The sequence below is a fragment of the Cervus canadensis genome, chromosome 3, assembly GCF_019320065.1.
Source record: "Cervus canadensis isolate Bull #8, Minnesota chromosome 3, ASM1932006v1, whole genome shotgun sequence".
Classification (NCBI taxonomy): Eukaryota; Metazoa; Chordata; class Mammalia; order Artiodactyla; family Cervidae; genus Cervus; species Cervus canadensis.
The window spans coordinates 87741001-87871015 of record NC_057388.1 but is presented as its reverse complement, the minus strand read 5'-3'; the positions used below and the strand labels follow the sequence as shown (position 1 = coordinate 87871015).

Here is a 130015-nt window from a genome sequence, read left to right as displayed (position 1 = left end):
GGTCTGGTATTCCCATCTTTTTAAGAGTTTTCCACAGTTTGTTGTGATCCACACAGTCAAAGGCTTTGGCATAGTCAATAAAACAGAAGTAGACATTTTTCTGGAACTTTCTTGCTTTTTCGATGATCCAGCAGATGTTGGCAATTTGATCTCTGGTTCCTCTGCCTTTTCTAAATCCAGCTTGAACATCTGGAAGTTCACGGTTCAGGTACTGTTGAAGCCTGGCTTGGAGGATTTGAGCATTACTTTGCTAGTGTGTAACATGAGTGCAATTGTGTGGTAGTTTGAACATTCTTTGGCATTGCCTTTCTTTGGGATTGGAATGAAAACTGACCTTTCCCAGTCCTCTTCCTTATGAAGCATATCTTTTGGTGGCATTTCAGTGAAAGTCTTTGAAAGTGAAAGTGAAAGTTGCTCAGTCATGACCTACTCTTTGTGACCCCATGAACTGTATAGTCCGTGGAATTCTCCAGGCCAGGATACTGGAGTGGGTAGGCTTTCCCTTCTCCAAGGAATCTCGCCAACTCAGGGATCAAACCCAGGTCTCCTGCGTTGTAGGCAGATTCTTTACCAGTTGAACCACCAGGGAAGCCCCAAAATACTGGAGTGGGTAGCCTATCCTTTCTCCAGAGCATCTTCCTGACCCAAGAATCAAACCAGGGTCTCCTGCATTACAGGCAGATTCTTTACCAACTGAGCTATCAGAGAAGCCCAAAAGTCTTTGAGTATGTATATATATGTATATATATAGTGTTCTTTTCCTCATGTCTTTTAACTATTCTTTCATATTTTCTATCTCATTACTTTCCCCTTTCCCCCCTTATTTTGAACACTTTCATCAGCCTCCTCCTCCAGTTCATCGATTCTCTTTCCAGCTGGGTCAAGTCTACTGTTTAATGCATTGAGTCTTCAGTGGTATATCTTTCATTTCCTAAAGTTTTGTTCTTTTCCCTCAATGAGTGGCTTTCCTTCATAGTGCAATATTTTCATTATTGTTTATTTTCTTGTCTTTCATCTTTAACACTTTTAAGAAAACTTATACAGTGCTTGTCATATTTTTCTATTATGCATCGTTCTTAGAGTGTTAATTGTCCTGTCTGCTGTGTCTGCCAATTCTTCCTTATGATGGATTGCTTTCTTGTCTAGCTTTTAATATTTTATTGTGAATTCTCTTTCAGTAGGTGACTTGTCACTTTTTAGTGAGATTTCCATTTATTTAGTGAGATATACCTTGGGTTATGAAACATGCTTGAAGAGCTCTTTCCTGCTTTCTGTGGCTGTGTGGTATTCCTAGGGATTCCTGTGGTGTTCCTTTGTGGTATTCCCAGGGAGTCCTGTGGTATTCCTAGGGATTTTCCTAAACTAATTTATATTTAATTTCTTGGCTTCAGGATTCAGCATCATGCAGATAAACCCAGAGGCAACACAAGCATCTTCTCAGGCTTGAACTTCAGTTTCTCGGAGTTGACTTATATTTCTCCCCCTTTTTTCTCTGCTTCCTTCAACTAGAGTGTGCCATTTTTAGTCTTTCTGCCATGGATAAGGTAGATCTTCGATGTTCTAAACTTTAATGCAGAGGGTTCAGTCCCAGCTCTTTGTCTCTGCTGGGCTGAGGGGACATTGCCTAGAATTGAAAGCAATATATCTGTTATCTGTGTCAAATGAACCATGGGCTCCTGTGATAGCTCTTTTCCTTCTTCCCATCTCCCTTCTTTGTTTTGTATTCCTTTTTTTTTTTTTTTTTCTCCTACTTTTTGGCCACACAGTGCCGTATATGGGATCTTAGTTCTCTGACCAGGGATTAGAAGCAGAATTAGAAGCAGAATCTTAACCACTGGATTGCCAGGGAAGTCCCTTGCATTCCTTTTTAAATTCTAATATCTGGAAATTTCAAAGTCAATTTTGCAATTGTTCATACTTTAATTTTTAAATTCTGTTTTAGGCAATATTTCTGTGTGTGTTTTAGGGAACACTAGGTGAAGGGAGAGCTACGTTAGTTCAGTCTGTCATGTTGTCAGAATTTCCTTTCTAGATTCTCTTTACCTTTAGTAGCATTCCTAACAATCCCTGTCTGTAAGGTACATTATAGTTTGCAAAGGGCTTTCACATACAGTTTCTGATTTAATCCTTCCGACTTTGAGAAATGAATATTATTGTTCCCATTTTACCAAGAGGAAAGCTGAGATTCCAAATTGCAACTTTGATCCTAGCTTTTGAACTTTGAAGCCAGTGTACTTCATAGCTTGGATTTTGCGTGGCGGGTTTGCCTTTTCTTGACCTCCAACTCAGACCCACTCCTCAGTCCTGACCCCCTGCTCTTTCTCTGAGGCTGAGGCTTTCTGCCTAACACAAGGCAACATTTTGGCCCTATAACCTTCTCAGGTTCAGCACCTAGAGCTGTGACAATCTCCTTCTGCTTGGCTTGGCCTCAGTGGGAATAACGAGGTATATACAGGACATGGCTAGTGGGGAAATTGACTGGCAGCTTGTCCTGAGTCCTTTATTCACTCACCACTGGATCATCTCTGCTTCTAACTTTAGAAAAGGCAGGCAGTGTATACTTGTGTGTGTGGTGGGGAAAAGGGAATGGAAAAAAAGAAAAATCCAGGAAAAACAGGGCTCGTCCGGGATTTGAACCCGGGACCTCTCGCACCCTAAGCGAGAATCATACCCCTAGACCAACGAGCCACTGATGGTCATCCTCTGCCAGATGTGCCTTCTCTGCCACCTCAGCAGCAGCCACAGTCTGTGGTTCCTGGAAGAGTCTTTTCGTCCAGGCTGGCTCCCAGCCCAGGCCGGCTCCACTCCAGCAGGCCTCACCCCTCAGCGCTCTCCACTCCCCACCAGCCCACTGCGGGGACTGTTCCATCTTCCCTGTGACCATCCAGCTCCGCCGCAGGCTGCCAATTGTTCATGGGGTGCTGCTGGGGAAGGCAGAGAAGGGGCCAGGCTCCCCCAGCTCCCCTTGTGAGAAGCCCAGGGCTGAGGGGAGCCAGTCGGGTATCTCCTGCACCCGGATCGAACCATTCTTCTTTCTTATCTCATGATCAGACCACCAGAAAATATCCTCCGAACTCATCAGCCTCCTAGATGGGGACTGAGAAGCCTGTCCTAGATCACCCTTGATTGGGTGATAGTTGCTAAATGACTCAATTTCTTCATCTGTCAATTGGGGAAGGAACACCTGCGCTGTCTCACAGGGTCATTTGAGGATCAGGTGAGAAAACATAGGTGAAAGCACTCTACAGGGACTTCCCTGGTGGTCCAGAGGTTACCACTCCCCCTTCCAGTGCAGAAGGTGGGGGTTTGATCCCTAGTCAGGGAGCTAAGATCCCGCATGTCTGGTAGCCAAAAAGCCAAAACGTAGAACAGAAACAATAATTGTAACAAATTCAATAGACTTAAAAAAGAAAGAAAGTACGCTGCAAACTGTTAAGTGCTGGAAAAGGAAAGGAGTTATGATGATGTAATCTGAGGGCAGGGGAAAAAATACGCACTAGGAGAGCTGCCACTTAATGCTTACGGTGGCTGAGTGGTGTGATCTGCGCTTTACAGCTCTTACTTAACTTCATGGCAGCCTTGTGAGATAGCTGTCACCCCACTGTAAGAAAATGAAACCTGGCAAAATTCAGCTTACAAGGATCACATTTATCTGAATCCAAAGCCTGTTTTAAACGCAGTACACACGCTACCCAGACATTCTAGAAAACCAAAAATGAGAATACATTCTGTAAATATACACACTCCCTCCCTCACCCAGGCCTGCCCTGTTCATCCCGTCCAGGGAGGCTGCAGGGACAGCTGGCCCATCAGCTAAGGGTGGGGTTCTTCAAGTTGGGGTTCCCCAAATGAGAGAGAGGGAGGAGGTCACCCCTCTAGAAACTGGGGCCCTGGTCAGAGACTCAGGAGGCTCTGCCACGGCACCACACCCATCACATCCCAGGACACTTGCTTCCAGGGGCGTCTGCCCCCTAGGAGGCTGGGAGCTTCTGGGGGGACAAAGATCTTTCTTATTGATCTCTGGATCTAGGCTGGCATCTGGCACTCGGCAATCCTGCTGACAAAACAAACAACTCCCAAGCACTTCTGTGTGCCTGGTCTTCGGTAAGCACTCTATCAGATTAATCTCATTTCACCCTCACAGCACAGTTGCTGCTGTAGATATCTCTCAGCAAATGACTGGAATAAAAGAGTGCAAAAATGAAGAAAGGAAGTCAGGAGTGTACACAAAAAACCCACCAGGGGCAACAGATACTCACTTGGATCGAGGTAAAAACCATAAGCCTAAAGAAACCCTTTCCACCCTCCACGCAAAAATAGGCTTCCTAATAAACCAACCCCTTCTCTTGGATAGGAGGAAGAATGGTTCTCACTTTAGAGAACGGATTGGCCAACATTCCTTTGTACCCAGGGGATCAAGTTTTATTATCTCCATCCAGGAGTGTCTGGACCAGACGACTGACTCAGCTAACTAGTCATGGCCAGAGAGAAAAGCAACAGCTCATCTATTCTCAAACCAAAGGGACTTTTTTGGGTAATTGTTCCCCAGCTTCAAACTGGCTTATAAATAAAAGCTACTCAACGCGTCATTCCATTACCTCAGTATGCATTCCCTAATTGTTTTTGTCGCTGGGTGTGCCAGGGAGTGAGGTGGCTCCTAGTAAGGGCTCCAGGGGGACTTTGCAGAGAATGTTTCAGGGCTGAGACTGGGGTTGGGCCCCAGCCCGGGCGTCTCTCTGGGGGTGTTGATGGAATTTGAGGCCGGATCCTTCTCAGTGTGGGCGGTCTCAAGCAATGTCCTGCCTAGTCAATACCAGTAAACCCTTCTTTGCCCAGAGCCCTAGGACACTCTCTTCCCACCCCACACTTCCCTGGTGCTTCCCTGGGCCACCCCTGATGGCTCAGACGGTAAAGAATCTGCCTACAAAGCAGGAGATCTGTGTTCAATCCCTGGGTTGGAAAGATCCCCTGGAGAAGGGAATAGCTACCCACTCTAGTATTCTTGGATAGCTACCCACTCCAGTATTCTTGAGGCTTCCCTGGTAACTCTCAGATGGTATAGAATCTGCCCACAATGTGGGGGATCTGGGTTCAATACCTGGGTCAGGAAGGTCCCCTGGAGAAGGGAATGGCAACCCACTCTAGTATTCTTGCCTGGGAAATCCCATGGACAGAGGAGCCTGGCAGGCTACAGTCTATGGTGTCACACACAGTCAGACACGACTGAACATGAAATATGTTTTAGCAGTTTTAGCTTCTTTGCCAAGAGCCGTAAGACACCCTTCCCCCACCCCCACACTTCCAAATGCCTCCAAGACGGTGGGGTCAGGGAGAGGATTGCTTTCCTGGTGGCAATCCGTTGGCATCTACCATGCGTTGTTTTCCAAAGTGACTCTTGGCCTGGCTCTAGGCCGTTGGAGTTCAGGCCCTCAGTGACTCATTTGTCTCTGCATTTCAAGGCCAGCAAATGAAATTCTCTTGGGGTGGGGGTAGGGGATGGGGGGTGGTTTCTGTCCTTTCCTCCCAGATATGAGGGTGGCATTTGTTCAAGTAAACCTTGGATGATTTCTCATTTTCAAAAGAGCGTGTGTGAACCTTTCCCTTATCTCACCACTTCTCTGGAGAGTGACCGGTCAGTATTTAACAGACAACATTGTCACAACACATCATTTCAAGCTCGTTGTCACCCCCTCCGCAGGAAAAAAACAGCAAAAGGCAAACACTGGTTGCTTCTGGAGAGGGGAATTGGGAGCCTGGGTGGGAAAGAAATGTATTGTTCACTGTATATTCTTTTGTACTTTTTGAATTTTGAGCCCCGGGCATATACAACCCACTTGAAACAGGAATTAAATGATAAAAAACCAAGCGGAGATGATTCAAGCCTCCAGAGAGTTGAAATGTCCTGTGGATCAGAGCAGCCTGGCAGAGCTGGTATTTGGCCCCCCGGGGAATGGTTCTGGTTTATGTCCAGTTCTGAATCATGCCTTGTGTGGAGCCCATACTGAAGGTACTAGTCAGCAGTAGACCCAGGCCAGTGAAACTGGTAGTTGTGCTACTCAGGAATGTTGTTAAGGACCTTGTTTATTATGTTAGACGGATGTCTCCTCCGTGAACCCCCCTCTTTGCCTCTCATAATCTGAAGAATGGTTGGTTTGTGTTTGCTTTCCGGACATTTAATTTTGTAAATGGGGCCACTGGGGAAGCATGAATGTGTGGTCCATCAGTAGCGAGCTCCCAGAGTAGTTGTGTTTCAATCTCGCCCCTGACTCCTGAACTTGCTTCTGTTGTTTCTCTCGCTCTCTTTTTTTTTTTTTGCTTTCACATTTGATTAATAATTTCTCATTTATCCTATATAATTCTGTAAGCCCTCCTTAAACTATCTCTGGAAAAGGTGGGAGTATATATGAATACACTACTAAGGACAGTAGGGGGATAAAAACCCTGAAACAAATTGGAAAATCTCGTCTTTCACTAGGACTTTCTTTCTTTCTTTTTCATTTATTTTTATTAGTTGGAGGCTGATTACTTTACAATATTGTAGTGGTTTTTGCCATACATTGACATGAATCAGCCATGGATTTACATGTGTTCCCCATCCCGATCCCCCCTCCCTCTTTCTTTCTTTCTTTTTTTCTGGATAATTAGAAGTACCAGAAAAACATAATTTCTCTTGACTGTTTTCCATTTGGTTCTGGGCATTTATAAGCTCAACGTGAAACCACTGGTTCTCAATTGGAGGGGAGAGGAGCAGGGGGGCAATTTTGCCTCTCGGGGGGCCACTTGTGTCTGGAGACATGACTGGTTTTTATCACGGGGGTGACGGTGGTGCTTTTATCACCCAGAGGCCAGGGATGCTGTTAAACATCTTCCATTGAACAAGACAACCACCCAACACCGATCCCCCCAGATCATCTGATCCAATGTGGCAGTAGTGCTGAGGCTGAGAAAACCCTGGTCTAAATGTACCTAACGTGATATTCTATGAAGCCTCAGTGTATTGTCATGTTCCTAAATTAATAAAGTAACTCTAAATCTGATAATGGCACAATATTATATATTAAATATACAGTTGCCCTTTAAATATACAAGGGCATTGGTAAGGACCCCCTGCAGACACCCAAATCCTCTGATGTTCAAGTCCCTTATATATAATAGCATAGTGCTTGCATATAATCTCACACATTCTTTTGGATACTTGAAATTATCTCTAGATTACTAACAATACCTAATACTTATAATACCTTGTAAGTAGTTATAAATACAATGTAAATGCTATGTGAATAGTTGCCTGCATAAGGCAATGTTAAGTTTTGGGTTTTGGAATTTTCTGGAATTTTTAAATATTTTGGTTGACCCTTGAAGAAGTGGAGGGTCCACCGTACCTAAAACGTCTCGTTTTTATATCATTACCCTTCTCCTTTACCACTTGTCCTCTCCTTAAAATCTCCCTCCTCCTACTCCATGGCTTCAATGACTGGAAATTTTTTATCCCTTGCCAGTGAGACTCTATGCTTGAGTAAGGCTCGGTTGGCCTGAGCCCCACAGGGGCATCTGCCTCCTTTTAACTGTGGCTGGGTTGCCCTTAGCTGGGGCGCATTGCCCCATCTTCTGATGTGGGGTGGAATAGAGAGGAAGACACTGTCTGGGAAGTTGTCAGGACAGTAGTGGGAGAGACTAAAGATGTAGCCACTTGGCCTGAGGAGTGGGAGTAAGAGGCCTGGGTGTCTCTTACCCTTAACGGCTGGACTGACAGCCCAAGCCCAGGGGCTACCCTCACGGGCTCCTGTCAGAACCAATTGTAGAGGTGGGCACCTCAGCAGAGCCCTGCTGACAGCTGAGGTGACTAAGTCCACTCAGCCCAGGCTGACACATTGCCACTTGCCCTGTCCAGGGATGGGCACTTAAAACACTCCCTTCAGGGGGGCCTCTGCCCCTGGTCTTAAGGACCCAGGGCATGGAATGTGCCAACTTGGGCAATCTAGTGGGAACCAACTGGCCTTGCAATTCCTGGACAGTTAGCTGGCTTTCACCAGGAACCTCTGCGAGGAATCCTACCTGTGGGTGAGCGTCTGTGTGGAGCGTGTATGTGTGTCATGCACACGTGTCCCTGTGTGCCTAGAAATGTCAGCCTTTCAGAAATGGCTGACGTGTCTCCATCTAATATTTCTAGTTCAGGATTCAAGGGACAGATTTTCATCCTAAAGTGTGGTTTTCTGGGAGTTTCAACTAGAGAAGCTGAAGTCTTTGTTCAACTTGTCTAACTTGGAAGGAATCAAACATAAACTCTTTCTCTCCTGCAGGTAGCAGCCTACATCTCTGCTGAGCTTTCAGACTTCCAGCTCTTGCCTTTTGCTGGGCTCCTTGGAGATTCCTTCAGGCATAGCTCAGCAGTCATCTTAGGATTTGAGGGGAGTTTATATGCAGCTTTGAAGGCTTCTCCTTTCATGGCTTCCTTCATTCCCAGAAACTCACCTTCAATTTCCGGCTGCTCTGGAGTCCCAAGCTCTGTTTTGTGACTCTCCAAGTCAATATAGGCTGGACTTTTTGCTTGAGGAGTCCTAGCTGGTCCTTGCCCTTTAGGTGGTGATTGTCCTTAGGAAAAATCCATTTGAATGTAGATGGTAGGTGGTTCCTTTCACTCAAGGGTTGAGTCCCCTTTAGTTTCTGCCTGTTTTGAGGGTACTTTATAGTGCTTTCAAATAGGTTTTTTTTTTTCACATTTTGTCCAGAGGTTATAACTTTTATCTATGATGGGATTCATCTGATCCAAATGACTGCCGTTACTGGACCATCCTTTCACTTTTAACTTATCTATATATCTATAGTCATTGTTATCTATAGATCTATAGTCTACTGAGGTTTGGAAGAAGATACACTCATAAAGGCTGAAGTGTAGTGTTGAGTATAAGTGCAAGCAGAGCTTAAAGTATTTTATTTATTTTGGCCACTCCATGTTGCACGCAGGATCTTAGTTTCCCAACCAGGGATCACACCCATGCCCCTTGCAGTGGAAGTGCGGAGTCTTAACCACTAGACCACCAGGGAAGTCCCCAAGCAGAGTTTAGAGTGGAGCTGGGGTCACTGGGGTGGGCGTCTCAGCAAATCAGACTAAGAGCTGGGCAGGTCTGGGATGGGCAGACAGGAAGAAGTCTGGCAGCTTAGGCACTGCTGAGTTAACGGCAGGGGCAGGTGTGAACATGGTATGAGAGGAACCACAGCACACCAACCCGGACCTGGCTGGGGGAGTTCTGAGCAGGAAAGTTTTCGTCTCTGGGAAGACTTGCCGTGAAGACACTGGCAGCCTGGGATGCCTTAGACCTCTGGGCACTGTCAAGTTGCCCCTGGACTGTTCCATGAAGGCTGTTTAAGAACACTCTCCACCCCCTACCCCTTCCTGCAGCCTTAGGCTGGCTGAGCCCAAGACCCCTGGAGAGGGAGACTTAGGGGGCACCTTCCACAATGGGGCAGATGGCGTGCATACACCTACAGAGATGTAGTAGTGCCTGAAGCCAAACGAAGAGGCTTGCCTTCAACAGTTCCACTCAAAGGGAAAAAGAGTGGTGGAAGGGTCTTCATTATATATGGGTCAGCATCTCCCTAGTGAGTCCACTCTTATTCATTCCAGCCCGCAGCATAGCATGTCTGGATTCTGTGAGCCCAATCTTTTATCCTCTGAAGAACACACAATCGGCTTTGAAGCCACAAAAGGTTTAGGTGGGGGTTTGGGGTCTCTAATCTCAAACTTTGTCCTTAGGAGGCTTAGGATCAGTACTGATCTTTCAGGGAGCCCCAAAGTGGCTTTGAAGGAGAGGGTCTTTGGCAGGGTGGGGGAGGAGAGGTGGGGGATGATGATCTATAAGAGGAATCAGAGGGGGTGGGGGACATCCCATGAGCAAGATGTCAGAGGAGGAGGAGTTTTTTCTGTTCAAGAACATCTCCTTGGTGGGGCCGTGGGGTGGACCTCAGTACCACCTTGCCCCTGTCTGGGCCTTCCACCTCCAGGCAGCCTTCATGGGCTTTGTCTTCTTTGCAGGGACGCCACTCAATGCCACGGTGCTGGTGGCCACGCTGCGCTACAGAAAGTTGCGGCAGCCGCTCAACTATATTCTGGTCAACGTGTCTCTGGGGGGCTTCATCTACTGCATCTTCTCTGTCTTCATCGTCTTCATCAACAGTTGTTACGGGTACTTCGTCTTCGGCCGCCATGTTTGTGCCCTGGAGGCCTTCCTGGGCTGTGCAGCAGGTACTGCCGGCGAAGGGAGCTGGAGGGACGGGAAGGACCCTGCTTCAGGATGGGGGCCAGGGGCCAGGCTGTTGGGTTAGAGTGGACCCCTAAAGAGGAGTCCAGGGGGTGGAAGTTTGGTGTTCTTTTGAATGCTGAGGTAGAGAGCCACCCAGAGGTCTGAGCGAGGCCCAAACTCTGCTTCACTCACCAGTCCAACCCTTCCTGTCTGTGCTTTCTCCACACCGCCTGTATTCCACTCTGCCTGCCAGGATGAGTGGAGCTGTTTACCCTATTATCCTCCCATTTCATCACAGGTCTGGTGATAGGCTGGTCACTGGCCTTCTTGGCCTTTGAGCGCTACATCATCATCTGTAAACCCTTCGGCAACTTCCGCTTCAGCTCCAAGCATGCCCTGATTGTGGTCGTGGCCACCTGGATCATCGGTGTTGGTGTCTCCATCCCACCCTTCTTTGGCTGGAGCCGGTGAGAGTGCAGGGCAGTTATGCTGACTTAGCTAGAAGCTCAGGTTGTCAGGGTGGAAAGAGAGTTGGGTATGGTTGTTAACCTCTAATTTTTAAAGAGCTGGAGGAATAGAGGAGGGAAAGGGCTGTGGGAGACAAGTGCTAAGGTTTACTCTGTGGTTGGAATTGCTAAAGGTTGGCTGGTGAGGACAGAAGATACCCTCTGCCTGAGGTAACTCTGGGTTCTAAGTAGAGAACACAACCCGGGAATCTCAGCTCCCACTCTGCCAATTCTTGCTGTGAGCCTCACAGTGAACAAGTGCTTGGTCCCTTGCAGATTCCTCCCTGAGGGCCTGCAGTGTTCCTGTGGTCCCGACTGGTACACCGTGGGCACCAAATATTACAGCGAGTACTATACCTGGTTCCTCTTCATCTTCTGCTACATTGTGCCTCTCTCCCTCATCTGCTTCTCCTACTCTCAGCTGCTGGGGGCCCTCAGAGCTGTGAGTGGCTTTTGTGAGGGTCAGGGAGGAAGGGGTCACAGGACTCTAGATGAGAGGGAAGAGTGGGTATGTGCTCTAGAACACAAAACACCCAGAAATGTCCACAGCCAGGGTGAGGGGTATCAAAAAGCAGTGCAGGAAGTAGGGACAGGGAGATGAGGAGATGAAGAGTGACGTGGAGTCATCCCAGCTCAGATGTTTTGAGATGCATGTGATTCCTTCCACTGTCATGGACCGGAGAGAGAGCTGGCTCCATCTTGCCTTCCTCAAGGAAAGGGGAACAGAGGAACTAGGTCAGAAGGTGGGATGGCAGAGAGACAATTAGAGCAGATGGTCCCCTGGTTGAAAATCAAGAGACTTGGGGGTTCAGGGCCAGGGAGAAGAGGGCGTGATGTTTTCTGTGCTCTTTCCAGGTTGCGGCTCAGCAGCAGGAGTCAGCTTCGACCCAGAAGGCTGAGCGGGAGGTGAGCCACATGGTGGTGGTCATGGTGGGATCCTTTTGTCTCTGTTACACTCCCTATGCAGCCCTGGCCATGTATATAGTCAACAACCGTAACCATGGGGTGGACTTACGGCTTGTCACCATCCCTGCCTTCTTCTCCAAGAGTGCTTGTGTCTACAATCCCATCATCTACTGCTTCATGAATAAGCAGGTAAAGTTCTCCTTTTAAAAAATTTGTTTTTGGCTGTTCTGGGTCTTTGTTGCTGCCCACAGGCTTTCTCTAGTTGTGGTGAGCAGGGGGCTTCTCACTGCGGTCACGTCACGTCTCTTGCTGTGGAGCACGGGTTTTAGGCCTGGGCTTCAGTAGTTGTGGCATGTGGGTTTAGTTGCTTTGCCTACCCCAAATCCTGAATTGAAGCTAATAACCCAAACTCAGACAAATCAAGGAGGGTTCCTGTCTTATAGAGCAAAACTCTGAGAATTATTTTGTTTCCTCAGTTCCAGAAGTGGATTAAAAACTAATGAGGAAGCTCCTGGATATTAACAGAACTGGCAGTCCTTTCCTAGTTGGGAGCACTTTCTAGTAATGGTGGGTGGGCAGGGGTACTGCAGGGTGACTTCTGACAGTGCTCTCCTGGCTGCCCACTCCAGTATTCTCGGGTTTCTTGTGGCTCAGCTGGTAAAGAATCCGCCTGCAATGCAGGAGACCTGGGTTTGATCCCTGGGTTGGGAAGATCCCCTGGAGAAGGGAAAGGCTACCCACTCCAGTAATTCTGGCCTAAAGAATTTCATGGCCTGTATAGTCCATGGGGTTGCAAAGGGTCAGACACAACTGAGTGACTTTCACTTTCACTTTCCTGGGACAGGGTGCTTTGTGAGGTTTCCCAACAGTGAGGCCTCGGGGTTAGCCAGAACATGTAGGGATTCTTATTGTAGATCCAGGAAGAGTTAGTAGTGTTAGCCCGGAATAGCCAGCTCTCAGGATTGAGAAGACATAATCAAGACCGCTCAAGGAGATCCCACGTATAAGGCACTGTGTGAGGCCATGGGGATACAAAGATCTTTTTTCTCCCATGCTTCCTGATATTACCTCCTCTACACTCGTCTGCCAAGGAGACTATCTCTGCTCTTTCCCTCTAGTTCCGAGCTTGTATCATGGAGATGGTGTGTGGAAAACCCATGACAGATGAGTCTGAAGTGTCTAGCTCCCAGAAAACCGAAGTGTCTACTGTCTCTTCTAGCCAAGTTGGCCCCAACTAATGAGCCATACTGGCCTGTGTGCAGTGAGGACTTTACATGTGAGGACATTTCTACTTTCTCTGTCAAAAACCAAACCACTATCAACACAGAAAATGGGAAGGGGAGTGATAGCAACTTGAGGGGTCAGTTTTCCATTTTCCTACTATTTCCTTCCTACCTACAAAGCAACTGTTCCAGCTGGGTCTACTCCAGATCACCTCGAGGGCCATTTCCACAGTCATCAGTTTCTAATCTCAAGTGGCACAATTTATAGCATTTGGGGAACAGATTTCTACGTACAAGGCAATTGTAAAGGAGTATGGCTAATTTTTCAGTGTACAGACAATTATTTTCCTTTTCAGTAATTTTTTTCCCTCCTGGGGATCTGTTCAAAGATGATACATTTTGAATCAGAACTTAGGAAAACACCTTAGAAATGAGACATTAAAAAAAAAAATTTTTTTTAACCCTTTAGTAGGTCCTAAACATGAGTTTGCAAGAACTTTGTTACGCTGTCACTGCCAGTAATTGCTATCATTTTGACAGCAACAGTCATGCCCATAAATGCCTGCACCAGCATGAATTATTCCAGGTGCTTCTTCCCTGCTGTCCCCACACCTCCTATTTGGCTAAACCGATTTATCTGTCTTAAGCTGTGTATTTACTAAAGTCAATAGTTCAACTCCCGTCATGTTCTCAAAATGAATTGGCACATCTCAATCCTTTTTATAAACTATACAAAATGTTCAAAAAAGTTTTACCTTATATTCTGTCTCCCCACCCCCTGGAAGAAGAGTCTTTTTGAAATAAAAATCAAGATAAATGTGTGTACATTCAGAAATGGCTGTGTTTGGTATCAGACAATTATGTAATGAGCAGCTGGGCTCCTCTCCAGTTATATGGCCTAAGAGAAGCAGAGAAGGGTTACAGCTGTGTAAGGATGCTAAAAGATTTCAGGAATAGGAAGGAAAGAGTAACCACTTTGGGAGAAGGTAGCAACTTCTCTGGGTTGGGGTGGGGTAAACCTTCTAGGAGAGCTCCATTTTCTGTGACATTTTATATCGCTATAATTCTAAGCAAGAGTTCCATTTCTTAAGAAAATAAAGGACACACATACCCTTCAGTGAATGTAAACAGTTTTATTTAGAAACAGATAGGTACCTGTTTGCATTATAGAATATAAAACTTGGTTTACACTCTATAAAAAATAATAACCAGTATCCAAATTCAAGACAGCTAGCATTCACAGAACACACAATGTGGGTGTGTAGCTACTGTTCACCAGCCTCAGGCTTGATTTAAACAAAAAAAAAAAAAAGAAAAAAATCCAGGAGGGTCATTAGACATTAGAATACAAATGATAATTGATGAGCACCCAGCATCCAGAAGTCGCTATCTTAGCAGATGGAGGTTTGCTTTCTAGGTGCATGACTTTAACATAAGGCCTGGGTTCTCTGTACCTAGTGACCTGCAAGGCTCTCCTGCCACACAGTTTGTGCTGTGCCCTCTCCAAGCCAGGGTTGGTGGCATTAGTATTTATCCCTGGTCTTCTTAACAATACAAATGGGGAATCTGGAAGGAAGAGAATTTCCATTTCCTTATACTGGGGTTCAAAGAATGTATCCACTCTCAAGAGCTCAATGCAAAGGCCAGGGTGGAGTTACATGATATCTGGCTTTTTACCAGGCCAAGTAGCCCACCTTAACATGACTGTGGAAGACCAAAGGATACATCTAGGTTCAGATTATAATAATCACCCAGCACCACCTGAATGTATTATCCAGAAAGATATATGAAATAATAAAGGTTATATATATATATATATATTTGTCTTAGTAACCTGAGGGCTAAAAACTTGGAATACATAATTCCTCTCAAAAGAGGTCCATGTGTATGAAAGGGACCAAAAAAAAAGGCAGTTTCTTGTTATGTAAAATATAGGTGAGTTGGGAACAGAGGTGATTTCTTTAAGCTCTTTCTACAATGTCCCTCTCTTTGATAAGGACTGGCAATGTTGATCCATGATAAACGTTTTTTGGCAGCAGGGAGATGGGGACATAGGAAGGGATGGGTCAAAGGCAGGAAGGGTGAGCAACGGTCCTCAAACCAAAGAGCCCTCTCATCTCTGAGCCTTAGCTCTGCCTCCTCAGCTGACACAGAAACAGGCCTGGGAGTAAGTGGTTAGCATTCTGAGGTATGAGGATCCCTGGTAAATTCAGCAGCATGTGGTTTTCAGAAATCAGCCCACAAGGTAAGAACACTGCAACCAAGCCCCTAACTAATACTGCTATTGAACCACTGTCCAAAAGAGAAAGGGAAGAAAAAAATCCCCACCACAACAGGAGGTTCTAAGCTTTAAGGTGGTCCAAATCATCTACTTTATCTTAGGGTTTCTTAAGAGAATCCTCATTCAGTGACCGTTTCTCTCATTAAAGGCACTTTCAATGACATGATAGGAAAGGAGCACATTTTGACTGCAGTGAAAGCAAGATTAGTTCCTTGGAACACCTGGGGAAATAGGAGCTGAATGGGGCACTTACTGATTGAATAAAGACAGGCTTGAGCACTTCAACAGATGCACACCCAGAAAAAATCATGTGCCCTAAGAACACTTGGATTTTTTCTTTAGTTTTCCAGCTGTTTCTATTTATATCTCTGTAAAGAGATCACACTCACTACTTGATTGATATTCAAGACACTGGCCCCAACTTTTCCCACCACAGCTGTGCTTGACAAAATTAGCAAACAGCTAGTCCTACAGGGAGGGGGAGGGGAAAAAAAAGGATGAATGAAGTCAAGTTGAGTCAAGGTTTCTTATGGCATAGGGATCTGTCTTTGCCCAGTTAACGCTAGGACCTGGACATGAAGCAACTGAATAGAACATATGGCCCCTACTACTTATGAAATATACTTTTCAATAGGCAAGTTTAAGTGTTATCTCTCTAAATAGAAATTGTGGGGAATATTTCTTCCCTTTTCTCTCTCCTGAACATTTCTTATTGATCTCAGGCTTAAACTTAAGTCAAAATTATAAAAAAAAATTACATGGTAAGGGTTGAGAAAGAGTGAAGGGCTAATGTTTGCCTACAAGTGTAAGTTAAGGATGTTGATCCTTCATATCATACTCCCAACCAGAGAACAAATACAAAAATAAACACACATGTTATACATAATACAAAGTGTAAATCTACAAACACAAGTGTACTAATTAGAGTTGTTCCTCAGAAGCACGGTTTCCCTCCTGTCCCTCAGAGAGGAGGAGGAATGGGGACGGGATCATTTCTGTTACAACTTTTCATGTCTTAAAAAGTTTGTAATAACAGTCTCAGTAGCGCAATTTCATGTGAAACCAGAAGCTGTAAAAATAAATTACTTTTGAAGAAATGTGGGTTCCTCTGTCTGGAGCTCAAAACTCATCATGTCGTACTAAGGCCTCACCAAAATCTGTGGCCTGGCTGCCCACAAATAAATCATACTTGTCAACAATCTCCTCCTTGGTAAGCTTGCCATCCTGAAAGCAGAAAGAACAGTGAACTGAGGCAAAATAAAGTTCCCATTTCAAATTTAGAAACACTGCTATCATATAATAGGGGATCTAAGACTTGCAAGGTTTAAGATTCTAATTCTAATTTAATTCTAATTAAATCTGAACTCAGTACTCATGGCCCATCCCCAATACACACATATACACACAGGGAAGAAAAGAGCAATTAATCTATTTCCTTATCAAGAAAGTTGAAAGGATGAAAATAATACAGCTGAACAGGTCAATGCCAGCAGTATGGGTTTATTTCTTGGGAAGAAAATGCTCCCTTTTCAGCAAAATGTGGGACACCTCCCAGATACGGGTAAGAGATAGTTAATAAGAGCCAGGAAAAATACTTCAAAGTGAATCAAGTCACTGTCTAACAGGGACAATGAAATCTGTTACTATCAAGCACAGTTTTCAACTCCAAAATGCCCTAGCTACCAATCAGATTCCAGACAGAACCCCTAATGGAGGTCCAGATCTTGAGATCTCAAGAATTATCTAGGCCAGATTCCCAAGGGATGACTATATGAGTTTTTTTTCCTCATGTCTCAGCACCTGGCTACTGAAGAGACTGAGCAAGAACTCAAAACAGATTGACCCTTAAAAAGGGTCAATGATAAGAAACTACATAAAAACCAAAGATTAATCTAAATAAAAGGACATCAGAATTCTAAAATCCCCCATAGACTGATTTTCAGTCTGCTTTAAGGACAACATTCTCTGAAAAAGGTGACAGGGCTCGGTAGTAACAACACTCTTTCAATGAACCAAATGCCGTCTGAGATAACTGGTCAAGGACTGATGCTGAAGCTCCATTACTTTGACCACCTGATGTGAAGAATGGACTCATCGGAAAAAACCCTGATGCTGGGAAAGACTGAAGGCAGGAGAAGCGGACGACAGAGGATGAGATGGTTGGATGGCATCACTGACTCGATGGACATGAATTTGAGCACGCTCTGGGAGTTGGTGATGGACAGGGAAGCCTGGCGTGCTGCAGTCCACGGGGTCGCAAAGTCAGATACAACTGAGTGACTGAACTGAATTATAATAGAGAAAAAATGATTTATAAGCTACAACAAGCATGCTTAATTTAAGAAGGAAATAATCAGCTTTGAGTAGGCAAAGTGAGCCTGTAAAAGGTAAAAGAACAAAGGAAATAACAACAAAAAGGCAAAGAAAATTTCCTGGAGTTCCAAAGATAGTGGATGAAGCATGCTGGGCACAGGCTATATCCAGAGGCTCTTGCTGAGGCCTAAATTCCTCCAATGCTAAGAACATTGGGCAAAGGGATTTCTAAAATGAGAGATCACAGAGCTAGTGCTGCCCTGTAAGTTTAAGTCACCAACTTAACTCCATAGCAGACTTAGACTAATTAAAATCTTACATGCTCTATGTACATTAATAGGAATTTTTTAAGCAATCCCCTAGAGACAGACTTGGACCACTGCTAGATTGCTTGGGCCTGGTCAGACTTACCTTGTTTTGGTCTGATTCATAGACCAGGTGCCTGGCTTCTGCCTCAGCATGGTCATAATCTGAGGGGAGTATCCAGTCTTTGGTCTCTTCCTTATCCATCTTCCCATCACGGTTCTTATCTCGAAACTCAACAAACTGTTCTCTCTCCGTCTTGACCCACTCTGGCTCATCAGCGTTTCCGTCGTGGCTGTACATATCACCTGTATGAACAGACATCCATACATAAGATGGGTGTGTCTTCTCTCAAAGCCTGCCCCATGCAAAGCTGATCTGACCTTTCTTCCTCACTCATTAGTTTGGAACCTCACAGAAGTTATACGGGTATTTTAGGTTGGAGAGACTTTATGAAGTGAGGCATTTTCCCGATTATCTTACAGAAAGAATATTTCAAGCTATTGGTCTTGAATGATATAAGCAAAGAAAACTGTTTTAAAAAAAGGCAGAAACTGGGATTTTCAGGTGGTCCAGTAGTTAGGAGTCCATCTACCAATGCAGGGGACACGGGTTTGACTCCTGAGATCCCATGTGCTACTACAGGGGAACTAAGCCTGAGAGCCGAACTGCTGAAGCCCGCTTGCCTAAAGCCCGTGCTCCGCAATGGGAGGAGAGTCACCACAGTGAGAAGCCCGTGCACTGCAACTAGAGAGGGCCTGCGTGCAGCAGTGAGGACTCAACACAGCCATAAATAAATATTTTTCAAAATGCAGAAACAAAGGGAGATGACTAGCGTCAAGAAAGGTAAAGACCAACTTTCATAAGACAGCTGTTCCCTGTGTTCCACTTCACTACAAGGCAGCTAATTAACCTGACCACTAGTTTTAGAAAGATGTGGTTGTAAATCCTCAGGAAAACCTGAGAGATGTAAAAGTGTCTGTAAATGTGTAACAGTCAAACTGTCTACAACCAGTGTCTAAGTATACTTTATAATGTATCTCTTAAAATGATGGGCATTGTCTTATGCTACTTCCCATCACATGAACTGTGAAACAATTTGGTCAACTACTTGGTAAGAGGCAGCTCTTTTTTTTTAAAGCAATGAGAAAATCTTGAAATTATTTTTGAGGATAATAAAAATAACTTTAGGGACTTCCCTGGTGGTCCAGTGGTTCAGATTCCATACTGGGGATATAGGTTCAATCCCTGACTGGGGAACTAAGATTCCACACGCCAACAGCGGCAAGGCAAAAAAAAAAAAGAAAAAAGCTGTATTTGAGAGAAACTGCCTTGAAGGTACAGCATCTAAAACAAACAACTGGGAATTCCCTGGCAGTCCAGTGGTTAGGACTCCACATTTTCACTGCTAAGGGTGGGGTTCGATCCCTGGTTGGGGAACTAAGATCCCACAAACTGCATGGCATGGTCGAAAAAAAAAAAAGGACAAAAGGAAACAAATTAAAAAACCTCAACAGAAAATATGAATAGAATACAGTGAAAAGGAAAGACTAAGAGGAATCAACAACTCCTGGTTGCTTATTCACCCAAGTGTCTCTTCTGTTCTGTTCCCTAGTTTCCTAATACCAGTCTAGGTTCCCTACAACTCCTCAGTGTCAATTCCACAGGGCCTCTGGGATGCACTATTTTAGTGCAGTCCACTACAGCAGCCGCTGGCCACATCAGGCTATGAGGAAAGGAAATGCGGCTAGTCCAAACTGAGATGTGCTACAATGTCAAATAAACTTTTGAAGACTTGTGTGAAAAAAGAAAAAAAATAACCCTTGATAATGTGGAAACTGTAGTATTTTGGAATATTAGATTAAATAAAATACACTTTTGAAGTAAATTTCATCTGTTTCTTTTCATTGTTTTTGATGTGGCTAATAGAAAAGTTAAAATTACATTTGGGGTTCACATTCACATTTTGATTGGCCAGTGCTACTCAATACTTTATCATGACCCACCATTCCCCACGCTGGTCTGAGTTAATGATGTGCTAAGAGTTGACCCATGGGGTAGATTGTTTTTATTGGTGAACATATCTTTCAAAGTTTCCCAGCTTCTTCTAAGAAAAACACTAGAAACAGACTCACCAATATACTCCTCCAGATCAATGAAACCATCAGCATTCTTATCTATATCTTCCATTGTTTCCTAGACAGAAGAGAATAATTAGATCTGATATCTGGATAAATTAGTTCAGGCAATAATTTAGGACAAGTAACTGTGCTTCATTAAAGTAAACACACACATATATATGTGTTTATTATATATAATCAAGTATGGTTAAACCATAGCAAAGCGTGTAAGCAACAAAAAGAGAAAGTTTCCAGTGAGAATCCTCGATCTCACCCACCTGTACTACTATATCCTTCATGTAGTCATACTCCTCAGGGTGCAGAAAAGCTGTGAATTCTTCCTTTGTGGCAATGAGGTCTCCATCCTTGTCTGCCATTTTAAACCTCCGCTCATCTCTAACCATCATCTGCTTATAGTTAAATCCATCATCAGGGTCTGGATCATCTAGGAAACAAAAATTTAGGTCAAATCTTAAAAGACTTCCAGAAAACATGAAAATGTATGGAAATAAATTTCCAAGAATAATAAACCTAGCATGGAAGAATTAACTTGGTTACTCAGGAAAACTACAGCAGTATAAAGACATTCAGGTTTGGTGATCAAAGACTACAAAGTCAGGTCTGAGTTGAATGTAAATTCAACGTGGAACCCTGGCTCTTGGACTATGTGATCCGTTACATAAATGCTTCATTGTTATTGATATTAAGGCTAGTAGAGGGATTCAGTTTTCTAGTTATATCCAAGGGGCAGTGGTGGCTCTTAAGTCACATGGTCTGGATTTGAATCCTAACTCTACCTCTTCTTAGTCATGTGACCTTGGACAAGTAACTTAACTGTGCTTCAATTTACTCATCTGCAGAATGGAGACAGTAACAGAGTTGGCCTCACAGGATTGTTACGAGGTTAAATAAGCAAATAAATAGAAGTTAAGTGCCTCAAACAGTGCTTGGCACAGAGCTGACTTTTAATATATATTAACTATTGCTGTTTATGAAACATTATTTAAATATTTATTAAAATTTAGGCTCTCATTAAGAAGCCAGATATCAAAGGCCTTCTATCCCATTACAGGCCATTTGGATTCAATACCAGAACAGCGCCACTCTGAAAGGTCACATTTTAGTTTCTTTGGTAAATTCAGAAACATACCATGAGATACAAGTTCTGTTCACTACCCCCACTTCCTTCATTTTTATAAAATTCTAGAAAATGCAAACAAATCAAGTTACAGAAGAGGGATCAGCGGATGCCATGGGACAGGGCACGAGGAAGGTGAGGACTATAAAGGGACACAAGGAAGCTTTTGGGGGTGATGGAAGTATTTAATTACAGTGAGGGGCTCACTGATGCATACACATATGACAAAACTCATCAACTGTGCATTTTAAATATGTGCAGTGCAATAAATTGTATGTCAATTATACTTCAATAAATCTGTTACAGAAGATAAATATTAGATTACAACCAAATTGAATTTGGACCTATCTGTTAAGATGTTGAACTGCACAAGCAATAGTTATTGTGGCTCAGCTGGTAAAGAATCTGCCTGCAATGTGGGAGACCTGGGATCGATTCCTGGGTTGGGAAGATGCCCTAGAGAAGGTAAAGGCTACCCATGCCAGTATTCTGGTCTGGAGAATTCCATGAACTGTGTAGTCCTTGGGGTCACAAAGAGTCGGACACGACTGAGCGACTTTCACTTCACTTCATAAGAATCTAGAAAAATGAACTTTAAGTTGCCAAAAATGTGAAGGAGTTAATGGCAAAAAGGGGGAAAAAAAAACAAAACAACTTTTCAATCTGAGTTGCTATATGGACCAAAATAAGATAACATGTGAAGGTATTTTGAAAAGTAAAAGACACCACATTAAAGGTAAGAAATGATTGTTCTCAAAACATATTGATCAAATAAAAAAGGATATAGCACTGGTTTTTATTAACAAACAAACAAACCCACAGGGCCCCTTACTAACACTACACTATTGACTTTTGATATTGTAGTTCAATCTTTCCATACTTTAAGTACAGTAAAAAAAAAGCAACAACAATAAACTACTGCTCTATTTTGAGAGTTGAGCAACTTGAAGCTTCATTCTTTGATGAGGGTCAAAATTCAATAATACAGTTTACTGATTAAACTGGGGCTTTGGGGACCCTATGTGTGTATACTCAAAGCCATAATAGATTAGAGACAGAGAATTTAAGGAAAATACTACCTTACTCAGATACTAAGTCATTTCTTCTAAACAAATAATCAATACAAACTATGTAACATAAATAAGATAACAGAAGGCAACTTACATATTAAGAGTAGATTCTTAGCTGAGCCTTTCTTTCCTTAGGTAAAACTTGGTGACTAGAATCACATGCACATATATAAGGATGAAGAAGAAAGCTACAGAACTGTATTTAATGACTAAACTCGCATGCCTATCATCACTGCTCAGAGTGCCCTATCTATCCTAAGCACCAGTTTACTGGGCCAGCTGGCTTGCACACAGTGAAGGGTAGGTTCGTGATCTAGTTTCGGTTTTGGTGTAGGCAGGGCATATCTTAGCATCTCATATTTTACTTGTGGCAGAGATGGGGTTAATGTTCCTTTTGTGGAAAACAGATATTCATTAAGGCAGACCCTAAGTAGAAGCTGATTTATACCTTAACTCAACTGAGAAAAACTCCTCAGCACTTTTGGAAGGCGCCTCCTTACCCCAGCACTGTCCACCCCTAGGCCGCCAGGGAAAGATGCCTTATAAAGACATTGTTTCTCCAGCCAGTGCTTCAGCTTATGCAGAGTCTCAGTGAGTAGAAATACTCATTACATTGAATCATTGGCCCTGTGAGGTAACAAAGTTCTCAACAGATTTGTATGCACATAATCATAAAAAGAGTTTAAAACTCCTTCTGGACAGTGAGTGCCTAGGTCTGAGCTGAGATTTATTAACACATCATTCTGTTGAGATCACCAATAGCCTACCCAGTGCTTTGTATTTATAATTAATTCCAAACAAATCAGGAAGCTCTGGGTCTCAGCCAGAGAGCAAGAAGCATGGGTATCTCTCTATCTGCACTGACTTTTTAATACACATGTTCTTAATTGGGAGAAGGATATGTTTGGTTCTTGGCTAAGTGTCAAGGATGAGAGAGATGGCCACTCTAGTCTCAGGAATGAGAACAAGCCCCATATAGAAATAAAAATCTGTTCACCAGAAATGCATGCAGTCCTGTAATTAACACGGACAGCTGGTTATCCAGTGGGGGGAACAGACCACCATACATTCATTGCCTGTTAGTCAGTGATGGAGAACGCCTGCTTCCACCCAGAAATTTACTTAATTTCCAGAATAAAAACGCAAGAAGTAACATTTATACATTCTTATCTCATCTCAAACTGTGACCACGTACAAAAGAGGACTATCACTAACAAAAACACCCTAAGTCATCAACTCGGTAAGATCGCCACCTAGCATTTAACAGCAGGCAAGTGGAATAAGTAAAAGAAAATTACTAACAGGTGGCCCAAGCATACAAGCTACCAAATCAACAAAAAGCAATCAAAGTCACATTGATTTGCCTCGAAGTATTTGCAAAGCAGGCTAATAAACTCATGTGTCAGAGAAAACAAATGGGAAATACTCATTTCTAAACTTCAGTAAGCAGACATACTGAAATAGTTAAATTTCATCAAGGAAAGCCATTAGATTTGATCTTTACTTTAGCAAGGGAAGACAGTAATTTTCCTCCTATTCTCACCAGTTACAAAGAAATCTAATTTGCTTTAAATTTCAGGTCCAACACTTTAATGTGACCATGTCAAGAGACATCTCAAAGCCTCCTGCTTTGCATTGTTGGAACAATGCAGCCTTTTGAACGAGAATTTACTCCAAAAATGGTCTCTTTGAGGGATGACAGCAAGAAAAAAATGGGGAAATATATCTGAAATGCTAAAAGACATAAAAGATGTCAGACCTTAGAAAATCAAAATAAAACAAATTTTAAAAAATACATAATATACAAATTCAAAATAAATAAAGTGAAGGAGAATCAGCACAGCAAACTAAGATAAGCATAATTTCTTCCTTTCCTTCACTGCTTGACCCATTTGTTTCTTTGACTCAAGACCATGGTCTCCACCAGGCTGACACCTTGCCCCTTACCCAGGTAAGTGCCATAAGTCACGTTTCTGTACTCATCCCAGGAGATTAAGCCGTCTTGATTCAAATCAAACTCCTGCCATTGGTTTTCAACATTGTCATATATGTATTTCTTCTGGGCGTGCTTAATCCAGGATTTCAGCTCCCCCTCCGTCACAAACCCATCTTTATCCGCGTCTATTTTATCTACAATCATTCTACAAGACAAAACAGTTACGTTTCAAGGTGCCGGCTCCACAAGGCTTTTTCCCCCAGAGAGTAGGGACCTACCTAAAACGTAGCCGTAGGTGGCATTTTTATACTCCTCCCAGGAAACGAGGCCGTCCTCATTGAGGTCATGCCCCTTCCACTGCCGCTCTACGTCCTCGTAAATCCAGCGCTTTTGTGCAAATTTAATCCAGTCTTTGAGCTCATCCACAGTGACAAACCCGTCCTTGTCGCCATCTATTTTACTTACAATTTTTCTGTAGAAAATGCAGAGAAATCCAGCAAGAGGTTAAAAGGACACAAGGCTCTGGACTTAGCCAGATGTGTGCTGCTGGCCACGGGTGTTGCCCAGGGCTAAAGGATGGAAATAAAAATTGTCTCCAAAACAAAACTGCCAGATGGGCAACTGAAAATTTTTCTCTTGAGTGCCTGTTGCTGGTCTGAAATGAGTCATCCAGATAAGACAAGCACAGTCCATGGCTGGTGTACTTGGAACCAAAAGCAAACTACGGACTATCCCTTTAGACGTAGGTTTCAGCCAGTGGTCAGAATTTTGGAGTGAATATCCTCTCCTATCTGCGTTCTCCACTCTTAGTATCAAACAACATGCAAATTTTTATATTTGTTCTTTATTGCTCTTAGGGGAATCTCGATTTCTGGGTAAATAATCACAACCACTGACTTGGTTTTCTAAAAATTCAAAAATTGTAATCAGACTTTTTAAAAAGTTCAGTTTTTTTTGTTTTTTTGTTTTTTTTCAAAAAACAACCAAAACACTTTTGTTAAAAATATAAAGATATCAAAAATAGTTCCAGGATCACTTAAACCTAAAGTCAAGATTTTTTTTTAAACCCCAAAATAGGTACAGAGACATAAGCATGCTTATACATATTTAAAAAAACAAAAGGCTAGCAGTTATTATACACTATATTGAATTGGATTTTTACATATAACCACAAAAACAGAGAGCTCTGAAGAAGTAATGTGGTAAGAATGTACATCCTTGATTATGAGAATGTTAATAAGCTGAGAGGGTTAGGGTGCAGATGATAAACCAAACTACAAAGCTAAAGAATGAATATACTTTGCTCTTCATAAGCTTCTTCCAGTGCTGTCATATTAATGACAGACATTTTTAAAAGACTTATTTAAGGATTTCAAAATATGTGCATGATTGAAAACTTCTGTTTAAAGATGCAATTGCTTACTTACAGAAGCTAAGACTGCCTATGTAAAGTCATAAGAACTTTTTTTTTTTTTTAATTTTACACACCAATTATTTAATGTCCTAAGAACAGCAACATTCACTGACTACATTCTTTAAGAGAGCCAGGAAAAGATCAGGTAAATGCCCCTTGGCCCTTTGTAGGGAGGCTCAAGCCACAAGAACTTTAAATCAAAACTTCTAATGGAATTGACACAGTAGAAGTCCATTATGCATACTTATTTCATCACATGGAATATTTTAGAAGGAATTCAAGGGTCAAGAATTAATAAATAATTTTTCTACTGTTCAAAAAAAAACTTCTAATGGAACTGAAATCTTGGGATTCTCCTATGCTCTATTATTTGTAGGACTGAAAAAGACTGTCATTTGGTAGCTAATGTCGTTTCCCAGTCTGTGTTCTTCTTATGAATACAACATTGGAAAGTGATTAGAATCAGAGAATATAAGTGACACAAATTCACTTTGATATTGATTGATACATTGTTAGCCATGATTGTCTATTACTTAAATCCTGTAATTAACAAGCATTTTCCTTCAGAGAATCTTATAATTTTTACTCTAAAATATTTTTTTAAAAGGTAAAGCAGTAAGTAAGTGTTAGTCACTCAGTCGTGTCTGACTCATTGCAACCCCATGGACTGTAGCTTGCCAGTCTCCTCCGTCCATGGGATTCTCCAGGCAAGAATACTGGAGTGGATTGTCATTCCCTTCTCCAGGGGATCTTCCCGACCCAGGGATCAAACCTGGATCTCCTGCATTGCAGGCAGACTATGGTCTGAGCTACCAGGGAAGCCCCCTAAAATAGTAAGAAGTTACCTCAAATGTCCCTCTGTATCTACATGTACATGGGACAAAAATTTTTTTGCAACCTGAATCTGTAGACTCTTAACAATACTAATAAATCAGCTTTTCTTACTTTTTGGGGGGCTGTGCTGTGCAGCATGCAAGGTCTGAGTTCCCTGACCAGGAATAGAACCCATGCCCCACATCTTAACCACAGGAACACCAGGGAAGCCCCAACAGATCAAGTTCTACCTGTTCAAAAACCTCTACATTATCTATAATAGAATCCAGTTTGTGTCTGAAAGGCATTGGCTACCAAGAGTTCCATTGTCCTATTAAGAAAAAAAAAAGGCAAGGTACTTATTCCGAAAAGAAAATTTTAAACCATTATTAATAGCCTAAAGAGAAGGATCACTTAGATAAAAAGGCATATGACTCTTTAAGATGGGCTTTTCCTAATGAAGTTGGCTGAATGCTATTCTATTCATACCAACAGAAATATCCCAAATGGTTCAATTCAGATGTTAGCAAACTTTTTCTGAAAGAGTCAGATAAATATTTTTCACTTTGTGGGCCACATATCGTCTGTCTCATATTTTAAAAACAACAATAAAAATAACCACGCAACCATTTAAATATAAAAAAGCTATCCTTATCTTTCTAGTTATTCAGCCTGCAGGCAGTTGTCAAAGTACACTGGAAATGGGCACGGCTTATTTTTGGCATGAAGCTCTAAACTCTGATCTTTAAAAAACTCCATGTTAATTTATAAAGCTAATGGTATGGTATTTCTATGACACTGGAGAACCCTACAAATGCATGATGCCACTAAATAAGCGTTTACTCTAGGACAGACACTATGCACTTAAGTGAGTATTATGTCATTTCTAAGAGGTGACATAAGCCTCTCCATTTCAAAAGGCGTAAAGCCAAATCCTTTGGCTTTTTAAGAACCTGGGTCAATAAAAGGATTCCAGGAGGGTTCAAAATATTCCAGAAATTTTCAGCATGCAAAATCTTATACATATTCATACATTTGCACTTCAGCTTTCATTAGACTGCCAAAGGAATTGGGCCTGTGACCCAAAAAACCACTCTACTTCATTTCTGTATCAAAATAAATGAAAATTTTACTAAGGACCACCACCTCAAAATGGATAAATCAACATTTGAAGAACACATAAATGAAAATTAAGTATATTTAAACTGCTTAGGGGTGGGGCAAGGTTGAGAATATACATACAAGAAAAAATGTTCTATTTGTCAACATTATTCATAAGGAAAAGAAACTAAAACCTGGATGTTAAAAATTGTTTTTAAGTGCTTCCCATAGCTTTTTAGATATTATTACTAAAGATTTAAAAATAGTAGTGAATTTTTGCAACTAGAGGTATAAACAATGATCTTATTTCCTAATAATTACTGGCCTCCTAGATAGATGGAAAGGGGAAATTGTCATACTCAACCTCTGGTGTAGAGTCACATACCAAACAACGTTCAAAAATGCCATAGTAAGCTAATTTAAAAGAAAAAAAAAAGTTCACTTGGAATTCTTGCTTTCAACAGTGTATCACCTTATTAACGGGCTATTTGTTATTATCTCCAAATCTGGGAGAAGCAAACAGTATTTGGTTCATTCACACATTCCATGAAAAACATCATTTTAACCATCTTATTCTTATCAAATATGGAGTCTGTGCATGTGTTGAACTTTTGATGTTTACTGAGGACTAAAAAGAAAAATTTTTTTCTCTACTGAAGGCTGTTAGCAGAGGAATTCCAATACCTGCACAGGGCCAGAACACCGCTTGACACCAAACCTAAAGGCCCTTCATCATTTGACAGTAATTCTGCAGAGACATGTGCAGACCAAAATCTAGGCTGGACATGCATGCTATTAACAGGCAAGACATGAAGACTGAGAACACCCTCATGCACCCCTATTTTCAGCTTGGAATGTTAGCACAGTTAGGAGATTAAAAGTGAGCACAGTCCTTCAAAGCAAAAAACAACCTAGCAGAAGACTAACTGATACGCCTGTTTTCTCTATTTTCAACGTTTTGGACAAGTTTCTCATTCTACACAGCAAAATCTTTTGATTACCTCTGTCAGTGTTTAAGAATACTGTATCCTTCAGTTGGCAGATAACTCACTGAAAGAATAAATTTATTTTGAAGTACCACTCAAAGCAAACCCTATAATGTCTTCTAATCATAGCAGTATCCATGGGAAAAATATTTCTGGAAATTCCTATGTGGTATAACTTTTCAGACAACTCTGTTAAATTTAGTTCAGAAAGCTACACAGATGGTCACTATTCATTGAGGAGAAAATGTTCACCAATTAACCTGCATTTCCTTAAAAAGCAAGGCTTTGAAAGAACTAAAAAAGACATTCTCAGACCCTCAGTTAGAAATAATCAACTGGAATTCTACCAAATCAACTATTTAGGTAAAAAGATACCTTGGGAGAGAGCCACAGAAACTGACGATGGCCCAGCTGTTCACTCCAAGAGCAACGCATACTCTGACATTAAGATCACAGCTTAATACAACCTTTTGAAAGCCAAGGTTGGTTTGGTTTTGCTTTTAATTAAGCAAATACCTGAGAATGAACCAAACAGGGTGAAGGACATCCTTGGAAATCATAAACTACCGAAATTAGTCAGTCTAGGGGTCTAATTCGCAGTTTATTATCCACTCAAAGACTTGGCATGGTCAACAACATAGAGGTCACAGATTGCTTTTAAAAATTAAAAGCAACAGTGTTGATAAAATCCCCATGTAATGTTCCTTTGGGATCAAGATGATGTGGTTTAAGCTGAGCCCTATAGTATCTGGCACTTTAATGACTTTGTTTTGTAGAATGAGGTAAGAACTGTTATTCAATGGAGAAATGAGGAAAGAGATTAAATTTTAGTGGGAGCAATTCTGTGGTTAGCTTTCAGCAGATGTAGTTCAGTACAGCTTTACTGGGTGACTGAGATAGAAGAGAAAAAAAAGAATGAGTTGATTTATAAAGAAAGGTCATTATTCTAACCAGCCCCCGAGAGCTGGCACCTTACCCAAGTCTTTCCTTGCTCTCTTCTGGCGTCAGCTGATCAAAGGTTTTTGCTTCTTCAGCACCCAAGAAGGCGTCGTGGTCATAATCAAAACTCTGAGCATCATTGTGAACTTTGTCGCTGAGCTGAGGTTCATGATGTACACGGTCCTTCTTTTCTGTGGGCTTGCTCAAGGCAACGGCTGTGCACAGGGACAGGCACGTAAGAAACTGCCGCAGGTCCATGGTGATCAGACCTTAGAGAAACAAAGGGAGTTCCCTCAGTATGCTCAATAACTCAACAGGAAATTAAAAGCTCAGACCCAGGAAAATTATTAATTTGACATAATCCTAAATATAATTATTTAACCCATAAAAAAGTATGCTAGAATATAAGACTTTCTAGTTTTACTCTGAGAAATTTTCACCACTTTCCTTCATCTGATTGTAGGCTGACAAGGAATTATAGGAACAAGGAATTACAAGGAACATCCATCTTATAAGCAGTCTCCCTTTATGCAGACACAGAAAACGAACCTGTGGACACAGAGGGGATGTGACTGAGCGTGCGTGCATGCACATGCTTCTGAAAGCTTATCAATGTTCTTTTTCATGCTATTCCATCAAAACACCCAAATTCATATACAAAGATGCTTTAATCAATGATGATATTTTATGATTAAAAAATGAAAAAGGAACTAAATCAAAGAATTAGTAAATACATATTAAACCACCACGAACACCACAAAGTAGATATAGTGACTGTTACATTCCAGAAAAGTTTATGAAAACAACAAAAGCATGTTGCAAAACTATGTCAAGATTTCATTTATATAAAAAGCAAAAATCAACTAACCTCTCCGGGTTGCTTATATTTGTATAAAATATAACATATATGCATGAAAATGGTGTGGAAAGATAAACATCTATCTATAAATAGCAACAACCCCCTAGGCTGAAGAAGAGATGGGGGTGGGGTGGTGAGGCTGGGACGAAGTGAACTTTAATACTGTGCTCTGTGGTGCAATCTTCCTTTTTCTAAATGAGTACGTTACCTTTTTGTGTGTACTTTTTAAACAATATGATAAAAATTATTTTATTAGGTAGCATACATTTTCAAGCCATTTCTCCCGACTGGAAAAGGAGACATATTTATTCTTAAGGAAAAAACATATTTATTCTTAAGACACAAACGCTATTTTTCAAGTAAAATAACACCACTGCCCAAGGAGAAAAACACTCCAAGCTACTTCAATAATTGAGCTAATCAATCAGACCAGTGGAACAGTAGAGACAAAATTAGATTTAGTGGCTCTCTCAAACATCACAGTAAGTATGTCTTTATTTCAGGACAAAATGAAACTTTCACTGCAAACTACAAATAATTCTTTAGATAAATAAAATTCTTTAGAGATAAGAAATGAGTTTTATGCTATTATTGTGACATATCCAAATGATATCTATAATGTTAAAGGCTTACAGAATCAAGTAAAAATCAACAGTCATAGCAACAGTATCTTCCTTATGCCTATTAACAAGGTGACCTCACATCTAGGAATATTTTATAAATGACTAATTACATCCCCAGAATAATAGCCTACCAATTCTTGCATAATGCCCTGACAACTTTTGCAAACCCCCATTGTTATAATATAAATTAATGCTTAAACCTGGGAACATTATCAGGGCCTGGGAGGGATCCTGTGTAACATATAGAAATGTAACAGATTGACTCACTGTGATTTAGAGGAAAAACTACATTTAAGATTGAGACTTAACATCTTGATAGAGTGATAAAAGAAGAACGTCAGAGGAAAAGCCAAGTGATTCCGTTTTATCATGTATCCATCTCTCTATCCTTTCCCTTTACAATTAAACTCAACCCTGCCCCCTAACAGGTTCCTTCATTCTGTCAATCAATACTTCTCAGGTCTTCGTAATCCAAAATCAGTCTTTCTCAGACCCCACTGTTTCTTCACTCACACGGTGTCCAGGAACACTTGTCTCTGTTTCCACACCACCTACTGTCTCCCCGCAATCTGGGTTTCTACCTACTATTGATCAAAGTGCCTAAAAACATCACCAAGGACTACCTACCAAAGCAATGGTTTCACCTTCATGTCTCTGCAATGGGCAATGAAAAATCTGTACTTTAGTAGATATTTAAAAATATACTTTTTGTGCCCACGTATATCAACTCCTGGCTGTTCGTGCTTGTGCTTACTCGAGTTTGACTCTGCCAGTAGTATTTGACTCTCATGGACTATAGCCCGCCAGGCTCCTCTATCCATGGAATTTTCCAGGCAAGAATAGTGGAATGGGTTGCCATTTCCTCCTCCAGGGGATCTTCCCAAATCAGGGATTGAACCTGTGTCTCTTACATCTCCTGCATTGGCAGGCAGGTTTGTTACCACTAGTGCCACCTGGGAAGCCCCAATTGGTGGTTAGAAACTTTAACAAAAGGACTCTTGTTTTATGAATACAGACACTAAAAAAGACTACCAAATTTATTTAAATCCATATATATAAAAATGTCTAAATAGAAACAAAGGGTAACTCCCAAGACAAAGGACATATAATGTCGAAAGATGTGAGAAAAGTATAGGACAACTTATACAAGGCTCCTGAAGAACTACATCAGCAGTTGTTTCTGAAGCATCTTTCTCTTTTCAACCAAACTGAAACCAAGTAATAGAAAGCTAACAGACCCTTCTCTTTCTCCATCATGATAGCTTGCTTGTATGACTTTTTACTGCATGATCTAGATGGGCCTGACCAGAGGTTTATCAATTTTGTCTACCCTTTCAAAGAATAGAAAAAAAAAAAGGCTCTTGGTTTCTTCTATTTTTAAATCTCTATTTCCTCTGATCTTTATTATATCCTTCCTTTTGGTTGACTTTACCCATCCTCCCTGGTAGCTCAGATGGTAAAGAAGCATCTGCTTGCAATGCAGGAGACACAAGTTCAATCCCTGGGTCAGGGACGATCCCCTGGAGAAGGGAATGGCAATCCACTTCAGTATATTTGCCTGGAGAATCCCAAGGACAGACCATGCGGTTGCAAAGAGTCAGACACGACAGATCGACTATTTCTTTCTTTCTTTCTTTGCTGACTTTAACTTTTGTTTTTTCTTCTAACTTATCTTAGGTGGTAGGTTAGGTTGCTTGAGACTTTTCTTGTTTTTTCTCTTTTGAGAAAGGACTGTAGCACATGATCTAAAGGTAAATCAATGGTTGTGACAAATACATCTCCCCACTTCCATTTTTCAAATAACTTGCAAGTTTCTCTCACTCAAATTCTGCCCCTCTCTCACCAAGGGTAACATTTAATTGTTGATACTGTTCAGTTGCTAAGTCATGTCTGACTACATTTAATATTTTTTCTTAAAAGAAAAACAAAACCAGAAAACTAGACCTGCACTGTCCAGGACGAGAGCTACATGTGGCTACCAAACACTTAAAAAATGTGGTTAGTGTGAATTAAGGATGTGGTGTGTTACACTTTATGATAAAAGAATGGTACTTTTGTATGTAGTGGATTAAATAAACTATTAAAATTAATTTCACATGCTTTATTAATAACTGTTGTTGTTGAGTCACTGAGTCATGCCTGACTCTTTGTGACCCTATGGACTGTAGCCCACCAGGCTCCTCTGTCCACGGGATTTTCCAGGCAGCAATACTGTAGTGGGTTACCATTTCGTCCTCCAGAGGACTCTTTCCGACTCAGGGATGGAACCCCTGTCTCTTGCATTGGCAGGCAGATTCTTTACTGCTGTGCCACCTGGGAAGGCCCTTGTTTTAAATATTCAGGAATCTGACCGGGGATTGAACTCATGCCCCCTGGCAGTGGAAGTGCAGAATCTTAATCACTGGACCACCAGGGAAGTCCCTCACCTGTAAATTTAAGCCACATATGTGGCTTGTAATATATTTCTATTTCATTGTGCCATGTTAGAGACATAAATAAAGGGCTAGAACAGAAAAGGTACCAAGTTATTACCATACTTTTGCACCATGTCAGCCATAATGGTCTCCTACAAAGTTATTTTCATGAATTGTTCCAGTAAATTTGTAAGGAGAGAAAGGTAATAGCATAAACTTGAATTTCTTTCAGTAACAATGATAAGCCTTAAGAATCAGTTTTACCCATTCAAAAATTTTCCTGAGAGCTTTAAATTCTTGCCATTTCTCCCTTCCCTCCCAATCATTTTTAATAAAAATGCACTGGTCACAGAACAGTTAAAAATAAGTTGTTTCAGGGAAATTCAGAGGTCTGGATTAAATTCAGCTTCTCAAGAACATTAACAATGAGTGAACCCAGTTATTCCAGTTGACCAAAGACTCATTGCTCAGTGTTAACAGTAGGAGAAATGGGCGTGGTGGTAAAATTCCAGTTCTGTGAGTTGGATATTGGGGGGGCGGAGCGGGAAGCATTCCTCTATAGTGCAGCAAAAGAGGAATCTCAATGCTTAAGTGTCTACTTCAATTGGGAATTGAGGGCAAGAGTCTGATAGCAATTTAACTATACTAAAGTTCTTGTTATAAGGTCTAGGAATTAAAGCCACCTGGGGATCTACCTGACATTCTTCACTTCCAGACTTCAGTACCACCAATGGATCATAATAAGTTAATAACAGCACCTTTCATGATTTGAAGAGAGTTATAATAATGACAAACTATTTAATATTCAGCATTTCTCTAGCAATCAATGGAACAAACTGTTCATTAATACATTCTAATTAAATCATTTGTGTGACTGAGGGTATACATTTATAAGCTAGCCAAGCATATAAAAGTGCAAAATTTGGCTGTAGGAGAAAAGCTTTGAAATGGCTATTACTTAGGTTTCATTAATTCTATAACCAAAGCAACGCAGTGCAAACTTAAAATTTTTCTTGCTACAGAGTAACAAAAATTTCCTTAAGAAATAAATTTGAGAAACCCTGGGAGAATAAAGGTTTCCTTTGGGCTGATGAAACTTCAATAAATTGTTAACTGCCAAAGGAAAGCTATGTAAAATGTAAGGGCAAGAGTTTTGGTTCCTGGTTGTAATTTTGCTGTGCATATGTAACACACACAAAATTCTTGGGAATTTGGTAGTTATTTTAGCTCAATCTTCCTTTAGCACCAAATGTAAATAAACAATTTAAAATCCTAGATGAAAAGACCTATCTACTATGATCACTCCAGCTGCAAGTGGTCTGTATATAGGCCTCTAAAGAACTTTATAGAACTTCTTTGTACCACTCCACAATAATGATCATAGGTTATCTTAAGTTGTCTCCTTAGCTCCTCTATGGATGTACTTTAGGAAGGCAGGGACCTCAGCTAAATATAAATTAATACTCTTCTATAATCCCTAATGGACTTCCCTGTGGCTCAGTAGTGAAGAATCTGCCTGCCGACGGAGGAGTTGCTGGTTTGATCCCTGGGTCGGGAAGATCTCCTGCAGAAAGAAATGGCAACCCACTCTGGAATTCTTCCCTGGAAAATTCCAAGGACAGAGGAGGCTGGTGGGATACAGCTGAAGAGTCAGACATCCATCATCGTAATCTCGAACACTGTGTCTTGTGCTGTTCGTACACTAACACATTTTACTGCACTAGTTGGACTGCACTTGGCAGCAATATAGCCCCTGCCTGCCACCAGTGCTCCCCATTCCCCAATTCCCCTTACTGGATCTGGTCATCAGTCAGCAACAAAAAAAGTGCTATTTCAGCTGTCTTAACTCTAATACGTAAATTACAACATCAACAACAGCCGTATTTAAGAGTTCATAGAAAGACTGGAACTAGGACCTTATGGCCTAGCAAACATCTTCAATGGTTATTCCTGGCTACACCTCTGTGCTTCCAACACCCTGGCACAACCATGCATGTGCCACACACAGAGGAAAACGTATGTTAAAATCAATGTACTGATCTCTTGTACCAATGCAATGTACAGAAAATACTCTGAGTATCTTTTGACACATCACTGGATAAATGGAAGCAAGTGATTACATTAACAGTGATGATTATAAGTTTACTAGCCATTCAGGCATACTCAATTCATCTTTGTTAGCTCGTATTTCTCCTAGTGATTCTCAAAACAGTCCTGTTGGATACCCCTGAATCCCTGTAAATCTCAGATTTAGGCTAAGATAAACAAACTCATCTTCTCTCCACACAAGTACAATTTACAGGTTATCTGTGGAGCCGCAATAGTACTAGATATATATAAATTCTTCAACGATGACCATCGTTTCGTCCTTGGTTAACTAAATCTACCAAATGATGTCAAACGTGCATTTGCCTTGTGTCAAGTGTCACAATCCTATGTGTCAGAAATCCTATGGTTCTCTATCTCTAAGCTACAAAAACAAATCACAAGAAACCTTATTTCCAACTCATGCTTATTTTATGGTTCATGCCAGGAAGTGACTGCAACTCAATTCTCAAGGACATTATCCTGGGACTTTATACACTTAGGACTTCAGATCAAAACTCCTACTAAAGTTTTAGCAGGGGATCCAGGGAGCTTTTTGCCTTGAAGCAAAAGCAGCTTTCGGAACTGAAAATCACTCGACTCGATAAGGGTAGCTGTAGGGAATTAAGTTGACTTATGAACTCAGCATGCTAAAAATCAGAACTAGGATCTGGGGCTAGAAGCAACGAAACCATGTAAAAATACAGTTCCTTACTGGAGTTTTTAAAACTATTTTCCGTCGCTGACCGAGGCATGAAGCCAAACATGCTAGAGATATCCGTCTTTTCTTTAAAATTATATACAACTTTTTAGAAAAATCACATAGGGTCTGCATGCTTTCTTCCCCCCTCGTTTCTACACCCTCCAAGTCAGCGAACACGACTTTCTTGGCGGATGCAGATGTCCTCTCGGGATGTGGCCTTGGGGCGGAGCTGGCGGACACAAGCAGGCCCAAGCGTGGGAAGTGGCAGGGAGCTCTAACAATAACGCTATGTGACTGCCCTCCGACCTTCAGGAGACAAACAAGCGTGACCCTTTAGGATGAGGGAGCTGGTGACTGGCGGGGCTCAGGGCCAGAGGACGTGGCAAGCCAGGGACAAAACACTACCCCCACAGGACGCAGCGAGGGAAGCCGGAGCTCTCGGGGCCCTAGGCCCCTTCCTAGAGCGCGCGGGAAGGCGAGCGGCGGCCTCCAACCCAGGCTGCACGCCGAAGGCCGGGCAGTCACGAGCAGTCTCAGGCCTCAGAACCCCGAGAGGGCAGAAACCGGGACCCCGCGCCAAAGAAGCCCTGCCGCGCCGGGAGCGAGGCCCAGAAGACATAAAGAAAGTGAAAAGGGAGGGGCGGCGGCGGAGAGACTGTGCACCGTGGTACCTACCTCCCGCCGTCGCACCCACAGCTCGGGATCCCGCTGCCGCCGCTCTGCCACCGGCTTAGCTCTGGCGCGCAAGCCCCGCCCAACCGGAAGCGGCTCCGCGCCCCGCCGCTGTCCTCCACGACGGCAGCCTCCAGACCAATCATCAGCCAGCCCGCCGCCTACGCGCAGCTTCCCCAGGCGGCCATTGGCCCCACGCTTGCCTAGTAGGGATTGGCTGGAAAGCGCCACGTCTCCGCGAGCGCGCCGGCTTGCGTGGACAGGATTCCCGCCCAACTCCTGTCCTGGGCCGGGTGCAGTTGGCGGGTTGTAACCCCTTGCTCAGGTTGGCGTGTGGGCGCGGCTGTCTGGCCGCTACGTACCGGTTCGCAGAGCGTGACTCGGCCTCCGCAGGGCTTCTTAAATTATCCTAGTTATCTTCATGCCCACAAGAAACCAGGGCCGAATTAATTGAATCAGTCGCCAAGTGGGTAGGCCCACTTCTTTCCCTTCAGCTCTGCCGCCTAGATGGGTACGTAGCCTGTGACTACCATCATCTAGATGTTTCCAAGTACCCGCCCTTTCATATCTCTCTGTGCTGTGCTTAGTCGCTCAGTCCCATCCGACTGTTTGCGACCCCATGGACTGTAGCCTGTCAGGCTCCTCTGTCCATGGGGATTCTCCAAGCAAGATACTGGACTGGGTTGCCATGCCCTCCTCCAGGGAATCTTCCCAACCCTGGGATCGAGCCCAGGGCATTGTAGGCAGATCCTTTACTGTCTGAACCATCAGGGAAGCCCTTCACATCTCTACAGTCTTTCATCATGAACCGACAGTGAGCTCGTTTTCCAAATCCTCTGCCTTGTGAATGACAATACAAGTCCCCAGTTCACAGAAATCCCAGTTTGATGTTAGCTCTGGAAGCCTTTCCTGACCTTGCTAGGCATAGCAATTCCTCCTTTATTTACCTTAAAACACTTTGTATCTTTGGTATGTATGTTCATGCATGCTCAGTCATGTTGGACTCTTTGCAACCCCATGGACTATAGCCTGCCAAGCTCCTCTATCCATGGGATTTCCCAGGCCAGAATACTGGAGTGGGCTGCCATTTCCTCCTCCAGGGTATCTTCCTGACCCAGAGATGGAACCCTCCTCTCTTACACCTCCTGCATTGGCAGGTGGGTTCTTTACCACTAGAGCCACCGGGGAAGAACAAATTTTGCTATAAAACGCTGTTTATCTATTTGTCCTCCAGACTAAGCTCCATCAGAGAGATCTGCCTTTATTCATCTTTGTACCTGAAGCTTTCAGCTTACTGCCCAGATCAAAGTAAATGCTTAATAATGTTAAGTGAACTGAATGGGTGGAACCCATATGATGTCCCCAATTGAAGAAGAACACAGGAAACCATGAACTTATTCATTTTCAAGTCATGAAATTAGAATTAAATAAGGATAGCTCAGTTGGTAAAGAATCCACCTGCAATGCTGGAGAGCCCAGTTCGATTCCTGGGTTGGGAAGATCCCCTGGAGAAGTGATAGTCTATGCACTCCAGTATTCTTGGGCTTCCCTTGTGGTTCAGCTGGTAAAGAATCTGCCTGTAATGCGGGAAACCTGGGTTCGATCCCTGGGTTGGGAAGTTCCCTTGAAGAAGTGATAGGCTACCCACTCCAGTATTCTGGCCTAGAGAATCCCATGGACTGTACAGTCCATGGGTCTCTCAAAAAGTCAGACATGACTAAGCAACTTTCACTTCTCTAAGGGCTACTACCTTTGCAATGTCAATGGAATATAAACCTACTGTGTTCTTAGCACATATAGCCTCTATAGTTTAAAATCCAGTTGAGACAAGTAGTGTGCTCATGAGAAAGTTAAATACAAAGCAACTTAGTTTACTTTAAACATCAAGGTAAGAGGTTCACCAATGCTTTGGGAAGGCGTGGCCATAACCCTTGGTAACAGCCAGAGAGGGCTTCTGAAGAAGGTGTGACTCAGGCTGGACTAAAAAATTCCTGAGCACGATTTAGCAAAAGGAATAACCGGAAAAGGGCATGTAGGGGACAGAGTAGGAGGTAAATTCTTGGGTCAGGTTGGGGAGAAGGGAGATTAAAAGAGGGGATGGGGAGGGGAGAGCCTGAGTTCTGAGGAGCCTGAGCTGAAGGCAGTGGGAATTGTGGGTCTTCCTCTGAAGGTTTCTAAGCTTGTGCCTTTGTGGCAAGTGGAATGAGGTTGAAAGTGTTCTCTCAGGGAGATGCATCTCCATACAGGTTAACTATGGAATAGGCTGCATCAGGAGCCACTTTAAAAATTATTTTGAAAATGCCACCTTGAAGTCAGGCACTGTACTAGGTGCTGGTAAACCCACAAAGAATAGGACATGGCCCCTGCCCTCAAGGAACAGCTGCCTAGTGGAAATGCCACCATCTTGGAAGTGTCCTAGAAGAGGCTGGATAAGGTAGTGGGACTCTGCCAGAGATGGGGCACTCTTTAACCCTGAGGTTCCCTGTGAATGAGGGTTTGGCCTAGGCAGAGCAAGAGAAATGCAAATGAACACTTGTATACAAAAGAATTTTAAAAAGTGGGAATAAGAATTTCCTGGACTTGGTGACTGCTTGGAAGAAAGAAATGAAAAAGGAGCACTCGAAAATTTAAAGTTTTAATTGTAGGAAACTGGGAGAATGAGCTAGGTACATGGATGATAGGGGAACGGAGTTGAATTAAAGACACGATGAATCTAAGGTAATAGGAGAACAGCTAAAAAGAATGAACCAGTAGGCTGGAGGAGATGCTTAAGGTCATTGGCCAGGCAGCAGCTGGTGGAGCCATGAGAACACATGAGGTTTCTGAGGAGAGAAAAGCAGATTAAGCCTCCGGGGAGCCCTCAAGTTAGAAAGCAGGTAGAAGAGGAAAAGGACATGAGGGCTGACACACGTTAAGAAATATCACCATAGCCATGCCCAAGGTCCATCTAACTGGGGGGAAGCACCAAAGGACTGTTTATGGCAAATAGAATAATGTCAACCTCAGAAGGCTGATAATGTTCTTCAAACATCCTAGCTGTTCTCATATGGTGCTACTGAACATTCACTCTGCAAATGTATTATTTCCTGTATGCAAGACACTGTTCTAGGCACTGGAGGTACAGCAGTGAATGGACAAAACTCTCTCTATGGAGTTCTCCAGGCAAGAATACTGGAGTGGGTAGCCATTCCCTTCTCCAGGGGATCTCCCTGATCCAGGGATCGAACCAGGGTCTCTTGTATTTCAGGCGGATTCTTTACCATCTGAGTCATGGAAAAGTAGGTTACCATCAATAGAAGAAAAAAAAAAATCAAGCCAACCTTTAAAAAAAGGGGGTCACATGAAATTGAAAAGGGTAAGATTAGAAACAAGCCACTCATTTAGGTGACTTTTACAACAATACAGATGATGGCTTGGTCCAGGGTGGTAACAGTAGAAATTCTGAGAAGTGTCAGATTGTGTGTATATTTTGAAAGCAATTTAAAGGTGTTTCCTGATGGGTTGGAAATGAGATGGAGAGAAAGAGGAGTCAAGGATGATTCCAAGGTTTGAGTAAGTAGAAATATGGAGCTTCCATTTACAAGGATAGAAAAGACCTTGTGGGGAGCAAGTCTTGGATAGAAGTCAAGGATAGAAAAGATCTTGTGGGGAGCAAGTCTTGGATAGAAGTCAAGGATAGAAAAGAACAAGTCAGTATTGAGAGATTTTTTTTTTGGACATGTTGAGATGCCTATTAGAAATTCGAATGGAGTTGTCGAGTAGGCAGTTGGTGATCAGTGTTCTGGACTAGAGAGATACATTTAGGAGTAACTGGTTTATGTGTGGTATGAACCATGAGGTTTGATTAGAAGAGACCCAAGACTCAGTCCTGGAAATTTCTAGTGTTTGGAGATGGTGGTGATGATGGTGGTAGAGGGGTGTTGATGAGAATGAATTAGCAAAGGAAACTGAGAAGAAAAGCCAGTGAAAGAGGAGAGAATAATGTTCTAGAAGCCAAGTGAAGGAAGTGTTTCCAGGAGAAATCACATATGTTACATGCTAACAGAGGGGTGAGGACTCATTGACCATTGGCATTAGCAATGTGAAGATCAGGTTTGGTGTTTAGTGGAAGTGTTCAAGAGAAAATGGGAAGCAAGACATTGGAAACCCTTTTAGGGAGTTTATTAAAGGGGAACAGAGTGGGCAGAGAGCCCAAGAGAGGTTTTGTTTTGTTTTATTTTTTTCATATTTTTAAATGGAAGAAATAGCAGTTATATTAAGGAAAAATGCCAGCGTGTTTGTTAGTGATGGGAAGCCTCTAAGAGAGAGAATCAAATTGATGATGAAGGGAGAAGGGAGAGTTGCTGGAGCAATGGCCTTGAGTAGGTGAGGTGGGAAGGGACCCAGTACAAAAGGGGAAGATTTGGACTTTCCTTAGAGCTAGGCAGTTCTTTTATATTAACAAGGAGAGAATCTAGATCTACTGGTCTGGTTCTAGGTGAGTGGTAGGGGTGGTCATGAGAACTTGGAGTTCTCTTTCAATTGCTACTATGTTCCCAGTGAAATAGGAAGCTGGGTCATCAGGAGGCACTGGGGGAGCCTCCCACCCAAAGAAGGAGAAGATGTGGAATAGCCCATTCAGCAGAGAGAGCAGATGAGGGGAACATAGTATGAGCTCCAGGCAATATTAAGGACCCTCTTGAGAACTGAGATAATGTTGAGGTGAAACTGGATAGTATGTCATGTGGTTTTTCTCCAGGCAAGTTTAGTGGCGTGGGGACCTCCCTAGTGGTCCAATGGCTAAGACTCCATGATCTTAATGCAGGGGCCCTCGGTTCGACCGCTTGTTAGGGAACTAGATCCTGCAACTAAGAGTCTGAATGCTGAAAGATCCTGCATGCCTCAACTAAGATCCAAGATCCCAGCTACCACAACTAAGACCTAGTGCAACCAAAAAAAAGTTTAGTGTCATGGTGCGGTTGGTGGAGAGTTCGACCTGGTCAGTTAATAAAGTGGGAGAGGTACAAAGGCGCTGAGGGTACTTGCAAGAGAGTGATGATATTCAGGATGGATCATGGAATCTAGGCTGGAGGGGGAGGGAATGAAGATGTGAGGACAGGATGGGATAATGAAAACCCAGAAGGAGCAAGAAATTGCAGGATTGGTGGGGTCGAAGGATTATCAGACTCAGGGAAAGATAGGAGATGGTATAAGAAGGATTATCAGACTCAGGGAAAGATAGGAGATGGTATATAGTTGAAGAATAAAAATGATGGGGTGGGGTGCAGTTATTAATGGCAAACTCTAGGGTAAATTGGGGAGGGGGGTCAGTGGCTGAGGAGGGTGAAGGACAAGGAGAGCGACTAGGGTATGGGAAGGATCATCTATGTGGATACTGAAATCACCAAGAATTAGGACATAACTCATCCTTGGCAAGAGCAATGATGATTGAGGAACTTACTTTTTAGCCCTCCAACCATTTCAGTCTGAAAACCACTTCAGTGAAGAAAAATACCCTCCCCTAGGATAGCCTAAATTAAGGCAAGATGTCCAGAAAAGCTTTCCAACTGGAAGGTTGGGTACCTTTTCTGAAATACTCATTATCTGGCTTTTATTGAATGTGCAATATTGTGCATTTTAAATAAAGACCAGTCCATGGTCTCTCTAGCAGACCCACCTTAGTGACTGTCTTCATCTATAATTTGTGAACCCTTGATTTTACCTATACTTTGAGCCTGGAACCTCTGATTTAACCTGTAGCTTGAGCCTGTGTCTCCTCTCTTTGAATATCTAATAAGTACTAACAAGATACTCTATTTCAAGGGGGTATGGTATGCAAAAGAAATTGAGCCAGTGTTTGTAGGGCTGAGACAATAGAAAGCCTTATTTCTGAAACTCAGAAAGAGAAACTCCCCCTACCACACACACCTTGTCTTACAACCTCCCGCAGGAAACTTGTGTAGCCTCAGACCCAAACCACCATTTGGAACAGCAGGGCCAGGCTAGCAGGTCCAAGTCGGGAAATCACTAAGGAAGAAGGTCTAAGGCTTGAATCAAAACAGAAGGACTAAGGAGAAAAATTGGCAAAAAGGAACATTTAAGGAGAGGCCTTTGGCTAGAATTCATTTCTGTCCCCGTATCCTTGTCCAGAGGAGTCTGAGCAGAGAGGAAAACACATGTCTCTTTTGGTATATGGCCTTATTTTGACGTTTTAAATTAGATAAATAGAAGCTTGGCGAGGCATCTCTCGTGTGCTTCTCTTGTCCTCTTTTCTGTTTCCTTCTGTTACCACTTTTCTGCATCTCCCCTCTTCCCTGATTTCTGCCCTCCACCTTCCTCTTCAGCCCCGTTTTGTTCTCTTCCACTTCTTTTCTGGTTCTGGTTCTTTTTCCTTCCTTCTCTCTCTCTCTCGATCCTGGTCCTTCTGCGAGCATATGTTCTTGTGCTGGAAGGGAGGTGAGGTGTGGTGATGTGTGGTGGTGAGGATACAAAGTTACGGACCAGAATAATGCTGGAATAATGCTTCTTGTCTAGGAGCCATGCTCCCAAGCGATTCTCCAGGGAAAGGCTATGCTGTCAGCGTGAGATGATTCTAGTTTTTCCTTAGGTGCAGCTTTTCTCCTCCCCTCCATAAGGACAGTATCCCACAGAAAGCTGAATGCTGCAGAGTGGTGTTGGCAAGGGTTGTATGATTCTCTCTACTGTGAAAGGGTGGCTCAAATAGAATTTCCTGTGAGTATAGGAGAGAAAAACTTTGAATAAGATATAGCTTGCCTTATGAGCTCTTCTATAGGTACCTAGATACTTCTGTTAATTTTTTAAATTGTCAACTATTGATAATAGGTAACTTATAAGAGTTAGTGGCTTATTGATTATATTTTACTCTAGAAAACATAAACCACTGTACCTTCTTTAAGGATCTCTCTCTGGTCAAACAGAGGCACACAGGAAATACTTAATGAATGTTAAATGAATACATGGATGGACAGATGAGCCTTGGTGCATGGAAAGATAAGGGCTGGGCCTCAGAGAAATTTGATCCCCACACCTCATCCCTCCCGGGCTTCCCTGGTGCCTCAGATGGTAAAGAATCTGCCTGCCATGAAGGAGACTCGGGTTCGATCCCTGGCTCAAGAAGATCCCCTGGAGAAGGGATCAGCTACCCACTCCAGTATTCTTGCCTGGAGAATCCCATGGACAGAGGAGCCCAGTGGCGTCATAAAGAGTCAGAGGTGACAGAGCGACTTTCACTTTGACTCCTCATGGACTTCCTCCTCCCCACTCTACACAGCAGAAGGTTGGGACTCCCGTGGAGTCCAGAGAAGGAAAAGGAGCTCCTCCCTCTGCAGAGGCAGCCCATCGTGCTTCCCGCACAGCACGAAGGAGGCAGCTCTAGTGACATCCGTGTCCTGCCAGTATCTGTCTCTTTTGAGCCACTTGCAGGAATGCCCAGGGGCCTCTGGTAGCTCTGGAGGTGCCACCCAGGGTTTCACTCAGCCCAGTTGGAGGTAGAGAAGAACAGGGCAAGAACAAAGAGGGTTGAGGTAGCTGTGGCTAGTCCCCCACTCCCAAACCACAGCCTCCTGGAATAATTCCCAAGACCCTAGAACCTGAACCCAGGCCTGTCCCAGGAAGGCAGTGGATGAATGCCGTCACCATACCTATGAGTGGGGCCAGCTGGGGCCGAGTGGAGGCTGCCAGAGTGCTGAGGAGTGAGAGGGACTGCGGTCCAGAGGGGTTCTCTCTTTCCCACTCCCCATAGGTGAACGAATCCCTCCAACTGAGGTCACGGGTGCAAGGGATGGAGTCTTCATTCAGAGAGGATTTTTTTCCTAGGTCAGAAAGGAATGTGGTTGTTTGTACTTTAATTCACAGAGCACACTCACAGGTTCCAGCCAACATTTGTAAGGTGCTTATTATTGGCCAGGCGCTGTTCCAAACAATTACATGCATTAATGCTCTTTTAACCCTCACAACAACCTCCGAGAGGTCAGTGCTGCCATAGTCCCCATTTGATGTGTGAGGATTTTGGGGCCCAGCAAGGTGAAGTCACTTACCCATGAGGAGGCAAGGCCAGAATCCCAAGCCAGATAGCCAGGCAACAAAGCCTGTGTTTTTGCCATTACATCGTGTCAACAGGCAGCACCCATGAGACGAGGCAGCCAACATGGCCTGGAGAGGTTAACCGAGTGAATGTCCCCAGGAGGTTCGGCTAGCTGGACAGGCAGTGCCCTTGAACCCAGATGGCCTGAAGCCAGAGCCTCCTTAAGAGTGGCTCACAGCCCAGCAGCTTTGGCATCACCCAGAGCATGTGAGAAATGCAGTCTCAGGTCTGCCTGGATGCTCTGAATCAGAATCTGCATGTTAACAAGATCCCTAGGGGGGCATTTGCACATTAAAGTTTGGGAAGGACCATATAGATCACATCACCCACAAATGGGGAAGTGACATGTTCAGCAACACAGGTAGACTTGGGGACGCTGGCTTTTCCAACTGTAGCTCCCTCTCTCTCTCCCTCTCATCATCCAAAAGTTTTAAGAGGCTGGGGTGTGAGCATCCTTCCAAACTGAAAGTGTACGCTACTTGGCCCAAAGAGAAAAGAGGGGTTTCTTCAGGTCCAAGGAAAGAACAGGGTCCTAAGGACATCCCAGGATCATTAATTGCAATCAGCCTAGGGACATCTCGGGAGCAACAGTTCCCATGACACAGATGTCCTGTGACTCTGAAATTCTAGCTGTTTTCTCAAGTCCTAAAATAAGTTTGAAATATTCTCTAGCTCTGCCTTCTTCAACACTAATCTCATGGGATATGTTTTGAGTGTATGTACATGTGTGTGTATTTGAATGTATGTGTAAAAACATTAATGACTCACCACTGTTATTAGCAGTCACATAATATGAGAAAGCAGTCCTAGACTTGCGGAAAATGTGGGCAAGCAGTCACCTCTGCTTACCATAGAGAACAGGGGCTGAGAACTGGCAGCCTCCAGGCTCACTTTGGTCTGCAGGTACCTTTTGTTTGCCCACCAAGTTTTGGCCTATACGGTACTTTGTTGGGCTTCCCTGGTGGCTCAGATGGTAAAGGATTGGCCTGTGATGCGGAAGACTCGAGTTCAGTCTCTGGGTTGGGAAGATCCCCTGGAAAAGGGAATGGTAGGAACCCACTGCAGTAGTCTTGCCTGGAGAATTCCAAGAACCAAGGAGCCTGGAGGGCTACAGTCCATGGGTTCACAAAGAATCAGACACGACTGAACAACTATCACTTTCACACTTTAGATTTTTATGAAGTGGGGGGTGGGGGTGTATGTGATACAAAAATTTAGATTTTTGTTTTTTCTTGAAAAATCAGATTATCTGGCAATGCCAGGCCTGTGTTGCAGCAAGGCAACCATTAATGAAACTTTGAAACATTCACTTTTTCATTGCCACAGTCCCCATCACTCGCTACTGTCTCTTCAGTGCTAAACTGTGTCAGCCCAGCTGTTGTTTTATGAATAACAGGGATGGGAGAAAAATTAGCCATTTCTTATATATATGACACATGGACTCTTTACTCCTTTATAACACCTGCAGATGTTTGAGTTTGAGTCCCTGGTTTGGATAAAAGTTGGCACAGCTCCTCTAGGATCTACATACTCCTCCAAATTTCTAAATATAACATGATATTCTGGCTGCCTTATGAGCTGATTTGGAGGAATGATTTCTTGGGGAGGTGGTACATGAATATTTATTGAGCTCCTATTGCATTCTCAGACCTGTGCTTCCCACTGTAGGAATTCAGAGGCACACAAAAAAAGTTTAGTATTGGTTGAAGAAATAAGACTTAAACCTATGAAACAATTAGGGAACTTATGTTATAAAAGAGAGGTTATGAGCAAGGCAAGATGTGCCTGGACAGGAAGGTGTTGTGAGTGTCGTTGTTTAGTCTCTAAGTTGTGTCTGACTCTTTGCGACCCCGTGGACTGTAGCCCTTCAGGCTCTTCTGTCCATGGAATTCTCCAGGCAAGGATACTGGAGTGGGTTGCCATTTCTTTCTCTAGGGGACCTTCCTGACCCAGGGATTGAACCCGTGTCTCCTGCATTGCAGATTCCTAATGCTGAGTCACCGGGGAATCCCCAGTTGTGAGTGTATCTGTATGATTAGGCAGGATTTAGAATGGCGTCAGGAAGAAGGGAGCAGAGAAGGATGAATAAGTCATGGTGAAGGATAGCGGAGGTTTGACCAAAGCAGAAGATTTGAGCTGGAGAAAAGGAGGCAAAGAGCTCCCTATTAAGGAGGAGAGAGTAATCAGGTGAGATGGGTAAGATGGAAAGTTCATGCAGGATCAGCCATGCCAAAATGAGTGGATTTGAGGTAAACTGGAACCTGAGAATACATAGGGAACTGGCTGCTGTTTCCAGAATGTGTCATGCTGTCTCACACAGACTCTGTGTCTCTTTCTAGGATCCCTGCCTCATCTGCCTCGGCCAGCCCACTTGTACTCATTCTCTGTGACTCAGCACAGACCCCAGGTCTTCCGGGACAGCTTCCCGGAAGGAGTGAGGGAGCTCTGCCTTTGTGCCCTCAAGACAGGAGCACCCCAGTCTTGAGCTTTGAATGTTGCCTGGAAGGAGAGGTTATGTGATTTGGGAACTTACCCATTTGACTCCAAAAACTATAAATGCCTGAATGGGGTACTGTGTTTTTCTTCACTGTGACTCCAAAGCCTTCAACAGTGTTTGACACTTACCAAGTGCTCAATATGTGTTTTTGAATGAATGAATGAACTAACAGGAGACTGCTGCAGTGGCCCAGGCAAGAGATGATAAAGTGGATTAGAGTAGGTTCTTTGGGCTTGGAAATGAACTCAAGAATGTAAAGAATATTTCAAAGAAAGAAACTGGGGTGATGTGGTGCCAAATAGACAATGGTGACCACAGATGCCAGAAGAACTAGAACCAAGGTACAGGAGGATAATGGTGATCCTGACAGCTCAGGGAAGTTGGGGTGGGGGACTGGAGGGAATTTTATTCCTATGTCTGCAGAGCAGAAAAATTCTCCAAGATGCAGGTACCCTGTGCCCTCCCTTACCTGAGCTGTCCTTTTTGTTCTCCGTCTTTTTGCTGCTCCTGGAACTCCAGTCATTTCAGGATCAAGGAAATGAAGGTCAGAAGGAAAAGAATAGAGCATGAGACTCTTGTTTTAAATCTTGTTTCTCGTTATATTTTTCCTGATGCAACAAAAGCTTTAGAGGCAGATATAAATATGAAAAAGGACAGCTGTGGCTATATTGGGTGGATGTGACCCATATTAAAGCACCAGAAGGAAAACTAAAGAAGGGGGAGGTAGGATGGGGTAGGGGTTTGGGGAGCAGAACCCTTGATGCTGATTTTGCTAAGGTGGAGTGGGCGTGACTCCATCTGTTTGGCATCTCAGCCATTTATTTTATTTGCTGTAAGTTGCATATTGTTGTTGATGTGCTAAAACTGCAGCCAGACCAGAACCTGCCTAAATGAGGACAAAAATCATCACTCCAGGGCTTCATGCTGGGAAATGAAAGAGAAGAAACTAAACGTCTGTACAAAGTAATTGTTTGAGATAGGGAAGCAAAAATTAAATGTTCCCTGTTTCTCGCATCCCTCTGATCCGTCTTGCATATGACAGCCTGGACTCGGTTGCCATGGCTCCCGGGCTGGTCCCTCCACACCTAGCCTCCCTCTCTTCAAATCTCTGTCACAGCAGCAGCCAGCTTGACCTTTTAAAAATGTAAATGGGATCACATCACTTCCCTGTTTAAAATGCTGCTAAGGTTCCCATTACAGTTAAAGCTTAAATCCATTCGCATGGCTTCCCAGGCCCTGCCTGGCTTGGGCCCTGCCCACTTCTACGTATGTCCTCCTACCAACATCCCCAGTTCCCCACTGATATTCCGTCCCTTTCTCTACACTGACTCAGTAAGCTTCTTACTCAGGGCGAAGCCTCAGTCTTATACCCATTTGTTCCCTTAGCCTGCACAGCTTTCCCCATCCTTTATCTGACTTCTGTGAGTTTTTCCTTCAGGTCTTCAACTTCTCTGACCTTTCAGAGATGTTAAAATCTCTCTGTGCCAGAGATTACCAGTAGGCCCCCAGCATCCCTTCTTCCCTTCTGCTGAGGCAGAGCGTCTAATTTTGTGTTGGGCCCATGGCTATGCCGAGTGGAGGCTTCATTTCCCAGCCTCCTTTGCAACCGGATGTGGCTATCGTTATTCAGTCTCTAAGTCGTGTCCCACTCTTTGCAACTCCGTAGACTGCAGCACACCAGGCTCCTCTGCTTTCCACTATCTCCTGGACTTTGTTCAAATTCATGTTCATTGAGTCGGTCATGCTATCTAACCATCTCATCCCCTGCCACCCCTTCTCCTCCTGCCTTCAATCTTTCCCAGCATCAGGGTCTTTTCCAATGAGTCGATTCATCACATCAGGTGACCAAAGTATTGGAGCTTCAGCTTCAGCAGCAGTTCTTCTAATGAATATTGAGGGTTGATTTCCTTTAGAATTGACTGGTTTGATCTTGCAGTCCAAAGGACTCTCAAGAGTCTTCTCCAGTACCACAATTTGAAAATATCAATTCTTTGGTGCTTAGCTTTCTTTCTGGTCCAACTCTCACATCCATACATGACTACTGGAAAAACCATAGCTTTGACTAAATATAGGTGTGGCTAATGAGGTATAAACAGAGGCTGTCCTAAGAGTAATAAAATCTGTGAGTTAACATTTTGAGACAATCTAAAAATTGCTTCAGAATATCTTGTTCTGGGAATTCCCTGATGGTTCAATGGTTAGAACTCTGCACTTCCACTGCCTGGAGTCGGGAGTTCCACCCTTGGTCAGTGAGCTAAGAGCTCGAAAGCTGAGTGGCTTGGTCAAAAAAAAAAAAATGCTGTATTAAGTCCAGAGCTCTCCTGTTCAGAATGTGATATCTTACACCCTGGAACTTCTTCATTACAGATCTCTGTGTGATATACCGAGTGACAACCCCAGTATAAAAAATTCTTCAACAGTGGGCAACTAATAAGTCTTTTTCTTGTGTTATCACTTTTCTACTTTCAGCCCAAGTTAGAATACAAGTTAATATTTATTGAGAGTTAACTTATCTGCCTCTAAATTTGCTGAGGACCAGCCAAGCACTTGATGCATATGGTTCATTTTATACTGACACTATCTGGATGAGGTTGGCATTATCATAATTTCTGCTTTACAGATCTGAAAACTGAGGCCCAGAAGAGTTAAGCAGTGTGCCCAAGGGCTCATAGTCAGAGCGGTGACTTGGGTCCAAAGCTATGTGAGTACTTACCCACTATGAGACTTTGCCTCCTCTGAGCTCTCCTGATTTTCAGCTTATTACTGGCACTCATTCACACAGAAAAACTTTTTTTTTTTTTTTAAATTCTGTCTCTGAGTTGCTGGTCCCTGTTATGACAAAATCTCCTTCTCTGGTGTTTTTCTCTTCTGGTGACATTTACTAATTTATTTCTGTTCTCCCTTTTCTTTGACACCACATGTCAAGTTCACTAGGACCCCGGTTCCCACTTGATCTTCGCTCTCTGCCCATGGTACCCTGATGTCTAAGTGCTCCCTACTTTTGTCTCTCTAATACCAGCCAGTCCTAAGAGTCAACCCTAAGTCATCTGTACCTACAATGACATTTCCTCAGACATGGAGAAGACAGGCCTACATGAGGGAGCTTTCCAGAAAACACTTAAAAAGTGACCACAGAAGCTCCATAAAGTCCAAGCAGAGGCCAAGTATGTAGGTAAAGGAACTCAGTGATAGAGGATGTTTTAAACAATGTCTTGATTATTTCTCAGTAGGAAATCTAGGAACTAGATTAGAAATTAGGTTTTACTTTTCCACTGTGTTACTAATTTATTCTTAATATTGAAGAAGTTACTTTTCATTTTTTATGAATATCCTCCTCTGAAGTCAAGCCCACAGTGCTTGTGGAGAAGGACAATCAGGCAAAGAGACCAGGAAAAGGTTTCCCCGAGTCAAGAATACAGACTGGATTGGATATGGAAGGGCAGTATTTCATATACTTCCTTGTGCCCCTTAACCAGATTACTTGGTTTCTGGGTCTCTGGGACAGACCACCTGGGGACATCAAGCTGGCTGGATTTGAGTCATGTACCTGAACAGGTTGTGCTGATGCAAGTCCGCAAAGATCTGACAGAGGGCCTCACTCTCCCCTTTGGCCATCAGCTGCATGAGGCTCTCGCTGGGCTGGGAAGCTTGGGGTTTCTTCTGTACTAACTAGATGGAGGAAAGAAAAACAAGGCCAGGTTGTTAAGGTCTTAGCATCTCTGCATTTTCCTAATATCATGGTCTAGACCCTGAAGTGTTAGAACCTAAAGTGTTCCATCAGACAGCCATGCCAGCAGCTGAGAGAGGCAATTCTGAGGCTGCATCTGTTTGTTTTGATCTCTGTTGTTATAAATTTCCTTTGATGTCCTAAGAATAATATTGGTTTTTTTTAAGAATAATATTGTTATTGAAAACTTTAAACATAATTTAGTGTACCTAAGCTATTCTTAACATACCTTACTATGTTATTGAACAGTCTGTTAACATAAACTTTAATAAAACTTACCATACTTGGTTTTATATTTACATAGAGGGGGTTAAATGTCTATTGTAGAAATTTAATGTTTTTAAAATTCATTTCTCTAAGAAATAGCCTGTGCTGAGATGCTTTTTATGCTACAGTAAAATTGCCTTTTTTGCTTGTTGCCTGTGATACCCCTCAGATGTTCTAGTTGTGCGGGTGTGTGTGTGTGTGTGTGTGTGTGTGTGTACATGCTCAGTCATGTTAGACTCTTTGAGACCCCATGAACTGTAGCCCACCAGGCTCCTCCGTCCATAGAATTTTCCCGGCAAGAATACTGGAGCGAGTTGCCATTTCCTCCTCCAGGGAATCTTCCTGACCCAGGGATCAAACCCATATCTCTTGCAGCTCCCACATTGGCAGGCAGATTCTTTACCACTGCACCACCTGGGATGCCCCTAGTTGTGCATGCTGCTCATGTTCATTTAATATTAATATTTACTGAATATCAACTATTTGCCAGGCACTGGGGAATTTCAGTGAAAAAAACAGATAAAAATCTCAGCCATTGTGGAGCTTATGTTGTAGCTCACTTCAGGCTTCAGAGTTAGACTCTAAGGCCTGAGGCAAAAAGGCCCAGGTGGCTTCCCTGATTTCTATCAAATATTTAAAGAAGTAGTAACATCAATTCTTCAAAAACTCAGAAACAGAGGAGGAGGGAACACTTTTTAAATTACTCAATAAGGCAAGTGTTACTCTGATACCAAAGCCAGCCTCTCACAAGAACACTACAGACCAATATCTCTAATGAATGTAGGTGCAAAACTCTTTTAACAAAATGCTAGCAAACCAAATCAAACTATATAGAAAGGATCATATACATCGTAAGGTAACAGAATTTATTGCAGGAACACAAGGCTGGTTTAACATCTAAAAATCAATTAAAGTAATATAATATATGGGCTTCCCTGTTGGCTCAGTGGTAAAGAATCCGCCTGCCAGTGCAGAAGACCTGGGTTCCATCCCTGGGTGGGGAAGATTCCTTGGAGAAGAAAATGGCAACCCATTCCAGTATTCTTGCCTGGGAAATCCTATGGATGTGGACAAAGGAGTCTGGCAGGCTACAGTCCATGGGGTTGCAAAGAGTTGGACACAACTTAGCAACTAAACAACAGTATACTATATTAATAGAATAAAGAACAATATGATCATCTTAGTAGACAGAGAAAAAGCATTTGGCAAAATCTAATACCATTCATGATAAAAACTCTTAATAAACAAGGAATAGAAAGGAATTTCCTCTATCTTATAAAGGGCATCTACAAAAATCCCAGAGTTAGTATCATACTTAATGAAAGACTGGATATTTTCACCCTAATACCTGGAATGAGGCAAGGTTGTCTGCTTTTGTTACTTTTAAACATTGTACTGAAGGTTCTAACTAATTCAATGAGCAATAAACAAATAAATGGATCCAAATGAGAAATGAAATTAAGCTATATTTATTTGCAGATAACAAGAATGTATGCATATATGTAGAAAATCCTAAGGAATCCATGAAAACTACTACAGCTAATAAACAATACACAAAAATTGACTGTATTTCTATATACTTTCAATAAGTGATACAAAATTAAGACAACACAGTTCCATTCACAGTAATATCAACAATCAATTACTTAGGAATATATTGAACAAAAGAAGTGCAGAACTTATAAACTGAAAGCTGCAAACATTGTTAAGGGAAATTAAATTAGATTGATATAAATGGAAAGACTTTGCATATGTACTGAAAGACTCAATATTGTCAAGATGGCAGTTTTCCCCAAATTGATGTATAAATTCGACATGTCCTTATCAAAATTCCAGCAGGTTTGTTTGTTTGTTTGTTTTACAGAAATTGGCAAGTTGATCCTAAAATTTACATGGAAATGCAAAGGATCTGGAATTGGCTATTCCAAAACAATTTGAAAAAGAGCAAAATTGGAAGGTTTACAGCACCCAATTTCAAAAATTAAAATTCAGAAGTTTCAAAAAATTTACTATAAAGCTTCATTTATCAAGACATTGTGGTATTGGCACAAGAATAGGCAAACAGATCAATGGAACAGAACTGAGAAGCCAGAAATAAATCCTTATGTTTATGGTCCAATGCCAAGACAATTCAATGTGGGAAGGATAGTCTTTTAACAAATGGTACTAGAACAGTTATAACATCCACATGCCAAAAAAAAAAATTACTTAAAAATGTACCCTTACCTCACATCATACAAAAATATTAACTCAAAAGGGATCAAAGACCTACATGTAAGAGCTAAGTCTAGGGACTTCCCTGGTGGTCCAGTGGTTAAGACTCCATGTTTCAAACGGCAGGGGCTCAGATTCAATCCTTGGCTGGGGAACTAAGATCCCACATGCCACGTGATGTAGCCAAAAAAAAAAAAAAATTTTTTTTAAATGAAGTCTATACAACTTCTTGAGGAAAATATAGGATAATACCTTTGTGACTTTGGGTTGAACAAAATTTTTAGATACACCACCAAAAGTCAGATCTATTAAAGAAGAAATTGATAAACTGCTCTTCATCAAAATGAAGCAGTTTTGCTCCTTAGAAAACATCATTAAGAAAATGAAAAGACAACTCACAGACTGGGAAAGAATATTTACAAGTCATATTCTGATAAAGGACTTGTATCCAGAATATGCAAAGAGCTCTTACAACTCAATGAGAAAAAAAAAATTTTAAAATAAGCAAAAGATTTGAATAGAAATTTCACCAAGAAGATATGTAAATGGTTAACAAGTCTATGAAAAGTTCCTTGACAGGAAATCCTAATTAAAAACACAACATATCCCCTAGAATGGCTTTAATTAAGATAATACCATTGTTGGTGAAGATGTGGAGAAAGTGAAATCCTCTCACATTCCTGGTGGGAATGTAAATGGTACAGTCATTTTGGAAAAAGGTTTGCCTGTTTAAACATAAACTTAACATATGACTCAGCAATTCCAAATTATTGGAATCCACCCACAACAAATGAAAACATACCCTAACATGCTGCTGCTACTAAGTCACTTCAGTCGTGTCTGACTCTGTGCAGCCCCATGGACAGCAGCCCACCAAGCTCCCCCGTCCCTGGGATTCTCCAGGCAAGAACACTGGAGTGGGTTGCCATTTCCTTCTCCTATGCATGAAAGTGAAAAGTGAAAGCGAAGTCACTCAGTCATGTCTGACTCTTAGCGACCCATGGACTGTAGCCTACCAGGCTCCTCCATCCATGGGATTTTCCAGGCAAGAATACTGGAGTGGGGTGCCATTGCCTTCTCCAACCCTAACATACATCTATACAAAAACTTGTACACAAATGTTCACAGCAGCATTATTAATAATAGGCCCAAACTGGAAATAATCCAAAGGTTTCCCAGGTGCAGCAGTAAAGAATCCTCCTGCTGATACAGGAGATGCAGATTCAATCCCTGGGTCAGGAAGATCCCCTAGAGGAGAAAAGAGCAACCCACTCCAGTATTCTCGCCTGGAAAATTCCATGGACAGAGGAGCCTGGTGGGATGCAGTCCATGGAGTCTCAAAAAGTTGGACAGGACTGAGCATGCATGCACAAAAATGATCCAAATGTCCACCAACTGGTGACTAGACAAAATGTGGTATATCCATGCAGTGGAATACTATTCAGCAATAAAAGGAAGAAATTAATGATAATCTGTGACTCTAACATAGAGTTGGCCTCATGCTATGATATGAACTTGAAAAACCTTATGCTAAGTGAAAGAAGCCAGACACTATATATTATAGGATTCCATGTATATGAAATGTTTCAGAAATATGAGTAGAGTTTGAAGACAGATCAGTGGTTGCCTAGGGCAGAAAGTAGGAACACAATGACTGCAAATGGGCATGAGGGAATTTTTTAGGGTGATAGATATTATGGTGATGGTTGCAGAACTCTATACATTTACTGAAATTGCTGAACTGTACACTTGGGTGAATTTTAATCAATAAAGTGATTAGAAAAGGCCTAAGGCAGGGATCGTCTTCCCAGGGTGCGCCCATATCAGCTTACCAAAGCTCTACAGCTCAGCTCTGGCCTTGGCTGGAGGAGGCCATAGTGTCCACTTACCTGTGAGTCTCCTGAGGGACTGCAGCTACTCTTGGGTACCAGGCAGTGAGTGACAAGAATCCTGGGGTCTTTGGTGGTGATGGACAGGCCCTTCTGCAGAATTTGAATGAGCCGGATCCAGAAGTGGAAGACAGTCTCAGGATGGTCAGGGTGGAGTTTTAGATAGTATATCTTCTCTGTGACTGTCCTCAACCGCAAAACACGTTGAAGGCGGTCAGAGACCTGAAGCTCCACAAACTTCAATGGGAGAATCCTGAAGGCTCAAGGGAAGACACACATTGACAACCCCACATTGACAACACACATGGTCCAACCCTGTCTTCATTAAAATGAAGACTGTCTCCTTTAGGACCAAGGCTTTGTGGGTGGGTAGGAGAGTGAATCAGAGAAGGCAATGGCAGCCCACTCCAGTACTCTTGCCTGGAAAATCCCGTGGACAGAGGAGCCTGGTAGGCTGCAGTCCATGGGGTCACTAAGAGTCGGACATGACTGAATGACTTCACTTTCACTTTTCACTTTCATGCATAGGAGAAGGAAATGGCAACCCACTCCAGTGTTCTTGCCTGGAGAATCCCAGGGATGGCGGAGCCTGGTGGGCTGCCGTCTATGGGGTCGCACAGAGTCAGACACGACTGAAGCGACTTAGCAGCAGCAGCAGCAGCAGCAGGAGAGTGAATGATTAGCACAGTGGTTCTCAAACTTTAGGGAGATCAGATTCACCTGGGGAGCTTGGTTAAAATGCAGACACCTGAAGATACCCCCAAAGATTCAGATTCAGTAGGTCTGGGGTGGGGCCCTGGAATCTGCATTTTAACCTCCACCTATCCTGCCACGATTTTCATGCTGGTGTTCCCTGAATCCTGCTTGAGAGGGGCAGCCTGGGAGTAAGATAGCTGGGATCATAGGGATTTTTAATTTTCTTCTTGATAGAACAACGGGAGCTGGGCCCCACTGTCCAGCTTGTCCCATTCATTGACCTTAAGGCCTCAATTACTCTTCCCAAAAGAACTAAAGTTCAGGGAGCTTGCTTTGGATCTGGGATTAGTCAGCTGAACTGAGATGCACTTGCTGTAGGGGCTGCTTGGAACTTAACGGAGAGGTTTATTATTGAAGCAACATGGAGCAATGAAAGTTTAACTTGGGCTTCTGGGAATATCTAGAGATTCTTGAGATACCCTGCAAATTACCTGAAGAGGCTCAAGCATCTAAAAGGGCCATTGCACACTGCTGTATTCAAAATGGATAACCAGCAAGTGTATAGCACATAGAACTATACTCAGTGTTATGTGCCAGCCTCGATGGGAGGAGGATATAGGGGGAGAATGGATACAAGTATATGTATGGCTGAGTCACTTTGCTCTTCACCTGAAACTACCACAACATTGTTAATCAGCTATACCCCCATACAAAATAAAAAGTTGGAAATCTGAAAAAATAAATAAATAAAAGGGCCATTGCATCCTGGACAAGCATAATATTACAGATCCAAGTAAGACTTCATTCAATTCACTTTGCCAGTAGGAATACTGAAATGCATCAAGTAACTTGGGACTCAAAAATTGTTTTGAGTCTAGTCAGTTGCATAAGGTTTAGAACCTGCATCTCCCAACCAATGCTTCATCTCCTAGACCCCTTGGCTTCCTTGTCCCTTGCCCCAAAATAGAGAGACTTCCTAGGAATTCAGTGCAGTGAATGCAACAAGAAGGGAAGTGGGGATGTAGACTGGCCCTCCTTCCTGTCCATGTTACGCGCCTCCCCCTTTGCCCCACTTCAGGATGCTCACCTCTTCAGGTTGATCTTGGGGGCTGTGGATGGTTTGTTCCATGTCTGGTTCTGCCCGTGATGCCATTTGACACTGGCCATGAGGAGGATGTTGGGAAGAGGCAGGCAGGGCACAGAGGAGGTCACCCCCAGGGCCATGGTGTTGGCGGCTTTGTAGATGTCTCTCCAGTTCCTGCCCTTTCTGACCTGCAAAGCAGTCCCCCAGGCACAGTCTGAGCGTTTGGCAGGAGGAGCAGCATGTTTCACATGAGAGCTTCTCAAATTCGGCACTGTTCACCTTTGGGGCTGGATGATTCTTTGTTTGGGGGGAGCGGGCTCACCTGTGTGCTGTAAGGTGTTTAGCAGCATCCATGGCCTCTGCCCAATAGATGCGGATAGCAGTGACCACCCCAACCCCACCGCCAAATTGTGACAGTCCAAAATGCTTCATTCAGACATGGCCAATGGCTTCAGACTTGGCTCCACCACTGGTGGGGGCAAAGTCATCACTTGTTTGGAACCACAGTTAAACCTATGTTGGTTAAACAACTGTAACAGTATTTACTTTGCCTATTGTGGGTTGACCAAAAAGTTCATTTGGGTTTTTTAGGCTGATGTGGAAAAACTGAATGAACTTTTTGACCAACCCAATATTAGCAATTGCCCACAAGAGTTCCATGACATGTGTCACACTTCCATGAATCCTCCCCAGACTATTTCCTGGCTTTTATTTTAAAAACCTGTCCTTTGGCAGTTTCTTGAGGGGCCCTATTATCTCCTGCATCTTTTTTTTTTCACTGTCAGGCCCCTGTAACCCCCAAGTGCTGCTTACTGTGGGTCCCATCTGGCCTAAGGAGAGCCCAGGCAAGGAAACAAAATGCACCAAGTGCTTCTGTACTGGGGCCTTTGCTTCCCATGTTTCATGGAACAGCCAGGTCAGTCCCACCTCCTTTACAACAGAGAAAACTGGTGTGCAGGTCACCTGCACCATGACATCTTCTGACGAGAAAAAAGTAACCAGACTGAGCCTAGATCACTCTGGGTGCCCGACTTCTATTCTTTTATCCATCAGCATTTCTGTTCCAAACCCCTAAATAGCATCTCATTTGACTGCCTCTTTGTTCATCTGCTTTGAACTGACAGGCTGGAGGCTAAAGTAAACTAAGGGATTCAGAGATCAAACCCTCCATTCAGAGCAGAGAACCTTTGACCTCTCTCCCCAGAGTGACTGCAGGAGAAAGCCTATCTGGGGCTCTGCAACGTCAGGGTCAGGTGTGGGTAGCCTTGCCTTCGGTTCCTCTCTTTGCCTCAGTTGTCACTCCACTCCAGTTCCGGGGACAGACTCTCCGTCACATTGTGGGAAGAGATTTAGAGGAATCAAGGAGTGCCATTCGGAGCGGCCCAAGAGTACCTGGACAAAGTTGCTTTCAAACACCACTGATTCAGGAAACAGGTTGAATTCTGGAGAATGAACCATCTGGCAGAGCAGTCCCTCCTCCACACCCAGGCCCACTCCAGGATTTGGTTCCCCATCCACAGGAAAGAGGCCCCTGAATTCTTCCCAGGCATTCAGGGAAGGGAAGGTTGGATAGGATCTTGTGACTTTTGCTGTCTTCTTCGATTTGTTCCAAGTCTTTCTATGTGGAACTGATGACATTTCCGCACATACTCAGGGGCCTGCTGCGCGTTTGTCCTGGGTCCTCTTTCTTCCCTCCTGGCCTTGGGCAGCCAGCCAAGGCCTGGGGCCGCCAATCAGCTCACAATGATGAATGGATGACATCATGAAAAACCAGGGCAGGCCTGTGGGAAAGGGAAATGTAGAGGAGCCTCCCTTTTCCTCCAGAGTGCTTTCACAGCTTGCTGAGTGCCCTGACAGGCCCCAGCCCCCTCGGGGCCTGAGGACACAGCTCCCCTAGAACTTGCTGACCCAGGCACAAAGCAGAGAAGGAAGGCTGTTAGGAAGCTCCTTCCGCTGTTAAGAGGAAAGTCCCCTCCCTGCCTTTCAAGCCTCCCTTACTCCAAATATGACCTACCCAAAGAATTTTAAGGGTGGTGGTTGATTTAAAACAGCTTTCCTGAGCTCTGTACCGTGTGGGCCCCATGTGCCCTGGTCTATCTGCAGTAGCCTCTGCTGGTTCTGGGAGAAGCTGCAGGACTGTAGGTGCCTGCTCTATACTTTGCTACCACTGGCTGGCTACTTCTGCAGGGCTAATTTCCCTGAGTAAGTCAAACTGAAGAGCAGTAGGAATAAGTGGTTTCTTACCCAGAGGCTGGCTGGGTGGAGGTGCCAGCTGAGAGGAACAGAATCTCAATGAGCTGCTCTGCTAGATCAGCACGGCCTGCTTCTTCTCAGAGAGTGAGTCTGCCTCATCCCTGAGCCAGAGGAAAAAAGAGCCCAGATCTTGGGGCAGCTAGATGAGAGGCAAAGAACCCAGCAGACTGACCACCACTCCTACTGACCACTACCACTATTTCAGGGAGAAATCCTATTCTAGTTTGAACAAAATTCCAGACTCTGTTAAGCACCAAGGTGAATTCCCCCATCAAGGTCAAATGCAATCAATTTAGAAAAGCAATATGACAACCAAAATATGCAAAGTACTAGCAGGGAGGTTTATTTCTGTATTTCATTATCAAGTCAGGGAGAAGGCTGAAAGGTCACGAGGCTTTCCTTTGCTGATTCCATCACCCCCCTCTCTGGTTGTTTCTATTATGCTCTGGCTCTATAGATAGCTCTCCTGTGGGCACAACTTCTACCCTCACGTTCCTTGTTTTCCTTTGTTTACCATCTGGGGAAATGTCTTCTATGGTAACATTCTCTAAGGATGGAGTCAGAGACCACATCCTGTGGTTTCCATTTCCCTGGAAACAACACACAGTAAAAAGTGATGATAATTAATACACTGATGCTTTTCACAGCTAAAGCTTCCATGCTGCAGATGTATGGTTTGGATATATTTGACCATTGGGTCTCTAGTAATAGAGTGTCTGGTTTTTAGTTGGCACAGGTTTGTGGAATAAAGATTGTGTTTCCTGGCCTCTCTCTCAGCTAGCAAGGCTATAGGGCAAAAATGATGCAAGTTCAAGAGTTGGATGAAATTTCTGTGAGGAATCATCATGGAAAGGGGGCACGCTCTTTTTCACTCCTTATTTTTCCCTTCAGACTAGAATATAGACTTGATGGCTGGAGCTTGAGCAACCCTACTGGGCCATGAATTGGCATGCTAAGGATGGTAGCATAGCAAGATAAAAGGGCTCCAGTTCCTTGAGGATCATAAAATTATACTAGTCCTGGATTCTTACCTTGAAGTTCTTCTAAGTATGAAAGAAATAAAGGTTTCTTTGATTTTAAGTCAGGCTTAAAACTAGCTGATAGAACTATATAAAATGCCTATATACTCCTCTGGACTAATTTTACAGGAAGTTATGATACTATTTACCAATAATTCTAAGTAATGGAGAAAATAGGCTTAACTTTACAATAAAATTGGACCTTAAGAATGACAAACAAGTAACTTTTGGAAAAAGTTGTTTAATATATATTCTAGTAACATTCACTGGTTTTATTTTTATGTGTATACACTGTTGTTGATGTTGTGACAATTATTGACTTTTGCACATTTACTGATGAGCACTTTGGTGAGAGTTTCCTTGAGTATGTTGATTGTCCTTTGGTTTGAGGTTAAAGTCACCTTGTAAGGGTTAGGTATCATTTCAAAAGCTTTCTCAAGAATGACTAGGATATCTGGTTGTCAGTTGAGGCTAGGCCCAGGTTTTGTGGAGTTTAAAGCTTATACAGTTTTGGAGACTCTTAAAAATAAAAAGACTGGAGAGAGGGGTGAGTCAAGAGTTATTGTTTAATGGGTACAGAGTTTGAGTTTGGAAAGATGACCAAGCCTTGGAGATGAGTGGTGATGATATTTGTACAACAATGTGAATGTATGTACTACCACTGAACTGTAAACCTAAAAATGGTTAAAAGAGTGAACTTTTCATTATGTGTCTTTTATCACAATTTAAAAATGCTAGAGAAATCAAAAATGAAATTTTAAAATCCCACAGAAGTATAGTACAAAATTGCTAGAGGGATGTCCTCCTAGACCTTGGAAGGGCGCATGAGAAGGGATCTTGAAGCTTAAGCTTTATTATTTTCATGGTAAATATTTTAAATATAAAAGTAAAGCGTTAGTTGCTTAGTTGTGTTAGACTCTTTGTGACCTCATGGACTATAGCCTGCCAGGCTCCTCTATCCATGGAATTCTCCAGGTAAGAATATTGGAGTGAGTAGCCATTCCCTTCTCCAATTTTAAATATGTGTCACTATTTAAAAAAAAAACTGTATTACATAAAAAGTATATGTACTTGTAGAATATTAGAAAATACAGACAAGCTTAAAAACAAATAGCATATTTCTACCACCCAGAGAATATCACTCACTGTAACAGCTACCTATGTGTGTACTAAAATGAGATCATACTGTAAAAATGGTTTTATAACATTTTTACATCTGTTTTGTTTAGGTAACACTTTCTACCTTTGTGTTTTAGTTATTTTATCTCATCTCATTTAATTTCCAGACCATTTTAAATTTTTTCCAGTTATTCTTAGCTGGTTTATCCATATCAGTATCCAGTCAAGGACCATAATACCTATTAAGCTTAATCTCATCCAGTCCCTTTTTTAGAACACTTACTGGTGGAAGCAATTGAGTCAGTTGTCCTACAGAATGTCCCCCTTCTGTATTTCTCCGGTTTTCCCTTGTGTTAGCTTGCTTCTCTAGCAAGCTAGAGAAGTATATTCATATTTCCTATGAAATAGAAGTTATATCTCAAGGGCAGATGGATTAAAGTACTAGTCACTATTTCTTTTTTTTTTTTTAATTAAAAAAAAATTTTTTTTTTTAGTCACTATTTCTTAGTAAAGAGCTACCATGGGATCTACGTGAGATACTATTCTCCTCTCCCAAAGAATGTCAGTAGAAAAATACATATAAAGAATACACATCAGAAGAAAAATATCAGAAAATAGAATAAATTCTTTGAAAAGTATCACTCTAACTGAATACAATATGAGACCCTATGGAACAAAATTTCAGAGATACCAAAATTAGATGAAAAGAAGACTTGGAAAGGTAAGGAAAGAAATAGAAGAAAAACGCACTAAATATCTGAAAGTCACATTAGAAACCACAAGAAGTAGAGTTGCTATAACAGAAAAGTGAGTCAGTGCCATGGATAACAGGTGTAAGAATATCACACAGACACAAAAAAGAAGTACAAAGAGATGAAATGATTAGAAAGAAAGTGATAACTGTGAGATGTTTATATTGATCCAACATACAGCTAGAGTCCTGATGAAGAGGGAGCAAATGAAATTGAAAAGGTAGTCACAAGCATAAAAGAAAAGCCATTTCTGAAACAAAAAGACTCAGCTTGGCAAATGAACAGAATTTCCTATAGTCCACCAAATTGAGTAAAGAAACCATTGAAATCAGAATAGCTCTTGTGAAGTTCCTAAATCTTAGGGATAACAAAAGCTTCCTACTATAAACATCCCAGCAGAAGCAGCAGACCGTCTACCAAGAAGAATAAAATGAGACTGACCTTGGACTTCTTTTCAGCAGTTTTAGATGGCATAGGACAATGGAACAATGTAGAAAGAATGTTGAGGAGGAAAGGATGTGACTCAACAATTCCATAAATGGCTAGAAATTAATTCAAGTGTAAAGGTAGCAAAAATAATCTTAAAACTTCTAAGCACACTAGAATAAGGGAAACCATAAGCTGATTCTTTGAAAAAAAAAATTAGATGAACTACTAGCTAACAGTTTAAATTTTCAAAAAGAAGACAGAAATCATAAAACTTGAACTAAGAAAACACAAATAAGTATAAGTAAGAAGGACAGGCTCCTGGGTAATGGTAGTAACATGAAGCTTAGAGCATAAAACAGGTAGTCAGAAGACCCCAAAACACAGTGACTTAAACTAAGTAGAATTTTGATTCTCTCTTACATAGTAGTCCAAAGGGATGTAGCCTACAGCCGGTAGAGTATCTCTGCCATTCTCAACAGGTGACTTCCATCTCTGAATTCCAAGGTGACTGCTTCAGCTCCTGCCATCATGTTTGCATCCTGGCCATTGAGAAGGGGAAGAGAAAAGGGGAGTGTACACTCATTCCTTTTAAGGGCAAGACCTGGAAATGACATAATCACTTTTGCTCACATCCCATTGGTTGGAATTCAGTCACATGACCACACCCAGCTACAAGGGAAGCTGAGAAATGTAGATTTTCTTAGCTGAGTGGATGTGAGTCCATGTAGAACTGGAAAGTTCTATTACTTATTATTTAAAGATGAAGGATATTGATGGATTATCAGCAACCTGTGCAAAGAAGCCATGTCACAGAATTACTCCCTCTGACACCCACAGTAAATACATAATATTTTTTAATAGCAAAATTTTAACTATTGACAGTCTAACCAGGAAAGAGGTTAAATGGTAGTCAAAGGATAGGGAAAACATAAAATCTGGGTATGGCCTGATAATAAAGAAAGCAAGTGAATGTAATTGTGTGTTCTCACAGATTATCTGCCACCCCCAACAGGAGAGAGACAACCAGAGAGATGAGCAATAAGCTTAGGGGACACAGCAATAAGGAAAATCTTCAAGAGTAGAAGCCCTTATGGATCACAGCACTGTCTCTGCAGAGGCAGAAAAGCTCAGCTAGGCTCACCATTTTTCAGATCTCCAGGCTGAACTGACAAAGATTGTTCCATGAGAACAGGGTGCATCTCCAGCTAGAGAAAAGAACATTTAAAAGGCCATCAGGAGAGAGAGCATAGTCCAGGATCTCACCTGGACAGACAGTCCAGAAGAGACTGGAGATGTAAAGTGTGTTGAAGTGAGGGCAGAACCAGCAAGATGGAGCTGGGGGACTGGGAAGGGGTAGGAGGGAGCCTAGGAGGGAGTAATGGCCCCCTGGGATTGTACCAGGGAGCAAGGGACGCTGTCAGGAGCTTGCTTTCTGATGGGTAAAGAGAAGGTGTGGGACCAGCAGAGCAAAGGAGCCTCTGGGAGCAGCCCCAGGGTGAGGAGAGAGCAGGAGAAAGTGGAGATAGCAAAGTAAGCTAAAAGTTGTTATTTGTTCAAGTATCATCAAGTCAACCAGAAAATATCTGGAAGGTCAATATTCCAATATGATAGCCTCAGCTGTGTCAGACTCAAGTTCCCTTTTCATGGTAAATATTTTATAATACCTCTCTTGCTGTTCTGAAATAAAATTCAGGGATTATATCCTTATAGAAATATATACATATGTAGTTTTAAGAAGTCGATGTGCTGCAATTTTATGTGGCAGCCTGAAGGGAGAGGAGTTTGGGGGAGAATGGATATACATATATATGGCTGAGTTTCTTTGCTTTTCACCTGAAACTATCACAACATTGTTAATTGGCTATATTCCAACTCAAAATAAAAAGCTTAAAAAAAAGAAAAAGAAAAAAAATCAATGTGTTAGCCTGTCATATAAAAGGAAAAAAAATATAATAAAAATATATATTCCAATATGTAAATTCTCACATACAACTTGCAAAAGTCACAGTGAAATCTAACCAGAAACTTTTACTCAGAAAATAATGAAATCTAATCAGAGACTTAGAATGCAGCTGTAACAACAAAAAAAATACCATTGAAGATGTATTGAACTGGGTACTGAAAAGCAGTAGAACTCCACTATAGACAGACAAGTGAGGTCCCAAAGAGTCAATTGGGTGGTGGGGCATTAGTCTGAAGTTAATAAAATGCCTGGGGCTAGGCTACCCAGCCAAGGGGCCGGGAGATGCAAATCTGATCCCCTGGGGTCCCGGCTGCGGTGTGGTGCCACCTGGTGACAGCCTGCTCACCTAGGCAAGAATCCAGGGCTTGGGCTCGGGTTGGGCCCCTGGTTTAGCAACTAGGCTGAGCTAAGCCTGCAACTGAAGGTCTCAGTGAAGATGACTAACAGAAACAGGCGCAACAGGGACTGACACTCATGAGAAGAGGCCCAGAGGCCATTGACCCCACTGCCCTCTGGAGTTTGAGACTCACGAGCTGCCCAAAGCTCATGCCAAGCTCTTCTGGGCTTCACTTTTCTCACCTGTAAGGTATAGTTCAAAATAACAGCTGTCATCTCACACAACTGGGAAAATTACATTAGACTGTAGAAGTGGAGACACTTTTTGAAAAATCCAAAGCATTTACAAACGGAACATCCTGAGGATGGGTATGTGAAGATCTCATACCACTAGGGGCCACGTTCTTCTTGCATCCAGATGTGGCCCTTGATGGGAGGGAGGAATGTGACAGAAATTCCTTTCCTTTGTTGTGCAAGGCAGCATGCTTGACTGGAGACTTTAGGGGGCTATAAGAGGGCTTCCCTGATAGCTCAATACTAAAGAATCCGCCTGCCAATGCAGAAGACATGGGTTTGATCCCTAGGTCAGAAAGATCCCCTGGAAAAGGAAATGGCAACCCACTCCAGTATTCTTGCCTGGGAAATCCCATGGACAGAGGAGCCTGGTGGGCTACAGTCTATGGAACTGCAAATGAGTTGGACACAACTAAACAACCACAACAAGACCAACTTGGAATAAACTATGATTACTTGTTTGTTGAGGACACATGGTGTGTTTCCAGTTACTGTTGCAACTATTAACATTCAAAAACAGTGTTTTGTTTGGGAGCATCCTGAAAAATGTATCTCTCCAATGGGGAAATTATTGATTTGTTCTAAGTCAAAACAGGAGTCAGAAACAGATTCAAAAACCTGAACTGAACCCTCTTGGTATATTTCTAGATTGTTGCGTTTCTGGTTGTTTCCATTCAAGATATAGCTCCAATAAGTGCCCTTAGCCTTAATAATTCTAAATTCTCATTTAAAATGTTCGTTTTAGGAAGTGTTACCATTCTCAGTAGTTATTTTTCTCTTTTGAAACCATAGTCTTGGATTTCTCAAGATTGATCCCTTGTGGGCTTTTTTTTTTTTTTTAAGTAAGATAAGGAAGACTATTTGGGGCAGGAGGGGTGAGGGTTAAAACAACAGGTATAGGGACCACCACAATGGAATTTTGCAACTGAGGAGAGAAATTGCGTCAGCTCTAACTACAGCATGATGTGTGTGCTCAGTTGCTCAGTTGTGTCCAACTCTTTGTGACCCCATTAGTTGTAGCCCGCTAGGCTCCTCTGTCCATGGGATTCTCCAGGCAAGAATACTGGAGTGGGTTGCCACTTCCTCCTTCAGGAGATCTTCCTGACGCAAGGATTGAACCTGTGTCTCCTGCATTGGCAGGCAGATTCTTTACTACTGAGCCACCTGGGAAGCCTTATGGGTGGCATTTTATAGCCAAGGAACAGGGTGGGGAGCAGTGGATGGAAATTTACTAAGAGGAAACATCAAGGGTAAGGAGGAAAGTGAAGAAGAACTAAAGAGCCTCTTGATGAAAGTGAAAGAGGAGAGTAAAAAAGTTGGCTTAAAGTTCAACATTCAGAAAACTAAGATCATGGCATCTGGTCCCATCACTTCATGGCAAATAGACGGGGAAACAGTGGAAACATTCAGTGGCTGACTTTATTTTTGGGGGCTCCAAAATCACTCCAGATGGTGACTGCAGCCATGAAATTAAAAGACGCTTACTCCTTGGAAGGAAAGTTATGACCAACCTATTTAAAGCATATTAAAAAGCAGAGACATTACTTTGTCAACAAAGGTCCGTCTAGTCAAGGTTATGGTTTTTTCAGTAGTCATGTATGGATGTGAGAGTTGGACTATAAAGAAAGCTGAGTGCCAAAGAATTGATGCTTTTGAACTATGGTATTGGAGAAGACTCTTGAGAGTCCCTTGGACTGCAAGGAGATCCAACCAGTCAATCTTAAGAGGAATCAGTGCTGAATATTCATTGGAAGGACTGATGTTGAAGCTGAAGATCCAGTACTTTGGCCACCTGATGTGAAGAACTGACTCATTAGAAAAGACCCTGATGCTGGGAAAGATTGAAGGCAGGAGGAGAAGGGGATGACAGAGGATGAGATGGTTGGATGGCATCACCGACTCAATGGACATGAGTTTGGGTAAATTCCGGGAGTTGGTGATGGACAGGGAGGCCTGGCATGCTGCAGTCCATGGGGTAGCAAAGAGTCAGACACAACTGAGCAACTGAACTGAACTGAACTGAACTGTAGGAGGATTCTGGCTAAACTGAAGTGACAGGGTTCTTGCTGAAGATGAGACATGTATTGTTTTGTTTTTCTAAATCAATGATCTGTGGTTCTGGGATTTCATTAGTGGATGCCCTGGTGGCCCCAGGATGCAGGTCAGAATGGCTCATTTCTACATATTCTCTGTCCCCAGGTTCTCTGCTTCTCCCACCTGCTGTATCATCACCACTAGAGTCTTAATGGACCTGCTGTTGAGTATTTTTCTTGAGATTTACAGGGCATTTGTGAAGCTTTCTTCTCATTTCCATCACACATTTTAAGTGGGTCTCTCTTGGTATTATTCCTTGAGGACATTTTCTCTTGTCCCTGAATTCCATTTCAGAAACTTTAACAGGCATTCTTACATTGTTTGGGGGATAGGTTTTGCAAATGTCATGTCCTGGTGGGCTTTACATGACTCTGGATAACAAAGTTTTATTCCTTTTCCCTTTTAAAGGATGTGCTTATTGGCCCTTAAAAGCTTTACCAATCCTTTATGTTGTGTTATTTTCCTCTAAGAAATAGTCTCTGGGAAGTCAGTTTCACTAAGCTCATTCAGCAAAGACTATAGTTTCTTCCCTCATTTCAGGGGAGGAACAATATGGGGTAGCCAGGGCTGGCCATGGCAGAAATGGATTCACTTAACAGCTTTTCACTGGGTATCTAGTAGGAAGCAGGCACTGGAGGAAACACAGATGAATAAGACACCTGTGTTTGCCGTGTTTACACAGCATCCACTTTTCTGGGGATAGCAGCACATCAATTAGACATCATGATTGTAGGCACAGGAAGTGACAGGCTCACCTAAGCCAAACAGAGTTCATTGGAAGACTATTGGAAGGTCTTGACTACAGCTGAAAGTTACGGGAACCAGTCGAGGAATTTGGGATTCTTGGCAGGAATCAAAAGAGGACAAGAAGCTGGATGGATGCCCAGCCCTGTCACGCAGCCAGCACTGCCTGGTCAGGATGCTGTCCCCACTACCATACCTTCATTTAGAGGGGGGATGAGGGACATCCCTGATCAAGATACAAAATTCAGGAGGGAGCATCCAGTTAGCTAAAGTTCATAATGGCCCTAGGGGTGAGGGGAGGGCATGGTTACTGCAACTAGGAAAGAGAGAATTGAGTGGAAGAGGCTCCCACAAGAAGAGCAATTTCCTTCTACTGAGGGACACACAGCCAGCCTCATGTTACTGCAAGAGAGGAAATAATCATCTTGATTCCATTCTCCCCTCCCCCTCTGATCTCCTACGTGGACTTCCTACTGGCCAAACCCATCTGGAGACCAGAGGCAATGAGACCATTGATACAGTCTATGGTCTTGTAGAACAGGCAGAAACCGTATGGTTCTGGCCACAAAGAGGGTGAAAAAGGGACAGAGCGGGTTTGGATGGAAAAGGGAAGATAACTGGCCCAGGCAGGCAACAAGGCCCAAGAGAGGTTCCTGGGACTTTGAATGTTAAATGGAAAACCATAAGGACAGAAAACACGGTGGAGCCTTGTTCAAGCTGGTAACAGTGTTCCCAACAGAGTGTGGAGTAAATCCACATCCTGCATCCTTGGTGCTGCTCTGAGTCTGCATTTTTTTCTCTTTTTTTCGGGAGAGGGGGGTCTGCATTTTCTAAACCTGTTTCTCTAATTGTCTCTGATTCTGTGCTGTGCTATGCCTAATTGCTCAGTGGTGTCCAACTCTTTGCGACCCCATGGACTGTAGGCCATCAGGAACCTCTGTCCATGGAATTCTCCAGGTAAGAATCCTGGAGTAAGTTGCCACGTCCTCCTCCAGGGGATGTTCCCAACCCCAGGGATCAAACCCAGGTCTGCCCGCATTGTGGATGGATTCTTTATTCTCCAGGGAAGCCCAAGAATACTGGAGTGGATAGCCTATCCCTTCCCTAGGGGATCTTCCCAACCCAGGAATTGAACCAGGGTCTCCTGCATTGCAGACGAATTCTTTACCAGCTGAGCTACCAAAGAAGCGAGGGACACAAAACCCAAGCTCCTTCTAAAGATAGAGAAATTCCTATTGCTTTCAACTGAAGAACTCTGAGACAGAAATTGGTGCTAGAGAGTGGATTGCAGGTTATAGGTCCCCAGGGAGTTTATTTTATCCTAACAAGATGGAATAGAATTCAGCAAGATTCCAGCAATATTCCAGGTTGGGAACTTAACTGTCAATGGCCTGCAGCTAATTATAAGTTGTTGATAACAAGGACCATTTGTTGGACATGAGGGTATCCTTGGAATGAGGTGGCTGCTGCCTTCAGACAACACAAAGGGTATGAAGAACTCCTGGACACTGGGGTACAATGGGTGCTTCTGATGACACTGAATAACTCAAAGAAGGAGACCAGAAAGTTCAAAGAAAAAGGACTCAGAATCCAGGTTCCTTGGGTTGTTGAATTTTGAAGACTGCCAAAGTCATAGCTTCAGTCCAGTCTGTTATGTAAAAGAGAGGCATGATGAAACAGAGTGAAAATTAAGGATTAATTCTAGAGACTTAGAAGATCTTATGAGAAGAAGGCTTTCCCTTCTTGCAGGAGGATGCTAAAATTTCCCCTCAGAATTAGGAGACTGGTAAGCAGAATCCAGTTCCACAATGTCCAGTGGATGTGGGTAGGTAAGTGTAAGAATCAGTGTAGGGAAAAGAAAGTATGAAAACATATGGTAGGAATTTGATGATTTGTATGTGCAAAGTCTGGACGTATCTATCATAATAAATTTAAGGCACTCCATCAAGGAGGGACAGCATAATTTTAGTTAGGGCTGGTTTATTGACATGGGTCCTCTAACCAGGGATTATGGAGAAGGAAATGGCAACCCGCTCCAGTGTTCTTGCCTTGAGAATCCTGTGGACAGAGAAGTCTGGTGGGCTGCTGTCTATGGGGTCGCGCAGAGTCGGACACAACTGAGGCAACTTAGCAGCAGCAGCAGCACCAGGGATTATGTAATGATTGCTATTTCTCCCAGCTCTGTATGTTTCTAATAGTTTGCTGTGTTGGTTTAAATGAGCTTGGATTCAACCTGGTTTGCATTAAAGAACGATGAGAGGCCAGAAATTCCTTGATAGGATATATAAAAAGGAATTCAAGGCTTTGCGAGACAAGAATGCTGACTCATCTATCATGTACCTCCTCTATCCTGGCCCAACTCTGTCCTTTGAGAAGACCCTGAATACTTATACATCTCCAAGGTTTTTGCAAATGTTATTTATTTCTCTGGCTTCCTCAGGTCTTCGTTGCATCACGTGGTATCTTTCGTTGCGAGGCACAGACTTTCTAGTTGTGTTGCATGGGCTTAGTTGCTCTGCAGTAGGTGGGATCTTAGTTCCTTGATCAGAGATCGAACCCATGTCCCCTGCATTGCAAGGCAGATTTTTAACCACTGGACCACCAGGGAAGTCCCCATCTCCAAGGTTTTGAGAAAGTATTAGAATGTTTAATAGGCTCTTTGTAAGTCTGTAAATGGGCTCCTGTGGAGACTTCAGTGGAGAAAAGAGGATTCTGGGAAGCACTTAAGGACCGGAAACATAGTCAGGTTTGGTAATCAGAGAGCTGAGAGCTGAGAATGATTTGACCTTTTGAGATCTGGGTCTGTACTTACTTAATTAAGGGTGCTTTGGCGACACTTTTCAAGACTTCTGGCTGCCATACTTCTATTTGGGGATTTACACATCATGAGTTTCACTTCCCTGGGGAGGAAGCCAGACCTTACTTTCCTAGCCTCTGTTTCAGCTCAGGTACATCCTGTCACCTGGGTTCTGCCAAGCAGACTCACTTATTTTGGAGTGAGAACATAAGGAAGCCAGCACCGCACAGTCTTGCTTTCCGGACCAGGTGGCTGTAGAAGTGTCTGCTTTTAGAAGACAGTGATGGCAGACTCTTGGCCCAGTATCACTGGGGGGAGCTGTAGTGTTGTGTTGTAGTAGGGCATGGAGTCTTTGTTGGGGCAGTCCTGCCATGGGTGGGCCATCATTCCTTGTCCTGGCTGGGTAAGCCTTCAAGCCATTTCTCTCTTATCTTTCTTGAGAATGTGTCAGCTACTGGATATCCCGTCAAATGTTCATTTTATGCCTGAACTTCAGAGAGTTGGTTGTGGACACCTAAAAAATAAAAACTGAGGACTTCCCTGGTGGTTCAGTGGTTGACTCTGGGCTTCCAATGCAGGGGGTGTGGGTTTGATCCCTGGTCGGGAAACTAAGATCCTACATGGCATGTTGTTTAGTTGTTGTTCAGTCACTAAGTTGTGTCCGACTCTTTGTGACCCCATGGACTGCAGCACGCCAGGCTTCCCTGTCCTTCACTATCTCCTGGAGTTTGCTCGAACTCATGTGCATTGAGTTGGTGATGCCATCCAACCATCTCATCCACTGTCATAGTATTGTGAATAATCACAGACAAAGCATATACTTGAATTGTATTTCTTTTTGGTACAATTTTTCCCTCTTCAAGTTAATAATTGTAACATTGTCTTGTTTGCTTGGTTTAAAAAAATAATTATTTATTTGGCTGCACTGGGACTTTATTTGGCTCACAGGATCTTTGTTGCCGCATTCAAACTTTTAGTTGCGTCAGGTGAGATCTAATTCTCTGACCAGGGATTGAACCCCAGGCGCCCTGCATTGATAGCTCAGAGTCTTACAAACTGGACCACCACGGACGTCCCTACTTGGTTTTATATACTATTGCTAATGTACCCCTTCCCAGGTGGTGCTAGTGGTAAAGAATCTGCTTCCAAATGCAAGAGACACAAGAGACCCAGGTTTGATCCCTGGGTTGGGAAGATCCCCTGGAGGAGGAAATGGCACCCCACTCTTGTATTCTTGCCTGAAGAACCCCATGGATGGAGGACAGAGATATATATAGCAGAGTCCTTTCTTGCTCCAATAAGAATTGACTGCTCTGCTGTCGTTCTGGCATCTCCCTCCATCAACATCCTGGATTTCCTTCACTTCTATCCTACACTAAATCCATCCTTTTCCTGGATCCATGTTTTCCTCCTTCTGAGGAATTTTAATGCAGCGCATCCTCCAGAAGTCTTCGAAGGAAGGGTTGTATGAAAAAATTTCATAAGTTACATCTCCAAAGTTTGGCGCTTTTAACACTTAAGGATGGAAATGATTCCCCAGAGGCACAAAAATCACTCTACTGATTGAGACTGATGCTGCTATTTTGGGCTCCTCTTGCCATTAGGGGAGCATGGTGATTATGTATAAAAGGGGGTTCTAGAGGCATTTGAGAAGCACTGACTCATTATCAAAGGCAAAAGTGTAAAAACAACATGGGGGCAGGGAGGAGTAGGCATAGAACCCAAAAGATCCTTGAGCTGCTTCTTTACAGCACCTGCTTAGTTTACAGAAGAGCACGTGTCCCTCCACAGCCAGACCAGTGAGGGCTTAGGGATTTGGTTTTTTTGTTGTTGTTATTTTGGCTGCACTGTGGGGCATGCAGGATCTTATTTCCCTAACCAAAGATCAAACACATGCCCCCTGCAGTGGAAATGCAGAGCCTTAACCACTGGACCACCAGGGAAATCTAAACCTAAAGAATTAAGTTTTGAGGTTTTTCAAGAATTTCGTTTCATGGTCTTCCTACCAAGAGAAGAACCCCATATAGCTAAGGTGCTTTTCAAAGCAAAAGGTAAATGGAATGTGTAGTAAAGAAATAAATGCTATCTTGTTGTCCAGTCGTTTAGTTGTGTCCAACTCTTTGCAACCCCATGGACTGCAGCACTCCAGGCTTCCCCATCCTTCACTATCTCCCAGAGTTTGCTCAAACTCATGTCCATTGAGTCAGTGATGCCATTTAACCATCTCATTCTCTGTCGCCCCCTTCTCCCCCTGCCCTCAATACTTCTCAGCAGCAGGGTCTTTTCCAACGAGTCAGCTATTTGCATCAGCTGGCCAAAGTATTAGAGCTTCAGCTTCAGCAACAGTCCTTTCATTTCCTTTAGGATTGACTGGTTTGATCTCCTTGCTGTCCAAGGGACTCTCAAGAGTCCTCCTGTACCACAGCTTGAAAGCATCAGTTCTTCAGCACTCAGTCTTCTTTATGATCCAACTCTCACATCTGTACATGACTACTGGAAAAACCATAGTTTTGACTAGACAGACCTTTGTCAGCAAAGAGATGTGTCTGCTTTTTAAAACACTGTCTAGGTTTGTCATAGCTTTTCTCCCAAGGAACAAGTGTCTTTTAATTTCATGGCTGCAGTGACTTTGGAGCCCAAGAAAATAAATTCTGCCACTGTTTCCATTTTTTCCCCATCTATTTGCCATGAAGTGATGGGACCCAATGCCATGATCTTAGTTTTTGGGATGTTGAGTTTTAAGACAGCTTTTTCACTCTCCTCTTTCACTTTCATCAAGAGGCTCTTTAGTTCTTCTTTGCTTTCTGCCGTAAGGGTGGTGTCATCTGCATATCTGAGGTTATTGATATTTCTCCCGGCAATCTTGATTCCAGATTGTGCTTCATCCAGCCCAGCGTTTCTCATGATGTACTCTGTGTATAAGTTAAATAAACAGGGTGACAATATACAATCTTGATGAACTCCTTTCCCAATTTGGAACCAGTCCATAGTTACATGTCTGATTCTAACTGTTGCTTCTTGACCAGCATACAGGTTTCTGAGGAGGTAGGTAAGGTGGTCTGGTATTCTCATCTCTTTAAAAATTTTCCACAATTTGTTGTGATCCACATAATCAAAGGCTTTAGTGTAGCTGATGAGGCAGAAATAGATGTTTTTCTGGAATCCTCTTGCTTTCTCTATGATCAAATGGATATTTGCAATTTGATCTCTGGTTCCTCTGCCTTTTTTAAGCCCAGCTTGTACATCTGGAATTTCTTGGTTCACGTACTGTTGAAGCCTAGCTTGAAGGATTTTGAGCATTACCTTACTCAAAAAATGTGCTTATGTGTGAAATGAGCACAATTGTGCGATAGTTTGAACATTCTTTGGCATTACTTTTCTTTGGGATTAGAATGAAAACTGACCTTTTCCAGTCCTGTGGCCACTGCTGAGTTTTCCAAATTTGCTGGCATGTGAATGTAGCACTTTAACAGCATCATCTTTTAGGATGTGAAATAGATCAGCTGGAATTCCATCACCTCCACTAGCTTTATTTGTAGTGATGCTTCCTCAGGCCCACTTGACTTCATACTCCAGGATGTCTGGCTCTAGGTGAGTGATCACACCCTTATGGTCATCTGGGTCATTAAGACCTTTTTTGTACAGTCCTTCTGGGTATTCTTGCCACCTCTTTCTAATCTATTCTGCTTCTGTTAGGTAGGTCCTTGCCATTTCTGTCCTTTATTGGACCCATCCTTGCATGAAATGTTCTCTTGGTATCTCTAATTTTCTTGAAGAGATCTCTAGTCTTTCCCATTCCACTGTTTTCCTCTATTTGTTTGCATTGTTCACTTAAGAAGGCTTTCTTATCTCTCCTTGATATTCTTTGGAACTCTGCATTCAGTTGGGTATACCTTTCCCTTTCTCCTTTGCGTTTCATTTCTCTTCTTTTCTCAGCTATTTGTAAGGCCACCTCAGACAACCATTTTGCCTTCTTGTATTTCTTTTTCTTTGGGATGGTTTTGGTCACCACCTCTGTACAATGTTATGAACCCCTGTCTATAGATCTTCAGGCACTCTATCAGATCTAATCCCTTGAATCTATTTGTCACTTCCACTGTATAATAAATAAATACTAGCTACTGCCTGGTCATCAAGATGCAGAAGTGAGAATTTCAACCTATATTTCTTTCTTTGTGATGAAATATATTATTTAAGTTATTCCTTCTCTCATTACCACATGTAGGATGTATCTGTGGCATTTCAGTTTACCACTTGGTATGGAAGTTTTGGAATATAAAGGTAGGATAGCAACAATCCAGGGGAAGAATGGACCTTGCCTCGTGAACCCAGATCTGGAAATGGACACAGTCATTGAGGAAGTTTTGTGTTTTCTCTAAAAAGAAAGATCCTCACCATCCCCAAACACAGGCATTATGTTAGCTGAAGATTATTTTCAATAGTGAAAAAATGATATTGGGTTGGACAATAGTGAAAAAAATCAGAGTGAACGTGGGGGTTTGGACAGTGTTGGAGATGAACCCAGGTCTCACAGAAGATAGCAGAGAGAAACACAGCAATGACTCCAAAGAAAATGACTAAGGAAGAAAGCAGACTGATTTATGACAATCCCAAAGGCACCCAAAGTAGACATGTGGAGTCAATGGATGAAAGCAAGACAGTTTGTTACCAACAGCACAGCAACAGAGGAGCCTCAGCATGGTAACACAAGCTGCCCAGCCCCCGTTGCCCACAGGAGAACAGCATGGGCCCGGTGAGCCCCATGTCCACAGTGAACGGCACTGCTGCTGAGCAACCCAGGGCTGAGGGCTCAGCAAACAGCAGCTGTAACCAAACCAGCACCCCCTCCAAGAGCAAGTCATCACACTCACGCACTGGTCACTTCACCTATTTAATTGCCTATGTGGCTAGCTACAGAAATGGCTCAAGGTCATAGGACAGTTAGGGCTCGAAATCTGGGCTTCCTCAGTAAGGATATACAGACTTGCTTGAGGCTGATGGCGGAGCTCCTGTCCAAATTCAGAGCAAAGAGTCAGACTGTGGTGGGCATTTGTTATCATCCATCAGTAGACATCCATTCCCCTAACTGTTCTTTCATAACAGTCCTCAATTGCCTTTGGGGAAACCACACAGCCTGCTGCAGCATTTGATGAGACGTTCAACTGGATATCCTTACCTGAACCCCCAGAGCTCTGCTGGCGTCAGCGCATTCCAAGACTGGCTCTTCAGCTGGCTCTTCAATCCCATGAGCCAATTCATATTCTCCCAATAAGTTCCTTTAGGTTTAAATTAGAGTCAGCTTCTCTGGAATCAAAGGACTTTAATATAAAATGGATCTCCTTCTTAAAGGGGTCCTAGTCCCTCCAAGGAAACAGATATGCAAGCAACTACCGTACTGTGAGAAATGCTATAAGACAGGAACACACAGGGCACAATGGTAGCCCCGAGGAACTCCATCAATGAGGACAAGTATCTTGAGAGCAATGTGAAAACAACAGGTAGAAAACACAAGAAAAGATATTTGAATCCAGTGAAGGATGTGCAATATCCTTGCAGCATCTAAACATGTGGTGCCTGATGGAAACCACAATAAATCTGGCATGGTGGAAGCAGCTGATTCAAGGGGAGCAGTGCTCAGTGGAGAGGCTGGAGAGATAGGCCTGGTCATTTCATATCAAAGAGTTTGGTTTTATCAAGGGTGAAGTTATAGTCCGATCTGTGGTTCAGAAAGACAGCTTTTTAGACATATGAAAGGGAAATGGATTGGGAAGAAATCAGAGTCATCAAGAGTATGGTCTTCAGGGAATTCCCTGGCAGTCCCGTGGTTAGGACTCCATGCTTCCACTGCTAGAGGGTGGGAGTCTGATCATTGGTTGGGGAATTAAGATCCTATAAGCCAGGGCATGGCCAAAAAATAAAATAAAAATAAATAAATAAAGAGTGTGGTCTTCAGAGTTAGACTGGGTTCAGGTCTTGGCTCCGTTATTGGTCCCTTTATGGTCTTGAACAAGTTCTTGAGCCCGTATCACTCGGGTTCATTATCTATCAAACTGTGATCCTTGGAATATCTCTGTTCCAATGAGTTGGGTCGTTTAAGTGATCTTTGTAAAGTCTTAGCATAGTGTTTGGCCTATAGTTAGTTTCTAATGAAATTAGCTGTTATTGCTACAGTGATGACAGAATCTGGGAGCCCAATTGGAGTTATCACAGTAATCTAGGTGAGAGTTGATGGAGGCTTAAACCAAGGCAATAGAAGTGAGGATGGAGATCTCCTAAACATTTGTGAACACACATTATTAGTAGAGTGATTCACCATTCCTATAGGGATGCTTTTGAGAGTGGAATGGGTTCACATTTATAATGATACTAGAACAACAGGCATAAATTGGGAAGTGTGGTCACCCTTCACATGAGTCTCTTCTAAGTTCTGCTTCCAGATATCCCTCGTCAACACCAACAATGCTCAGCTGATTTGATTGTTAACACATGAAAGGAACATTTGTTGTTTTTATTGGAGGCAGAGAGAACCCAACAAACACTGGGCAACCTCTTGGCTCAGATGTCTTTTCTGGTCTAGTCTGGCCTGGATTTGTCCTGTGCCATGCTAAGTCACTTCAGTCATGACGACTCTTTGAGACCCTGTGGACTGTAGTCCTCCAGGCTTCCCTGTCTTTGGGGATTCTCCAGGCAAGAATACTGCAGTGGGTTGCCATGCCCTCCTCCAGGGGATCTTCCCCTCCCAGGGATGGAACCCATGTCTCAGGTCTCCTGCATTGGCAGGCAGGTTCTTTACCACTAGGGCTACCTAGGAAGTCCCTCTCGCTGGGATTTATCACTCGGCATAACTGAGCATGCATGGAGGCAGGGGGAAAGGGGGAAGGCAGTCATGCTCTTTCTGCCTCTCTCCCTCTATTATGCACAAGGTGAACTATATGGAAGCAGGTCTTCCAAGCTTTGACTTGCAGACTGGATGATTCAAACATCGTGTCCACCTAAATGGCTTTCTTGTGTCTCCAAAACAGGGCTCAGTAGCTCTTCCATATGCTCCCTAAGTCAAGTATCATGTCCTTCTGACTTGTTCTCAATAATATACCCAGCATCGAGTGCAGTGTCTGGCACCTAGCAGGAGCTTGATAAACGCTTACTGAATGTTGTGGTGGCATCTCCCAAGTCAATATTCCCCATTTGCCCAGATGTTGGCCAAGGCTCCTGCCCCATCCCTGACCACACGGTGTGTCTTCCAGGTGACTTTCATTAGGTGCTGGGTTGGAAGAGTCAAATCAATTAGGACTTCCAGTGATGAGTGATCACCAGCCTCCTTACCAGAAAGAAGCCCAGTCTTCATTAGCAACCAAAATCTGCATGGCTAAGATGAGCCTTCATGAAATGGAACAGGACCATATGGTCCTTGCCCCTCGTCCCCCCCCGCCCCATCATGTTCTCTGCCTGCCTTTTGCCTGTGGAAAACTTTAGTCAAAGAATAAGTTTAATCAGAGAAGTGAGAAATGCTGAAACAAAGGAAGACAGTCTAAGGATACTAAATAATAATACTTTAGTCATTAAGCACGGTCAAGGACATTTAGTTCTTTCTCAAGGGCTATAGATAATATTCTGAGACATATCCTGTGAGCTCTCTTATAGAGACTAACATCCCGGGTGGAAAAGTTAACTACATGATGACCAGACTGTACCCAGGACATGAGCTGCCACAATTCTGAGAACTGACCACAAAGAATTGGGAACAAGTGCACCCTGGAACTAAAGATTAACTGTACCTAAAACAACCAAGATGATGCTGTTCAGACCACTAGTGACCAATCTGAAGATATCTGTTAGAAATGACTATGCTGCTTCTGCCTGTAGGCCCCCTGCCCCAGACTCTGTCTATAAATGCTCTTACCCCTGCTTGTCAGGGGCGGAGAATCTGCCTTTGGACAGATGTCCACCACCCTCCCCCAGAGTGGCAGGCCTCTGAAATGAAGCTGTTGTAGCCACGCATTCTGGGAAACAAACTCACTCAGAAGGATAATGCAGATAGTGGAGTGCAGTTTATTACACCAGCGGGCCCAAGGCAGAGTCTCCTCTTAGCCAAGTACCCCAACCAGTTTTTGTGAAAACCTTATATACTCTAGGCCTACGTGTCCAAACCCATTTCCCCCAAATCCCCTGAACAAAGGAAAAAGAAAGATACAATCAAAGTTGACCCATGATTCATAAGCCTTAAGCCTAGGTAGTTAACAGCGGACAATTATCAATAGGCTTGTGGTCATACCCCAATAAGCATAGTAGAATGTGTAATTCTATTTGGTTACACAGATAATTAGGGTATTCTTTTAGGCAATGGAGAGCCCTGGCTCTTCCTCCCCGGGGCCTGGTTTTTCAGTTAGTATGTCGTTTCCATAGATACTGGACATATAGCTCAAAGTCTACAGTCTGGCCCAAGATGGAGTCCTGCTTTCAAGATAGAGCTTGTTCTGTTCCCTCCTTCAAAGCAAAATTTCCTTTCCACCAACCTGGCCTGCTCATTGGCTTTTGAGCAGCAAGGAGCCAGACCCCCACACATACCTTTTGATAACATTTATAGCTTTATACTTAACATAGGGTATGGGGGCAGGAAGACAAACATTCTTGCTTGGGGTAAGTGGGGCACCACAGAAATATCTCCCAGTCAGTCACCAATCAGTCTCAGGATTTCTTTCACTTCGGGCTTGTAACAGCCCTGTCTCTGTTCCCCTGACCTCTCCCTTGTAGGAGGATGTTGGATTTCTCCACAGGCCCTTTCCTTGAGACTGGCTTTTTTGGCTTTGTGTGGCTGCTCTGGGGTTTCAATTGAGCAAACAGAACATTTTTTTTCCACTTGTTTCCCCAAGGAGTGAGCTATTGCTCCTAATTAGCCCTTCTCCAGCCTAGGGCCCCGCCCCCCGCCCTCCCTTCCATAGCACAACCTACAACAATTAGGGACTCAACCGGAGGTTTATTGATGGACGTACAGAAGCATCTTGTTATAAACACCATCCTACTTCTCCCAGGGTCATTTGGGCCACAATAGGAAAACTGCACTATAGAAGTTTGTAACAAGTGCACTGAATGAAACCTGTTTGGGCTAGGTGTTAGGGTCCCCAAAAGTTCTCTCCTAGGGAACTGGCCACAGGAGCCTGCATGTAGTACTCATCAACATTCTCTTGTTCCCAGAGACTGTGGCTCAAGGTGGCTCTCATGGGTATATTCGAAATGACCGGGGATGACGCTGGCGAGGATGTGTTGTTGATGAAGTTGAAATTGTCTATTTCAGTGGCACTGCTGGTGTTTCTGGAGTAGCCCAGGAATATCAGGGTCATTGAAAGGAACAGAAGAAAAAGAAAGCACTGGTAAGAATCAAATTTTAAAACTGTTGTTTAATTATGTTTTTTTCCAGCATGGATACCTTCGACCCAGATCTGGGTTGAAGTGAAAAGGCACCAGAAAGAAAGTTAAAAATAACACACATTTAGTATTCAGAGATAAGTGCGGTGAGTTGTTTTTTTTCCCCAATGAAAATAATTTTAGGGTTATTTAGCCAGAGACAGGTAATATGGACTAATAATCTAAAAATGTCTTTGCCACAAAACACCTAGAACTGCTAGATAAAATATAATTAACATAATTTTAAATGTATCATTACATTTATGAAAAGTAAAGTAAAAATCCCTGGGACCAAAAATTAAAGATCAGTGAAGTATGAGTTAAAGCTGGGCTGCCTGAGGGACTGGCCTGAATTGGTGACCCAGACCCTGGGTTTATTTATTTGTTTATTTTGGCTATGCTGAGTCTTTGTTGCTGCAGGCCTGGGTTTCTCATTGCAGTGGCTTCTCTTGTTGCAGAGCACAGGCTCTAGTGTGGATGGATTTGGTTGCTCTGTGGCATGTGGAATCCTCCTGGACCAGGGATTGAACTCATGTCCCCTGCATTGGAGGTGGATTCTTAACCACTGGATCATCAGAGGAAGTCCAGGTCTTGGGTTTTTATGGCCATGTGGCCCAGGTAGTGGGACCCAGCTCGGTGGGACATTAACTTGAGAGAGTTAATTCTTAGATAGGTTGATAAGGAGTCTGAGGCCCTCAAGGAGGAGACAGGAACAAACTTTTTTTTTTTGTCTTAGTCACATAAGACATTTTTTCTTAAACTGTGAGTTGTAATGGCAACAATCTATTTCTTGTAAGACTAACTTTCTCTAAGCCCAGAGCTAATGATTACACAAAACAACACATCTTCCTCAAGGGTATGTTTTCCCTTAAGCTCTGTACTAATGATTATGTAACAACAGTGTATCTTGCTTGAGGACATGTTTCTCCTTCTTAACAGGAACCTTCTGTCTAATCTTGTTATCTTGTGTTGTGGGAGTGGGTCTGGTAAAACTTTTCCTATTGTTAGTTCTAATCCTGTTATCTTGAAAATGTATGTTGTGGGAGTGGGTCTAGTAAGACCTTCTACTCTTAGTGAAAGAAAGTGAAGTCGCTCAGTCTGATTCTTTGCAACCCCATGGACTGTAGCCCGCCAGGCTCCTCGGTCCTTGGAATTTTCCAGGCAAGAGTACTGGAGTGGGTTGCCATTTCCTTCTCCAGGGGATCTTCCTGACCCAGGGATCGAACCGGGATTTCCCACATTGCAGGCAGACACTTTACCATCCGAGCCACCAGGGAAGCCCAAAGTGAAAAGTGAAATTGTTAGTCACTCAGTCATGTCTGACTGTGACCCCATAGACTTTAGCCCCCCAGGTTCCTCTGTCCATGGGGATTCTCCAGGAGAGAAAACTGGAGTGGGTTGCCATGCCCTTCTCCAAGGGCTCTTCCCTGTTGGTTACTAACCAACTGAAAAAATATATAAAGCCTTGATAAGACTAGTGAGTGGGTCACTCTCCATCCCCCTTCTGATGTCTATGTCAGAAGCTTTCTCTGTCCCCTTTGCACTGTAATAAAACTTCTGCCACATGAAACTCTGAGTGCCTGAAGCCCTGGCTCTGGTTCCGTAGCTAAATTCTCTTCTTCGGAGATCATGAATCTGACTCTGGTCAAGATATTTGCATAAGTCCAGGACTTTCAAAGCTACCTTCTTGACAAAAGGGGATAACAGGGACTTCCCTGGTGATCCAATGGTTAAGAATACACCTGCTGATGCAGGGGACACAGGTTCAATCCCTAGTCTGGGAAGATTGCACATGCTACTAAGCCCATGCTCTGTGGAAAAATAAGCCACCACAATGAGAAGCCCGTGCACTGTAATTAGAGAGTAGTCCCTGCTCTCTGTAACTGGATAAAGCTCACATGTGTAACAGTGAAGACCCTGTGCAGTCAAAAATCAATTAATTAATTTAAAGGGGCAGGGGAATACCAGAAAGAAACCCATCCAGTGTCAAAGCCAACATGGATTCTGGGTCAACTATACCAACTTGGATTCTGGGTCAAAACAAAAGTCTGTTGAAAATCCTTATCCTTGGGACTGTCCCAATACTGGTTTGAGATCTGACATGATACAGGGTCGAATAACTTCCAAGCTGAGAAACTAATGTAAAAATTTTCTCCTGAGCCATTAATCTCTCTGAAGCATCCAACAGAAGCAAACCTAACAATGGTTCTGTGGGGTCAAACCTGCCCCTCCAATTTAGGCCAACATGAATCCCACAGATATAGGCCTGTTTGAGAAAAGCTCAGATAAAAAATTACAGCTACAGATAGCCCCGAGGCCCAGAGAGTCAGTATCTATGTGAGAGACAGCAGAGAGAAGCAACAGGGCATCTGATGTGCCTGTAAACAGGAGGGCTTCTACATTGCCCACAGCTTCTCAGGAGAAAGTGCAGCCAGCCAATTTGAGAAGAAGGAAACTGGGAAAGTAAGTGCAAGGGGCCTGTGGCACAGTCTGAACAGGCTGGTGCAATATGTGCCTTAAGAACTCTCAAAACCACCAGAATACTTTCCCTTGCAGGACATGGCCTCTGGAAATGGAATCCAAATCGAGTAGGATAGGAACAATAAAAGCAAAGGAAAGAGAAAAATCAGCTAAAGATAAGAGAGAGGAACACAGCCTGGGAATCCTAAAAAGCTTAAGTCCATAAACACTTTACAAAAACAACACAAGAGGGAACTCTGAGCCCAAACCAGACAGCTACCTTGACCAGCCCCTCACTCCCAAAGGTTTAGGAAAACCATTTTGCATAAAAACAAGCATCAGAAAAGGATCATAATTCAAGATCATACAAAATTATCTCAGAAAGAAAGAGGCTATGAAGCATCTTAACTCCTTACAGACAACGAATGCACGCTAAAAAGATGTGCCTGCAAAACAAACGAAAACTGCAACCTAGCATTTCAAAATGAGCTCAGTTAAGACAATGACAGCATATGAAAGAACCAAGTCTGTCAGAATTTAAAGATTTATAAATGCGGTGACAAAATTGAGAAAAGAATTAGACATTTCTAAAGAAACAAAAATTACTTCCAGAATGAAGGAACACAAAAATGAACAAAGCAGCTAATGCCTTACAAGAAAGAGAAGAGCAAAAGTCCTCTCCTTGAGTTTCAGAAATGAGAAGGTGGCAGGCAATTAGATAGCAAAAATGATCCAACCCACATATAGTGAGCGTACCTTAAGAGGAAATTTTAATATTATAATTCAAGAAAGCTATCTTGAAGTCAGAAAAAAAAAAAAAAAAAGGCTGCCAAGTACATATAAAGGTGAACCATGACCTGGGAGGTGGCAAAGGACAGGGAGGCCTGGCGTGCTGCAGTCCACGGGGTCGCAAAGAGTGGGACACAACTGAGTGACTGAACAACAACAAATGGCCTGGGAGAACTGACCTCGCGTGACCATCATTGGGACCCCGCCCCAGAGGCTGGCTACGGAAGCCCCGAGAGAGAGGATGTGTGGTGGGTGAGTCCTTTGTATAGAGCTGCTGCTTCATCCCGCCCCAGCTGAAGGAGAGAGGCTTTCTGGGACCACCCAGAGACCTTGAGCAGTGGTCACCAGGGTCTGGGAAACTCAGTAGTTGGGGGCACAACTCCTGCCCAGGGAACACGGAGGGTGGGAGAAATAGGAGAGTGGGTTTCTTTGATGATGGAGTGATGAGGATCTGTGTGCATCTGTGTCCAGGAGGCACAATCCTCCCTCCAGTAGCCGGTCATTTCCTGAGGACCAGATGTGAACTGAGAGAGCCAGCCTGGAGCCACTGTAAACCCTTCCTGACTCCCATAAAGGGGAGGGGACACTGACAGCTAGTTCCTGGTGGGCATGGATGCCTGCAGATCCAGGGGGTGGGGGGGCAGTGGGGTGGGCTTGCCTTGGGTGAGGGGTGTTAAGTGCATGGTGCGTGCTAAGTTGCTTTTGTGATCCTATGGACTGTAGACCGCCAGGCTCCTCTGTCTATGGGGATTCTCCAGGCAAGAATACTGGAGTGGGTTGCCACGCCCTCCTCCAGGGGATCTTCCCAACCCAGGGATGGAACCTGTGTCTGTCTCCTGCATCACAGGTGGATTGTTTACCTCTGAGCCACTGGGGAAGCCCGAGGGGTGGTAAGTCAGTTCAGTTCAGTCGCTCAGTCGTATCCGACTCTTTGCGACCCCATGAATTGCACACACCAGGCCTCCCTATCCATCACCAACTCCCAGAGTTTACTCAAACTCATGCCCATTGAGTCAGTGATGCCATCCAGCCATCTCATCCTCTGTCATCCCCTTCTCCTCCTGCCCCCAATCCCTCCCAGCATCAGGGTCTTTTCCAACGAGTCAACTCTTCGCATGAGGTGGCCAAAGTATTGAAGTTTCAGCTTCAGCATCAGTCCTTCCAATGAACACCCAGGACTGATCTCCTTTAGGATGGACTGGTTGGATCTCCTTGCAGTCCAAGGGACTCTCAAGATCTTCTCCAACACCACAGTTCAAAAGCATCAATTTTTCTGCTCAGTTTTCTTCACAGTCCAACTCTCACATCCATACATGACCACTGGAAAAACCATAGCCTTGACAGATGGACCTTTGTTGGCAAAGTAATGTCTCTGCTTTTTAATATGCTATCTAGATTGGTCATAACTTTCCTTCCAAGGAGTAAGCGTCTTTTAATTTCATGGCTGCAGTCACCATCTGCAGTGATTTTGGAGCCCAAAAAAATAAAGTCTGACACTGTTTCCACTGTCTCCCCAATCTATTTCCCATGAGGTGATGGGACCAGATGCCATGATCTTAGTTTTCTGAATGTTAAGCTTTAAGCCAACTTTTTCACTCTCCTCTTTCACTTTCATCAAGAGGCTTTTTAGTTCCTCTTCACTCTCTGCCATAAGGGTGGTGTCATCTGCATATCTGAGGTTATTGATATTTCTCCCGGCAATCTTGATTCCAGCTTGTGCTTCTTCCAGCCCAGCGTTTCTCATGATGTACTCTGCATATAAGTTAAATAAGCAGGGTGACAATATACAGCCTTGACGTACTCCTTTTCCTATTTGGAACCAGTCTGTTGTTCCATGTCCAGTTTAACTGTTGCTTCCTGACCTGCATACAGGTTTCTCAAGAGGCAGGTCAGGTGGTCTGGTATTCCCATCTCTTGAAGAATTTTCCACAGTTTATTGTGATCCACACACTAACACCCCCAAAAGATGTCCTTTTCATTATAGGGGACTGGAATGCAAAAGTAGGAAGTCAAGAAACACCTGGAGTAACAGGCAAATTTGGCCTTGGAGTATGGAATGAAGCAGGGCAAAGGCTAATAGGGTTTTGCCAAGAGAGCGCACTGGTCATAGCAAACACCCTCTTCCAACAACACAAGAGAAGACTCTACACATGGACATCACCAGATGGTCAACACCGAAATCAGATTGATTATATTCTTTGCAGTCAAAGATGGAGAAGCTCCATACAGTCAGCAAAAACAAGACCAGGAGCTGACTGTGGCTCAGATCATGAACTCCTTATTGCCAAATTCAGACTTAAACTGAAGAAAGTAGGGAAAACCACTAGACCATTCAGGTATGACCTAAATCAAATCCCTTATGACTATACAGGGGTGGTAAGTAGTGGACTTCAAATAACCCAAGAAAGCTCCTAAGAGAAAAAGTCAGTTTCAAAATCAAGAAACAAGGGGCTTCCCTTGTGGTCCAGTGATTAAGACTCTACCTTCTAATGTATGGGATGCAGGTTTGGCCCCTGGTCAGGGAAATAAGATGCCTCATGGCCAAAAAGCCAGAGCATAAACAACCAATGCAATATTGTAACAAATTCAATAAAGACCTTAAAAATAGTCCACATTTAAAAAAAAAAAATCACAGGGACTTCTCTGGTGGTACAGTGGATAAAAGTATATGGGTTTGATTCCTGATCTGGGAAGATTCCACATGCCATGGAGCAACTAAGCCCATGAGCTGCAGCTACTGAAGCCCATGCACCTAGAGGCCATGCTTCGCAACAAGAGAAGCCACCACAATGAGAAGCCTGAGCACCACAACTAGAGAGCAGCCCCCACTCACTGCAACTAGAGAAAGCCATTGTGTGACAACAAAGACTCAGCACAATCAAAAATAAATAAACAAAAATTATATTTTAAAAAAATCTTCAAAAATAAAATCAAATCAGGAAACTGAAGGAGAGGAGGGACAACCCAGTCCCCACAAAGAAGGGCCATAGTAATATAAGGCCATGCTGACTGAAGGGGGGTGATGTGGCCACTTCAGAATTTTGATAATTTTCAGGCACTGTACGTTTTAATATCCGAATTGAGACAGCTTTTGCAGTTTAAAGGGACCAAAAGTCCTTTTATATTCTAAGAGGGAGCCCATATATGCTTAAGGGGCCTGCCCAGAGACCAGCTTTTACTCAGGAGCAAGAGGAAGACTTCTCCCACTGAGAAAATTATAAAAGGAAGAACAGATTTTTGCATTTTGATGATACCCTTGAAGTTGTACTTGTTCAATGTATTAACTGCATGATCTTGTGTTGGTTTTTCTATCACTTGTTACAGAAAGAATCTCACACAGTGACTTAGTAGATAGTAAAGCTTTGGAGCCAGCAGTAGTCTCCTCTATGGGTTAATGTCTATTCTGTCTATTTTACAGAATAGATAAGTGAGGCAAAGAGGCCTCAGGATTGTCTTACCCAAGGGACCCTTGCAAGCTGGGACTGTCAACATCTAACTCCATGAGTGTGCTTTTATCACCCTTCTTCAAATTAACCTATTCATCCTCACTCCTTTTACTGAACATCTTCCATATGAAAACACTGGGGTTTGCCTAGGGAATATTTAGATCAAGCAGCCACAGATCCTATTTCCAAGAACAGGCTTATAATAAAATGAAGGGGAAACATCACATGTAAAAGTCTAAATTGAAAAGAAGGAACTGAGATGGGTAGATGGAGGGTGTTACTGATCCTCCACCCCACCATGACTCTAGGCTGTGGGAAAGGGATGCCAAGGCAGCCTGCATGGAGGACCCACCTGTGTACTGTGTCCTGGGAAGTTCCTAAGAGGTTCAAGAAATAGTCACTCTTCTGCTCGGCGGCCAACAGCATGGAGCTTTCACTGGGCTGAGAGGATGATGGCAGGCTGCTTTCAGACTGGATGGAGAAATTGACAGTCAGATGAACGGGTCTGATCTCCAATAGCTCTTGGCCTTCTTAGGCCAGAACCTTGAAGAAATTTACTTGTATCTTCCAGCCTAGTCCTGGGAACTGTTCCTTAAACGTTAAGCCCTGGAATCATCAGACCAAAAACAGGGCCCCTAGCAGGGTCTCCTCCTCTCCCTGATGGAGTGCTTTGGCTACTCTGCCTAGAGCACAAGTTCTGATCCTTATGACCGAGAGCAGCAGAGCTGTAAGGGCTGACTTCAAAGTCAATGACCAAGTACCTAAAGCATACCACTTAAATGCGATGAAGCAAGTGTTTAGATCTTGAAATCTGGAGGTTTAAGGCTATCTAATCTATCATACTTTTCCTTGGCTTCTACCCTAAGCAGGTACTGGGAAAGCCTTCTGTATGTCAAAAGAAGAAAAAAAAAATCCTTAAATAAACTAAAAGGGAAAACCAAATCCTTAGAGCAAATATTTGCAAAAACTCATGATTAAAGGCTTAAAGTTCCTGACATATAAAAAGCTCTGTTTTATAAATCAACTTAGAAAAATGCAAAGTTGCCAACAGAAAAATTGTCAAAGAATGCAAAAGATAGTGCAAAAAAAAAAAAAAAAGTCGGCGTTCAAATTCATTGAAAATCAAACAGCTGCCACTTTTTTTTTAACTTGTCATATTAGACAAGGAAAATTTATGCTTCTCAATTGTGATAAGGATACAGTGACACAGTCACTCATATTATTAGAGAGAGTATAATTTGGTATGAACTTCCCGGAAATAATCTGACCATATGTATTGAGAGCCTTAAAAATGTCACACCCTTTGAATTCTGCTTCTAAATCTATTCTGGGAAAACTATTAGAAATGTGGACAATACATAAATGCTTGTTTTAGCATCAGTTACAATAATGAAAAGTTAGGAATTACTCTGAATGTCTGATATTAGAGGAATGGTGAAGTAAATTTTCACTCATTCATACAACTGAATAGCATGAAATTATCAAAATGATGTGTACTTTTGAAAGAAATGGGAAATGATTATGATATATGATATAATCTAAACTGGATAAAAAGCAACATTGAGAAATATGTTTATATATGTAATGGCCTCAAAGATATAAATTAAAAATTAAGATGAAAGACTAGGAGAATATATGCCAAAATGTTCCAAATGATTGCTTAGGGCTAGAGAGGAGTGGGGGTGATTTTTCTGTAATTTTTTTATTTTCCTTCAGTGAACATTATTCCTTTATAACACTGAAAAAAAAAAAAAACCCAGAAAACAATTTTAAGTGAGTTCAGTATTTTATCACTTATTAGGAAAACAAAGTTACTTTTTAATGTCTGTAGACCTCAGTGTGGTGTGTGCACATCACTGACTTGAAAAAGAAGGCTGCTGATCCCCACACAGTGCTAGACTCTAACATCCATCCATTTTCCAGAGACAGTATGTCTCCAATTCCCAGCTGACCCTATGGATCTTGGCAGGATCTGGGTGAAACTTACTGTTTCTGTTGGCAACTTGGGCACCAGGCAGTGAGAGATTCGGATTCTTGGATCTTTGGTGGTGATGGACAGACCTCTCTGCAGAATTTTCACCAAACGGATCCAGAACTGAAACACGGTCTCTGGGTGTTTTTCGTGGAGCCTCAGGTAGTAGATCTTTTCAGTCACCGTCCTAACCCTTAGGATGCGTTGGAGTCGGTCATAGATTTGCAGTTCCACATACTTCAGGGGCAGAATCCTGGGCACAGTCAGGAAATTCCCATGACAGAGGCCCCAGTGGTTTTAATGAACCTTGCTGGGTTAACCCCATTAGACTCCTGCCTCTGCTTGGGGGATGCTGGAGAGTGAAAGCTTGTGGTCTGAGGGTGGAAATGATCACTAAAACCTATTCTTCTCTGATTTCTAGAGCCTTGGTTAAACCAATAACAATGGCTGATGGTTGATGTATAAAATCTCATTTAACACTCACAACAACCCCTTGATGAAGGAAAGATATGTAGTATTAATTCCCTGTTACAGAATTTGAAACTGTGGCTCAGAGAAGCTAAGTGATTTGCCCAAGTTTAGATCTTCTTAAGTAGGAACTGGAACTAAGATTTTCTGACTCCATCTCCAGGTCTCCTTCTCCCTAGATCCTGAGTAACTGTGCTGAAAGAGTAAGGAGAAGGATGGAGGTCTGGTATTTTACATCCACTATTTTTTTTTCAATTTCAATACCTCATAATCCTATTTGACTTTCATATCGCTCACCTTTCTTTTTGAAAACCTCCAAGTCTATATTGACAAAACAAAAAGTAAGCAAAAGGAAGCCACGATTCTCAAAAACTAGGAAGAGACAGGGGCTGGTGCTCTACCCCAGCACCAAGTACAGTGCTTGGTACATACAGACACTAAATAAATATTTGTTAAATGAATGAAGTCTACACAGTTTATAAGCTAAAGAACACTGTCTTTTCTTCTTGTCTAGAAACCAGTGGCAAAACAACTCAGTTGTTCACCCAGCCCCTCCCAGCACCTCCCTCACATCTTCGTTTACCTGCTGAGGGTGATGACTGGGGCACTCTCCGGCATGTTCCAGGTGGAAAACTGACCCTGGGGCCAGGTGACGTTGGCCATCAGGAGGATGTTGGGGAGTGGCAAGGAGGGTACGGACGAGGTCACCCCAAGGATCACAGTGGTTGGCCCTTCACAGTCATCCATCCAGTTTCCGGGCTTAGTGACCTAGAAGTTAGCCCCAGGCACATGGAGTCAGACAGAAATGGAAGACAGGGGTGGAAGATTACAGGTGCTAGAAAATGGCACTTGAACTTGGCAACAGGCTTGGAGCACCTGTGTTCTCGCACACCGGGCTGGGCCATGACCTGCCGTCCGTCCTTCCTGTGGGTTCTCCCCAGAGAGACGTTAGGTCATTGGCAACAGGAACTTGGTCACCTGCCTTCGTGTGCTTGGCATGACTAACTTTAAAAGGATGTGCTGGTAAGACAAAACTGATCGCCATTTTATTCCTCCATCCTTGGGCAGAAGGAGGCAGCCCAGGTTTCTAATGATCTGGGAGGGGGATTATGCAAAGAAAGTTCCAGAAGGGGAGGAGAAGGAGGAAAAAGCTGTTGAATGGGGAAGACCCAGGCAGCCCAACTTGAGAGATGTTTGGGGAGCTTCCCTCAAGATGATGGACAGTCTGGCTTGCTGCTGGGTCCTGAGAGGAATAAGGACCTGTTCTCTTGTGGTGCTCAGGGCGGTGGCAGGACAGGAAGAAGGCAGCCTGGCACTTGGGCACAGTCTCAGCTGAGACACCGCCACACCTCACTGTCCAGGACAGGCAGATGAGCACCAGCACTGTAGCATCCAAGGAACCACAGGGATCAGGATCTAAGGGGTGACCCCTATGTTCCCAAGACCAGAGGGCCTTCTCCCAATGTTCCAGACTCTGTAAGACCATCAGGGCCATTCACAGCCTGTGATGGATCTGGGCAAATGGGGAGAGCCCCAGCAATGCCTGAAATGTAGGTTTCCACAAGCCTAGTAGAGGGTACTCTGAGAAAAGTGAATTTTGATTTTGAGAAGAAATAAGAGTAACATTTCTTGAAGCCTATGTTGTGGAACGAAATTTGTCTGTTCTACAAAACACAGAGGGCCACACACAGAGTAATACGTAAATGTTTGCGGGTGATGTTTCTTGGCCGTGACGGTAGTGCTGGTGATGCTGAGGAGGGGGGAAGGAGAGAGCAGCATAACTCTGTGGGCTGGATCATTTCAAGGCAGCTTTTAGCTCTGACGAGCTAGCTTCAGCGGGCAGGCTTTTCCCCTCCTTGGCACAGTCAGTCTCCTGGGGCGGCTCAGGGATGGGGAAGACCTGGAGCTATGAACCAGCTCGCTGAGACCTGGGGCACCTCATCAGAGAGAGGCTCACTACTCTGTGAAACGGTCTCCAAATTAAGTTCAACACCTACCTCCAATTATTTCCACCCTCACTCCCAGGGTTCCTCATCACTTTTCAACTCCACCAGATAGATTCCTGACTGTAGACCCTCCCTGTGCATTCCAGCCTCCTGGCTTCACCCAGGAGCTTGAAAACCTTTCCCTCTGCCTGAAAGGTTTTCCCGGCCAACTCTTCCGCTTACCAAAGTCTTAGCAACACCTCAAAGAGATGCTTTCCCACAAACTTTCCCAGAATACAGGGAAAGCTTCCACAACCACCCATGTTGAGGGTTTGCTCTGCTCATGCTGCAGGGCTCAGCAGGTCCAAACCCTCTGACACAGAGCTTTCTTAACAATTACCATTTCACATTATGTCCTTTGAACCTCCAAAGTCACAAGCCTCTTGGCCAGGGGCGCTATCTCATCTCTCTTTGCATCTCCTGCCCCTCACACAGCTTGTTAACAAACTGGCGATGCTATACCTGCCACGGAGCACAATGGGGTCACCAGCCAGACCACTGGAGGGAGGTGGGGGGGCACCTTGGTAAAATGTTACACGGATTGAAATGACCATCCCGTGCTCTTGGCAGCTCCATGCTTCTCAGGCCACACTCACTCACTTGAGTGGGTCCATATTACTACTCTTCTGGGGACCAGTAGAATCTGGGCAAGGCTAATTTATCCAGGACCTTGCTCTCATGCAAGGGTGTTTGTAAGACAACCTAGAAAGAAGGAGGTTGGGTCTCAGAGCAGAAATTCTGACAGCCGCCTTCACCCCCTTTAACCATTCGGTATGCACTGGTGGCCCCAGAAGGTGCCTGTGGACCCCTCACTCACCCCTGGAAAATGGGTCCTGCTACCTCCTTCTGCAGGTATAACTCTATTTCCCCAAAGCATCTCCTGTGACGCTGTAGGCACAAACCGAGGTGAACTTGGGATCTAGGCACTCCTGTTTTCTCTGGCTCTACCTGCTTCCCTGCTTCTTCCTCCTCCCCACAGCTTTCAAAGGCTGGGGCATTTGGGGGCCAAACCTTGTGAATAGGCTTTGGGGTGCAGGGGCGGCGGGGTGGGGGGTGGTGAGGAGGGGGCCCTGAGCACACAAGAGTACCTGGATAAAGATGCTTTCAAACACCACTGAGTCAGAGAACAAGTTGAATTCTGGAGAATGAATCAGTTGACAAAGGAGGCCATCTTCCACCCCAAGTTCCACTCCAGGGCCTGGTTCCCTGACCTCAGGTGGGAGGCCCCGAATTTTACTCATTGGTTCTTGGGAAGAATGGGCTGGGGAACATCTCTGGGGCTCCACGCAGACCCAGCCCAACTCCAAGGTGATGTTGTGACCTTTTCTGCCCCCACCTCCACAGCGCCGCCCCTCCTGATCTAGGGCTGTCCCCCAGGCTGGGGGGTGGGGGACGCTGCGGGCTCACAATGGCAGGAATGACATCAAGGAATGTGATGGGTAACAACAGGAAAGGAAGGCAGACAAGAGGCGAGGAAGGACTGGCAGTCAGCAGGGTGTGTCTCTCCCCTTTCCTACTCACGACAAACCAGCAGTAATGGAGCTTCCTCCATTCTTCACTCAGCCTCCTCACACACACACAAGGAAAACGATTCTCCCAAGGTTGTGGCCTGATTGTGAGCTGCCAGAGCAGCAAGGGAGTTTCTCTGAAGCCTCTCACAAAAACTTTCTCTGTTTGTGTGACCTGTTCACCCAATGCCAGGCCTTCACCAGGCCAGGGGAGGTCAGGATGGGGGCCACAATTCAGCCCAATCTTTCCTCCCCATCTCATGAGATGAAAAAAAATTATTTTTAAACATCAGGTTACTGACAAAGCAAAGAGGCTTATTCATTTGGAAGCTGTGAGTCAGCGAGGAAGTATGATACAGTGTATGCTGGAGCATCAGAGAAAAGATCATGAAAACCAACTGTTATCTTTTTAGGAATTTGAATGAGCCAGTTAAACATAGCCATTATTTATTTATTTTTTCCATTTATTTTTATTAGTTGGAGGCTAATTACTTTACAATATTGTAGTGGTTTTTGCCATACATTGACATGAATCAGCCATGGATTTACATGTGTTCCCCATCCCATCTCTCTGGGTCTTCCCAGTGCACCAGCCCTGAGCACTTGTCTCATGCATCCAACCTGGGCTGGCGATCTGTTTCACACTTGATAATATACATGTTTCAATGCTATTCTCTCAGATCATCCCACCCTCTCCTTCTCCCAGAGTCCAAAAGTCTGTTCTGTACATCTGTGTCTCTTTTTCTGTCCTGCATATAGGGTTATTGTTACCGTCTTTTTAAATTCCATATATATGCGTTAGTATACTATATTGGAAAACACAGCCATTATTTAAAATTTAATAAGATAAACTGATAATTAAATAAGTTATATAAAAAGCAAGGTAATAGATGCCCAAACTCCTCACTTCTTAATCATTTTACTCTATTTTATGCCTCTTTATTCCCTTGGGGTTATTGGTTTCTATTGGTAGAAACGATATATAATGTGCTACCATTACTTCTCTCTTCTCAGGGTGTACAGAAAGTTCACAGTGGTTGCTGTCTTGAAACCAGCCATGCTGGGAGGTGTTTACATGATGGAAATCAGCCAATGCTAAAATCTGGCCTTAATTTATTGCTGTTGTGATTGTCTAAAAGGATAAAGAAAATGTCAACGATGTCGACTAAAAGAGTGTCTATAGCTGTTACATTGTGGACACAAAGAAAAATCTGAGGAAATGATCTTCCAGTTGAAAGGTATTTGAAAGGTATTATCTAAATTAGCAAAGAAGGTGCTGGTCATTATCCTTAACAGAGTTCCAAAAGGCAACTTTGTTATTTCACATTCCCCTTATTCATAAATGTTAAGTGGAAAAATCAGCCAGCATTCATGTCAGAACTCCACTGGCTTGTCAGTTACACTGGTTGGCTAGGAACACAAAAATCTGACAAAAATCCATGAACGCTTTCTATGAGAATCAACTGGCATCTGAAAGTTACAGTAGAATATTGTAAATATTGTTGTAAATTGTGTGCTTTAAAGTAAATTTTTATTAAGTAAAATGTTATAAGGTAAGATTTCTTTAAAGAAAGAAACATGTATACTTATATATATTTCCCCTTCCCGCTGCCCCCTTGGAAAGCTGGTGGTTAGACATTTACCAGCACACCACTGTGGGGGTACTGACCACTCCTCTCCCACTGCAATTCTGTCCCTGGTTCCAGGACACGAAACTTTCACTTAAAGACATCTTCAGGTTGCATGAAGTTGAGAAGGGGTGAGGCATTAGTTACCTCTCTCAGATATGGGCGGTACAGCTACAGGCTCCCTCACTTGGTGCTTATTCAAGAACAGGCCAAGGGGTGAGTTCTCTTCATCTTTTAAACTCTCAAGATAGACACTGCTGCAGTCCACCCATGACTGCGCTTGAATCTTCTGGTGCCTCTCCTATCAGGAGGGGAACCTGCTTCTCATTGTTTCCCCAAAGCTGTGACATCAGAAGCAGGATTAGCTTATTTCTTCTTAAGACTCACTCATTAGAAGAGAAAATTTTTCTCTTTTATTAATGCAAAGTCTGTAAGACCAGGGATTTAAACATTCAAACACTTCAAGACTATTACTTTTGTTTTCTAATCTCAGTGCTCTCTGTAACATTGTTTCCCCTTTCCTTGGAAAAAGAAAAAACAAAAAACAAACAGGAAACTTCTCTTACAATGTTTGTAGCATAAACCAAAAATTTAAATGACATCGAGAACATCAGCATGACCACTTATGCTAGAGTATCTCACTTACTTGTATAGTAAGTTCTAGTGTTAAATAAGTGAAAGAATGTTCCCTGCAACACTGTTTGCAATAAAAAAAGACTGGAGACAACTTAAATGTCCATCAACAGGGCAGCAGTTAAATTATGATACAAACCCTAACTTTAACCCTAACCATAATCTATAATGAGGTAATGGTTTGCAGCCAATGAAAGAATAAGGTAGCTTTATATATATTGATAAGGAATGATTACCAAGACATTAAGTTAAAACAAGATGCAGAACAGTATATATGATATACCACCACTTGGGTAAAAGGAATTTAAAAGAATATATACCCATATGAACATGTTTGAACATGCCCAGAAACTTCTGGGAGGATAAAAATGTGGTTGTGTTAGGGAGGGGTAGGGCACTGGCAACTGTGGTGAAAAGAAAGGGACTTATTTTTCACAGTATATATATATGCTTGAATATATATAGTATATTATATATACAGTATATACTATATATAGTATATTATATTATTTAATATATCTAATGTAGTATATAATTATAATGTAATATAATGCATAATGTATAATAAATATTCTAATATATACTGTATATATAGTATATATATACACAGTATATACTATATATATATATATATATGCTTGAATTATTTACCTTGAGCATGTATTTCCTTTTTAAATAAATTTTAAAATAAAAAGTGTTAAAGAATTATTCTATGTATGGCCCTACAAATATTTGCTGAGAAGCAACTATGTTTGCCAAGGTATGCTACATGTTGGAAGAACCATTACTAGCTCTGATCAGGGCTGTGGACGTGGTCAGGACTGTCTTAGACATAACTCTTTACTTGTTGAGGTTAAAACAAAAACATATTTGAAGAAATAAGGATGGGAAACTTTCCAAATGTAATAGAAACTGTAAACCTACATCTACACAAAGAATAAGAACACTAGAAACTGTAAATATGTAAGTAAACTTTAAAAATATACATAAAATATATACTATAGGGCTTCCCTGGTGGCTCAGACGTTGGAAGAATCTACCTCCAACTCAGGAGACCCGGGTTTAATCCCTGGGTTGGGAAGATCCCCTGGAGAAGGAAATAGCTACCCACTTCAGCATGGACAGAGAAGCCTAGAAATTGTAAATATATAAGCAAATTTTAAAAATATACATATTAAAATATAGTATATAATTTTAAGAGTTCTTTACATTGTTTTAAAAATTACAACAATGTAATATGTAATATCAAATTTAGAACACATGCAGAAGTAAAATACATGACAAGAATGGCACATTGAATAAGAGTGTGGAGATAAAAATGTACTGTTGCACGGCTCTGACATTGTACATGAGTGGTATAATACTATTTGAAGGTTGACTGTAGTAAGTTGAAGATGTCTATTGTAAACCCTAGAAGAGAGAAGCCATTAAAAAAATTAAACGAAAGAGGTATAGCTAATAAATAAATAGGGGAGGCAAAATACAACACTGAAGAATTTTCAGATAATCCAAGAGAAGAAAGAAAACAGTAAAAAAGACAGTTAATGCTCAGTGGTGATGTATTTTTTAAAACTATTTTAATATGTTTTATTTACTTATTTTTTTATTTTGGCTGCACTGGGTCTTCATTGCCACATGTGGGCTCTTTGTTGGGGCATGTGGGTTTCTCTTATTGCAGAACATAGGCTCAAGTGCACAGAATCAATAGTTGTAACCACATGGGCTTGGTTGCCCAGTGGCATTTGGGACCTCCATTCCCTGACCAGGGATTGAACCCGGGTCCCCTGAAGTGGAAGGCAGATTCTTAACCACTGGACCACCAAGGGAAGTCCCTCAAGTGATGAATGCTGAGTCATCAAGTCAGTATAAGTTTGCCTATAAAGCAAATCAAGTTTGTTGGCATTAATACTCTGTGTGCAAAGCAGCATATAAAATAAGCATTGTAAGCTATAGCCATTTTATAATTTTAAATTTTGTTACAATAAGTTTGCTTAGGAAAAAAAATCTCACATGTGCCCACATAAGAATTACCTCGAGGGTGATAAAACTCATTGACTTATTTTTCTTTACTGCATTTTGAAGAGTCCTTGAAAAAGGGGGAAAAAAAACCCAAAAAACCATGATGTAGACAAAAGAGCCGCATACTGGAAAAGACCACCAATTAATTCAGTGACACTGTCTAAGTTACTTAGTTTCCTTGTGTTTTCCTCTGTGGTAAAATGACAAGACACCACCCAATACACTGGCCACCAGCCACACGTGATTACTAAGCGCTTGAAATGTGGCTAATCCAAATGCAGGTGTGTTGTAAGTGTTAAATACTCACCAATACAAATACACGCTTAGAACAAAAATAAAAATGTAAAACATCTCATTAATAACTTTTCATGTTGATTACATATTGAAATATTCTTAATGTATTAGGTTAGCTAAAATTTGTTTAAAATACCTTTTCCGGTTTCCTTTTTCTTTTTTCATGTGACCACTAGACAATTTTAAATCATATACACGGCTTGCATTATACCTTTATTGGACAGTGCTAAACTAGATTGTATCTTCTAGTCCTTAATATTCTGATACTCCTAAGCTTTAGGAGTGCAGCCCTTCAAACCCAGAAAGCGTACATTTAAAGCAGTTCATTCTCTTCATTCCATTCCACTAGATGGCACTAGAGTCACAGCTTCAAGCTAACAACATATTTTAAAATAGTTGCAGTTCTCTAAACATGCTGTCCTTAGTTTCAGCTCCACATCCTCACTCACACTCTTTGCTCTATTGGGAAACTCTTTCCTAACTAGATAGCCTATTCATTTTTTTAAAAATCAGATCCTCTGGGACATCCCTGTGGTCTAGTGGTTAGGATTCTGAGCTTTCCCTGCCAAGGGCCTGGATTCAATCTCTGGTTGGGAAACTAAGATCCCACAAGCCACGTGGCACAACCAATATAAAGAAATTAAAAATAAAATAAAACTCAGATCCTTGACATCTGTCTCCTGTCCATAAATAACTTTATGCAGCCACTGTCCTTTACATATTATTCTATAAAAAAGCCATGAAATATTGTTTACATGCATCCCCTCCATCTTGCATATGTTATCTGAGATAGGTAGTGATGAGATTTTAGTTGATTAGGTACTATAAGCAATGTTATCAGGATAGGCCAAGTTAGCAAAAAGTCCACATCGCAGTAGCGTAAGACAACAAAGGGGCACTTCCCTGGTGGTCCAGTGGTTTATTTTTTTATTTTTATTTTTTTTTGGTCCAGTGGTTTAGACTCTGCACTCTCGGACCAATCCCTAGTGGGGTAACTAGATCCTACATGCAGCAACTAAGAGTCCACATGCTACAACTAAAGATCCTACATACCACAACCTGGCACAGCCAAGTAAATAAATAAAATACAAAAAAAAAAAAAAAGACTAAGTTTTTTTCTTGTTTACATTACATATTCATTGGGGATCAGCTGAAGGCTCTGCTCCATGACTGGTACTCCAGGACCTATGCTAATGGAACAAATCCATCCAGAGCCTTGCTGGAGACTGTGGCAGAAGCAAAGAGGGCTCTGGAGGTTTCTGAACCTGTGCTTAAATGCGCCAATCTAAAATTGACACAAATCATTTCTACTCACAAGTTATTGGCCAGAACTAATTATATGGCCCCATTCAATGGAAGGATGTCAGAAAGTGCAATTCTATCATGTGCTTGGAAGGCAAGGGCAGAAATATTTGAGGAATGTCGATGCTGCGATTCATCAGGTCGCAAAGAGTAGGACACGACTGAGCAACTGAACTGAATTGAATGATGATCTTTCCAGCAGTCATGTACGTATGTGTGAGCTGGACTATAAAGAAGGCTTAGTGCCCCAAAATTGATGCTTTCAAATTGCGGTGCTGGAGAAGACTCTTGAGAGTCCCTGGGACAGCAAGGACATCAAGCCAGTCAATCCTAAAGGAAATCAACCCTGAATATTCATTGGAAGGACTGATGCTGAAGCTGAAGCTCCACTTCTTTGGCCACCTGATTTGAAGAGCCAATTCACTGGAAAGACCCTGATGCTGGGAAAGACTGAGGCTAGGAGGAGAAGGGTGCAACAGAGGATGAGATGGTTGGATGGCATCGTCAACTCAACGGACATAAGTCTGAGCAAACTCCAGGAGTTAGTGAAGGACAGGGAAGCCTGGCGTGTTGCAGTCCATGGGGTCACAAAGAATCGGACATGACTTAGTGACTGAACAAATGACTACCGATAACCCTCCTAATCAATAATCCTTCAGCTCAGAATTTCTCCTGTAGGTAGAACACATTCACTGTATGTTCCCCCACAAAGGAAACAACCCAAGAATTCCCTTCAGTCATAACATCAAGTTCAAATTCAAGAATCTGCATGATGCACAATAATTGCTATTGACAGTTTCAGATATGGCTTGAGCTAGAGAACGATAAACTAAAACAAGCCATGTGCCACACATCTAATGTACTCTGGTGGAACAGGGACAGGATAAATGCAGTCAGGGGAGTGGGGACAAATGGAAGACACAACAGCCTAGTGACTGTGATGTTCCACTGTGTAGATGTGATGACAGTCCCTTACCTGGAGCAAAGGGAATGGTTCTTGATTAGCTCTTAATTCTGCTTCTTGGGAAGACATCCTTAAGCCATTGTTCTGTTTTAAGCTGCAAAGTTTTCAGGGTGGTTGCTGCAGTACAATCTAATTTGTCCTGACTGATAAGGAAATCAGAATCTAGAGGTGGGTGTTACAGATTATTTAAAAAGAAACACTTAATATGTGTGAATAACTAATGTGGAGGGCAGCAAAGAAATCTTACTGGAGGCTGGAAGGTCAGCAATCCATGTTATACAGCAGCAAAGCATTTGGTAAAATTGTGGCCTGCAGTAACTTAGATGTTATACTTTAATAATCTACCTAATAAGCTAGGAGAGTCAAGAGAATAGCATTTTAACAGCAGAAATTGGATACAGTTGGCTGCCACTGACAAAGCACCCCAGGATGAGTTCAGAAGAGAACTGGCCAGCTTGCAAGAAGGTAAAGAGATCGAGAGACACTATGGATGGCACAAGGGTTCACAGAAGCAACTGCTTCTCATCCCTAAGTGCGTGCTCAGTTGCTCAGTCTGTGGGCTGCAGCCCTACCAGGCTCCTGTCCCTGGGATTTCCAAGGCAAGAATACCTTGGGTATTGTGAGTGGCCATTTCCTCCTCCAGGGCATCCCTAAGATTAAGAGATAAAATGGAGATGCCGGGAGTGACAAAAATCACTCAAAAGAGACTTCAAACTCAGCTTTGTTGGTACGGTAACCAACAGTCCTGGTTTGACCAGAACCATCCCAGTTCTTAACACTGAAAACCCGGCAACCAAGGAAACCTCTCTGCCAGGCACAGGGACAGCTGTTGACCCTACTCATCACATCTCTGTTGAAACCTCCTAGTAGTTTGAATTGTTTTAGAGCCAAGACCTTATTTAATTTGTGGCACTCAGTAAACCATTTCCATTAAGCTAAACTGCTTGGGAAAGAGACTTCAGGTGCAGGTCTCCAACCAAAAGATCAAAATGCCCCAAAATAGTTGAAGAGGCATGAAAATGAGAAAAGACACCAAATCTAAGAAAAATGTCTAGAAAAGGGCAGCTATGGCATGAAACTGCCTGAAATCAGAGATAAAAAGCCAACTATATTTCTGAGAGTACTCTGCTACCAAGACAAGTCACATAAGCCCAGCCAATCACAAAAGACCAAAGAGTACAATCTTTTATCATGTGCCTAGAAGGTGAGCAGCTGGAAATACTTGCCAACAGCACTAAGAATTATCACAGCACAATAAATAAAAGTGATGCCCAAACCACTGGTTTCTGGGCTATGTGTTAGCCACTCAGTGTTTGACTCTTTGTGACCCCATGGACTGTAGCCAGGCTCCTCTGTCCATGTTATTCTCTAGGCAAGAATACTGGTGTGGGTTGCCATTCCCTTCTCCAGGGGATCATCCCAACCCAGGGATTGAACTCAGATTCTTTACCATCTGAGCCACCAGGGAAGTCTGGGGTAGTGGCACTTGAATTTAAGAACACTCAGGAAGAGGGCTTCCATGGTGGCTCAGTGAAAAAGAATCCGCCTACCAATGCTGGAGACATGGGTTTGATATCTGATCCAGGAAGATCCCACATGCTGAGGAGCAATTAAGCCCACAGAACTATTGAGCCTGTGATCTAGAGCTCAGGAGCCACAACTACTGAAGCCTATGTGCCCTAAAGCCTGTGCTCCCCAAAAAGAAAAGCCACTACAGTATAAGAAGTCCACGTACTTCAACTAGAGAGCAGCCCCCACTCTCCTCAAGGAGCCCGCACAGCTGCAAAGACCCAGCACAGCCAAAAATAAAATAAAGAACACTCAGAAAGTAAAACTGGTTTAGCAGAGGACACCATGCACCATTCTTACCCTTTAGCAAAAGTAAATCAAACTTACCATATACAAAAGGATGTGTGCACCAAGATGAGTGTGTTAATTACCATACTCAGAGGAATGAATATGGTTCAATATTGAGTGGGGATGAAGGAGGGAATTCAAGGGGGGGGGCGGAATCTCCATTTTTCTGGAAAGTCCAAGCTGTTAGGTCTGGGAGACCAGAAACAATCAGTGAGGCACAGACATTTCACTAGCTGACCTGGAGAACAATCAGAATTGAGTAGATAAGAACACAGAGAAAAAAACGCCTACTGGGCTCAAGTCTTCTCCAGGGACTGAAGCTGAAGGGTTGTCAGAAAGGATCATTTTTCTTTTTCTTTAGAGATGGATAGTGTCAAGAGGAAACTCTAATAGCCTTGGCCTAGGCTGGGATAACTGGTTGATACAGGGCAGCCCCAAAGTGCGCCTGCCTCCACATTCAAAGGTTTATTTACCTTATGTTTTAAACAAAGTGTTTTACATACTTTTCTGCTCCCATGCTTTAAGATGTGAAACCTCAGATGTGCGCATTAAAACCCTTCCCTATTACTAATTTCAAGGGCAGGAGTCAACAAGACACAGAGTGGAAATATACATTCAACTTTATTTCATTAGAAAAACTTATTTAAGCCACATGGTGGCCAAAATGCCCTTGTCCCAAGCAGGCCCTGTCATTCCCCTGCCCACTTCAGACCAATACACACACACACATACTCACTAAGTTGGAAGAAGAACTTTAAAAAATGTAAAAATGAGAACGGGACACAGAAGACTCCACCTTCCCCCTTTCTACAGCCAACCCACACAACTCTTAACTGTCATCTGCACATAGAGGAGCTCTCATGGGAAAAAAGCTGAATACCAAGTAAACTGACCATAAGACACCCAAGTCCAAAAGAATTCTTGGCAGATGCTTAGAAAGTAGGATTGAAACTAAGACCATGTCCCAACAGCTGAAGTTGCAGCACAAGTCCTCATCTAAGAGAAGACAAAGTCAGGCTGCTCAGGACAGCCAAGCATACGGCAGCCTGGGGAGGAGAGTGAGATCACTCCATTCCACAGCCACAGGCCACCCACTAAGATCTGTGATTAAACAGGCTTTTTCCAGAACAAGGAGTATTCAAATGAGGTCCTTCGAGGGCCTAGTTAACAGTTAGTTCTCTGATAACACTGATGTGGAGCTTGCCTGCCCAGGAACTGGTAGAGCTGGCGGTATTTTGGAGACTGTTCCAAGGTTATAACCGGTGGAGGGAGGTCTTATCACACCCCTCTGGATGGATAGTCTGGAAGGCTCTTGGCTCTGTGTTGGCAAGCTGATCTCTGGTGGCCCAGGAGCCCCCAGGAGATGGGCTCTCCAGTAAGCCCTCCAGGGACTCCATCAGTCTAATGAAGATGGAGAGCAGGGTCAGCACCCCACCTAAGAGATAGAGGTTCAACATGTGCTTCATAGCTTCAAGGATTCCACTCCTTTGTGGAACAGCAGAGCTGCCTTCTGCTTCGGAAAGGCCTCCGGATCCTGAGAAGAGAGAGGCGAGGTTTATCTCCAGCCTTCTGGGATATGCGTGTCTCTGACCTTGACCCTGGAGCTAAGCAGGCGGCCAGCCAGTCAGGGAGGCAGGGGCCAGGGCAGGATCTCCAAGTAAATTTACCCTGTAAAAGTGGTGGCTCCCACCTGGCTATGGAACGACTCAGCTTCTTGGACTAATTCAAGAGCATTCCTTAAAACTTTACAATATTGTAAAGTAATTAGCCTCCAACTAATAAAAATAAATGAAAACAACAACAGTAGAACATCTGATTAAGAGACCACGTATTAAATCCAGTTCATCAGCTTTTGTCTAAGTATCTAATAAAACAAGTAAATCTTTTAAGTCAGAAAAAAAAAACCCAAAAAACTTTTACTTCTGCTTTCAGGTATAGAGAATCCCTGTTCCACAGTCCAGGGATCACAAACCTTCCTGATGTAAAAACCCAGTTCTTTTTTGGGGGGGAAGTTTGGGGGGTCGATTGTGGGAATATAAGAACATGTCCTTGAGAAAGCAAAAGCAACCTGCCTGGAAATCTCCTTCACATATCTGTCAGGTGTGAATTAATCATAAACTTTTTAAAAGTCTAAATAATCCTAACAGTAAAATGTATCAAGTTCACTTATTTAACAAGTACGCCCTTAACACCCAAACGCGTTAGGCACCCTGGATGGCACTAAAGCCACTGCAGACAGGAAGCCGGACCTCATGCGCCTTCCAGTTTAGCGGGGGAGCGGGGACAGGCAAAACGGGCAGTTCCTACAAGCAACAGGAAGGAGATGCTAGGTGTGCTTCGGATGGCACGGCATGGGGTGGGCACACGGATCCTAGTTAGGGCCACCCCTGGAGAAAGCTGGGCGGGGTGGCTCAGTGGGGCCCCAGGTGGGGACGAGAAGGGACGCTCCCCACAGCACAGTCCCGGGCTGGGGAACGCCAGGAGGCCCGCGGGGCACGCAGCCCAGGGGTTGGGGGCGGGGAGCCGGGAAGCCTACAAAGCCGCTCACCTCCAGGAGGAAGGGCCAGGAGCGGCCCGCGTGCTGTAATAATGGGTCGCGGGGAGTCGGAAGGAAAGTCAGCCCACGAGATGTCAATCCAGACGTCTCTCAGCAGATAAAAGCGCAGTTTGCAGCGAAACTCTGAGCCAGGGCCACGCCGCCCATTTATAGCCGCGGTGCTGCCTGGAGCCCGCGCGCGCGCACTGGAGCCCTGACGCCAGTCCGCGGCCCCGCCCCGAGGCGAGGGCGGGCTGGGGTTCCGAGCAGTTCTCTGCAGCTTCGGTCAGGGCCGTTTCTAGAGACACACGCCTGCGACTCTGAGTCACTGAGGTGGCCATGGCAGCAGGCGTGTATATTAACTTCAAGTGCCTTTTCTAGCTGCAGGAAGCGTTTGATGGAGTTAGAAAGTCATTATTCCCGCATACCACGTCGATGGAAAACACACACCTATAATGGTGCAATCCAAGGGCTCGCTCACTGCGTGGGGTGAGGTCCGGCGGGCGGCTGGGGATGCATTCTTCGCCGCAGATTTCAACAAAGCACAGATTGTCAGAGGGCCTCAGGCCCTCGCTCCACCGCCGCCCACGCTACTGCCTGTTTCCTTCATTCAGGAACTGAAAAGTTGACACCGTTTCACTTCTTAGAGGTAACAGGATTCCAAACGCCCCCCATCCCCCCACCCGGTCCCTATTCCGAGTCCTTAAGTTTCCTTTGCCATTGGTATCTCTGGAATGGCATCTTTTTACATTATAAACCCTGCCTTCCATGAGAGTTTGTCGCAGTACCAAAATGTGGAATACACACCTGGCTTTGGTGTCTGTGCATGTGACCGAGTCCCTTGGCAGGCAATGGATGTCAGATTCCTCGTGTACAATGTGGCCACGGAACGAGTCTGAGGATGAACGAAAGTCCTAGGGGGTCACAGTCTAGGTGGTGGTTTAGTCCCTAAGTCGTGTCCGACTCTTGCGACCCCATGGACTGTAGCCTGCCAGGCTCCTCTGTCCATGGAATTCTCCAGGCAAGAATACTGGAGTGGGTTGCCATTTCCTTCTCCCCGCGATCTTCCCGATCCAGGAATCGAACCTGGATCTTTTGCATTGCAGGCAGATTCTTTACCGACTGAGTTACGAGGGAAGCTCCCACAGTCTAGACTTACGCCCAGATTGGGGGCTGAGAAGCCTCATTAAGCAACACCCTCCCAAGGTGCTCCCAAACCTCATCCCTGTCCCCCCACCCCCACCCCGCCAAGTCACTGGGTGTCGTGAGGGCACCCAATGGCGGATCTCGGGAAATAAATTGCTGGGGACACGCTGGGAGTGGGGAGGCCCCTGGGGAGGGAATGTCCACGCCGTGGAAGGAAGGCCGTGGGTGGTTTCTCTGCCTTCCTCGTGGGGAGGGGAGGGGGGCAAAGCTCCGAGTTGGTGACTCTAGCAGGTCCCCGGAGCTTTAGGACTGCCGGCTCCGCTTGCCTGGACTGGACGAGCGGCAATCCAGGCGCTCCCTCGGTTCCGCGGAAAAGAGGCTGGACCAACCGGGAGTTGCGGAACCCCGGCTGCGACCTTTCACCTACTAACCCGGCTCCATCTGCTGTCAGAGGAGGAGAGGCGGGAAAGGCCGTCGGGAAAGGGGAACGTTGGAGTTGGGAGACGTGCTGGCAGGCAGGCAGGCACTGTGAAATTAACTTTTCTACTCAGATCGCAGGAGTTTTTGGTGCTTCATTAACTAGAGTTTCGTCTCTATTTTCGCTGGACTCAAGTGACTGTTCTCTTGCACTGTTATTCAGGAGGGGCTCCAGCTCTGAGCTATGAGGGAAGCCCTCAAATGTTTTGGTATATATACCTTTTCCGGTCATGTCCAACTTTTTTGCGACCCCATGAACTATAGAGTTCATGGAATTCTCCAGGCCAGAATACTGGAGTGGGTAGCCTTTTCTTTCTCCAGGGGATCTTCCCAACCCAGGAATCGAATCCCAGTCTCCCGCATTGGGGGCAGATTCTTTACCAGCTAAGCCACAAGGGAAGCCCAAATATACTGGAGTGGGTAGTCTATCCCTTCTCCAGCAGTTCTTCCTGACCCAGGAATCGAACCCGAGTCTCCTGCATTGCAGGCGGATTTATTACCAGCTGAGTTCCCTGGTAGCTCAGACGGTAAAGCGTCTGCCTGCAATGCAGAGACTCGGGTTCTATCCCTGGGTCGGGAAGACTCCCTGGAGAAGGAAATAGCAACCCACTCCAGTATTCTTGCAAGGGAAATCCCGTGGACAGAGGAGTCCGATAGGCTACAGTCCATCGGGTCGCAAAGAGTTGGACACAATTGAGCGACTTCTCTTTCTCTCTTTCCAGCTCTGAAACCACGCTACGGAGTGTCCCCCACCCTTGCTAGTTAGGGGACTCGGGCAAATCCTTTAACCTTTAGACACTTCAGTTTCTCAGCTGTGATATGGGAGGTTAACAGTCCTTACCTGGAAATTAAATGAGTTAAATCACATGAAGCACTGAGAATGCTGCCTGGTACATGGAAAACATGCTGTATGTGTTAAAATTATTTGTATCCTCTACCACAAAATTCCCAGTGAGAGACTTTGGTCACAGTTGCCTATGTTCAGTGAGGCAACACAGGAATTCCACAATAACCCTTTGGGTTCTGCTTATTGTCAAGTCTAAAAGTTTATTCTCATAGAGCTCGAAGGAAGAGATAGGCAGCTCTCTGACAGTTCCCTCTCCCATATTTACTGCCACTGTGCAAACATCATGCTAGATGCAGAAAACCAGAGTTTGGGTGAGTATAGTCCTGTGCTTTCTCATTTATCAATTACAAATATTCTTCTACATCATCTCCTCATCTCTGGGTAGGTATGGGGCCTATCTATATCAAGATTCTTGTCGGTTGTATCTGCAGGCCAAGTTAGTTAATCCTTTTGAGCCCTAATCTCCTAATCTGTAACATGAGGGAAATAATATATAAAACAGAGTTATGAGGATTTGAACTAATATAAAGTATGTGTCATATAGTAGATGATTAATAAATCTTAGCTCTTCTTACTAAAACGAGAAAGACAAGTTCTTGTCACCTGGTTGGGTAAATAAGACTTAAGTAGCAACCCAAGGCATGGGTAGGGTTGTGGTTAAAAATCAGTCCGACTTGAATTTGAATACTGCTCTGCGATTTGCTAGCTATTCTCCTTGGGCTTTGCTTGCTTCAGTCTCTTCATTTGTGAAATGGAAATAGTAATAGTTTGTACCGAGTAAGGTTGTTATGAAGATTAAATAATGGGTGTAAAGTACTTGGTATAGATTAGGGCAAAATGTGTGGTATTTATTAATCTAATTAGCTTCTGTTGTTGTTTTTGTTCAGTAACTAAATCATGTCCAACTCTTTGTGACCCCATGGACCGGAGCACACCAGGCTTCCCTGTCCTTCGCCATCTCCCAGAGCTTGCTCAAACTCATGTCCGTTGAGCCAGTGGTGTGGTCCAACCATCTCATCCTCTGTTGCCCCCTTCTCCTCCTGCCTTCAATCTCCCAGTATCAGGGTCTTTTCCAATGAGTTGGCTGTTCACATCAGGTGGCCAAAGTATTAGAGCTTCAGCTTCAGCATCAGTCCTTCCAATGAATATTCAGGGTTGATTTCTTTTAAGATTGACTGGTTTGATCTTGCAGTCCAAGGAACTATTAAGAGTCTTCTCCAGTACTACAATTCAGAGGCATCACTTCTTTGACACTTAGTTTTCTTCATGGTCCAACTCTCATATCCAAGCATGACTACTAGAAAAACCATAGATTTGACTATATCAACCTTTATCAGCAAAGTGATGTCTCTGCTTTCTACTATGCTCTCTAGGTTTGTCATAGCTTTCCTTCCAAGGAGCAAGCATCTTTATTTATTTTTTTTAAATTTGCTTGTTATATTTATTACAGTGTAGCTGCTTTACAATGTTGTGTTAGGTTCTGGTATACAGAAGAGTGATTCAGTTATATGTGTCCTTGCTCAGTCACTAAGTTGTGTCAGATTCTTTGTGACCCCATGGACTGTAGCCCACCGGGTTCCTCTGTCCATGGGATTTTCTAGGCAAGAATACTGGAGGGGGTTGCCATTTCCTTCTCCAGCAAGCATCTTTTAATTTCATGGCTGCAGTTACCATCTGCAGTGATTTTGGAGCCCAAGAAACTAAAATCTGTCACTGTTTCCACTTTTTCTCCTTCTATATGCCACGAAGTGATAGGACCAGATGTCATTATCTTAGTTTTTTGAATATTGAGTTTTAAGCCAGCTTTTTCACTCTCTTCTTTCACCTTCATCAAGAGGCTCTTTTATTCTTCATTTCCAGCCATTAGAGTGGTTTCATCTGCAATCTGAGGATGTTAATATTTCCCAGCAATCTTGATTCCAGTTTGTGATTCATCCAGCCTGGCATTTCACATGATGTACTCAGTTCAGTTCAGCTCAGTTCAGTCACTCAGTCATGTCTGACTCTTTACGACCCCATGAACTGCAGGACGCCAGGCCTCCCTGTCCATCACCAACTCCTGGAGTCTACCCAAACCCATGTCCATCGAGTCGGTGATGTCATCCAGCCATCTCATCCTCTGTTGTCCCCTTCTCCTCCTGCCCCCAATCCCTCCAAGCATCAGGGTCTTTTCCAATGAGTCAACTCTTCGCATGAGGTGGCCAAAGTGTTGGAGTTTCAGCTTCAACATCAGTCCTTCCAATGAACACGCAGGACTGATCTCCTTTAGGATGGACTGGTTGGATCTCCTTGCAGTCCAGGGGACTCTCAAGAGTCTTCTTCAACACCACAGTTCAAAAGCATCAGTTCTTCAGCGCTCAGCTTTCTTCACCATCCAACTCTCACATCCATACATGACCACTGGAAAAACCATAGCCTTGACTAGATGGACCTCTGTGGGCAAAGTAATGTCTCTGCTTTTTAATATGCTATCTAGGTTGGTCATAACTTTCCTTCCAAGGAGTAAGCGTCTTTTAGTTTCATGGCTGCAGTCACCATCTGCAGTGATTTCGGACCCCCAAAAAATAAAGTCTGACACTGTTTCCACTGTTTCCCCATCTATTTCCATGAAGTGATGGGACCAGATGCCATGATCTTAGTTTTCTGAATGTTGAGCTTTAAGCCAGCTTTTTCACTCTCCTCTTTCACTTTCATCAAGAGGCTCTTTAGTCCCTCTTCACTTTCTGCCATAAGGGTGGTGTTATCTGCATATCTGAGGTTATTGATATTTCTCCCGGCAATCTTGATTTCAGCTTGTGCTTCTTCCAGCCCAGCGTTTCTCATGATGTACTCTGCATATAATTAAATAGGCAGGGTGACAATATACAGCCTTGATGTACTCCTTTTCCTATTTGGAACCAGTCTGTTGTTCTATGTCCAGTTCTAACTGTTGCTTCCTGACCTGCATACAGGTTTCTCAAGAGGCAGGTCAGGTGGTCTGATATTCCCCTCTCTTTCAGAATTTTCCACAGTTTATTGTGATCCACACAATCAAAGGCTTTGGCATAGTCAATAAAGCAGAAATAGATGTTTTTCTGGAACTCGTTTGCTTTTTTGATGATCCAGTGGATGGTGGCAATTTGATTTCTGGTTCCTCTGCCTTTTCTAAAACCAGCTTGAACATCTGGAAGTTCACGGTTCAGGTATTGCTAAAGCCTGGCTTGGAGAATTTTGAGCATTACTTTACTAGCATGTGAGATAAGTGCAATTGTGTGGTAGTCTGAGCATTCTTTGTCATTGCCTTTCTTTGGGATTGGAATGAAAGCTGATCTTTTCCAGTCCTGTGGCCACTGCTGAGTTTTCCAAACTGATGTACTCTGCGTAGAAGTTAAATAAGCAGGATAACAATATACAGCCTTGATGTACTCCTTTCCCAATTTGGAACCAGTCAGTTGTTCCATGTCTGGTTCTGACTGTTGCTTCTTGACCTGCATACAGGCTTCTCAGGAGGCAGGTAAGACGGTATTTCAACATCTTTAAGAATTTTCCAAAAAAAAAAAAAGAATTTTCCAGTTTGTTGTGATCCACACAGTCAAAGGCTCTAGTGTAGTCAATGAAGCAAAAGTAGATTTTTTTTCTGGAATTTCCTAGCTTTCTCTATGATCCACTGAATGTTGGCAATTTGATCTCTGGTTCTTCAACCTTTTCTAAACCCAGCTTGTACATCTGGATGCTCATGGTTCACATACTGCTAAGGCCTAGCTTGAAGGATTTTGAGCATTACTTTACTAGAATGTGAAATGAGAGCAATTGTACAGTAGTTTGAACACTCTTTGCCATTGCCATTCTTTGGGATTGGAATTGAAAATTGCAGCCATTACTGAGTTTTCCAAATTTGCTGACATATTGAGTGCAGCTGGCAGGCTTCCCTGTTCGTCACTAACTCCTGGAGCTTGCTCAAACTCATGTCCATCGAGTCAGTGATGCCTTCCAACCATCTCATCCTCTGTCATCCACTTTTCCTGCCTTCAATCTTTCCCAGCATCAGGGTCTTTTCCAGTGAGTCAATTCTTTGCATCAGATGGCTAAAGTATTGGAGCTTCAGCTTCAACATCAGTCCTTCCAATGAATATTCAATGAAACACACACACACACACACACATTTAAATGTATTAAGGAAAATAAAATTAAAAATGTTGATGAGGATGTGAAGAAAGTGGAATGCTTATACATTGCTCTTGGGAATGTAAAATTGTGCAGTTGCGGTTGAAAAGTTTGAGAGTTCCCCAAAAAGTTAAACATAAAGCTATCATGTGACCTATTAATTCCACTACCCAGCAGAATTGAAGACATGGGTTCACACAAAAACTTGTACACAGCAGCATTATTTGTAGTAGGTAAACAATTGGAACAACTCAAATGTACATCAGCTGATGAACAGGTAAACAAAATGTGGTACAATGGCATATTATTTAGTCGTAAAATGAAGCACTAATACAGGCTACAAGATGGATGAACCTTGAAAATGTTATGCTATGTGAAGAAGTCAGACACAAAAGAACGCATATTGTGTGATTCCATTTGCAAGCAATGTCCAGAGTAGACAAATCCGCAGAGACAGAAAGTAGGTTAGTGGTTGCCGGGGACTGGAGAGAGATGGGAAAGGGGAGTGACAACTTTTCGGGGATGATGAAATTGTTCTAAAATTAGGCAGTGGTGTTGTTGCACAACTCTGTAAACCACGGAATTACACACTTTAAATGGTGAATTTGGGTATGCGAATTACATCTGGATAGTAGATTTTATTCTTTAAAAAGAAGAACAAAGATACCTCCATAGACTCAGATATAGAGAACAAACTAGTAGTTACCAGTGAGGGGAGCAATATAAGGGGTGGGAAGTGGGATCACAAACTATTGGGTGTAAGACAAGCTCAAGTATGTCGTGTACAACTTGGGGAATACAGCCAATATTTTGTAATAAATGTAAGTAGAAAGTAACTTTTAAATATTTTTTAAAGTTATAATTTAAATATAAATTTTTTGATTTAAAAAAGACATCTTCATCTTCAGATGACAAACAAAACCAGAACTAACCATTATAGAGCCTTCAAAAAATTTTTTAACTTATGTATTTATTTTGGCTTCACCACCAGAGCCCTTGGCAGTGAAAGTGTGGAGTCCTAACCATTTGATCACCAGGCAATTCCTTATAGACCCTTATTAAGGAAGCATGAACCTAAGACGAAAACTGAACTTAGAAGGAAATAGTAAGATGCAAGAAAAAGTGAGTAAACATTTAGAAACCATATGAATAGATCTAAATAAATTGACTACTTTAAACCATTTTTAATAATAACGATTACCTTGGCAAAGTAAAGAAAACAAGGTGAACTTTAAAAAAAAACGGTAAAGATTTAAGATGGGAACAGTGAGCAGAGAAAATTGAACATGTCTTCTTTTGAGGGAGGAAGGTAGATACTGGTTAATTTTAGACCTTTGAAGTCTTTATCAAAATGTTAGTAACGTGACTCTTCCTCAACCTCCTCTTCCTGAATAATTCAGTCTTCAAGCCCTTGGATAGAACAGAGCAGGTGTCTGCAGTGACGTGGCCCAGCCTGAAATGTCTCATTTTCTACTGTTTCCTCAATAATGAGTAACCATTGAGTGTATGGATGGATGAATGAATGAATGTCATTTCTCAGGGAGGCCTTCCCAATTTCCCTACACAAAACGACATCCCCCTCACCCTTTCCATCTCCCTTACTCTGCTTCATTTCCTTTTCATAGTAATCAACACCATCAAACCTATTTTATATTTATATTTATAAAATGAATCATCTATCTTCCTTCACTGGAAGGTAACTCCTTGAGGACAAGACCTTGGACTACTTTGTCAATTACTCTATCCCAAACCTAGAACAGCACCCAGCATATAGTAGGTGCTCAACAAATGAATGACCTTATTGAATGAATGGATAATAATTTTTGTGCCTGAGCTGTTTCATATTTTTTTTAAAAGAACAGCTGCTCAACTATTGGTTCTATATATTTGTATTTATTGTGCAGCAGCATTTTAACAACGATCATTTCTGGGTGATATGGCTATGAGCTTTATTAATTTATAAATTAATTGCTTGTGCAACATTGTGACAACGACACAATAAGGGGAAAACAGCCAAGTGAGTTTGGATGGGGAAATCGGGTAAAGAGCCCTGGCAGCTGTCGGGGGTGGGAAGGCCATGGCAAGGCAGAACTTCTTCAGCCCTATCTGGGCCTGGGATCTTACCCTGAGTCTGCTTCTGGCACTAACTACCCACTGATCTGGGGCAAGTCACTTCTCCAGGCCTCAGTTTCCCCTTCTGTGAAATGCAGGTCTGATAGACATGAACCATCGCTATGCCTTGCTACCTCAGATGTTTGTGGTTCCAGAACCTGCACTTAGAGGCTACAGCCTAGACAGTGTGTGTGTGTGTGTGTGTGTATGTGTGTGTGTGAGAGAGAGAGTCTTAAAGGCACAATAGTCCTCTGTCTCCAGTCTCCACTTGGGAAATGCTGGATGAATCACACAGAGTAAAAACAGTATTTAAAACTATATGGGCCAGAGACCTCCCTGGTGGTCCAGTGGTTAAGACTCCAAGTTTCCACCGTAAGAGGCACGGGTTTGATCCCTGGTCAGACATGCTGCACTGCCAGGAAAAAAAAAATACACAAAACTATATGGGCAATATAAGTTGACTATAAAAAATTTATATATATTGAGGTCCTGGTAGGATATACTCTTAAATACTAACAGTAACGTTATTTTTCACTAGGCAGAACCTTTTATCCATTAGTCACAACAGGCACAGTTCCTGGGACCTGTAGACTATATAAAAACTCAACAGTATTTCAGATGGGTGGTTTGCTGGCTGTGCTTGACCTGTGACCAGCTCTGGGTTTCAGCTCTGTGGAAACAACAAAGGCAGCCTGGGAGGTACGCGTCCTTGGACAGGACTCACACTGAACGAAAAGGAATGAAATGTGCTCACACTCTTTAATGGAAGCTCTCACACTTTCAGCCTGTGAGAGAAGAGTAGTTTAAACCTCTTTCTGTGAAGATGTTATCCCCTTAATGTGACCTGAAACTCACTAAAACTTGCTATGGAGTCTGTTATGGGTAAGCATCTCCTCAGGAAGTGTTCTGTGGATCTCCAGGAGATTATAACATCGTACAGAAGTGTATTGACAACTTATTTCTGGCGCAAGCATTTTAAAAGTGTTAGTCACTCAGTTGTGTCCGACCCTGCCACCCCATGGACTATAGCCCACCAGGCTCCTCTGCCCATAGAATTCTCCAGGCAAGAATACTGGAGTGGATAGCCATTCCCTTCTTCCCTGGTGGCTCAGATGGTAAAGAATCTGCCTGCAATGCAGGAGACCAGGGTTTGATCTTTGGATTAGGAAGATCCCCTGGAGAAGAGAATGGCTATTCACTCCAGTCTTCTTGCCTGGAGACTTCCATGGACAGAAGAACCTGACAGGCTACAGTCCATGGGGTCACAAAGAGTCGGGCACAACTTAAGTGACCTTAGCATGCAAGCGTTTTACTGTTAGGCTGGCCATTGAAGAGCAAACTTTATGCTTCTTGAAAACAGTGTCCTTCTTGAGTTTATAACTTTGAAAATAAATCTTCAGATAAGTTTAGGCAAGTGGCGGGGAGCTATCTTCCCAATACATCTAAGAGCTCTATTTAAAAAAAAAATCAGATATGGAAAACACAATATATTGGCTTCAAAAATTTTTAAAGGCAAAATTAAGATGACTAAACATTTAATCAAAAGTCTCCAAAATATAATATTATCTCAGCTAGACAATTTCATCTCAACTGGATAACTGTTGATGTGGGCTATGGGTGCATTTTAATGTGATGGGGGCATTGTGTGGAAGGCATGTTGAGAGTCTGTGGAAGATCTGTGGTGGAAGATAGATTATGGATTCATTTTATAATCCCCTACAATTTACAATTTTCTAGTATCATCATATATTGTAATAATAATAATAATTCAATGAATGTTTTGAAAAAGTGTTAATGAAAAAGTTTAGGAAAATTTTAGGGTGAAGAACCTGGGTTCCTCATCTCAATAAAAGCTTGTGGATGGCCTAGTCCTCTCTTCTGCAGGTAATAAGAATCAAAGAAGAAACACTCAAAACATGTATTTAAGAAAGTTTGCTCTTTCTGTGCTCTCTACCAAATTATGCCCATCTAAGAATCTGGGATAAATCTGAGTATTGACTTAGCTCTCTCCCTCCTTCATAGAATCCTAAAATGATTAAATGTGAAGACCTAGATAAGTCTTTTCCCCTCCTGTCCTCTTGGCTCGTAAGCAGAGTGGGCTCCTTGAAAGCAGGGAAGCCCAGGCCAGCTGTGACCAAGCCAGGCATGGAGTGAGCTTTCTGCCATCTGACAAGTGGCTGCGGGAGCTACAGGAGGCGCCAGGTATCCTGCCGTCTTACCACGGAGGTGGCAGTTGGCACAGAGAGCTTGGGAGGCAGTGGGGTTCTCCTGGTTTCTGTGCTGTTTTCTTTCATAGTTACAATACCACTTCCCCCTCTGCTGGGTGACCTATACACACATGCCCCATATTGACATATATGTACACATGTGGGCATATTCTCCCCTTTCCTGGCTGGCTGGCACCTTTCCCCCAGACACAGATGCCCAGCCATTTCGGCTGCCAGCCGACTAACTCCTCGGCTCTGCTCCAAGTCGGTTATTGAAGAGGGAGAGAGCTGCCCTGCTGCCTCTTATCCCAGCTAAGCTGGGGAAACAGTGTCCAGCCAGAATCCGCCCCTCTCTTCCCCTCAGCGTTATGGCCCAGTCCCTCCTGAGCCTGCCCCTCACTGACCCCCTGGCCTGACGGATCCTGAAAAGTAACTAAAACTACTCACTATCTCAGGCTCCCAGCTCCTCTCTCTCTGTCTCTGGAAACCTCACCAGACCCCCACACCTGGCTTTGTTTTTTTTTTTTTTTTTGCATATTCAAGTATTGCTTACTGATGTCATAGCATCCAGTGTTTATGCTTCTTAGTTGATAAGCGTAAGCATGTTCTGTCTAAAGAATTTCGTATACTGTTCCTAAAAATCATCACAGATATTTTACTTATTCATTTATTTCTGCTGTTAGATTGTAACCACTTTGAGGGAAAGAGTTATTTTAAGACTTAAAGAGGATATATCATCTCCTTTGTCTATGCCTTGTATAAACCAGATACTCAGGAGTTATCTGTTGATCAATCTCCTATCATGTGGAAGCACTAAAGGTCAGTAAGTCTCCTGAGCTCACCGAACCCTTTAGCTAAACTGAACCTGTACTCTCTCTGCCCATCCCACCCACATCACCAAACTCAGGCTCAGCCCCGCTCAGCCAGAGCAATCTCTTTCTTCTTCCAGCTTAAGGGTCTTCACCAATAAAACAAATGGACTGAGCTCTGTAATGTTCCTTCCAGCTGATTACATTCTACAATGGAGTGTTTTCAAGAGGTCCTGGAGCCTCCCTTTCCCAGGCTTCTGGAATGAATTCATAGCTGTCCCCTGCCTCTTCTCTCTCTGCTAAACAGAAAAGTCAAGGAGAAAGAAGAGGAGAGGGATGTGGACAATTTCCTTTCACAGTAAAGGAACCAAGCAGCTTTGGGACTTGCTCAACATGGGGACTACGCAAAAGAATAAGCTTGGTGTGTGGCAGGATGTAGAGTCCAGGGTGATCTGAGTGTTCACACCAAATGGGTGTGTATACATCAGGGCAAGCGTGTGCACATTAGGAACCTTTGCACTGTCAGGGGCTCCAAGCCTGTGGATATTACTGTTGGGGTGACTTCCAGTACCCGGAGTGCCTGGGCGTGTAGCTTTCACAGCCTCCTTGTGCTGGTCACTTAATCAAGGGGCATGTGACTGTTGGTGTTTTGTGTACCTGAAACTGTGTGCTGGGCTCATCACTGCTGGAAGTTGAGGTTCTTTAGCTAGATTAGTGGATCACCTAATAATAGTGGACACAGCCTGAAGTTCCCTTACTTCTTCCAAGCCAGGAAAGGAGGGAAGTCCCCCCAAGCTCCAGGGGTAAGCACACCTGAACAGCCCCTTCCCACAAAAGCGATGTACTGTGAAAATCATCCTTATCTCCTGAGGATGAGTTCTCAGTTATGCGATCTCTGATGGCAAGGGCATAAAGTGAAAGTCATTCCAGGATCTGGGGCCTGGAAGCAAGCTCAGTAACCAATCCTGTAGCTGCTAAGCCCCAGAGTCATATAACCTCACCTGGTTTCTCACCAGGAAAAGGCATTTTCATGTGCCAGACATGTTACTGCTATCATCAGAGCCCAAGTTTCAATTGCTCCCAAAGCTGGTGTCCCATGACCTGTCAGAGCAGGACAAGCCTGGCCCTTCTCCCCTCAAGCACTCTCCCCAGGACTGCTGTCCACCTGCTAGAGTTGAATTTCCTCCCCAGAGGGTAAGCTCACCCTCCAATCCCTTTCCAGTAGAAAGCCACATTCCTGCTTCCAAATACTTCTGATTTTTCTGGCTTCCTTCGCCAACTTGGGACATCCGATCACCCTGTCAGGCCACAGAGCACTTCCTCTCCTGCCCTCTCGCTTGTCTGAAAGAGGTCTCAGCCCCTCCGCTAAATGTTATGCATTTTCTGATCAATTCCCTCTCCTCACCTTCCTGAGGGTCACTTGTCCTTATATGGTCCCCAGCAGTCTCTCATAAAATTAAAGGTGCTAAGTTCCACGAGAGGCATTGTTCCAGTAGCTCCAAGCCAACTATCCATTCATTCAGTATTGTCATTTTTCTATTAAATATTTCATATTTTTGGTACCAGTTTTCCAAATTATTGACATATTAAGGATATACTGAGCCCTCCTTGATCTATTGAGCCTTCTCTTATTGTATTTATGAACTATTTCCCTATCTGCTCACTTTTAATTTTGTTTATTATTATTTTTCTCCTTTTTACAACCATTTATTCAGAACTGTTTATTAAATGTCACTAGAAATTAGCATCAGGTGAAGCATTTGGGAGACAACTACTTGCCTTTAGCACTCTTCCTCCTTCCTACTCCCAATTAGTCAAATTACAAATCTAGAAGTTTGATAGTATATCTATACTTTTAGTTGGTAAGATTCTGATTTTCTTTAAGGTTTATCAGTTAAACCTATATATATAGCTCACTTATATGTATAGTTATATATATATATAGCTCACTATATCAGTAATATAAATAGCTCATTTATATCAGTAATAAAAATTTTTAGCTCTGTAGTAATATAGAGCTAATTAGTAATAAAAATATATTAGTAATATATTGATATATTAGCAATATAATATTAGTAATATATTAGTAATATAGTAATAACTAATATAGTAATACATTGGTAATATACTATATTAGCAATATACTAATATATTAGTAATATACTAATATAGTAATATATTAGTAATATAAGAAAATATATTAGTAATAAAAATTTTTCAAATTAACTTAAAATATAAAATACGTATGTACTCAATATTGGTAAAACTCATGTGAAATTGACATATAAATGTGTATTAATTGACTTCCATTTTTAAAATCACAGCGAGGAGTGCTTTCTTTCCTCTATACAAAAGTCCACTTAGGGACTAAAGACATGACAGCCTGTAGCTCAGGACAGTAGCATCAGAGCTACTGGGGGTGCATCTTGGGGGTGAGCATCACCAAGCTCCATCGGTCTGTTATCCTCACTGTCCCTCCATGAAGATACACAACAGGAGCGGATTTCTCATGTGGATGTCTCAGGGTTAAGAACAGTGGCCTCCAAGACAACTGGACTTGAATTGCAGCTCAGCTTCATGACTGAGGGACTGGATGACTGTGGACAAGCTCCTTAATCTTTCTGAGGCTCAGTTTTCTCAATGGGAATAATACCTGCCACCATAGGATTGCTTTGCAGATTAAATGTAATTATGTAGGCAAAGCATTTTCTACAGTGTTTGACTCAACTGACGTTAGTTATGTTTTGTTATTTTTGTCCTTATGTTGTGTGCCTGAAGTGGTATTGGGTGCTGGGGACACAGCAATGAATGAGACAATGAACAAGGCAATGAACAAGACAGGGTCCCTGGGCCACCCCACCCCCTCCCACCAGCAGTCCAGTGGTTAAGACTCTGCACTTTCATTGCAGGGGCACAGGGTTGATCTCTGGTCAGGAAACTAAGATGCCACTCAGTGCAGCCAAAAAAATAAAAATAAAAAATAAAAAAATAAAAAAAAAACCTATGGGGTCCCTGCCCCTCACCACTCCCAGGGATCTAATACCCTGATTCAACTCCCATTGCCACACTTGATCAAGTGAGACTTGAGTTTTCCAGCACCAAATTCAACCTCAGTTATACACATGGCCTTCATCCCTTCCTGCACTGCTTTGTTGAGAAAAGTAATTTTAAATCAAGTAAAATCTTAGATTATAAATTCTTTGAGGGCAAAAATTTAACCTACTTATTCCACTAAACAGCACAACAATACATCTTTGGAAAAAATGAATTGTAATCATCCCTTACATATGCAGAGGACTGTTAGTTGTGAAAACACTTTCATGCTTATTTCATTCTGGACAATAACTGGGTGAGTTAGAGAAACAGATGACATTAGAAAAAATTTCAAGGTATATTGGGTCATGAGGTAAGGTATGGGAACAGTTTCATGATAGAATAATTTCAAATTATTTCAACAAAATAACCTTAGAAGTTGCAGTGCCTAGAAAAGCCTATAAACCAGAATTCAATTAGAAATCTCTCTCTTTTTTTTTTTAGAAATCTGTTTGTTTAACTTTTTGTTATGGAAAATTTCGATGGTACACAAAAGTCCATCTAGTCAACAAAGGTCCGTCTAGTCAAAGCTATGGTTTTTCCAGTAGTCATGTATGAATGTGAGAGTTGGACTATAAAGAAAGCTGAGCACCAAAGAATTAGTGCTTTTGAACTATGGTGTTGGATAAGACTCTTGAGAGTCCCTTGGACTGCAAGGAGATCCAACCAGTCCATCCTAAAGGAAATCAGTCCTGAACATTCATTGGAAGGACTGATGCTGAAGCTGAAACTCCAATACTTTGGCCACCTGATGCAAAGAGCTGACTCATTGCAAGTGACCCTGATGCTGGGAAAGATTGAAGGCAGGAGAAGAAGGGGACAACAGAGGATGAGATTGTTGGATGGCATCACCAACGCGATGGACATGAGTTTGAATAGGCTCTGGGAGTTGGTGATGGACAGGGAAGCCTGGCATGGTGCAGTCCATGGGGTCGCAAAGAGTTGGACATGACTGAGTGACTGAACTGAACTGAACTAAAGAGCAGAATAGCCTCCATGTGTCCAACATTCAAGGGCTTCCCTGGTGGCTCAGATCTTAAAGAATCTGCCTGCAGTGCAGGAGATGCAGATTCAATCCCTGGGTTGGGAAGATCCCCTGGAGAAGGAAATGGCAGCTCACTTCAATATTCTTGATTGAAGAATTCCATGGACAAAGGAGCCTGGCGAGCTATGGTCCATGGGGTTGAGGAATCCAACACAACTGAGTGACTGACACTTTCACTTTCACAGGATGTTTATACTTTTTAATATTATAAACAAAGTTGCAGTGAATATCTTTATGACTTTGTACACCTGCCCAATTATTTCCTTAAGAGTAAATCCTAAGAGTGAAAACAAGAGATCATACCTCTTTCAGGTTCTTGTTACATACTGTTGAATAGCCCTCCCATCCACACTTCATGAAAGTGTCTGTGTTCTAATATTCCTTGCACACACAATCCAAACAGTATTATATCCATTTGCAAATGAGGAAATGGGAGTGGGGGACCAGAATCCCTTCTGAGACAGGTAGGGCTAGTATCTCAACAAAGGACTGAGGGGACTCAGATTAAAGAACACGGTCCTCAGTGGGTCAGGGGCTGAGGTTGAGTCTGGTTGCTCTATCTTCTGCCATTTCCTGGGTGCATGACCTTTGCTGGTGGTCATATGTGTGTGGGTGGGGGAACACCCAGGGCAGAAGCTGAGCCATGAGTCAGAACCTCTATGAAGGGTTGTGGTTAGGGCTTGGCCACTTCATTGCCAGGACCTGAGTTCAGTCCCTGGTTGGGGAGCTAAACACCACGAGCCATGTGGTGCAGCCAAGAGAAAAAACAAAATACACCTCTAGGAAGTCATTGTCGGTCCTCCACAGATTTTGGGCAAAGTTAATTCTAGTAATGGCAGAAAGTAAATTAGTTTGGTATTGTGGGTTGAATTGTGTCACTCCAAAATATATGCTGAAATAAATAAATAAACAAAATATATGTTGAAATCATAACCACCGGGACATATGGATGTAACCTTATTTGGAAATAGGCTCTTTGAAGATGTAACCAGATTAAGATGAGGTTGTACTGAAGTAGGATAGGCCCTACTCCAACATGACTGTGTCCTTTATAACTCAAGGAAAGTTTGGATGCAGACAGACTGAGGGAAGATGGTCATATGAAGATGGAGGCAGAGATTAGAGTGGTGCTACCACAAGTCAAGGGAGGCATGGGGCTACCAGAGCTGGAAGAGGTGCAGAGGTCTTCTCCTCAGAGTCTTCAGAGTCAGCCTGGCCCTGCTGCATTATGGACTTCTGGCCTCCAGAACTGTGAGAGATTAAATTTCTGTTGTTTTAAGTCACCCAGTTTGTGGTACCCAGGACACTAATACTGATGGAGTGGAGTGGCGTGTATATACGGAATGAAAAGGATTCTAACGAGAACTGACATCATTTACAAAGCTGCAGGAATTTGGCAGATTAACTCATTTTAGGACACCAGAAGGCTATGCTGGATCCTGGGGAAGGGGATGGGAAGAAGACAATGGGGGTGAAGGGAGGTGGATGGTGCTATGGGACGTGAGGCTTGTAGGGGTTGAGGATATCTGAGGTGAGACCAGAGATGAGCTGAGAGACGAGCTCCAGGGGAAGGTACAGGCCTTATAAGTGAAGTTTCCCATCATTATTACCCAAGGAGTAACTCTGGGAACAGGCCACACTTCTGGATTCCCCAAAGGCAGTTTCTCAGGTTTCTTACACCAAGGATTCCTGCAACTATCTTTCATCTATGAATTCACATTTTGATTTTGTGTCCCCCTGAAAATTTGCCAATCAGAGATTCTGATTAACAAGTGAGAACTAATAATTATTTATTCATTCACTTCAACATTTACTGTATGCCAGGTTTGTGCTACTGGGTGAAATGCATTCTCTATTCTTAAACTTAAGTAACTCTAGTCAAAATTAAATCACTTGACATTTCAGTTAGCATAGGAACCCTAATGAGAGGGAGTGTATGGGTTATATCAGAAGTTTTTAAAATATTAAAAATAGCCCTGGGACCCTTTTTAGTGTGGATAAAGCTGATTTCTTAATTCTAAAAGGTGGAGACAGAGCAATTTTCCCCTCTAACCTTGTGACCCCTACACAGAGATCACAGACCCTATAATACAAATAAAATAAAAGCAAGATTTGTGCCATTTCTCATAGACCTTCAGATCCAGAGGCAATAAAACTAAAACAAAACAAAACAAAAAGGATAACAATTGTGGACAGGGTTTGGAGAAATAGGAACCTTCATAAACTGCTGGTGAGAATGTAAATGATGTTGCTTCTCTGGAAAGAATTTGCTTGTTCCTCAAGAAATCAAACGTAGTTGCTGTATATATGAAACTAATACAACATTGTTAACTATACTGTAATAAAAACAAAACAAAACAAAATAGAGCTACTATATGATCCAGCATTAGTATACTTTAAAGGGGTGAATTTAATTGTATGTAGTTGTACCTCAATAATAACAACAACAAAAAAAGGTTCCCAGCCCATATCTGGGCTCTATGCATCTCCCACCTCCAAAGGAAACCACTTTCAACAGTCTCTTATGCATTCTTCCCCAAAGAACTAGATATCTTACAGATGTATAGATACATAGATTTGCAGGGGTATAATTTAAAGATTCTATATCAGTTCAGTTCAGTTCAGTCACTCAGTCGTGTCCGGCTCTTTGCGACCCCATGAATCGCAGCACGCCAGGCCTCCCTGTCCACCACCAACTCCTGGAGTTTAGTCAAACTCATGCCCATCGAGTCAGTGATGCCATCCAGCCATCTCATCCTCTGTCGTCCCCTTCTCCTCCCGCTCCCAATCCCTCCCAGCATCAGGGTCTTTTCCAATGAGTCAACTCTTCGCATGAGGTCCCGCATTGCGGGCAGACACTTTAACCTCTGAGCCACCAGGGAAGCCGTCAGGGAGGGCGGGCCTGGAGAAATCAGCAAAGGGAGGGGTCAGTGATATGTGTTTGCCTCTACCTGCCTTCTTGACTTAAGTAAACAGTTTCCAGTGAGAATTTTTGATTCTGTGAATTTGAGAGTGGAATGTATACTGTGTGATCTGGGAAAACACAAGAGGGAACATTAACAAAAATTAGGGATGGATTGGTGCTTCTTTTAAGGAGCTTTTTACAAAGCTTCTCTGGAGGAGTTCCCCCTCACCCCAGGCTATATAGGATCCCCACATAGAAAGTTTGGACAAGTAAGGCTCAAATTAAGGAAAAAAAAAAATCTAAGGAATTCCCTGGTAGTCCAGTGGTTAGGACTCTGTGCTCTCACTGCTGAGGGCCCAGGCTCCATCCCTGAAGAGAGAACTAAGATCCCACATTAAGTGCAGTGCAGGGGTCCAGCCCCAGCAGGATCCAGGGGAACCCTCAGAATGAACCGCGTCGGTGAATGAGAGAGTGAGACAAAGCTTGGGGCTAAGTCTGAAGTTTATGTTTGCATGGCCCCTTTATACCCTTAACAACATCTTTTTTGGGGGAAGTGCATATTGCTTACACACAGGTCATCTCAAAACATTATAGCAACTTGACCTTCAACAGAAACAGGATGTCACCCACATACTTTTTTGTTCACAAGAGTCTTATCATTTGGCCTTCAGGCCTGCTAACATTTTATGGCTTGCACCTGGTGTGACTTAAGCAACTTCAGTAGCCGACCCTGTTTTTCGTATAATTAATCTATTTTCTTTCTAATAAGCGTCATCTCTATGGGAACTAGATAGGATTACATTTTTACAGAACAGAAATGCGAAGGACTGCAGAAACAGCCGATACGGCACAAAACAGGCTCTTAGTCTAAAAGTTAACTACCTGCAAGAAGTCACCAGCTAATCTCTATCTAAAGTATTTTCTATTAGGCACATTTTTGGCTATCATGTTTGTGGAGCTTTTCTCACCCCGAGAAGGGGCCTATGCTTAATAGTTTCTTTTGTTAGCGTACTGTGCTTAGGATGTTTAGAACAATCAAGAGCATTTTGTGCAATGAGATCACACATTTATCAAACAGGCCAGAATGCCAGCAAAATGTTTGAATTGAAGCATTTCCTTCATCCCTGGCCCCTTCATAGGGCAGCAGCATCCAGGAGATTTATTAATTAGGGTTTTAAGTTGATCTTTATTCAGTGAAAGAGGAGCAGGAGAGCTCTCGGCAGGCAACACAAGAATCCGCAGCAGGGTAAACAAGAACAACAGCAGAAAAGGGGGGAGGATACAGGGTGGGTAGAGGCCGAGGCCAACCTGGAGGGTCCCTTATCCTAGACGGCCTTGCCTGTCAGGTTTTTTCCTCGTGACCTCGTCATGGATGGGGTCCCGGACGGACTTGCCTGCCCGGTATTTTCTTCATGACCTCGTCACGGGCGGGACCTCCCATAACGGCTCCCGGCAGTGCAGCACAACCAATAAATAAAAGAACTCATATTAAACTTATGAGTTGAATATATTCAATGGGTAAAGGAGTTCCATGGACATTTTTCAGAAGAAGATATACAAATAGCCAATATACATATGAAAAGACGCTTAACATCATTAGTCACTAGGGAAGTCAAAACCATGATGTGATACCACTTCAGACAGCAAGACAGCAGAAAAAAGGGCATAGCCTCGAGGGTCCTGCTCTATGCCAGGTTTTGATTATCAAGACTGGTCAGCACCCTCAGGACACCTGTGGCTTTAGGGACAAACACTTAAACAACACTGACTTTCAGGCTTCTCTTTGTTCTTTGCTTTGTATGTTTGTTTGTCTTTTGCCCCTGTAGATTTCCCTTTCTTTCTTTTTTCTTTTTCTTCAAGCTGTGATATGCATGTAAAAGAATGCTTGCTATGTTTTAGGTGTCTTGTTTTGGGAAGATTGTCCCATTATCTAGCTGTTACCTTGCCTGACATAGAACTTCAAGGGAGAAAAGTGCGCAAACTGACAAACCATGTGATTTCCAGTGTTATCAGCCACACCAAAGCCTTTTATGGATCCATTTGCTCCAGAAAATTAGTTAATCAGATAATGAATTCCTTACTGCTATTAGATATAGAATGTATGACCTTTCTGGGTAACCTAGAACTTTGACCCACTAGAATGCATCACCCTTAAGAAGGGGTTGAAGACATGAAATCAGTGCTGAATCTTTCGAGTAGTCAGGAGGAGAAAGGTTGGAGACAAAAGTCTTTCTGAGACCCTTAAGCCAATCACCCTTTACATAATTCTCTGACATGGGGCTTTAGGGGAAGATGTGTGAAACATGATGTCTGTCACATAAGTGCTCAATAAACACTTGCTGACTGAATGCTGAATGTATAACTGAGTCATTGTGTCACAAGACAGCTCCTCAATTTTCTGCAGTAAACTTCCCTCTCTATTGAGGTGACAAATTCTCCAGGCTAGTGTTAGAGAATGAGTCTGTTAAAATGTCGATATCCAGAAATGAAGTACACTGGGGTGGTATGCAACAGATAATCATTTCAAATTAGTCAAAGAAAGTTTCTTGTACAGGGTGTACTTGGGTTGAACAGTGAAAGAAAAAGGTGGGCTGCTCCAAAGCTTACCTATGAATTATGAATGGTAAATCTGATAATTATGAAACATCTACTATATACCATCACTGTTCTAAGTTCTCTCCATGTATCAATTTATGTAATCATCCCAACAACACCAACAGCTGGCTATTACCATGATTCTATTTCATAGATGAGGAGCTGAAGCACAAAGAACTTAAGTAACTAATAAGTAAGAGAGCTGGAATTTAAACCCAGCAGTGTAGCCCATGAAATCCTGCACTAAGCTATTATGCCATAGTGCCTCAGCAGGAACCTAGATTCCATCACACAGAGTGCATATTATTCCACAAAACATGTCCTGGGAAGCCTCAGAACCTTGCCTGTGTTTGTCTAAATACTTGGAATGACCTATTCTCTCTTTATCTGGTGAACTCATTCGTCTCTCCAGACTCAGCTTAGATTTTTGGTGCCTTCAGAAACTGACTTGAGATTAGACAATGGTAACAAGGACAAATAGGAGGGAAAGAATCTATAGTCTGTGATTAAACAGCCAAATACTGGGACTTCCTTGGTGGTTCAGTGATTAAGATTCCAAGCTTCCATTGCAGGGGGCACAGGTTCAATCCCTGGTCACGGAAGATCCCACATGCAGTGCAACATGGCCAAGACATTTTTTAAAAATATCAAAGTCGACTGATTATCTGATTATAGGCTAATTATTATGCTGCCAACATGGAGACATCTACGTTGCCTCTTGGCCTGTAGATCTGGGGGACTGGGCTGAGATCTTGTGTGTGTATGTAGGGGGTGGGGGGTGGGGTGGGGTGGGGTGGGGAGTGGGGGTGGCAGATGGGAGGACTGGTTGTTTTAAGAATTTTAGGAAGGGCTCTTTGCATCCTATTCCCTAGCTTGCCTTTAATTAGGACTGTTTTTGTTACCGAACCAGACTTGGGCTCCCTTGCCTGTCTGCAGTAAAGCCAACCTACTGACCCCAGTTGTGGTAAAGGAAAGCTCAGCATTTATCCCAGGGCATTAAGCAAAGAATTCAGGGTAGCCAGTGCTTAACAGACTCGAACTCCCCCAAGGCTTCAGGGAAAGGTTTTTAAAGACAGCGTGAGGGAGGTGGATTGTGGGACGCATGATCAGCTCGTGCACATTCTTCTGATTGGTTGGTGGTGAGGTAATCAGGAGTCAATATCATCAACCTTCTGATTCCAGCCGGTCTGGGGTCTCTGTGCTTGCGAGGGGCATATGGATAACTTCTTCCACCTGGTGGAGGATTCCGTGTCTGCAAAACAACAGCTCAAATGACAAGGCTCAGAACATAATCTATTGTCCTTGAGGAGAAACTTAAAGGACCTTGACTTTGTTTTGCTTGACTGTTTTCCTTTCTGCATTTTCTTACTTCTCTGATTAAATTTATTCTTGGACTAAAGTTTTTCTACAGATGAAAGGTAGATGCAAGACATGGTGTGGGGCACGGTGGGGCTGGGGGAGCAGTTCCGGTTCCAGGAAGGCCCCATAGGCTCCTGCTCAGTTACATTTCATCTGAGAAAGAAACTGAAGTGGCTGGTGGGAAGCATGCTGTAGTCGACTTAATGGGATGTGGCGGCCATACAAAACCTGTCTGCCCAAATAGTCTTTCTTCTGTGTGAAACTTCTACACTTCGGGGCTTCCCTGGCGGTTCAGAAGTAAAGAGTTCGTCTGCAATGCAGGAGGTGTGCACTCAATCCCTGGGTTGGGAAGAACCCTGGAGAAGAGAATGGCAACCCACTCCAGTATCCTTACCTGAGAAATCCCATGGACAAAGGAGCCTGGCGGGCTACAGTCCATGGGGTTTTGCAAGAATCAGACATGACTTAGCGACTAAACAAAACAACACTTGAGTTGGTACAATGTGCCAGGCACCATGTTAAGTTTGTTTCCACGTTTGTCTCATTTAATCCTTATAGCGATCCCAAGAATGAGAATTATTACACATTTTGCAGATGAAAATAACTGGCCTCTGAGAAATAACAGACATTCACCTTGGTGGGCTCAAAAAAGTGTCAAAGGCAGGACTCAAATCCAGGTCAGGATGCTAGAACCCATACTATTTTATGTTTTAATTGCCCTGGCATGCAGAATCTTTTTAGATGTGGCATGTGTGATCTAGTTCCCTGTGAGATCAGTTCCCAGGCCAGGGATGAAACCCAGGCCCCCTGCTTTGGAAGCACATAACCTTAACCACTGGACCTCCAAGGAAGTTCCTAGAATCCATACTCGTAACTATTTCTTACACTTCCTGTGTAGATAGCCTTTCTTACTGCTTCTTGAGAGTGAAAGGGGCCCTCAGGGGCAACAATGACTTTACTAGCAAAGTCCTGATGAGAGAAATAGCACTTTTCAGCACATGGTATGCTTGAAGGATACCAACTTTGTCCCTGGAGAGAAGGGAAATCTAAGCAGAGTCTCCGATTTGCTGGGGTCAGAGAGTCCCTTCTCTGGCTGGACAGTGCCAGCTTCTGACAATCTGAGGGGCCCAGGACTGCATGCTCACCTGGCCTGCTCCTGGCTCCCCTCCAGCAGGCTGGTGCTGGAGCTTTCCCAAGGCTGCCTGTCCATCTGCCCATTCACTGACCAGGGCCCAGGGGCGCACCGCTGGGGGCTGTCCAACGCCAGAGGAAGGGAGTGGGCAAGTCCCGGCTGGCCAGGCGAGCCAAGTCTTGAGGGGCTGGAGCCACTCTCCCCGCAAAGCTGACTCAGCCGGAAACTGCTCTGGGCTGCCCTCACCTTTACCCTAGAGCTGGGAGAGGCCCGTTGCCAAGCCAACCGACAGACCACGGGAACCAGCATTCCTGCTCGCTGGGCGGGGCTCGGTGGGAGGGTTTGGAGGTGGTTTGAGGGCACCAGGTCTGCGGGGGCTCCAGGGCACCTCAGAGGCCACCCTCTTCTGGGTCTTGGTAGAGGGGTTTGTCTGTGAGGGCCTTGGGGTCCTGTCTCAGACTGTCCCTCATGTGGAGGGGCCTCCAGCAGGCAGTGGTCCCAGAACTCCATAAGGCAGCTGCTCCACCTTCCCGAGGATGACCACAGAGCTACCCATGCCCTGGGAAGCACCCCAAACCCGGACGGGCCAGAATCATAAACCTCCTTTAGTGTGGCAGACTCCTGTCCTGCGTCCAGCACACCGCCCTCCCCTCCCCTTCCCCCCCGCCCCCCCATCAGAGGAATCAGGCTGCCTGAGGCAGCTGTCTGTCTGCACTCTGCAGGGATCTGGCTGCAGCAGCGAGTGCAAGGGCAGGAAGGAGGTGAAAGGTCTCCCTAAGCCTCCACCTGCATTCATGAGGTCACCAAAGCTGGATTAGGCGGGGAGATCCAGAGTGACTGAGTCTTCCCAAAAGTTGGGAAGGGCACAGGTAATGCCCTGGTTACAAACAGGTCAAGAGCTGAGCAGTCAGGTCTGATGTCTTGAGTGGCTTCTCAGAAGCACTCTCTCCTTGGGGACAGTATCTATCATGACTGGTCTTGCTTTTACATATATATGATGGTACTTTACCAAAGTGGTGATGTGTGTTTTGGGTACTGGGAGTCCCAGGGTAGGCGGTGGGCATCATGACTAGCCTGGGACATCATGCCCAGAAGCCGCCACGTGGACGTGAGATAGCAAGCATGTTGAGATTGGCTGTGCTGACAACACCCACTCCAACCTATCTTGCACAACCTGGGAACTCCAAAGGTTTAAAGAGAATAAGTCAAACCCTCTCCTCAGCTGTGGTCAGAAAGCTGGTGTCCAGCCCTCAGCCACCTTTGTAAATAGCACCTTTGCCACCTTTCCCACTGTTTACGCTTCTGATCGAGCAATGAGACATCGCCAGGCCTCTCAAGCTCAGAATGGGTTCAGTGCCACCTAGCTTTGTCCCCTCACTTCTGACCCATTGCCTCGGGAAGCTGAAAGGTGAATAAATACAAGCCCTGGCTAAGGCTGAAACTTCTCATCAGGGCTGCCAGAATCCAGAGTATGTCCATAGCTAGGACACATGAGAATCAAGACTCAAACCAGGCCTGCCATCAAGGTAGGATGCCAGCCTGGAATCATGAGTGTCTTCAGAAGGTGGTATCCAGATGTGGCAAGATAGGGAAGGTCAACATGGGGCTCCGACTGTCATGGTATGTAGATTTCCTTGCTCATACACAGACACACACATACACCCCACATCAGCAGACTCTTTTTGTGTAGTGGGAGTCCAGCAGATAGTTGTTAAATGAAAAAATTTCCCTGAGATTTGGACTCAAAAAGAGTCAAAAGAGGTCATAAACACTCGCAACTCTTTGCACAATTGGAGGCAAATAATTCCCACTATGGAGCTTCCCAGGCGGCTCAGTGGTAAAGAATCTGCCTGCCAATGCAGGAGACTCAAGAGTCACAGGTTCAAACCCTGGGTCAGGAAGATCCCTTGGCGAAGAAAATGGCAATCCACTCCATTTTTTTTTTGCCTTGGAAATCCCATGGACAGAGGAGCCTGGCA

General features: G+C 43.3%; 5 protein-coding genes and 1 non-coding gene across 8 annotated transcripts; 1 reads left to right on the top strand and 5 right to left on the bottom strand.

The window, feature by feature from the left end:
• Positions 1-2616: 2616 nt before the first annotated feature.
• Positions 2617-2688, bottom strand: TRNAP-AGG. The gene has a single exon. It is a non-coding gene; the product is annotated as a tRNA-Pro (tRNA).
• Positions 2689-9886: 7198 nt separating this feature from the next.
• OPN1SW (opsin 1, short wave sensitive) lies at positions 9887-12914 on the top strand. Its single transcript, XM_043463658.1, has 5 exons — positions 9887-10243; positions 10540-10708; positions 11024-11189; positions 11603-11842; positions 12772-12914. Exons 1-5 carry the CDS (start codon positions 9889-9891, stop codon positions 12889-12891), a joined length of 1050 nt encoding a protein of 349 aa, XP_043319593.1. The 5' UTR covers positions 9887-9888; the 3' UTR covers positions 12892-12914.
• A 1075-nt stretch (positions 12915-13989) lies between these two features.
• On the bottom strand, positions 13990-36774 carry CALU (calumenin). Of its 2 annotated transcripts, none has more exons than XM_043463660.1 (7): positions 36650-36774; positions 29328-29559; positions 24316-24509; positions 20172-20338; positions 19909-19969; positions 17882-18081; positions 13990-16381 (listed from the first exon to the last, which is right to left on the bottom strand). In XM_043463660.1, exons 2-7 carry the CDS (start codon positions 29546-29548, stop codon positions 16277-16279), a joined length of 948 nt encoding a protein of 315 aa, XP_043319595.1. In that variant the 5' UTR covers positions 29549-29559; positions 36650-36774; the 3' UTR covers positions 13990-16276. The 2 variants fall into 2 exon arrangements, with proteins under 2 accessions (XP_043319595.1, XP_043319594.1); XM_043463659.1 differs by lacking the exon at positions 24316-24509 and adding an exon at positions 24049-24242.
• A 6034-nt stretch (positions 36775-42808) lies between these two features.
• On the bottom strand, positions 42809-63222 carry FAM71F1 (family with sequence similarity 71 member F1). 2 transcript variants are annotated; one of them, XM_043463655.1, is made up of 8 exons: positions 63096-63222; positions 58496-58884; positions 57107-57291; positions 55324-55576; positions 50774-50895; positions 47696-47739; positions 44287-44457; positions 42809-43355 (listed from the first exon to the last, which is right to left on the bottom strand). In XM_043463655.1, the coding sequence occupies exons 2-8, from the start codon at positions 58739-58741 to the stop codon at positions 43342-43344; spliced, it is 1035 nt and encodes a 344-aa protein (XP_043319590.1). In that variant the 5' UTR covers positions 58742-58884; positions 63096-63222; the 3' UTR covers positions 42809-43341. The 2 variants fall into 2 exon arrangements, with proteins under 2 accessions (XP_043319590.1, XP_043319591.1); XM_043463656.1 differs by having other exon boundaries at positions 47696-47733.
• Positions 63223-79861: 16639 nt separating this feature from the next.
• Positions 79862-92783, bottom strand: FAM71F2 (family with sequence similarity 71 member F2). Its single transcript, XM_043463657.1, has 5 exons — positions 92514-92783; positions 90024-90208; positions 88988-89225; positions 87353-87471; positions 79862-80212 (listed from the first exon to the last, which is right to left on the bottom strand). Exons 1-5 carry the CDS (start codon positions 92664-92666, stop codon positions 80014-80016), a joined length of 894 nt encoding a protein of 297 aa, XP_043319592.1. The 5' UTR covers positions 92667-92783; the 3' UTR covers positions 79862-80013.
• Positions 92784-102080: 9297 nt separating this feature from the next.
• On the bottom strand, positions 102081-104374 carry HILPDA (hypoxia inducible lipid droplet associated). Its single transcript, XM_043463653.1, is given in 3 exon segments — positions 102081-102943; positions 102946-103164; positions 104179-104374. Coding segments are annotated over 2 exon segments (186 nt in total). The 5' UTR covers positions 103097-103164; positions 104179-104374; the 3' UTR covers positions 102081-102908.
• Between the last annotated feature and the right edge of the window lie 25641 nt (positions 104375-130015).

Bases quoted from the DNA above. Each gene is read 5' to 3' on its own strand.
- FAM71F1 (XM_043463655.1), bottom strand. From the start codon at position 58,741: ATGTCATCAGTTCCACATAGAAAGACTTGGAACAAATCGAAGAAGACA. The intron at 57,292-58,495 runs GTACTCTTGGGC...ACTGCTTTGCAG, and splicing joins TTGAAAGCAACTTTGTCCAG to GTCAGAAAGGGCAGGAACTG. The intron at 47,740-50,773 runs GTACATGACTCA...AAATGACTGGAG, and splicing joins CATCAGCACAACCTGTTCAG to TTCCAGGAGCAGCAAAAAGA.
- CALU (XM_043463660.1), bottom strand. From the start codon at position 29,548: ATGGACCTGCGGCAGTTTCTTACGTGCCTGTCCCTGTGCACAGCCGTT. The intron at 19,970-20,171 runs GTGGGTGAGATC...TCTTCTGTCTAG, and splicing joins TGAAGGATATAGTAGTACAG to GAAACAATGGAAGATATAGA. The intron at 16,382-17,881 runs GTAAGTCTGACC...TTCTGCTTTCAG, and splicing joins ATGAATCAGACCAAAACAAG to GATGGCAAGCTTACCAAGGA.
- OPN1SW (XM_043463658.1), top strand. From the start codon at position 9,889: ATGAGCAAGATGTCAGAGGAGGAGGAGTTTTTTCTGTTCAAGAACATC. The intron at 10,244-10,539 runs GTACTGCCGGCG...ATTTCATCACAG, and splicing joins CTTCCTGGGCTGTGCAGCAG to GTCTGGTGATAGGCTGGTCA. The intron at 11,843-12,771 runs GTAAAGTTCTCC...CTTTCCCTCTAG, and splicing joins ACTGCTTCATGAATAAGCAG to TTCCGAGCTTGTATCATGGA.
- FAM71F2 (XM_043463657.1), bottom strand. From the start codon at position 92,666: ATGAGTAAAATTCGGGGCCTCCCACCTGAGGTCAGGGAACCAGGCCCT. The intron at 89,226-90,023 runs GTAAACGAAGAT...GACTGTGCCCAG, and splicing joins CCAGTCATCACCCTCAGCAG to GATTCTGCCCCTGAAGTATG. The intron at 80,213-87,352 runs GTGGGTCCTCCA...GGGCTACTCCAG, and splicing joins TCCCAGGACACAGTACACAG to AAACACCAGCAGTGCCACTG.